The 144,179-nt window shown below is 40.3% G+C and overlaps 3 protein-coding genes across 5 annotated transcripts; all 3 read left to right on the forward strand.

The window, feature by feature from the left end:
- Positions 1–204: 204 nt before the first annotated feature.
- On the forward strand, positions 205–35,184 carry kcnk3a (potassium channel, subfamily K, member 3a; the record flags this gene model as incomplete). Its single annotated transcript, XM_083898374.1, has 2 exons — positions 205–487; positions 34,250–35,184. The coding sequence occupies 2 exons, from the start codon at positions 205–207 to the stop codon at positions 35,182–35,184; spliced, it is 1,218 nt and encodes a 405-aa protein (XP_083754500.1).
- Positions 35,185–52,416: 17,232 nt separating this feature from the next.
- On the forward strand, positions 52,417–58,279 carry slc35f6 (solute carrier family 35 member F6). 2 transcript variants are annotated; one of them, XR_014592973.1, is made up of 7 exons: positions 52,417–52,580; positions 54,773–54,845; positions 54,971–55,142; positions 55,481–55,696; positions 55,796–55,906; positions 56,327–57,207; positions 57,348–58,279. XR_014592973.1 is itself a non-coding variant. In XM_083898748.1 (6 exons), the coding sequence occupies exons 1-6, from the start codon at positions 52,504–52,506 to the stop codon at positions 56,812–56,814; spliced, it is 1,137 nt and encodes a 378-aa protein (XP_083754874.1). In that variant the 5' UTR covers positions 52,417–52,503; the 3' UTR covers positions 56,815–58,279. The 2 variants fall into 2 exon arrangements, 1 of the variants encoding a protein (XP_083754874.1); XM_083898748.1 differs by having other exon boundaries at positions 56,327–58,279.
- A 9,244-nt stretch (positions 58,280–67,523) lies between these two features.
- hlx1 (H2.0-like homeo box 1) lies at positions 67,524–71,190 on the forward strand. 2 transcript variants are annotated; one of them, XM_083898916.1, is made up of 4 exons: positions 67,524–68,146; positions 68,602–68,778; positions 68,928–69,112; positions 70,357–71,190. In XM_083898916.1, the coding sequence occupies exons 1-4, from the start codon at positions 67,672–67,674 to the stop codon at positions 70,696–70,698; spliced, it is 1,179 nt and encodes a 392-aa protein (XP_083755042.1). In that variant the 5' UTR covers positions 67,524–67,671; the 3' UTR covers positions 70,699–71,190. The 2 variants fall into 2 exon arrangements, with proteins under 2 accessions (XP_083755042.1, XP_083755043.1); XM_083898917.1 differs by lacking the exon at positions 68,602–68,778.
- Positions 71,191–144,179: the final 72,989 nt, after the last annotated feature.

The following is a 144,179-nucleotide window of genomic DNA, read 5'->3' on the forward strand; positions in this document are numbered from 1 at the left end:
GTTGGTGCTGAATGAACAGCTCCTCATAAAGTCCTCAGAGAGCTGCCGGAGCTCAGTCAGTCAGAGCGCCCTCACAGCCATGAGCCCGCCGAGCTCCCCGTCCTCCAGAGCCGCGCTGACTCCCGTGCCCCTGCGCCCCTGACGCGCGCACACACACACACGCACACAAACACACACACAAACGCGCGCGTGCGCCACACCACCATGAAGAGGCAAAACGTGCGGACCCTCGCGCTCATCATCTGCACCTTCACCTACCTGATGGTCGGCGCCGCGATCTTCGACGCGCTGGAGTCCGGGAAGGAGACGAGCCAGCGGCGGGAGCTGGACCTGCGGCGAGAGGAGCTGCTCCACACCTTCAACCTGTCCGCGGGGGAATTCGAAGAGCTGGAGAAGGTGGTGCTGCAGCTCAAGCCGCACAAAGCCGGCGTGCAGTGGAAATTCACCGGCTCCTTTTACTTCGCCATCACTGTGATCACCACCATAGGTAAGAGGTCAACTTTGTCTTTAACTTCAGCAACAAAAAAAAAAAAGTTGATATGGATCATTCATCATTATGTGAGCTTATGCTCCACGTGTCCACAGAAACCTCAGAGCTATAAAATATGATTTAGCTTTATTTTTCATAAGATTTTTTTAATAAGACCTTATTTATGGTGAGTGTACAATATGTCTTACTTTAAGGGCTTTAAATATCAGTGTGTAACTTATTAAATAACATTTTATACACAGTTAAACTCAATAATGTAACAGGAAACACAAAAATACTTGACTAATTCTAACTTTAAAACACCTTCAAATGTAGTTATTTACATTATGGGGACTTGATTTTTGTCCCCATAATGTGACTGTCTAAACAAGGTCCCCACAACATAAGGGAAACCAGACACACACACACACACTTTTTGTTTTGACATTTAGCAACGAAAAATGCCCAAAAGAAAACTTTAAAATGTACATTTTTTTATCGTCACAGCATCTCAGAGAGGCAACAGGCAACAACGTGACGTCATGAATCCATTGCTTATGTTAGAGCCTTGTGACAAACGGCAGTAAAACAAACAAAAAAAAAGCTGTACGAGATAGAGATGATGCATTAATTATATGGCATCTGTGACTAATATGCTGTATAGTCTGAGAATGTCTGTGTATTCATCACCTTTGGCTTCCTATGTGGCAGTTTATTATACACTGTATAAAACCGGATTTAAGATCCATATTGGATTAGTCAGACACTGACTATTAAGTATGTTGGTTTTTTTTTAAACACAGCAGAGGTATTTATAGAAGTCTGACACTCACGAAATGTGTGCTGCTTCACAATAGATGGCAAATCTGTCACTGCTGTACTGTTGTCTTTGGAGATTTGAACCTGTTTTTTTTGTTGTTGTCGTCGCTGTTGTTGTTGTTGTTGTTGTTGTTGTTGTTGGAGAAATTGTCCCACAATCAGTGTCACCAGAGTCATTTGTTGCCAGGGGTCATTTCAAAGTCACACTTTCAGCAGCAAGTGAAGACATCGACATCTCTCCAAATATATATATATATATATATTTATATATATGACCTAATCTTCTTTTGCTTTCAACTTAAGATTATCATATGCTTCGGGAAAGTGGCGTTATGAGGCAGTAATTCTGTCTCATAACGCCTCACAGCATCACATCATCAGCCCCTGGCGATTTACTCATATTATTATTACACAAGCAGCTCAGCTTCAGTCAGTCCACTGTGTTCTGACACTGATCAAGTTCAAGATGACACAAGTCTGACCTCTTAAATATGAGTTTTATTTGCCATATATTATCATTATTATTATTATTATTATTATTATAATAATGTCACGTATTCCAGCCGTACGCTATGATCCATGTGCTATTGCATTGTGAAATCATGCATGGTTTGTTTACATATGCAGATTTCCTCTTCCAGAAGCGTCACATAACATCTTATCACTCTTTATCTTTATCTCCGTCCACCTCCGTCTGATCCCTCCCTGCTGTATTTAGTGACCGGGGCGGCGGGTTGTCAGTAGTGACCTGTGACTTGTAACCCTATCGGAATCAGATGCAGCCGACTAATTGCACACTAAACCCAACCCCGGGTGTGTGTAACGGCGTTCTGTAATTGTGAGCCCCCGAGGCTGCTACAAACACTGTGATTGGAGTTTCAGCCTGACATCAAGTATTAATGACAACACCAGACCCTCGCTGTTCCGTTGGCCTTCTGGCACACGACAGCAGCACTGTAGATACTGTACTGTACACTTGATATCACGCCGCCATGTCTTACACTGTATCTGAAAATACAATTTAATACACTTTTTTTTAAACTAAGGCAGCGATTTATTTAACTTTTGTTGCTGTAAAACTCAGATTAAAATTTGTGCCACCAGCTTGAGCATAAAAATAGTCTTGAACCTCATATTTTTTTTCAAATTCTAATTAAATTCATTTCACAAAATGAGGATTCCTCAGGATCCCAACACAGGACGCCCGCAAGGACCAGAGAGTTTGTAACATGAATGAGAGCAAATAAGTATTTTTAATAGTGCGCGACAGTTCAATTGTACGAAAGCAAACAATGCTCCGGGAAAAGCAATGAATAAATATAAATTTTTTGATGGAGTGGAGAGCTGCAGACACACGCGACGAGATGTGGCGACGGTACACGCTCTACTAATAATTTAACATAAGTGAGGAGGGGAGGAGACAGCGGCGCAATCGGTAATCAGTCATCATTTTCCACAGGAAAGACAAAGGGGAGGTGGAGGGCAGGGTGTCTGTTTACTGTCTGAGCAATGTGACAAACATGGCACACTCTTAGAAATAAACGGTTCCAAAAGGGTTCTTCTGCAAGGGCTGAGGTTCTACCTGGAATGTAAGGGTTTTTCAAGGGTTTTTGGTAACACTATTGGTTCCAGTAAGAACCATTTTGATCCAGAGAACCCTTTAAAACCACTTTCCTGAATAAAGGGTTTTAAAAGGGGTTCTTGGTGGAACCCTCCAAAGGTTTTTTTTTAGAAAAAGGTTCTACCTGGAGCTGATGAAGGTCTAGTGTCTACAAATTATGCTTCATCCCATTTTACCCCTTTGTTTTAGTCCCATACGTCTCCGTTTTGTGCGTTCACATGTAGGTTGTTCTGATTCTTGTTGGAGTAGAAATGTAAGGTGACGTATAAACGTTAACTTGCCCTTCAAACTACACTCTTAGAAATAAAAGTGTTAAGTAGAACCATATAAGGTTCTTCGGCTTGTCCTCATAGGAGAACCCTTTTTGGCTCCAGGTAGAACCTTTTTATAAAGGTTCCACCAAGAACCCTTTTAAAACCCTTTATTCAGGAAAGTGGTTTTAAAGGGTTCTCTGGATCAAAATGGTTCTTACTGGAACCATTAGTGTTACCAAGAACCCTTTCTTGAAGGGTTTTTCAGAAGCAAATGGTTCCAGGTAGAACCTCAGCCCTTGAAGAAGAACCCTTTTTGGAACCCTTATTTCTAAGAGTATAGTGTGATCCAATCCAAACTGATTAATTTGTTTTGTGGACAAAATCTGACAGGTTAAGGTTTGGGAAACAAATACTGAATTAATTAAATAATTGATGGATTGATCTATTTTTAACATTTAATCTGTAGTTGCAGCAATAACAACAGGTGACAATGTTTTCGCAAATGACATTCTTGAAGGGTTGTTCCATTTTCTAAGGCAAGGATGTAAACACTAACCCTTGTAAAACAGCTTTAAAGGTCAAGGGGTCAATATGACTAGTGGGATTCAGCCTCAGTTACATCTAATGGAGGATTCCTTCGCTCACTTTGCTCCCACCTTTTCCCATGCAGATCAGGGAACTACGGTGGCCTATACATACCAGTGAGCTTTATTCTAAGGCTACAAAAGAAAACAAATAGTATTTTAAAAAGTGATTATACACTGATAGAAACATACTTTTTTTTTACATTTTTGCCATTAAACCACACAGTGGACTGTTAATGACACGACGTGAACACCACCGTCTTATCCGATGTGCTGTGAGACGGCTGATAAGAGCACAAGCATGTGATACTACGACATACATGCATGTTCGTCACAGGCAGATGGCAGATAGTTTTTTTTTTTTTTTTTTTTTTAAGCGCATGTTGACATATAGCACAGTGGTCTTTGTGTGTGTCAGGCCATATAACACAACAGTGTGATTACACAAGCCAAATTGAAGGATTACCTTCAACCTAATTACGCACGCACACCAAACCCGCCATTGTCTCTGACCTGTGTTGACACTGAGCCGCAGAGAGATCAGATCTGCTTTTTTAGAATTCATTTTGGGAGCATAGAGGTTCAAAAACAGGTCTTAGTTCCTGTTTGAAAACATCAGACCTTTAGAGTGAAAGTCCAGTAATCCTTTACTTAACCATATAAGGTTCTTCGGCTTGTCCTTATAGGAGAACCCTTTTGGAGGGTTCCACCAAGAACCCTTTTAAAACCATTTATTCAGGAAAGGGGTTTTAAAGGGTTCTCTGGATCAAAATGGTTCTTACTGGAACCATTAGTGTTACCAAGAACCATTGAACAACCCTTTCTTGAGGAAAGGGTTTTTCAGAAGCAAATGGTTCCAGGTAGAACCTTAGGACCTTGTAGAAGGACCCTTTTGGAACCCTTATTTCTAAGAGTGTGCCATGTTTGTCACATTGCTCAGATCTTTCCTCAGACAGTCGGCTTGTCCTCATAGGAGAACCCATTTTGGCTCCAGGTAGAACCTTTCTATAAAGGTTCTTCTACCAAGAACCCCTTTAAAACCCATTATTCAGGAAAGGGGTTTTAAAGGGTCATTACTGGAACCATTAGTGTTACCAAGAACCTTTGAAAAAGGGTTTTTCAGAAGCAAATGATTCCAGGTAGAACCTCAGGACCTTGTAGAAGAACCCTTTTGGAACCCTTATTTCTAAGAGTGAACAGGGAGAGTGAAGGCAGAATGAGACAGACAAAAAGAGAGAATATGATTTGTTTGCAATCTTTACGGAGTGACCTTTTTAGTCCATTAATCTCACTGAGATTTCTAATCTCTGAAGCCATTAACCTTCCACTCGGACTAATAAACAAAACTTTTATTTTGGACAGGACTCATAAAGGTCACCATATGGTTGTATTTATTCAAACATTCCATGGAAATCGCATGATTTCGCTTGGATTTTTTTTTTTTTTTTAAATATAATTGTGAATCACCTCCTGTAAAATAGTTTTGTTTTGTTCAAAGATCATTTGGCTGATTCAGATGTGGCAGCAGCAGACGTGAGCTCAGTGTTTCGACAGAGCAGTTCATCGTTTTGAATGTGTAAACAATGGCAGAAGAGAGAAACAATGAATACAAATGCGTCCATGTGTGTGTGTGTGTGTGTGTGTGGGGTCTATGTTCCCAAAAGAGAGAGAGAAATCCACAGAATGGTGAAGATGGAGGACGGTTTGCTAAGGCCTCGCCGCTCTTCCATCGCGTTAAAAGTAGCTTGGATCAGAGAAGTGAGGACATTCCAGCTCTGTCTCCATGAGGACGTTCGCTCGCTGATGCACTGGGCAGCTACAAAGTGAGGAGGAAGCACATTAGTGTTTTTAACATTCACCAGACCAGTCGCTCACATGCTCGGTAAATCCCTCTCTGGGCTGAGCGCGGAATCTGATGTGTGCATGTGTGCTCTGACAATGAATAAATTATCCCATCGTTCCTGCAGGTTTTTCGCCGCCGCCGCCGGCGTGGCCTCATGAGTCAGCGCTGACGTGACGGAGTTCGTTTGTGTATAATTAGAGGGTGTGTCCTGAATAATTAATGGTAATTACGTACAGTATAGTAATAGTCGTTATTATTTAGTCATCTTAAGAGGTGAGTGCAGTAAGTGGCTGAGTGCTCAACAGAACCTACGTCTTGACGGCTATTTCATATTCAACGATCATTAGACAGCTACAATATGTGTGTGTGTGTGTGTGTGTGTGGCAGTAAAAACACCTCTGGTTGAACGTTCACACCAGTGCGGATGCTATTAATGGAATCTTGTGTACGCCAGTGAAAATAACTGTCATGTGCTTTATTTACTGGATATTCTGGCATGTTGCTTTAAGGCTGTCATTTTAGAACTGAAATTCAGATAATTATTAATAGAATATACAGCCTAGAAGAGCACCAGAGCATCTGAAGAAACAACAGTGTTGTCAATTCAAGAAGAAAGAGACCAGGAGCAGATATGCAGATGACAACTGTGTCAACTTATAAGTTTATACAGGACAGTGATGTCAGAGGTTTAAACTACAGTCATTTATATAAGCAGCAGCAGAAATTGTTGAAAAATTAAATTAAATTATAGCATAATAATAATAATAATAATAATAAAGATATACGCCAAATCCTAGATGGCTGTCAAGAGGATTTTTTCTTCATTTCGGGCTGGACGATGTTCCCACTGAATTCTGCAAAATTTGGTGCAACTAAATTTTGACCCGCTCCATAGGTGTTTGAACTGTTGGGGGCGCTACTGAGCCATTTTGCATTAGTTATTCGCAAGTCCATAATTTTACCGAATTTTTCACCAGTTCTGATGTGTGTGTGGCAGTTTCCTAGGGGGTCAAATTCAAATTTCCCCGCTCGGTCCCTAGGGTCCTCGCACCCTGTGTGCTCGGTCCCTAATAATGGTGTTTCCTAGGGTTTCATCAGGGTTTCTCAAACCTGATCCACTGGAGTTGTTTCCCTGCTCCAACACACCTGATTCAAATGGTCAGCTCATCAGTAAGCTCTGCAGAAACCTCATAATGACGCCTTTATTTGTGTATAAGTGTCAGAGGAATGAAACTTGAGTGCACATTTGGCCTTGGATCCACTTTGAATCCATGTGAAAAATAACACTGTAACTCCATGTTGTTTTGTTGTGAAAATGGAGGCGACAAGTAAGCTAGAGCAGACAATTATGTCACCAGAGAGTCATGAAAAATGCTGTGTGGAAGTATGTCAGGTGCTGCAGTACTATAGTATATGGCAAGGATTTGAAGGAACAGCATGTCGCATAATGTTGGTTCAAACTTGATTTTTGTCCAAAGCGACAGCTCTGCTCTGCTTAAAGCCGCGGTCGGCAGCAGGATAGCTGAAAATCTACAGTAATTGATTTTCCGGTTATTAAAATGCTCCTCATCAGATGTGCGTGGACAGATGCACTCATCAAATATGTAGCAGATGACCAGAGGCAATCTCTCCATCTCTGACACGCTCTGTCAATATTGACACTTTTTTTTTTTTATTGCATTTACTGTATACTATACGCACTCTGTTTCACACTCTTTCCTTTTTGAGGTTTCTGTGCAAAGTTTTTGTTGTCAGAGCTACGGCGTCACCTGTGCTGTGATGTCATTGGTCAAAGTCTCCTGTGATTCTACATATTTAGTTCTGAGGCTGTAAAAAGAGCCCGTATGGATGAGGAGGTGGTTTATAATCTCATCTATGATAACAAGAGCATGTTTCAGTTTACAGTTTTGATTGAATTGGGGTTTGCGGTTTGATCCAAGGCCATCTGATGAGCTGCTGCTGCTGCTGCTGCTGATTTATAGATGATTCATAGGATGAGGTCACAGTTAACACTGTGGTGGTTGAATGAAGGAGCCCCAAACAGAACACACTTCCTGTCATCGCCTCGAGTGCTGAGCTGCAGAGCGAGTCCTATGGTGTGGAACAGAACCATTCCATTTGTTGTGTACCCTTCCCTTTGGGTACCAGAGTATTGGTACAGTACTAGCTAGTACTAGCGAGCTAGCTAGACTCATGACGGTAACAAGCGTCACCCTCCTTGTGACCGGTGTTTCTTCAATGCATTGCAGTCTATTCTCATACACATTTTGACATCAGCCAAAAAAGGTACTGTTCTCAGGCCAAAAACAAGTCTGACTGAGGGCTTTATCTTTCCAAACCGTACCATGCTGGACCGTGATGGAAACGCGGCTATAGAGAAGCACGGAGATGTAGTGTGACGTCAGAAAAAGTCAATCTACACACGAGTGGTCGTAGCTGGAGAAAGACCCAGAGCATAGTGACACCTACACATTTATACCTGAGGAACATCCCTTAAACATCTCTTTGTCTGGGAAGGGGTCTGCCCTTCCAGGTCGTGCGTTCACATCCCTTTGTCTATGACAAAGGTAGAGGTATCTTGCTGATGTTGTAGTTAGGTGCGAGTTGAGGCTAGACTTCCTAATTTGAATACACAAAAGGACCTGATATGTTGTGTTAGGAAGGGGGGGCAGCTCTAGCTCTGAGACAAAGACATTAAATTTGCCATTACAGGTCCAAAAAGTGCAAACAGTGTGTGGCATTTGCAGCGTATACATGTATATGTTCACATTAATAACATTTATTTTAAAAACTTGACCTAGACTCCGTGTCTCTGAGTCCATCCCCGTCACGCGGCTGTCAAAACTCTGAAGGGCTAAAGGGATTTCTCACGGCCAGTTTGTTTGATTCGTGCTCTTTTATGTTGCCAAGGTTAAAAGAAGATCAGAAACTTTGCAACACAGGGGAAACACAGGGAGCTTAAGTCCGCCGGCTTTCATCCCGCTGCATCTGATGGAGGCTTATGCAACACGTTAAGCTTGTGAGCTGAATGAAATAACAGGAACTGAGGCTGAGGCACCTGAAAAAAGCTTCTAATTTGACTAAATGTTCAAAAAAACCTGGCAATACAATAAATCTATGTAGGTAAAATCATGTTTTACATGCTCTTGAACAGGAATTTTGAGAGGTTCTTCGGAAATAACAATTACCTAAATAACTACCGTTTAAAAGTTTGAGGTCACCCAAAAGTCACACTTTTATTCATCAAAAGAGTTGCAACATGAATAGAAAATATAGTCAAGACATTGACAAGAATAGAAATAATGTTTTTTATTCAAAATAATCATTTTGCCCTTTCGTCAAAGAACCAGCAAAACTGTGCTCACATCAGAGCACAATGGTTTTCTAATCATCAATCGCCTTCTAAGGCGATTAGCAAACACGATATACCATTAGAACAGTGGAGAGACCTAACCCTAACCCTAACCCTAACCCCATTGCTGGAAATTGGCCTCTATACACCTATGTACATATTCCATTGAAAACCAGACGTTTTCAGCTAGAATAGTCGTTTACCACATGAACAATCTATAGAGTGTATTTATGATTCATTTAATGTTAGATTCATTGAAAAAAAGAGCTTTTACTTCAAAAATAAGGACATTTCTAAGGATCCTCCAACGCTCTAACACACCTTAGTCAAATCATGTGTCATTATCAGGCTTCTGCAGTGTTTGCTGAAGAGCCGATCATTTGAATCAGGTGTGTTGGAGCAGGGTTCCCAGGACGAGGAGTGACAAAACTCTGATTTAGCAGGCGTTAATGAGCAGCTAATCTTTAATGAACACAGCAGCGATGCACTACAGTGAATGTTAAATGGACTTTGTCTTGTGATCATAGTTGCCGTATTGAAGAGTACACAATAGAGACCCTAATCGCTGTGTTTAATTGATTTTCCGTGTCATTCCCAACATCCATTCGCTTTAATTAAAACCCACATTCAGCCATGCTAATGCATGCATTTTAGATTCTCCATCTATTACACCCGCACTACTGTATAATGTAGGTGCAAGAGGTTGTGAGCGAGTGCTATTGGAGCTATTTTTGGCCCGACATGAGTTTGTTGCTCCTCCTGAAATCTAAAGGAGCAATGTCTTGAGAAAGTTGATAGAAGCTACTTTCAGTGCTGCCGCTGCTCCGTTCACATGGCCGGGGCCAATGTTTACCTATTCTACTTTGTCTGCGTTATGCTTTCGCCCCATCTCAATGGAAAGTTGAGCGCTCGCCTGACTCACTAAACAAAACATGACTTTGTATTTGTTAGGGCTTCTTAAATCCAGCTGGCGTGGCCTTGGATCCAAACCAAATAAAATAGTACACAGTAGTAGTGAGATCTCGAAAGTCGAGGACATGTAAAGTATCAGCTGTACCGCGGCCGAGTCTAACTCCTCCAAGGTTTATTTGATCAGACGTGTGAACTCCTTCCCCTGTTTTTTCGTCTGAATGGAAAATGGAAAAATGTGCATCATCTCATATCCTGGTCCTGCTGTATATTGAATTATGTGCCTCTTTTACAACCCAGAGCTCTCAGCGAGGCCTGGATATAGCCGCTCCATGATTGTTGTAATCCTTCCAGTGGAAATTTGAGATTAACTGAAGAAGTGTCCCCGCGTTCCAGACAATAAATATATGTTACAGCTCCATTAGTGCTGCAAATGACGAGAGGGATATAGCGCCTCGGTTTATTGGTTTATTGTGTGACTCTTTTATTTTACTATATGATTTAGGGAGAATTCCAATTCCTTACGTATCTGCATTTAAGGGGGTGTCCCATTTCTAAGTGACAAAATAACCCTCAACACTTGGTTTTGAGGGCCAGTTTAAGGGTTTAGATTGAGGGTTAAGATAGGAATGGGACCGTACCTATGTTCCCCGGGTCCTATGTTCCCCGGGTCCTATGTTCCCCGCTTTGTATGTGACCGGGGAACATAGGACCCTTTCTCTAACCCTAACCCTAACCCTACCCTTTTTCAAAAAAGGGTCCTATGTTCCCCTGTCACATACAAAGTGGGGAACATAGGACCTTTTTTGGAAAAACGGGGAACATAGGACCCGGGGAACATAGGTACGACCCCGATAGGAATTGGCCCTAAACTTCTAATCTAAAACAACTGCTCTACATTTGTTAAAATGTCTCTCAAACTGCGTTAAATAATGTATTTGATGGGAACTATTTTTAGCAGTGGATTTATACACATGCAGAGCTATTTAAGTATTTATAGCTACAGGATGGTAAAATGTGGTATTGTTTTAAAATGCACTGTAGCGCTTGTGTTTATCATAATGGAAGAAGTTGTCACTTAGAGTAACGACATGGTTTGCTAGCTTTCAGACAACAACGGAGCTCGGTGCTGATGAATACAGAGAGTGCAGCTGTTATTTCACACTGGATGCATTCATCTAAATATTAAACAACACTGTATACTACAATGATGTTGAATATTTACCCCCACGACTAGATTTGTGTGTGTATCTGTGTGTTGCACTGACAAGTCCATCATTAGCGTCGAGTGAGTGAAAGTCAAAGGGAAAAAAAAATGAAGTGCGTTGTGTGACCGTGTGATCGTGTGCGCAGAGTAAACCGACGAGGCTGTCTTTGTAAATAAGGCTCTGCCACTGTGTTTATCCTCTTGTGACCTGAAAAGGAAAGGTATTGCAAACTTGTTTCAGGAGACTTCAGAGAGCTGGGATGTGTTTCCAGGAAACGAGGCCGAGATGGAAAGGTTGTGGCTACTGTGCTCTCTTTTGGAGTTTACCAAAGAAAGCAAGGCTTTGTAGGAGAAGTTCAACAAGTGGAGTCCAACCTTATCGTTGTATAGTTTACTGTTATGTGACTCTATAGCCATACAGTATTATAGTAACTACAGTTATGGTTAAATATATAAGATGCTACATTTCTGCAATCAATTATCAAAAAAACAATGGAATTAAGGGTTTATATTTGTTATATGTTTGAGTAGTGTACTTACGGGCACTTTCACACCAGGATAGTCCAGGGGAATGGCGAAAAATTATTTGGTTTGGTTCAATTTCTTACTGCAATATTATAAGCAGACCAAACCACTTGGACAACTTGGACAATTTGCATTTCCCACTGTAAGTGAACCACACCAGTTCAGATGAACTTTCACACCTACCGAAATGAAGCAGCCTACACTCTTAGAAATAAGGGTTCCAAAAGGGCTGAGGTTCTACCTGGAACCATTTGCTTCTGAAAAACCCTTTTCCCAAAGAAAGGGTTTTTCAAGGGTTCTTGGTGACACTAATGGTTCCAGTAAGAACCATTTTGATCCAGAGAACCCTTTAAAACCCCTTTCCTGAATAAAGGGTTTTAAAAGGGTTCTTGGTGGAAACCTCCAAAAGGGTTCCAGGTGGAACCTTTATAAAAAAAAAAAAAAGGTTCTCCTATGAGGACAAGCCGAATAACCTTATGTGGTTCTGCTTAGCACTTTTATTTCTAAGAGTGTATCGTGGGAAACAAACTCTGGACTGTTGTGGACCAAACAGCTCTGGTGTGAATGCGCCCTACGTTAGCCCAAATGTTTCCAATACTCCTTAATCCATTGAAATATTTATTTGTATTGAAGGTAACTCAGCGCTTCATTGATTTTGGTCTCTGCTTAAACATCATCCACTCTGTGCAGCTGCTGCTATGTTTTATGTAACGTTTGCATTACATGTACTTTCAAACGCTCTATCCTCAGTAAATTGCCAGGACTCTTCAGTGTGAAGCCGTGCATCCACTGGTCCTGGCAATTATGTCACAATGAAAGCCTTGTTGAAGAGAAATTAGTGTTTCACTCAGGTACAGAACGTGTCGTGTTCGTCACACGAGCGGCAGATGAAATCATTAACCTTCTGCTCAGCGGAGCTGAGACTCACCAGCTGTAGTGAGGCTGTCTAGTCATGCTCTTCAGTAATGAGTGGAGTGAGACTGATGGGAGGGGGTGGTCGGTCAGTGTCATAGCAAGCTTATTGCTGCGTGGCATATGCAACTTTAATATAACATGAATACAAAGTAAACTTTGGGCGGAAAAAAGACCAAGAGGATCAGTCACTTAATCAGGAAGTGAGCAGAAGCTCATGATCCCATGCTGAGAAGTTAGTGGTGAGCTGTGTCTCACAACTGTTGCTTTCATTGACCTCCAATTTTGGAGTTTTGAAGGTCAAACCGAAATGTGACTGGTCTATGGACAATGTCCCCATTGGATCACCAGCTTGTCCTGTCCTTATTTTTGTCAGTTAGCAATGGAGCTGCAGTCGGACATGGTAGAGATCATGCACTCTTAGAAATAAAAGTGCTAAGTAGAACCATATAAGGTTCTTCGGCTTGTCCTCATAGGAGAACCACCAAGAACCCTTTTAAAACCCTTTATTCAGGGAAGGGGTTTTAAAGGGTTCTCTGGATCAAAATGGTTCTTACTGGAACCATTAGTGTTACCAAAAACCCTTGAAAAACACTTTCCCCGGGAAAGGGTTTTTCAGAAGCAAATGGTTCCAGGTAGAACCTCAGCCCTTGAAGAAGGACCCTTTTGGAACCCTTATTTCTAAGAGTGTGCGCAGAATTTAGCTTGACCAAAATTAAATGGCCCTTGTTGAATCCTAGAACTTGTATTGATGTTTTTTTTGCCACCATTTCTTTTTGAAAACCAGTCCATCCCTTGTTTGTTTATTAGATCACTTGTTGCTCAGGGATGGAAGGTCACATTTGAAGGAGCATCCTCCAAAATTTTGGAACACACCTATGGTGTCGGGTCCAGGCTGGCAAGCTTTCATTCTTCACTGTTAGATACAACTTCATTCTTTATACCAAGCTTTTACCGAAGATGAATGAAGATTTGCATGCAAAATGCATGTTATTCAGCTCTGAAAAGGCACCGAGAGGTCACCATTCAAACCCCGCTAACGCCATTCAACATTATGCACTCTTAAAGATTATGACGCAGTTCTAGCCGCTGCAGGTTATAACGTGTGCGAGAATTAATCCTGATTTTTTTTCCGTCCATTCGAGCCCATTTCATATGCACTGCCTGGAACGACTTGCATTGTGTTGAGCAAATTATAGGGAAATGTCAGAGATGGCACAAAAGCATCAAGAGATTTTCCTCAATAATGCTTAAGAGATACAATATTATGGCTCGCACTCGCGTGGTTGCAAATTGTCTGCATTTATTTCTTACAAAGATGCCTGAAAGCTGAAAAGTAATGTGCGCTTAGAAGCTCATTATTTGAACATTACCATGAGTGTGGCGTGTGTCTGTGTGTTCTTGTGTTCATGATTTTTTTTTGCGATTTGAACTCTCTTTACCCCTCGTTCGATAAACATTGTGTAATATTTCATTTTTCAACACAGAAATGGCGGAATCGTATCGGATCGTCTAAAGAAAATAGAACAATAGCAAAAGCCAATTTGACAATTTCTTCTTCTTCTACTGCATACGCAACACAAATGTCCCTTTGTTGCTATAAAAAGCCAAAGCACACACAAACTCACACATACACAAATTCTCCCCGAGGAGCACACAATGTCATGTAATGCTTCTCTCGCACACACTTCTCTCAGATGAGGGGGGGGGGGGTGTTATACCAGCTGAGTGTTGATTATATGCCCAAAGCGCTGAGCTGTCTCCCCCAGTGCCTGGAGATGGTGGAGCTCCAGTCACTTGAGCTTTCCCTCTGCAGTATGTGCTGCACATGTAGTGCATAACAATGTATGAAGAAGAAGAAGAAGAAGAACATATCTTTCCACGTCAAGCATGGTGTGGAAAAGTGTCTAAACACTGAGGCCAGGGCCTCATCATAACAACTAAGTGATTTCCTCACAACTCACTGGCTCCTGACGACTTCAGACGAGAGAGTGGGACACTGTTGAGCGCTGTGGTTACTCGGGTGTTGTATTAGCTTAACACTACTCCGACTGGCTCAGAGCGCCGGAATGATTCGGTCCGACAGCGCGAAGAGACTGCGGCTCGCCTGGCTTATACACTGTCTCCCAGGGGGAATTTTGTTTTCCAATTTGTTTCCAGCATCTGCTTAATCTCTCAACAAGCCAACCTGGATGAAGTGGACTGTCACACACTGGGGCATAATGATAATAACAATAACAGTGAAAGGTGAGTTGTGTTTATCCCCAAGGGCTGCGATCTGAACGCGAGGCTTATGAGTACACATTTAATATCCACACACACAAAAAAAAAAAAACTCCTGTGACAACCTCTGGCTAAAATAACAAGCTCCTAACCTATTTTTTCCCGGAATCATCTCAGTATTGCCGCTGTCAGAGATGATGCGTCTGCTTGCAATCTGCATGCTGATGTGCGTCGGTGGGTGTTTTGTCGTTCACGGTAACTGACACAAACATGAACAAAGGTGTTTTGAATGCCCTTTAATTCACACAGACTCAATAACTAACCCGGATCAGATGATTCTGAACAAAAAAAGCTCTTCTTTGTTGAGGCCGTGTTGCTCCGGGCACCTGTGAGGTCATGAAACACAATACAGGAAGTAGAGACCGCGGGTCGCATCTGCAGGCTAAACGCAGAAATGCCATGACTGTGAAGCATTATTATAGCGCGGATGTTGCAAAGTCATCTGCTAGGTATGTGTGCCCACATGTGCTTAATTGGTCAGTTGTTGCCACGTAGCTGAGGTCATACTGTATGCACTGACATTTAAGACCAAATGAATGAATCTGGGCCCTGAAGGTGCCAGGATGTTCAGCTGACTTTCTACCCCATGGTGCCTACTAATTTCAGCTTGTCGTGATATGGTTTTGGAGCAGTCAACCCTGACCTAGCTTGCGTTAAATAGAGTTACATTTGTAGCGTCATTGTCCCAGTTCACAAACACTTCACAAAGTTGATAGAAGCTAGCTGCGTTAATATAGAGCTAAATGTGTAGCTTCATGTCCCAGTTTCCAAACACTTGAGAAAGTTGATAGAAGCTAGCTGCATTAATATAGAGCTAAATTTGTAGCTTCATTGTCCCAGTTTACAAACACTTGACAAAGTTGATAGAAGCTAGCTGCGTTAATATAGAGCTACAATTGTAGCTTCATTGTCCAAGTTTACAAACACTTGAGAAAGTTGATAGAAGCTAGCTGCGGTAATATAGAGCTACATTTGTAGCTTCATTGTTCCAGTTTACAAACACTTGACAAAGTTGATAAAAGCTAGCTGCGTTAAGAGCTACATTTGTAGATTCATTGTCCTAGTTTACAAACACTTGAAAAAGTTGAAAGAAGCTAGCTGCGTTAATATAGAGCTACATTTGTAGCTTCATTGTCCCAGTTTACAAACACTTGACAAAGTTGATAGAAGCTAGCTGCGTTAATATAGAGCTACATTTGTAGCTTCATTGTCCAAGTTTACAAACACTTGAGAAAGTTGATAGAAGCTAGCTTGCGTTAAATAGAGCTACATTTGTAGCTTCATTGTCCTAGTTTACAAACACTTGAAAAAGTTGAAAGAAGCTAGCTTGCGTTAAATAGAGCTACATTTGTAGCTTCATTGTCCTAGTTTACAAACACTTGACAAAGTTGATAGAAGCTAGCTGCGTTAATATAGAGCTACATTTGTAGCTTCATTGTCCCAGTTTATAAACACTCGAGAAAGTTGATAGAAGCTAAGAAGCTAGCTGCGTTAATATAGAGCTACATTTGTAGCTTCATTGTCTGCCGAGCACTGATTCACTTTGTCTTTGAAAATTGCACAATATGCACTGGACATCTTTGTCATAAATAAATCACTGCTATTCTACTGCGCGTAAAACTAGTAAAGTAGCACCGAGTGTCCGCTGTTTGTATGTTTTGACATACTCTTGTATTTTGTCCAATTAATATTGGACACCATCTTCCTCTGTCATGAATGAATCAGAGGACAGACTGAAACATAAACCTGAGCAAAGTGACATTTACTCGTCCTTATTAAAGTTGTTGTTTTTTGTTTGTTTCTTTCTGTGGGTCCGAGACCGTCTGGATTTTCCACTTAACAAATATCACTGAGTAACTAAGTTGGTAGATAAAGTATTGTAAAGTAAAACATGTATGGAATGTATTCCCAGTCCTGCACTGCCCTGCATGTTCAAGACGCCTGATTCAGATGAATGGTTAATTATCAGGTTCTTTCAGAGCTGGATAATGAGCTGACCATTTGAATCAGATGTGTTGGAGCAGGACAAACATCTTTAGATGCAGAACAGTGGGTCCCTGAGGACCAAGATTGGGGAAACACTGCAATACAATATCAAGGAGAATTGCCTAACAAACCCTTTAAGGCAGTGTTTCCCAATCCTGGTCATCAGGGACTCTCTGCTCTGCATGTTTTTAGCTGTTTTTCCCCTGCTCCAACACACCTGATTCAAATAGTCAGCTCATCAACAAGCTCTGCAGAAGCCTGATAACGACTCATTTATTTGAATCAGGTGTGTTGGAGCGAGGAAACTTGCAGGTCACCACGACCAGGATTTAAAAAAAACAAAACAAAAAAAAACTCCTTCAGGGGCTTGAAAATCAACATTCTCCAGTGAACGTGTCATAGAAAATAGTTAAATTACAGAGTATAAAGAAACACATACGTCATACAGTTCAGTCACACACACTCCAAAAGAAAAAAAAATAACGACGTACTAGACTGATGTATTTGCAGAAACTCGTGTTAGCCAGGTCTGGTGAGGTGAACCTGCAGACTGAGCGGAGGTGGAACTGATGCTCAGCTGCTCTCACCATATGTGCAGCCCGAGGCGAGCGGTTACCTCACCAAGGTGACAAGGAAAACTGGACGCTCGCTCCGTAATAGTTTGGACGAAGCGTGTGCACGGTGTGTGTGTGCTGGGAGTGTTTTCCAACGTCGCAACGAGGAGGTAGCGGCCAGAGCTTCAAGGTCACTTCAGACGGGGGAATTCTGTTGATTTCACCTGCACACAATTGAATTGACCATTTTTACATAACTTTTTAACAGAAAAGAACATAAAGTGAAGGTAATAGTGTGTATAATCACTGCTAAGTGAGTAGCTTAAAATATAAACTTGTTTTTTTGGGGGGATAGAGCGGTGGATGGCAGTCACCAGTTGTGTTGAGGTTTCATGTAACACCTCGATGAGACCCATTACTCGATTTAATTGCCTCTGGTCATTAAGTCAGGTGCCAGCATTAGTCTCATGCATCATGTAACAACGACATACGATAGTTCTTCAAGGACGACGTTCAGACGACTCAGCCAGGATGTTGATACTCGCCTGGTATACAGTAGATTGTGTTGATGTAGATTGGAGTGTCTTGATGTTTCTCATTTCTTCAAATGGGCTTCAAGTGGTCCTGTTGCACATATATGTGAGTTATGGAGGTCTACTTACATACATTAACTTGCTTTTATGGTCAAAAACCTCCTAGTTGCTGTAAACGAGCCGATAGAAATCTCTCCTTACTGACGCTGTCCTCAGCCGAGGTGTTTCAGACTGAAATCTCACACCCAGAAGACAGACTGTGTTGTGATTGGCCAGCCAGCGTAGAGCCTTCCCAGCTGTCTTGTGATTGGCCAGTACCCGGAAGTGACATAATTAGCACAGCTCCCCCCTCTGGAACGGTGGATGCACTGCTACTCATTATCAAAACATTGTTTTAACAATGTTTAAAAATAGCTTCTTCACGACTCCCCGCCGCAGTCCCTTTTATGACTTTGACGCGGAGTCAGACCCAGAGTCAGAAGACACTGTCGCTCATGAAAAACACCTCCACAACGGACGTTATTCTTCTTCTGCGGTTCAATGTACGCAACCGGATGTGCCCGGACTAGTGCCCGGACCAGGAGGATCTGCTGTTCAGGAGAACCGCTGTTTACGTAACCAGAAGGGAGATCTCGCTGAGCCCGAGATTACAATAAAACACAGCGTTCTCAGCAATAGTTGAACTGGTTGTTTTCGAAACTTCAGGGCTTTGTAAACGAGGTAATGACGCAGATACACACTAAAAAACAGCGTTAATTGGAAGTTCCGGTCTAGGTCCGCTTTACTTCATTTTAGCTAAAGCATATCCCAGTGTCCAGACATGCTCTCTAATGTGAGAACACAAATGTCCGCAAATGTCACTGTGCACATTTTATAGGACTTTGCCCGTTAGCCCCCCCCCCCCCCCCACACACACACACACACACCTCAGTCAAATTTTCGGAAACTGTCCTTGTGAGCACATGTTGTGGGAGTGCAGCATGCTCGCCCCCAGGCGCGATAATCCCTCGCCTGAATGTTTCAGATATATTCCCGCTCTCGTACAACAACTTACTCGCTGTGTTCTTTTTTTGTGAAGGAGAGAAAAAAAAAAAAAAGTCCAGACCCAGTTTTCTGGACATTTTCCCCGTAATTTTTCGTGTCTGCAGAAAAGCTTATGTGAGACCTTACCCATGCAGCCAGAAACATGATGACGGACTTTTCAGATGTTGTTTTATACAGCAGCCAAGACACTGATGTGCACTCATGTATAAAGCTGAACATAAAAACACATTTAATGAGGTTAAAAAAAATATATATATCATACAATCTAGTCATTTGTGGTTGCCTTTTCCGATTAAAACCCTTTGTAAACAGGCACGATAATCGTTGCGCTGATGTGTGACCTTCTGTCTTCTCATTTAATCCTGTTTTTTTTTGGTTCTTTGTTGTCTCCCTCTTTTTTTTGCTGCGTAAACTGATCCTCGTGTGTGTGTGTGTGTGTGTGTGTGTTTTATGCCAGACCGCGGTGCCTCCCATTGGCCCGGGCATGTCAGTTTAGGACAGCATCTGCTCCGCCAGAGAGCAGCTGAATGAGCCGAACTGCGGCCACAACATGTGCGAGTACATCAGTGGAATCAGGTGACAGAGGCAGGTGACTGTGCGTCTCTTTGAATTTGCAGAGGAAAAAGTCGGAGAGGAGAGGAGACAAAGTCAAACGAGTAAAAAAAAACAAAAAAAACATGATATGCTCTAGACGAGCTATTTTTTATGTGCAGCATTTAGTTGAATAAAACATCCAGGCTGCAGTCCAAATGACCAGAAATCAGCAGGCAGGCGTGAAATAACCACGTCAAGCTTGTCACATATGTTTTGTTTAATGATGCAGAGCCGGTGCTGCTTTCACGTGCAATTTTCCATATGCTGGAAACCAGACAGATTTCCTCCCGAGTGTCAGGATTAACAAGCATAAAATGTTGTTTATGATGCACGATATCTGGCCTCTTGCTCAACACCGCGTGTGACGAAAGACAGCAACGCTGGAAATGAGAGTGGATCAGAGCACGGTTAACAGTGTGTGTGTGTGTGTGTGTGTGTGTGGATTTTTAGCAATCGTTGGCTGCGTTCACACTTGGCCCACTTCCTAGTCTGGAAGCAAGTGTGTCTCTGCTTTTTATATATTACACAGAAAATGATGCTCGTCATCCTCACCATCATCACCGGCTGTGACATGTGTAGCTAAGTATGCACACTCACTGTAGCCCAAAGTCTGTCTGTCTGTGTTTCCCATGAATTTTAAGTCAGATTTTTCCTGTGAAAAGTCGGACCAAAATAAAAGTGGGTATTGGTCCAATATCAGTTAGTGGTTATTGATGATTTGATGTGTTTACAGGGAAAAACATCATGATTTATACCTGACGCATGTTTACATGCACAGTTTAATAGAGCTAAGGCCGTAGTCCGACTAAGACAGTCAATCGGACAACCAGTCAAGTCTGATTATACATTTCCTGTTGAACGTCACAGAAAAACAAATATGTTAGCCAGTCCAAAAGTGGGTCTTCTTCGTAGATTTCGCTCTCGTCGATGCTATCGTGTTGTTTGTTCTTCTCTGGCAACAGCACTGCAGTTTATATGTCGTCTTCATCTACTTCTTAGAACTCTTAGAACGCCAAGTCCGACTCCAGTCCGACTTAGCGCATACATGCAAGAGTAATCGGACTATGAATTATCCAGAATTATCCAGGTATGATAGTCCGACTAAGACTATCTCGATTTTAGTCGGACTAACGTGTTTACGTGACATTAAGGAAACCAAATAATTGTCTTAGTCTGACTAAAATTGGACTTTTAACATGCATGTAAACACACTGACTGACTCACAACTGGCTGATGTTGCTGGTGAATCAGTTGGACCTTGATGTTTCAGACTCTGGTTCAGTTGATGTCATGAGAACAACATGGCAGCAACCACGCTGTGATAATTGGCTTCATATTTGCACAAGCGTAGCCTTGAAAAGGTGTTTGTCCATCTTTGTTTACAGTAGTATTTTGCAGGGAACTCACGCGGTGAAGGTGTCAACTTAAGTGTATGTCATTCTCTGTGATTGACAAGCACTTTGCCAAGTGGTAGCACGAGCGAGCGAGCGAGCGAGCCGGTCACATCATGTTTTGTAAATATTCCCCGCACAGGCCAGAGGCAATCATTTCACGTTTATTTGTTTCAAATGAAAAAAATACTAAATATATTTATTGCATTTCAAACACTACACTGTCCGGAGCTCTCAGACAAGACAGTTAGCAGCACTTCCTATGACGTCACCACTGAATTAACCACTAGACTAGCTCTATGTTCCAAAAGCACTATGAGGTTTGCCCTCCTTGCACTGTTCCGACCAGCGCTTTGAGATTACAATGTAGTAACCTCCACATTTCAAATACTGGCCTGGCCTTTCAATGGAGGGCGATTTTGTTGGCGCTGACAAGCCTGCGGTACGTGTTTTCAGGCAGGAACGAACCATACTCTTTGGGGAAGCGTGGATTTATCCCCAGCGCAATGTTCTCGACGGAACCGGCATCAGTCTGTTAGGGTCAGGGTAAGGGTTAGCATTCTGTATTCTGTAGGGCTTTTGGAACATAGGGGTGTAACCGCTAGAGCAGGGGTCACCAACGTGGTGCCCGCGGGCACCTGGTAGCCCGCGGGCAGCCAATATGGTGCCCGCGGGCTCACTTCACTTCACCTCACTTGCATGTATCCGTATGATCTGTCAGTAAAATATCTTTGATATTGTTTATAAAAACTGGTAATCGTTAGGATTAAGCACTGGAAGGAATGTGTATGCAGTTGAATGCATAATATTAATCATTTAAATGGTAAACAAACAAAAAAATATTATATGGTAGCCCTCCATATTATTTTTTACCCTTAAGGTAGCTCTCTGTCTCAAAAAGGTTGGTGACCCCTGCGCTAGAGGTTCATCACTTCATCATTCTCTTCACTAAACCATTAGACTATTACAACATGTTCTCTCCTTCTCTTCTTCATTCTAACACAGGCACACTTTCTAAGCCGATAACCCAAATGCAGCACACTTGAAACAGATACATCTGTTATTTGAGTTGACCTCTTAAAAGCTTGGAAAGGAGAGCCTACATTAGCAATGACTACAAATTAAAGACTTCCTACCATATAAATTCAACTTCAAAGCGGTAACTTTTTTCCACTTGAACGTCATCTTACACGTATACGGGCGACTTATGTGAAATCTGAATTTACTCTCAGTCTCATTACTCGACATTATCTGGCTTCACTTCTCTTCTCCGCCTCCTCCTCCTCCTCCTCCTCTTCTTCAAACGCTCCTTTTGTGTACAGCATCTGTGTACGTTAAACCCCACACTCTTGTCCCGTAATCCAGCTGTGTTGTACGTTTTTTTAAAACTAAATCTGTGTCAACTGTGTATCAGGTACATAAATCACGTGATTTATTTAATTAGCCTAAACCCCCCGGGAGATCTCACACTCCTCATGGAATGCCTTCGCTGACTGACCTCATGGAAAACTGCGGCCTGCCAAGGTTCCCTCTCATATCCCCTAAAAAGGAACCTAAGGAGTAGGTTTGGAAATAGATCCTGATAAGGATTTTTTCTTTTTTCACAGTGGAAGGAAAACATTAGACCATATTGGCTGCACACACACACACACACACACACGCCGGCTCAGATCAGTGCCCTTTCAACAGATGTTAAAAAGTTAGCGTGGGTTTCTGCTACCAGACAGGTACATTTGCAGCTCTCTCTCCGTTCGTTTTTTTTTTGGTCTTCAAGGCTTGTGATACTTTAGTGTTCGGGCCTCAGCTGTGCGTTTGATGAGAACACATGCTCCCAGGCCCCACGGTTTTTGGAGTGCGCACAGGGGTAACCAAGTTAGAGTGAACCCAGACAGATGCTCTGCCAATGTGCTGTCTCCTCTGGCGTTACATCAGACTACACGTGATGAATACATCCCCCGTATCAGCCTCCCTCTTCCCCCCCCGTCTCCGTTACACGGGCCGGACAGCCTCCTTGTTCACTGTCGCTTCCGATAATGAAAGTTTGATTAGAGAGATTATTCTTCCTGCTTTACAGTTTGCCCGACAGCCGCGGTAGTAGTATAGTGTAGATGATTATACCTGGCGCGCTAACAAACATAACAAAGTGCCTCTCTTTGAAAACGATCTGAGATGACAGGCCATTACATTGAACGTAGTGGAAAAAATCGTTTAACAACCGGCGAAATTTGTTTTTCGAGGCATCTCCGTCTTTTTTTGGTACGCGATAAAAGGATTGTGTTCAAATATTATGCTTTTATCCAAAGCGTGTTTCAAGCCAATTTTCACCCACTCACAAACACAGATAAGTACCATGCACCGAGTAAATATCCATTTGATTTTTTTGGACGATGAGTGATGCTGTCGACCTCCTTACGGAAAAAGAAAACACCAGTTATTTGTTCGGTAACACTTTAGAACAAGGAACACATATTCACTATTAACTAGGTGCTTACTAACATGCATATAAGTGACATACTCGCCCCTTTATTAGTAAATATTAAGCACGTATTAACCCCTAACCCTAACCCTATGTAACCCTAACCCCAACCCCAACCCTAACCCAAAGAAAGGGTTTTTCCAAGGGTTCTTGGTAACACTAATGGTTCCAGTAAGAACCATTTTGATCCAGAAAACCGTTTAAAATCCCTTTCCTGGATAAAGGGTTTTAAAGGGGTTCTTGGTTCCACCATCACACTGAGTGACAGACACCCAATTTGTGGTCATAGTGGCTGTTGTCCAACCAAACCTTTGAGTTTTCGATCCACAGTTCCTGTGCTGTACGAACATGCTGGCATCTAAGTGTAGTCACCCTTCCCTTAACCCAGATTTGTCAGATTTGTACAGTACGGTGGCCTCTGCATTAGAGGAAGTATGGAATATGTCTTCCACGAGTTTCTGTCTTCTGTTTCCTTCCTGTCGTTAGCTTTTTTGCGGGTGCTCAGCATCATTAGCGTATCTGCTGAAAGTCTGTTTGTGTTGCTGTTAAAACTCCAAAAATCCAAGCCCTTCAATATAGTTCATAGCAAAGGTTTATCCTAAGACTTCAAAACAAACCAAATCATTTTTTATTACTTGTACAAACATACTTGATGCCAATAGCGCCAACTAAATGGGACATACCGGGCACGTAATCCCAGAATTGGGTGACTGGGGGCTCGTAAGTGCTGGTGTTTGCCCCGCGTCCAGGTAAATGAACAAGTTTGCATCAGACTGGACATGTAGTGCAAAAATAAATGAAATTGCCAAATCAACATTGTGGAAGAAATTCTGTTGCTGTGACCCCGCAAACAACGGGAGAAAAAGGCACTCAAACCTCTGCGTATATCTAACTGAATAATTCTGCACTTGGATGAAAAAACTCTCCATTTTGAACTCATTACATGGACATTACACAGCGTTTGTCAGCAAGGCCTTGTGGGTCACAAGCTGGACACAATAATGGAGGGAGGTGGGAGAGCCAGAGCTGTGTTTTAGTGTTTTAGTGCCTAAATAAACAACGGCGGGGTCGTCTGGAGTTTGAGGTGTCTGAGACTCACAATTGATGGGGGTCTGTGGGTTCGCGCTTCGTGGGAAATCCAGGATCATTATAAACTTCTCTCCCCGCTAACATCTCGGGGTGTCATTTTGTGAAAAAAACGTTCACATAGGGTTATACAGATTGCCGGGGTCGTGTAATGATATCTTAGGCCAGACGCAGCTGGAGATGAAAGCAAGCTGGAGGGGGGGTGGAGGGGGGGGGGATAGAAGGCATGCTGGGAAGTGGAGACAGCTTGTACCCAACAGACGACGTGGATCAGTGTTTGTTTGCACGTTGGAACGGAACATTCCCCCCCCCCCCTCCACCCCAATTTACGCAGCATTTCGGGCGATGGTGTAAACGGGGGCCACCTGTATGTCCAAGAGCCACGCTCTCCATTTAAGGCCTCGCGTTGTGATCGCGCGTGACGCCTCCGGTGCGCACCGCGAGCTCTCTGCAACAGGAATGTGTTTACCGACCACTACAGGGAGACACGCGCGTACAGTGACGTCCTCTGCGTCACGTACTGCTGCTGATGTAAGGAGTTTTTAAACATTTGAATAGTATGAACGCTGTAGTGTAGTGTAATATTTTAAATATAAACGAAGCGTCTCTTACGTTTAGGCCATTGTCAAAGGAGTTCACACAGTGTTGATTAAGCCTATCAGCTCCACATGACTCCCTGTGTGAGAGTCTCTCTCTTTATCTCTTGGTTTTGTGTCTGTTACCACACTGTGGCACGTTCAAGCGAGGCAAGAGGAAGCTGCATTAGTACCAAATAGAATCAGAAGAAGAAGAGTTGGTAATGGTCTGTATTTATAGAGAGATTTTCTAGTCTTGATGAGCTGACAAAAACAAAGTCCCTATAACATAAATAATGACATTTTAAGATGAAGACATGTTAGGATGAGGTTATGGTTCGTTTTAGGGTTCAGGTTAGTTTAAGGGTTAGGGGCTAAATTTGTTTACACAGTCACATTATGGGGACTTGTCTTCCTTATGGGGACAAAAACAAAGTCCCTATAATGTTAATTATGACATTTTAAGGTGAAGACAAGATAGGACGAGGTTAAGGTTAGGGTAAGGGTTAGGCCAGTCGTTGTTATGGTTGAGGTTAGAGTCTCCTGGAAATTAATGAATGAATGAATGAAAGTCAATGTCATGTCCTCTGAAGTCATGAAACCAGACTGTCTCTGTCTGACTGGAAGGGGACAGGAAAGAGACGACTGTCATCGAGACACGGGGGCGATTATTTCAATTAGTTTGTACGTGTCTAACATTTACTCATTCAGTTACATCATATATATTTTTATCATTCAAAGAAACATTTTGGCTTTTTCGAGAACAATTCAGAACAATTAGGTAAAAAAACCCTACTTCAATTATGATAAACAAATATGATTGAAAAAGAAGAATAATGATGTTGTGGCGTCACCACTGTTTGTCTCTCTGTGTCTCTGTGTGTTCTCAAAGCCTGAGCACAGACTTGTTTCCGATGATATCATGTGTGAATCATCACTTTGGCTCGCCGCCAGCACTTTTCCAAAATCTTTTTATCACCAGGACGTGAAGGACATGTCCCCTCTCTTTTTATACCCTTGTCCCATTCACTCACTTTTATGCTTTTAGTTTGATTTACTCACTCAAATCTCTACGTGTCCTTGAGTTGATTAATTGATTCGTGGCTGTTCACGTCTTACCTATGCTACGTGAGCACCAGATTATTATTTTCTTTTTCTGACAACCACACAATACAGGAAATCATTTATTCCAGTTATTTTTTTTTTTGGAGGGGGGGGGGGGGGGCAGATTGACGTATATATACAGAAATGCAGGAAATATCATGCTTGTTCCACAGTTATATGTCTCCAATTTGTTGTAGAGTTACTATTCCTGCTTTTTAACAGTGTTAGGATTCTGACAATATGACTCTATTATCTTCTCTGCTTTGAGAAAGTCACTATAAGAGAACCTCAGATTAACCCTTTAACCTCTTCTTCATGGTTGCCCCCGCTGTACAGCCAACACAGTGATCCACAGAACGCCGAGACATCTCTTTACTAAAACCTCTGTAATTTCACTCTGCTTCACTTCAGCAGCATCAGATTTTGCACAGATTATGTCCACATGTTGTTACATGACCTCCATGCGTTTTTAAGCTCCTATTGCTTATTTTAAAGGTGATATTTGCTTTAAAATGCAATATTTTTTTAGGCGAGAGAAAAAAATCCTTAATTTATGCTGTGTTCCATGTACATTTACTCTGCCACAGTGGCATCTGAAGTGAAACTTACACCTCTGGTGGAATCTAACAAGTGTTATCTTGTTAGACTCTACCAAGCTACCAAGATAATCCACATAGAGCTTGAAACTGCAGAGCTTTACTCTATTTAGTTTGGGCATGTCATTTTCGAGCAGGGACTCCAAAAAGAGGGTCAGGGAAGAAGAGGTTAACACCTTAGCCTCAAAATGTTCGTGTGGACTTTTCTTGCTTATTTTAATCAGAAAATGTGCTTTTTCCCATTTTTCCGGAATCATATTGTTGTGGTTAACTGTTAACGTAGTGTATTAACCATTTAAAATTAAGAACAACAAAGTTTTATTTAGAAAAAACACTGTAGTTGTACATGAACACCAGTTCTACAGCAGAAACAATTCACTAAAACACTTAATAAGTTGTTTCCTGAACATGGCGGGTTACTGTTTCCACCTTTGGCTCGTTGTCTTGAGTGGATTCTTGCTCTACACAGCGACGAGTGTATTATTCAGTGTGGCACTGGCCGATCTCCAGCAGTAGTAAAGATATATCCGAGGACATTATCGGTTTCTGTTACAGAGTCATGAAGTTGTCTTTTCTGGGGTTTTTTTGGCTCCTTAAATCCCACATTTTAATTTGTGTTACATAGTTTTGCATAATGCCATCATTTGTGCCGTCTCTTTGAGGATTCTCACCCATTAAGGTGAGCTGATGAATCACGCTGGTGCCTCGCTCGTGTGTCGCTGTGCCCGGGTAATCAATGAAAGTGTAATTGCGTGACAGGGGAACCGGAGGCCCTAACAGCCACATTATGCCATTCTTTGATGTATTTTCAAAGCCTGTTTTTTTAAGCCCCACCTAATTAATCAGACTAATGAGATATTTAGATGTAGTGGCCACATGCAGGCGCGGATCTGCTCTCGCTCAGCTGAAATTATTTTGCATTGTGCGGCACAATATCAGACGTCTGAGTGAGGGTTAATATGACACAGCAGTGAATAAATCTGCTCAAGTGAATGTGGGAGGATTAAAAATGAGTGAAATGAATTAGTGGGTAAAAAAATGTGTTTCAGGTCAGGATTAAAGACTCTGGAATCACAAAATGTTTGGCAGTGTTGAGGAGCGGAGGGGAAAGATATTGTAACGGAAAATTTGTTTTATTCTTATTGTTTTTTTTTTGGTATATAATGATTTGTTTTGAAGCGTTTAAATTGGGACCAGCTTGTTGCTGGAGGCATTAGCGTAAATGATTGGCTGTAAATTATGATCCAGTAATGAGAGGCAGCGACGAGGAGGGAGTGAGCGTCTGTGCACCTGTGCTCGGCTCACATTTATTAGCTTTTAAAAAAACCTCTCATCGCGTCTCAATGTTGTGAGATTTTCATATTTTCTTGTACACGATAATTATGGAAATGAGGCCGCGCTGCAAGACAATCTGCGCCGTTACTCGCAGTGGAGTTGCTGTTTTCCCAGGGAAATAAAATGTAATTTCCTGTTTCCTTTTTTCTCTGTTTATCCATAAAATAGTTGCAGCCACTTTGCCAAAAATGACACAGCTCCGCTCAATCTGAAGGCTTCAGCGGGAGACAGCTGGCACAAGCGTCTTCCTCAGATGTCAGTCAAGATCCTGCTGCGGCCCATTGTTTTTTTTTTTCTTTTTTTCACCTTTCAGAACGGTGAGGCTGCACTTTTCCCCTCTGACAGTAATTCGTGTAAACACAACGTCGTCTCTGATGATAACTTTGTCACTGCTGGATGCAGCGGGAGAAGTTTGGAGGAAGGGCTGACGTTATGCGAGTCTCTCTCTCTCCCGCTCGCTCACACACACACACACACACACACACACACACACACACACACACACACACACACACACACACACACACACACACACACACACACACACACACACACACACACACACACACACACACACACACGTGGCGGGCAGGAGTCGCTGTCCTGTCGCCTCCAGCGTTCATGTCCACTGTTGACGAGTGCCGCTGTCACTCCGGTCGTTTCCACCCCTCCACGTCTCAATAAGCTGCTCCCTGGTGCTGACAGCTCGTGACAGGCCTGCAGCCCCTGTTCACCTGAACACACGGTCCCACTCACTCCACAATCAATGGTTCATTAATAATAAGTGCATGCTCCTCTTTCTTTCTTTCTTTCTTTCTTTCTTTTGCTAGCTTTTACACTGTAAAAATCTCATCTCTACACTAGATAGCTAGCTAGCTAACTAGAGATAGATAGATAGATAGATAGATAGATAGATAGATAGATAGATAGATAGATAGATAGATAGATAGATAGATAGATAGATAGATAGATCTCTCGTCTCTACACTAGATAGCTAGCTAGTTAGCCAACTAGAGCTAGATAGATAGATAGATAGTGTAAAACAGTCTCTCATCTCTACTAGATAGCTAGCTAGCGAGCTAATTACAAGCAGACAGATAGATAGATAGATAGATAACTAGAGATAGATAGTGTAAAAGAGTGTTCTCATCTCTACACTAGATAGCTAGCTAGCTAGCTAATTAGAGACAGATAGATAGCTAACTATAGATAGATAGATAGATAGATAGATAGATGATAGATAGATAGATAGATAGATAGATAGATAGATAGATAGATAGATAGATAGATAGATAGATAGATAGATAGATAGATAGTGTAAAAGAGTGTTCTCTCATCTCTACACTTGATAGCTAGTTAGCTAGCGAGCTAATTAGAGACCAACAGAAAGATATAGCTAGCTAGAGATAGATAGATAGTGTAAAAGATTGTTCTCTCATCTCTACACTCGATAGCTAGCTAGCTAGCGAGCTAATTAGAGATAGATAGATAGATAGATAGATAGATAGATAGATAGATAGATAGATAGATAGATAGATAGATAGATAGATAGATAGATAGATAGATAGATAGATAGATAGTGTAAAAGAGTGTTCTCCCATCTCTACACTAGATAGCTAGCTATCTAATAAGATACAGACAGACAGATAGATAGCTAACTAGAGATAGATAGATAGATAGATAGATAGATAGATAGATAGATAGATAGATAGATAGATAGATAGATAGATAGATAGATAGATAGATAGATAGATAGATAGATAGATCAAATGACCTGTGGGCCAATGAGTGTGTTTTAGTCAGAAGGAGGTCGGTCAAGTGAAAAAAGTCCAAGTTTTGGAGAAAAAAGACATTGAAACAATAGGATTTATGATGATATTTCACTTAATTTCAAAATGAAAGTGTTTGTTTGGATATGAAATTATAAATATTTTCCAATATAAAGATATCCATGATGAAATATACATCTATTCATTTAAAAATCTAACAGAAATGAGTCATTGTAACTTGATACTGATAAGTATTGGGCCACAGGTTTCAGACTTCTGACCTCTACTGAATGAAAAGTCTTTTCAAAATCCAGAAAATGTTCTGCACTGGCTCTCAGTCCTGCTCCCACACACCTGATTCAAATAGACACCTCATCAAGTAAGCGCTGCAGAGGCCTCGTAACAAGATATTTATTTGAATCAGGTGCTGGAGCATTCTCAAGGACAAGGATTGAGAAACACTGACAAAAGAAAATGAGAAAAAAAAACATATATATTATATTAATATTAATTGTAATTTATGTTACATGTTGTGCTGGGAATACTTTGAGCCATATTATTAAAGTTCCCGTAATTTGTTTTTCACGTCTGTTGGGTTTAAGCAGGGGAATAGTCAGAAGTCAATAACTGTTCAAGGTGGAAGCAAACGTGAGTGACGTTTATTACATTTCTCTGATGTCGTACTTGAGGGGGAAAGTAATAAATGCTTCTAAAAGTGGCAAAGAACCGGAGTAAATTGCTCTCGTCTCAGATGTAAGGAATAATGTAAAATGCCCCGTCAGAAAGTTATTATTTCAATAATGTATTCACAGCGGCTGAATGGAGCACATTTATATTCTGTGGCTCAACACACTGACCATTTCTTATACATTTTTAATAAGCACACAATCCACTGGAGAAAAAACAAGACGCTACAGTCGCTCATAATAAAGGTCAAAAGGAAGGCGGGCTGGTGCCATAAGGATGTGACATATTGTCACTGATGCAATGATTTTCCCACAAAACAAAACAACAATGGTCCCTAGAGGTTTAAATCCACATCAGCAATTAAGTGAATGAAAAATAATTATATTATTATATATATAATTATAAAAATAATTACAACGGTTAAACGAGATAATAATAAATAAATAACAAGTACCAGCTTAAGTGTTAGCACAAACACTTAAGACTTAGTGAAAAGAATAGAAAAAGCTGAAAGAGAACATGGATAATTGACAGTAAGCTAATTATGAATGGTTAAAAATAGTTCCACACTGTAAAAAATAAAACTCAAAATTTCAAGGCAAGTTGCTGAAATTTTGAGTTTTCTCAACTTTTTTTTTTTTTACAGTGCAGCTGATAGCAGTAGCACACAAACAGAATCATAATTTCAAAGATGAAGTCTTTAATATATCGTAAAATAGCTAGCAGTGGTATAAACAGCTGAATAGTTGGCAGTATGAATAAAACATGTAATGATTTATGAGGTGCTGTTTGTAAAGAGGCACATTTAAATTTTTAATTTTAGCGTCAAACTTTATTTATAAAGTTTTTTTGTGTTGCAAATTTTTTAACATGACCTTTTTCCACATTTATACCAATATTTGTGAGCTTACATATGCATACATATAATAAATAGTTAAATCTAAACTAAAAATATTAAATGTTAAATTTAAATCTCAATGTTAAATCTAAGTATAACATTTAAATATAAATGTTTCATTTAAATATAAATATAAATGTTAAATCTAAATCTTCTGTGTAAAACTAAATATTGAGCTAATTCAAATTCCGGAAACCAGAAGTACCAAAATAAAAGCTTGAGATGGTCTAGACTTTTAAGCTAAATGTGGCAAAATGTTTAGCTGAAAAAATAGCAATTATTGAATAAAAAGGTTCATTAATTCATGTTAATTTAACAGATAATCGGTAAAAATGGACTGGAAATAAACAATTTTCGCTATCCAGACATGTGCATCCAACAATTAATGGACAAACCTCTGAAATGCCCACTTCACAACACATCAAAGCCAATCATATAAATGCAAGTTTGAATAAAAAGGAACACATTGAGTGTCATTACAAAGACATAATATTTGAAAGATGACTGATAAAGTGGTGCTTGAACTCATCTGTGGAGGCAGTGAGTGTTGAGAGGCGCTGAATACCAAGGTCATGTTTGATGTTTAGTCATATCTCGTTACTGACGTTATATAAATATACATAAATGGTCGACTTATTCCCTCCTCGTTTTGGCAGCACAACTGGGAAAAGCTCTAAACAGATTTGGCAGCGGGCAGACAGATGGCTCGACCGCACAGATCAGCGTGACAATAAAAAACCCAGAGCCCGAAAGAATTAAATCAACCCCTCGTATAATTACATTTTAACTATCGGTCAAGCTTTTTTTTTTTTCCCATTTGCTCATCCCTTTGTTATCAGAGAACCATCTCTCAGCTCCTGTGTGCAACAGGTCCACTCGTGGAGAACGTGTTTCACGCTGTAATGATGCCGCAGGTCCTGTGGGACGAACGCGGCGATAAAGAGGAAGCTGTGAGACAAAACAGGGGGTGAGATGGTGATGCTTAATTTGAAATGTGAGTCGTGGCCATAATCTGGAATTGGCTGGTGTCGAGCACTCGCTGGTGTGATCTGAGTGACCACTACAGTAAATACACGTGTCTCTGGCATTATGTCTATGCGCTTAAGTGGTTTATCACTCGCTCTGTTTCTGTGGAGAGTAGATGGAGGGAAAGGTCCTCCAGCGACCTTTGACCTTTGCACACCATGAAGTGGCTTATTTAAGCATTTTGTTTGAATACATTTTCCATTTCTGTTTGATTTGATTAGCATCGAAGCGGGAAACTCACTTGTTACCACACTCTGAGAAATAAAAGTGCCAAGTAGAACCGTATAAGGTTCTTCGGCTTGTCCTCATAGGAGAACCGTTAGGGTTACTTGGAACCCTCCAAAAGGGTTTATAAAAAGGTTCTACCTGGAACCCTTTTACAACCCTTTATTCAGGAAAGGGCTTTTAAAGGGTTCTCTGGATCAAAATGGTTCTTACTGGAACCATTAGTGTTACCAAGAACCCTTGAAAAACGATTTCTTCTGGAAAGGGTTTTTCAGAAGCAAATGGTTCCAGGTAGAACCTCAGCCCTTGTAGAAGAACCCTTTTGGAACCCTTATTTCTAAGACTGAAGTCTTGTATAAAGTACCTTCAAGGGATACTTGAGTAAAAGTACAAGTATGATACCAATGATACCAATACAAATGACTTTGGTAGAAGTTGAAGTCACTTTTTTTAATAATATTACTTCAGTAAAAGTTTATGACATTTACTGTACTTAAGTTGTAAAAGTAAGGATTGAGCCATGGTAGCTCAGTGCTTCGGGTTCGATTCCTGGTTCTGCTCGTATGTGTCCTTGAGCAAGAGACTTAACCCCATGTTGCAGCGTGTGAATGGGTATGAAAGATGTTTTAATGGGCGAAAACTGTAGTTTAAAGCTTACCAAGACTAAAAAAAGCTCTATATAAATACAGACCATTTTTCAAATTTTCCTTACATGTTTTGACTTTACATTATGAAAAGACCCACGTTTGTGACCTGGTTGTGACAAGGTTCCTCATCACATGGAGTTTGCATGTGTGCGTTGGTGTTCTCCGGGTTCTCCCATAGTCCAAATACATGCAGATTTGGGTGATTAGGAACATTGGACCCTCTGGTTGTTTGTCCCCATGTGTCCCTGTGATGGACTGGTGACCTGTCCATGGTGTACCCCACCTTTCACCCTATGTCAGCTGGGATTGGCACCAGCGACCCTCGTGTGGAGGATAAAGCGGTCGACGATGGATTGATGGACGGATTATCTATGTGTCTCTCCGTCTGTCCATTCGTCTGTCTATCTATCCATCAAGGTCAGGAGTGGAATAAGCATTAGAATATAAAACACAAGTTGAAAATAGGAATATAATAAGAAAAAGGTGGATAGATAATAAAGTAAAAAGGTAGAGTTCCTAAGGCTCAAAGGACTGCAGAACATCATCCACTGGTGCTCTGTTTATTTGATGTGGAAAATGTTGAGGATTAATTAGGTGCAAATGTACTCATTAGCTGAGGCCACCACGCAGAGACAAATCGTCAATGAATTATTCAAAGTCTCTCTCCGTCAGCATCGGTGCTTTGCCTTTCCTGTCACACTGCTCTGCGTTCTCCTTTTTCCAATTGCATTCTGCCCGCCGAAATGAAGAGACTTTGAATTTATCACGAGTGCGGCTCAGAGAATACAAATCGTTTTATATCCGTCTGCTGCTGCAGGTTTGACAGTCGTCCCCGGGCCTGCAGCCTTGTCCTCTCAAACTCGTGTCCTCTGCACTGTAGATGTCATTAGTTCTGCCCCAGTAAATGTGCCCCCTCCCCCCTTTTTTTCTCTTTGTGTACCCCAGGATACGGCCATGCGGCCCCCAGCACAGATGTAGGGAAGGCGTTCTGCATGCTCTACGCCCTCCTGGGCATCCCGCTCACGTTGGTCATGTTCCAGAGCGTCGGCGAGCGGATCAACACCTTCGTCCGGTACCTGCTCCACCGCCTGAAGGAGTGCCTTGGCATGAGACACACCGAGGTCTCCATGGTCAACATGGTGATCATCGGCTTGATCTTCTGCATGAGCACGCTGTGCGTCGGCGCGCTGGCCTTCTCCCACTTCGAGGGGTGGAACTTCTTCCACGCCTTCTACTACTGCTTCATCACGCTCACCACGATCGGCTTCGGGGACTACGTGGCGCTGCAGAAGGAGCACGCGCTGCAGAACAAGCTGGACTACGTGGCCTTCAGCTTCATCTACATCCTGACGGGCCTGGCCGTGATCGGAGCCTTCCTCAACCTGGTCGTGCTGCGCTTCATGACCATGAACGCCGAGGACGAGAAGCGGGACGCGGAGCAGAGGGCGCTGCTCGCGCACAACGGTCAGGCGGGGCACGTCAACTGCTCCGCGGACCCGGCCTCGTGTTCCTCCACGCCGTCCGGATGCGGCGGCGGCGTCGGTGGCGGCGGGGGGAACGCGGTGGGCGGCAGCGGGGGAGGCGCGGCCAGCCGGGGCCTCCGCAACGTCTACGCCGAGGTGCTCCACTTCCAGTCCATGTGCTCGTGCCTTTGGTACAAGAGCAGGGAAAAACTGCAGTACTCCATCCCCATGATCATCTCGCGTGACCTCTCCACCTCGGACACGTACATGGAGCAGGGGGAAGCGTTTTCCAACCCGCTCCACTCCAACGGCTGCATGTGCAGCCTGCAGTGTCACTCGGGCATTAGCTCGGTTTCCACCGGCCTGCACAGCATCAACACCTACAGAAGACTCAATAAGCGCAGGAGCTCCATCTAGACGGGAGGACTTCGTTCTCAAAGGTCAAATCCCACGTGAAGAGGGAGGAAACTCCTGCCGTGGTACTATATTAGCTGCGGACATCAGGGTTCCTACACACATGCAGCGTTCCAGATGTTTGCTTCTCTTCCGGCTTTGTGGAGCTGCGGCGTCCGGACCGTCAGCCGCGTGTTTAAACCATCCATTAGCTCAGCACAAACCATTTAGGACTCACGTTGTTCCTGGGGAAATAATGCTAATGGTTGTTTATAAAGCAAGCAAACACAGAAACTGTCTGTGAACACCTTTGAGTTCTAATAATAAGAGTCACGTCGTTTGATTCCGATAGTTCTTTGGTCGAGGACGTTTCAAAAGGGACAAAATACACTGTGAGACATGTTTTTAAAGAGGGACGGTGGGTGTATTAACTGTATATATATAAAACCCACTAAGACATATTTTATTGATGAATCTGAAATTAACTTTTTTCAGTAAGACTTTCAAAAAGCAATCTTAGGTTGTAAATATTAAAGCCACTTCAGAATGTGTGTATATATATATATATGTATATATACATATATATATTCAGGCACTTCATTTAGCAGTGGTCCATGAGGAAAAGCCTATTTTTTCAGTGAAAGTGTTCAGATTATTATATCAGCGTCTTCTCCCATGTGTGTGTGTGTGTGTGTGTGTGTCTCTAATTGAATTCCATGGTTCAAGCCAAAATTAATTGTCTCACCTGTTTCGTGTGTTTTCCTTTAGATAACAAATAAAAACACAGTAAGCGTTTTCCTAACTGCTGCTGCTCCTCGTGTGTTTTGTACAAACCACTACTTTTTTTGTTCCTTGTGTCACTTGTTGCTACTCGTAGCACAGCTGTAACCTGATCTGTTGAGCCCGTTTGCTCGCGTTGTGCGTTTCGTAAGGTCATGATCGTTATTCACTGCTGCACCTTGTACGCTTTAGGACACTGGAATTCAGTGCACTATTTGGTTTTATTACTATTATTTTTATTTTTTAAACCTAATGGAAATGACAAGCCCTTATTAATTAAAAATATTTGAATGATTTCTCCCGTGTTGTTGATGTCTCTGAATAATATCAGTACACCTCACACAGAAACATGGCCTCAGAATTTAATTTCCTCCAAAAAACACCATGTAAGTCATTTAACAGCCAACGCAGATTTCCATGTAGTATTTATTTGTGTTGGCCTCCTAAGGAGTAATCTAACATAACATGTTGTTGTTGTTGTTGTCATTTTTGCTTTTTTTGATGTCTTAATATGTTTAGTCATGTCACGTTTATTTCAATCACATTTTTTTCTTTTTCTTACTGGAACATTAACTTATGAACTGCAAGATGCTTGTTGATGTTCTTCAGCATTTTTCAACCCCCCAGTAGAGGGGACTGCAGTCTGTGTGACTATACCTTCATAGTATGTTCTTTTTTTGTTGTTTTTCTTTGACAATAAAAGTATGATTTAAAACAATATTTAGTCTTGGTGGTCTTCAGTGAATTTTAGTCTTAATTTTACGTAAATCCTAGGTAAATCCTCTATTGTTTATGCTACATGAGTAATTAGATGAATTAACCTGATTTGGGGGCAACTTTTGATGACCCCAGTCCACATTAATGCTCTTTTTCACACAATAACAATACAAAACACGATTAAATATACACTTAAGCTTAAGGATACCATTCCCAATAACCCTAAATTGCATCAGATTTTCGGAATAACTTGGATATTTCAAAATAATTACCTGAAGGAGTGGTCACATGACAATTCAGTGTTCAAGTTTGGATCCTGAGGGCCTTCCTGTGTGGAGTAAAAACACTTAAATTGGATATTAGGTTATTTAGACACTCTGAATTGACCAAAGGTGTGAGAGTGAAGGGTTTTCCAGGGTGTAAACCCTCCCTATGTCGAAATAAGGGTTCCAAAAGGGTTCTTCTACAAGGGCTGAGGTTCTACCTGGAACCATTTGCTTCTGAAAAACCCTTTCCCGAAGAAAGGGTTTTTGGTAGCACTAATGGTTCCAGTAACACTTTAAAAGCCCTTTCCTGAATAAAGGGTTTTAAAAGTGTTCTTGGTGGAACCTTCATAAAAAAACTTTCTACCTGGAGCCAAAAAGGGTTCTCCTATGAGGACAAGCCAAAGAACCTTATATGGTTCTACTGAGCACTTTTATTTCTAAGAGCGTATCGGAGAAAATGACATGAAAAAACAACAGTAAAACAAGATTTTCTGACTGATTTTCTTTCCATAAACACAACACAGAGAACAAATAATGAGTTTAATCTCTGATGCGTGAAGAACCCTTTAGTTCTCAGTGTTCCCTCTCAGCACTGACCAGCTCTTTTTGAATGTACCGTTGACAAACTACAGTAAAGCGCTGGTGTGTGTTGTTTTTTTAGGACACAAATGTCATGTGACAGGGCTGCGGTTCTTCACGCTTAAACGCTCAGGCCTTTGGAACACGTTGAGTTGAGTCAAATCTGATGGTGATGTTTATATTGAACCATTTTTTTTTTATTATTATTATTTTTGCTGTTGGAAACGTGAGATACCTTAAAAGACGGCATAGAGCGTGAATGCTCTTTTGTTATTTAAGGTTATATAAGGCTGAGATAACTCTTAAGCCGATTAGATGTGGCAGATAAATATGTGCAAATCCCTGTAGGCTGAAGGTTTCTAGTGGTTATAGTATGGACGAAGCAAGGAGCCAGCTGGAAACGGTGAATCTCCACCTTGCGTCGATTAAGTGGAAAATCCATACGACAGTTTGGAATCGGCTGTCGAATCCAGGCGTTGATTCTGAGAAGAAGAAGAAGCAACATAAGTGTTTGGAAGTTAACGAGAACTGATTGGAGAAGAAAAAAAACGCCGCCGTGAAACGAAATGTGTGAATTCTTTGTGTTTCCTGGTTTTTCTGCAGATGAGTTCTTTTCAGAAGGGAAAGCGGCGCATATTCACGGCGGAATGAAAAGGAGAGGATGATTACGCTTGTTGGGTGATAGGTTTCTAATCTCTCCACTGCCTTCATCTCTAAACGTCCAGTATTTACTTCCTCTCCCGTCTCAATTATATTGCAACTGAAAATATTCTTGTCAGCCGCCAGAAAACCTCTTTTCTCCCTCACTCTCTCTCTCTCTTGAGGCGAATGCTTCCACTAATAGCCTGCTCAACTCTCTGCTGTGGATCATGTGGAGAGGAAATGTCTTTTTATGTGTTGAAAACTGTCTTTCCTGGAAGGGAGACAGGAAAAAAAAAAGAAAAAAGAAAAAAGCAGCGAGATTAAGTGTGTTTTCCAAATGATATGTCAAAATTACAAATTGCACACTTGGCTCTGGTGTGTTTTTTTATTCTTGTCAGTCAGTATGTGTGTGTGTGTGTGTGTGTGTGTGTGTGTGTGGGGTTTGATCTTCCAAGCGCCAAACCACTTTATGTTTTTGCTCCACCGTGTGATTGACAGCAAACTAAAAGGAGTAATAGATGCCACACAGGATTTAAAAAAAATAAAACACGTACGGCCTCTTTATTCATCTTCAAAAACAGGGGGGGAGGATTTCTGCCATGAAGAGTCGCTGGATATGATCTCTGTAAGTCAATTCACAGCCGAGCTGCTCCTCCTCCTCCTCCTCCTCCTCCATGTCAATCACACAACTCCTTTCACCTGCTGTCCCTCACACACTCACCTTCTCACCTGCTGCCCATTCCCACATTAATCCCTCAACCTATATATTGGTGCATCTTCACTTGCTCTTTTCCGCCAACGCTCCATGCAGACTGTACACACTGAAAAATGCTGCGTTATTTCATCACCCTTACTGTTGAATTATGAAATGAAAATGTGGGGTTTTGGGCAGAGGTGGAAAAAGTACTAAAATATTGTGTTCAAGTACTTTGCGTGGGGTGTGAGGGTAGTAGAAATATGAAAAACTATTTTGGAGCTCACGTGCCCGGCGCGACGTTTGTGACGATATTTCGTGACTTTTGGTTCTGGTGTATATTTCCCCCTGTAGGTCTTCATTGTGCTGAATTTTTATTTTTTACTCAGTAACAGATAGGATTTATAAAGTAACTAAGTACAATACTTGAGTCAATACGTACTCAAGTAAAATACAATATCCTGATTTTAAATTGTTACTTAAAAAATATACAAAAAATACACACAAAAAAAGTATTCAATACAGTAACTTGAGTAAATGTTATTAGCTACTTTCCATCTCTGGTTTTGGGTTATTATTTGGGTTATTTTTGTGCAACCTATGCATTGGGTTATATACAGTATATGGTTAAAATCCATCAACCCAACACACATCAGTTGACCCAGCACTCAAATCAAGTTGGGTTCATTTTAACCCAGTATTTCTAAGGGTGTGGCTGTTAGAAGTTCTGTGTCTTTTTGTTTAGCATTGACCATGAAGGTTTTTCTTTATGCTTCTTGACTACGATTCTTTTTCCTTTTTCTCACACAAACATCGCAGATTGTGGAGGGAGCACGGCATGTTTCCTCCTATTAAAACGTATATTTTGCATAATTTCATGTACGCACAAGCAGTTGATAGATGGGCTTAACGTTATAATCTATCTTGAAAGTGAGATCGCACCTCTCTTGTGTACTGCGATCACGCCGAACATCGACGCAGGTGTGTGATTGAGTGATACGACGCGAAAAAGAGTCTGTAAGAGTCGATTATATAGAATTATTCTGCCATTCATTGAAATCGGGACGATATCATAGAGTGTGGGAAGGAACGAGGTGTTTTTAAGACAAAATGGGATAAAATAAGGATGTTTTCTCCTCTCATTTATTGGCAGATATTCTCTCCTCTGTGTTATCTGCAGATAACAGCAGTTCCACCTTGCGTATTTCTCCCTAATACTCTGATTCCCTGGTATTATGAGACATGAGAGTAAATCCACAGGAGTCCGTGTGCAGACACACACATGCATATACAGTAAAACACACAAAAGCACTGTATAAATCTGAATTTCAGAACACACGTGGCCCCCCTCGAGTTAAATGGACACACCGCTCCAGAGCAGCTGTGATGTGATTATTTTAAGTGATGCACAGAGAATAAAAACGGCAAGCGGAGACGCTGCCGAGGCTCTTGTCTTACGTGACGCTCGTGACATTAGTGGCCCCCGTTGCGTAACGGCGACCTCCAGCTCTGCTGCCATTGACTCTGGCGTCGTCCCTCCTCCTCCTCCTCCTCCCACCACCACCACCACCAGTCGCCCATATCCTCTGTAATCATTCTGCATGCATGGCTTGAGACACAAGCCCAGCTCCGTTTGCTAGAAAAAGCTGTTGGCACTGGCCGAGATGTTCCCTCCCATCCGCTGACGCCATCGACCGAGAAGAGAGCGAGCAGGAACCACCAGCCAGCTCACGAGAGCACGCATCACACCCCAGGGCTGTAAACACTGATGTGCTATAATGGAAATATACACTAGTCACAGAAAGTTAGGGGCTGTTTGGCTTTTGGATTCAATTTCAGAATGCATCTAAAATGCACTCTAACATTTACAGGTGAATTTAAAGCGGACCTAGACCGGAAGTTCCAATTAAGGCTGTTTTTTTAGTGTGTATCTGCTACGCTGTGTTTTATTGTAATCTCGGGCTCAGCGAGATCTCTGAAAAAACCCGGTCCGGTTACATAAACAGCATTTCTCCGGAACAACAGATAGTCCTACTCCGGGCACTAGTCCGGGCACATCCGGTTGCGTACATTGAACCGCAGAAGAAGAAGAACGTCCGTTGTGGAGGTGTTTCACGAGCGACAGTGTCTTCTGACTCTGGGTTTGACTCCAGGTCAAAGTCATAAAAGGGACTGCGGCGGGGAGTCGTGACGAAGCTATATTTAAACATTGTTAAAACAATGTTTTGATAATGAGTAGCAGTGCATCCACCGTTCCAGAGGGGGGAGCTGCGCTTCTGAGAGCGGGTGTGCTGAATATGTCACTTCCGGGTACTGGCCAATCACAAGACAGTTGGGAAAGCTCTACGCTGGCTGGCCAATCACAAAACAGTCTGTCTTCTCGGGGCGGGATTTATGTCTGAAACAGCGCGGCTGAAGAGAGCTTCAGTAAGGAGAGATTTCTATCGGCTCGTTTACAGCAACTAGGAGGTTTTTGGCCATAAAAACAAATTAATGTATGAAAGTAGACCTCCATAACTAACATATATGTGCAACAGGACCACTCTATGTGAGCTTTAATAAACTTAAAAAAACAATCAATCCTAAAACCAATAGGAAGCCAGTGGAGAGAGGACCAACACAGTGATGTGTGATGTGGTCGCTCTTCTCTTTTCTGGACCAAGGAGTTTTGAAGGAGTTGGAAATTTCAACATTTGCCAGTTTGAATTTCGACTTTTCCTTAAATATTCACTCTCTCTTGTAGAATTAAATTAGCAAAACGAAACCCTTCTCACATTTGTATTGTATTAACAAAGCACCATCACGAGCAACCAGATATCTCACTTTGGCACAAAGAGTGGAAACGAAAACTGGAAACTTGCCCGAGTTTGAAAACGATCCAGACAGAGATCGACCAAATGAACTGTAAAGCAGAGCGAGTCTGCTGCTCTCGTGTTTTCCTCTCCTTTCTCCCGGTTCAATAATATTTTATTCATACTGCGCCGTGTTATTCCTCTGTCTGCAAATGTGCTTCCACTGTCTTTGCCAAGACGAGACACGGCTTCTCTAAACAGAGCCAAACCTGGTCGAAGACGGCTTCTCTAAACAGAATAAGGGTTTTACGTACGTGTGACGACGACTCGTGTGTGTGATCTGGTGGGTGTGACGTATGTGGTGTTTTGCAGGACTCGGAGGGACTAATGCGGTTTATGCGCCAGGTTGATTTGATTGAGCGGCGCGCCGCGCGGGTTCAATCGGACGAGAGATTTTAAAGTCGTCAAAAAAAAACAGGAGGAGCTGCGCGGCAGGAGGAGGCCTCGCATCTATTCTCACCAATAACTATCACTATATAAGGAAATGATTCATTATGTCCTGTCAGGTTTACACCAGTAATTACATCACCTTCTTACCTCCTCCCCCTTTTCCTCTTTCATCACTGTCAAAAAAGCAACACCCTCCTCTTTATACAAGAGCAGACAGGCCTTCAGGGCTGAAGCTCTGTCACATGTCAACCTTGGAACCTCAACTCTGCTGTGACAGCGAAACATATCTGGTTTCATTTTAGATTGAAATGTTTTTAAAAATTGATTTGGGGTAAGAAACGGGGGATAATACGCACATCCTGGAGGTTTAATAATTAACGGCATGGATGAAAAGGACAAGGAAAAAGGCCCCCGTGCAGATGCTCTGTGCCGTTTTCTGAACTCCAGTCGTCCGGTTTTTCACTCATGGGGTCCTCCTGTAGGTGTTTGTAAATGATTGAAATAGGTGCTGTATCAAATCCCCAGTCTCCATGGGCGCAATTTCAATTGTGCCCTTTTATCCGGAGAGAACTGCTGAGACCCTCGGAAATGTTTCTGACTTCAGCACGGATTAACATCAAAACTGCAGCGCCGCTACCATGTCACTTGTGATTAGATGTCCTCCACAAGAGGATCCGGAGGAGGGAAAATTTGCCAGGCCCCCCTTCATGGCCCGCACACACACACACACACACACACATATTTAACACACACCCGCCATGTTCCAGAGCCCTTTCAATGGTTAGATAATCAGCCGTGATTGTTGATTGTTGTGAAATCCATACACAGATCAACGAGAATAAACGTGGCGAAGAATCTTGCAATTATCATTATTAGCAGACCATCCTATTATAGTCTTGACACGCAGAATATCTGTCACTGAAAATGCTGAATTAGAACATACAGTATGTGAGTCATATTTTTTTGTATGTAAATATATACATGTAATGCACTTCCCCATCTTACATTTCCATAAGCAGAGGATTCCAATGCCCACACACACACACACACACACACACACACACACACACACACACACACACACACACACACACACACACACACATAAGTTATATGTTGTATATCTGTCTTTTTATCTAACATTACTTGCATAAAAAAGACTGGGTCACAGAAAGCTTAATTGGAGCTGCATGGTGAAGGAAACAGCAGCAGTCGTGTTTGAATATACAGGCACGTACAGTCAAGCAGCTAATCAGGAAGCATTTGACTGATATTGGTGGAGCACAAATTCTCTCAATATAAGATGATGACGTTCATGACAAGACAAAATATTATCGTGAACTAGCTTTAGCAGTAGAATCTGCTTCTGGGTGTCACGTAAAGCCTGCTCCACACTATAGAGGATTATCAGTCTTTTAATTCAGAGAAAGCACAGACTAGAAGATCCAGTCGAGACGCAGGACCTCACATTGGCGTTTAATTAAATGAGTTCAGGAAATGAGATTCCAGGGATTTGGGATCTCACAGAAACACGCGTGATTTCACGTGACTTCAGAATATCAACAGACATGGAGGCGCCATCAGTTAATAGCTGTGTGTGCGATGTTTTGTGCTGAGAAACGTAAAAAACAAAGCTGTGGATGAAGTCACGACTCAGAAGCAGGAATCAACTTGGCTTAGTTACAAGTTATGGTTTCTCGTCAGAAATCCAAAAAGACGCGTCTGTTAATCCCTCACAGCTACTGGATAATCTGTGCCAAAATCTGGCCACTTATTATCCTCTGTGGCAGGCTTTACTCGCGCTGTGTGCTTCTTTTACCTGCTCGAAAAAATGACTATACTGAGAAACTGACCAGCTTAATCAGCCTAATCTGAATTTATTTATGACAGACGTGTGTTTTATTTTTTAAGGGAATCTCTCAGGAAGAGGAGACACTTCATATTTTCCATGAAGCATGAAGCATAATCACGACTACTGTCCCGGTGTGTTGTTGACACGGGAGATAATAGAGGACGAGTGGACGGTGAAGACAGCGGGTCACAGGTCGGCGGCATCTGCGTCAGAGGGTTTTGTTGTGTTTTCAAAAAGGCAATTAGTTTCTGTTTTTTTCAATGTAAACAGAAAAGGTTAACAGGTCACAGCCTGAAACCACACAGTAGATTCTGAAATGATATATTTATATATATATATATATATATATATATAGATATGAGATGATTCCTGTGTTGACTTTTATGGTTTAAAAATACTGTTCCCTAATTTGACACCCCTTAATCTTAAGGAGAATTTCCCCTCTTGCAAAGGAGACATGTCTCCATGATACTGTGTCCAAATATGGACCTGAGTTACTGGCCTCGCGTCTGCAGCGTACACCGCGGCTCTGTCATGGAACAATGGTGAATAATAATAATAATGATATCGTAACCTTTTGAGATTTCAAACCTCGGTAACGTGAAGGGCGTGAGTGATTAAACGCGGCTCTTGTTGTGACTTTTATTCCCCGCGTAAGATTTAATAAATGGAAAGAATAATATTTATACGCTTTGCCCTGGAAGTCTTTGTGTCTGCAGACTTTATAGGAGTGTATTGAAAGCACATGCGATACATGTCAGTTCCCAGTGAGTGGATTTGTAAACAGTGCCGGTAATTGTGAGCTGCTGTTTGAAGTCACACAAAAGGCAAAAGCTTTGTCATTAATATGGAGGAAAAAAAAGGTTATAGAATGTTGCTAAACAAGCGGCCGGGACGGTTAGAAGATAAACACGAGGATTGGTTCGCTGGACAGTTTTCCACTGAGTGAACGTGAATCATCCTCATGTGACGAATGTGATGTTTTCTCTTGGAAACGTCAGCGACAACATGAGCACGAGAGCAGCGACAGGTGCAACTGAACTGTCATCATACGCTCTGAGAAATAAGGGCTCCAAAAGTGTTCTGTAAGGCTGAGGTTCTACCTGGAACCATTTGTTTTTCAAGGGTTCTTGGCAGTGCTGTGCGTTAACACGCGACACGTTTCCATGACGACTGACCGAAAAAAGATGCAGATGACGCGTGCCGCGACACCGGAGTCCAGGCATCGTTTACCAGTTAGCTCCGTTAGCGTCGTTAGCTCCTTTTAGCGAGCCTACAGTCGAACTGGAGCGATCTGTTTATTAAACGAAAAGAGCAGCGCTACAAATAACCAGCGTACCTGTGTACTGCGTATGTGTGCCTCAGTTTTTACAGTTTATTGCGACTTTAGAGACTCATTTTAACAATCGGGGAGACGCGTAAACATGACGTCACATGCGTCTTTGTCCGGTCAGTCGTCATGGAAATGTGTCATGCGATAACGGTGACGCCGTTGACGCGTTAACGTTTGACAGCACTAGTTCTTGGTAACACTAATGGTTCCAGTAAGAACCATTTTGATCCAGAGAACCCTTTAAAACCCATTTCCTGAATAAAGGGTTTTAAAAGGGTTCTTGGGTAACACTAAGGGTTCCAGGTAGAACCTATGAGGACAAGCCAATGGCGGCCCGCAGAAACATTTCTGGCGGCCCGCAATGAATTACAGTTGATAGTTTTAATCCAGGAGGCACTAAGCTTGTTAAATGTTTATTGGACATTACTGGATACAGACCAACAAGTGTAAACAAAAATACTGGGTATTTACCTGGTTTCTATATGGTGAATTTTAGTGTATTATTGGGTTATAAGCTGGTAATAAGCAGGTAGCTACAGCCCCAGTAAATATATGGTAACAGAAATGTGTTACTTGGTATTAACCTGTAATTAGAAGGTAAGAACAATGGCCAAAATACTGGGTAATTACCCAGTAAATTATAAAGCGTTATTATATCAATGCTTAAATTACATTATATTAACGCTTATATTACTTAACGCTAAACTGTAGAACTGCAATCTGGTCATTAAAATGACTACAAATGGGATTTCTTTCTGGGGTTTTTTTCTTTTTTTTTCCTTTGGCGGCCCTGAGTCCAATGTTGGGTTCCTAAATTGGCCCTCAGGTATCAAAACTTTGAGAACCCCTGATTTATAATGTCCGTAAAACATTTTCCTGACGAATCAATGGCAGTTGTTGCCAGATCTTGTGAGAGAAACGAGCGAAAAAAACATCAAATAATGGTTTATATGATCGTTATCATCGCTGAGCAAACAGTAAAAACTTACAGTATCTACTGCTGTGTGTGCATGTAGGTGAGCAGAGCATAAACTTCAAAGTAAATATGACGCACAAAACCAATTACATTGATTTACGGAGGCCGGAGGAGTCATCAAACAGGTCTGATGAGATGTACAGTAGCTTAGCAACAGGGGTGATTAGGTTAAAGCCACTAACTTGCACCTGCTTCATCTCAACAGACACTCAATGTAATTCATCAACGCTGCACACGGGGATAGATGTGACTGTGACGCCTTATTTTCTTATTGTAAAGCTTCTGTTTATGTTTTCTCAATGAAGCAGAGCGCAGCAGGAAATAGTTCAGATCAGTGTTTCCTTCCATTTTTAAGCTTCTGAACTCACCTTTTAATCCACACTCTTAGAAATAAAAGTGCTAAGTAGAACCATATAAGGTTCCACCAAGAACCCTTTTAAAATCCTTTATTCAGGAAATTTTAAAGGGTTCTCTGGCTCAAAATGTTTCTTACTGGAACCATTAGTGTTACCAAGAACCCCTTTTCAGAAGCAAATGGTTCCAGGTAGAACCTCAGCCCTTGTAGAAGAACCCTTTTGGAACCCTTATTTCTTAAGAGTGTAATTAATGTTGCAGTTCATGCTCCTGAGAGGATGAACCATTGTCTTCTGGCCAAATTAACGATAAAAAATTGACTTACGGATACTTTTTTATTTTGTCCCCTTGAGGGTAATTTAGTTTGCAGCAACAATCATGAACAAAGATCATATGTAAAAACACCTCATTTACATCTTAAATGCACATTGCATTAACTTCCCAGCGTTGTGTAACGTGCTTCAGCTGAAGCCCACATTTTGCTTGTGTAAGTTTAACAACTTAATGGCCCGTGGTGTAAAATCACCCACGGTAGAGTCGACCTTGCCCTATATGTGTGTCTCTGTAGATGTAGATGTAGATGTAGATGCTCTCCGCGCTCGGTTTCCCCTGACATTGGCATTTCCAAACCGTCAGATGAAGAACAAAGGTTAAAACACTTAAACACAATAAAAGCAGTCACAGTCAAACATGTGGAGCACTTTAAAAATGTACATTAAAAGATAGCAGTGTCTTGTTGTTTGTGCCATTCATATTTCATTAAAGATATATGATATCTTTATTCAGTCATTAGTTTGGTGGGGTTTTTTTTCTTAATTTCCACACAAAATAACTCATAAACATAGGAAATAAATAAAAAAAGAAATAACTTACTTCCAAATAAGATAAAGAAATTGTTTTCAGAGAGAGAGAGAGAAGGGAATATCATTTAAGAGGGAGACTACATTTAAAAAGAACAGGTTTTAAAAGGTATGTGTGTTTCAATCTCAGGGATTAAGTTACATTATAAAGAGTTTCTTCTCTGTTGGGCCTTTGTGTGAAACACAGTCAGTCCATGCATCCCACTTCATTCTGTGGTCAAGAACAACACACTTAAAGATATTCAGTGAGATTAATGAAGGTGGTGCTCTAAAGAGATTATTCAGATTATTGTTTTTTTCTGTATGTCTTTACACTGGTTTTTACTGTATGCTGCATCATTATATTCAATCATTTGAAGACACAGTTAATGATCCAGTTGATCCTCCCTTTAGTCCACTTTTTTCACGTATACATTTGTATGCTGTAGCTTCCTATAGGTCTTTAGATGTAATATTATGATATAATTTCACGTAATCACATTGCATTCCTTGTTATAAAGATTTAAATGAATGTAAATATGTTATCTTCTTACGTTCCCGCTGCAGTAAAAGTATGAAACCTAATCCCCATATCTATTCTTTACTGATTGCCATTGCCCTAATTCTACATGACAAGGATTTATTTGAAATCTAGTCACCAGAGAGAGAGAGAGAGTCTGCTTTTATATAATTTATATATAAAATCAATTCCTATAAATAAATTCATTTATATTAATTTTTGACATAGATGTTCTAACAAACAAAATATGTGAGGATATCATAGGAAAAGGCTTTATAAGAACACATGAGATGAGATCAAATTTCTCTCCACATTATAATTACGGCCATGCTCGTATGTGAATATGTGACATTGCCATAAATATATTGATATATAAACAAAATGATATTAGAGTGTGTAATAACAATCTATTAAGACAAGTGGATTATGTTTCATTGTCTAATCTAAAGCAGCGAGACGTGATACATCATAACCTCGAGAGCTGTAAATCACTTTATGACTAAAATGATGACTAAATGAAGCTATGTAATGTATATGTGTTGTTATTATTGCATTGGATGTCTTCTAAATATATGACAATTCATTTTAGTAAGTGAATATTTCAAACCAACTCCAATCCACCTGTATTTATAAAGCACTCTGACGACAACACAGTTGGTCAAATTGCAGAGCTGAGGACTAATGCAAGACAGTAAAATAATAAAAAACTGTGTTTTAAGAAAGGACTTAGAAACAGGAAGTGAGTCGACCTGCCTGAGGCAACTCGATCCACGCTTTCAAGGGCAGCGACTGGAAATGCACGGTCACCTCTAAGCTGCGTCTTTGTCTCTGGGACGACTAACAGCGACTGATCTGACGACCTGAGAAAGAATCTACAGCTCTGACAGATGCTGCGGGGCAAGACCACGAAGACGTTTAAACACAAATAAAATCGTTTAAAAAAGCAATCCAAAAAAAAACAAAACCGGGAGCAACTGTAGTCGAGCATCTCCCTGAGATTTTAATCCATACTTTAATCACGACTCGCTTCGACGACTGTAATGAACTCCATGGTGGGTTGAGCCATCCAACAATGGATTTTATTAAGATATATCTTGACACATATTGACACAAATTAACATGAAATATGTTCTGTTGGCCACAATTTAGTATTTTGTGGCCATGAATTAGTGTTTCGTGGGCACGTTATAGCTAATATTGTTGCCACAATGTATTATTATTATTGACCATGTCATGTCTGGGGCTCCGTAGTTCTTGCCACGCTAAATAATATCAATAATATTTGTCATTTTCTTGTTTTTACGGGTCATACCAAATGTTCTACGTTTTGAAGCTCATTCCTTTTTACAGTTGTTGACATTCATACTCTGAAGCTTTCTAGGTCCCAGTACAAACCCAAAAAAGATTAAGTGAGACTAAGCCCGACACAGAGTGCTTTACAGTCGTGTAAGTGAGTCGTGATAAAAGCAGGGATTAAAATCTCAAAGTGACGCAGAGGTGAATAAATTGTTTGTCTGTGGCGAGTTGTCTCAGTTGGAACAAGCTGGACTTGACCACCGAGCTAATCTGTGCATCGAGTTAAAAGTCGCTGTCCAGTCTTACACCTAGTTTTGTTGCTGTAGGTATCAAGTATTGACTTAAAGAACCCAGATCAACAACACAACCTCAGTGGCATATAAATTTGATTGTCGTCGGCGTAAATATGCTGTGTGATGCAGTGTTTTCAGAGAATTGATCCAAGAAGAAGCAAATACGAGGAGAAGAGAAGCGGCCCGAGAATAGAACCTTGAGGCACTCCACAAGTAATAGGTGCTGCAGAGGACTCAGCGGCTCCAACACGGACGCAAAACCTTCTCTACCTCGCAGTGAATTCAGGTCAAAGGTCAGAGCAGCTGTGCATTTGCACAGCACACAGTAATGTACGCGTTTATATAACAGCTCTAAAACGCGAGGTCACCAGCGATATTAAGTATGCACAGGTGAGCATTACTGATTGGAGGTCATGAATTATTCTGCTCTCAGTGGACGGCTCTCGCGTGAAGCGTCGTGACGAGCTCTCAGGCCACCTCAGCATGTTCAGCCGACTTCTGCCACGTGTGACACTTCAGTGGCCTCACATGAGCTGTGCGTGTGTGTGTGAGTGTGTGTGAGTGTGTGTGAGTGAGTGTCCTCCCGCAGGTCCAACCTCACACCACTGGGTGTTCACTGTCAATCAGATGTTTCCACGGCCATTCAGCGTGAAATGGTGAAGCTCGTGGGTGGTGGTGTCTTCTTCATGGCTGCCACTGATGTTGGTTATATTTGGAATAAAAGTTCACTGAATGATGTTTTATAAATATTGCACAACGGGTTAAGTCGCTGAGTTAATCTTGACACATATTGACACAAATTAGCATGAAATGTGTTGCCATGCTGATTATTATGCATTGGTAATGTTGTAATTTTTAGAGGTTACAGCAGGAAATGAAGTAATGTTTTTTTTTTGACAATTTTTATTGGTCCAAAATTGGACAAAAACGTCACACTATAGTATGTCATCCAAAATTTGACAATTTTTTTGACAATTTTTTTTCTCCAAAATTGGACGAAAAGTCATACTATATAGTATGTCGTCCAAAATTTGACCTTTTTTTTGAAAAAAAAAATGTTGGTCCAAAATTGGACAAAAAAGTCATACTAAAGTATGTCATCCAAAATGTGCAAATTTTTAGAAAAAAAAAATCTCCAATATTGGACAAAAAAGTCATACTATATAGTATGTCGTCCAAAATTTGACAAAAAAAAAATTGAAAAAATGTTTTGGTCATCATATGTTTTTGTCCAAAATTGGACAAAAAAGTCTTATGTTTTTGACAGCAAAAAGTCCTTTTTTGACTTTTTTTTCTTCCCCATTGTAGGTTCTATTGTGTTTTGACGAAATGAAAACTCAATCTTGGATCTAATTACTTTTAACAATTCTTGACATTCATAATCTTTCTAGGTCTAAATTGTTCTTCTAGTACAGACTAAAGCAAAGATGAACAAATTTCTGTAAAAGTGGAGGATAAATCCTAACAACTCTGGTAAACCACTGACTTTTCACTTAAATACTTGCATGTCAATGTAAATGACGTTATTTAATATATGGCATTGAGTCACTTGTAATATAGATGATCATCTGTCCATCTGTAATTGTCCTGGACATTTAGTAACAAGATTAAATCCATTTTTCTTTCTTTCTCTCTTTTATTCTTTGTTTTTCTTAAGCAGGCATGACGGCATGCCATCAGACTAATGATACTGTAACAAAATGTGAAGAGACGTGAAGCCAAAAAGGTTTTTTTTTTTGTAACTGCTCATCTGCAGTGAAAGAAAAAAAAGAGAAATTTTTCAGAAAGAGTCATAGAGCCAAGGACTCGCTCTCTGTTCTCATCAGCTGTCTGTCTACGTCACCAAAATACTGTTTAGCCCTCAGTGACACCAGGGGAGGGAAGCAATGAGAATAGCTCTCTGCAGCAAAGATAGACTCTCTATTTCTATCTATCTATATATTTGTATGTGTGTATGTATGTGTGTGTGTGTGTGTGTGTGTGTGTGTGTGTGTGTGTGTGGTCTTAATCTCCTCAGATTTAGTGTGACAGGTACTGCAGATGATAAAAGTTAGTCACAGTGTTTGTTTCACATAAGCTTTTAGGTTATATGACAGACATTGATTAACCTGTGATCCTAACATAAATGATGATTTATTTCATGATTGCACCTGTCATGTGTATATATATTATTTTAATATGACCCTATTTTAAACTAAATAAGGGGCAGCATCCTCATCTAAAGTGGAGTGCATGTTCTATTTTTAAACACTGTGAGGCCACAGAGGGGGAAAAACCTCCTGTGGACCCACTTTCACACGATGCTGTTGCATTTCTGGTCTTTGGCTCCCCCTGTTGGTCGCGCATTAACTGTTGCATGAGGCCTGTCGTGTTGCGTTCATGTGTTCTCTGTAAATTGCACTTTTGTATTTCTGCTGGCAAAGTAGTGGCTTTTAAAATTGGTAGAGACTGAGAAATTTAGGGTGGATTCATTCATGTAGAAATGTTTATGTTTTGATTAAATCATTGTCAGTGCATTTGCTCAGTCTTTTGTTTACAACGTTGTGATGTAGTTTCACTGAATTGCTAATAATTAAACAAATACAAATAGTTGCAGAGAGAGGGTAACGTAGTCATTAAATTGAGGAATTGGTTAATAACATAAGTGTTTACTTGTGTCTACTTCCTCTCAAACATGTAACAAGAAAAACAGGTAAATGTGTTAAAAAAAAACAAATGTGAATGTGTGACATAAATTTCCGACAGTACGTGAAGGCATCGCGGTGTTTACAGCGGTCAGCTGACTCCGGTGTCACGTGACGTTTACAGACAGAGGAGAGAGAGAGAGAGACAGTGGGAGAGAGAGCTTGAACAACAACGGTGGTTCTTTGAAAACAAAAACAGCAGCCCGGTGTCGGTCCTCTGTCCCCGTCTGTCTCTGTCCTCACACGGTCCTCTTTCCTCCTCCTTCGTCCTCCATCATGGCTTGGACCAGATACCAGCTCTTCCTTGCGGGACTTATGCTCATAACTGGCTCTATAAACACACTATCTGCGAAGTGAGTACAATGAATTATGTTGTATTTCTAACGTGTCACGTGTTTGTAGTCAAAGTAAATCAATGGTTTGCAGTAGGGCGTTCATTAAGCTAAGCTAGCAAAGTGTGAATGGCTCCTTCTTCGCTCATTTACTCTCGTCGTCATTGTTAGCTTTGTTGTTCGAAACAGTTTTCTTTATGACGCCTTTGTTACCAAGTCGTACTCGAGTTTATTACTTAATTCTTTCATTCATTTGTGGTTCAGTGTCTCGTTTAGCAGTTAGCATTAGCTGACGTAAGCTAAAGCTGTGCTTATCACAGGGACTGAAATGCTAATGCTTTTCACTGATAACCTTATAGGAACAGGAAACGGCTGTTTAAGACCCTTAAGATATTTTATCTTAGCCCACAGTTCTCTTCAATTAACAGCCTCTGTTGTTATAATAATGCTATTATCATGAGTTGTGGAGTTAAATAATGCTATTATCATGAGTTGTGTAGTTATATAATGTTATTATCATGAGTTGTGTCGTTTAATAATGAACTTGTTACCCCAGGACTCAGGTTCAACCTTCTTCTAATGGGATACTTTCATTATCGTTTTATTTTTGTGTCACATTATTTTTATTTCCTCATACCACAAACAGGTTTCCAGCTGTTTAACTTGAGCAACAATACCCAAAAAACTAAATACATTCAGATTAGCTTAACAGCACGTATATCTGACAATGAAAAGTGCCAAGTGCAGGCTGTTGTCATAGTGACACTGATATTATTGTTAACAGAAAAGTACAAAATCCTCCTAAAATGATAAGATTTCTGCTATGTTGTGTTATTAACCTAAAGATAGTTTGCAAAGCAGAAAACTCAGATGCCCCTAAACAGAGTATTCTGTATCATTCTTCCAAGAATGACATTATAAAATGTCACAAATGATTTTATCCCCATTTTTTTAAATGTTGTATGTATTTTTTTGTATTCAACCAGTTGTTAATTAATTCACAAAATGTCAGGAAACGTTACAAAGCCCAAACATTTTTTACCTCACAATGACAACGTGAAATGGCGACACAACAGGAAAAGTAAGAATCAATAACTAGCAGTCGCACATTAGAAGCAAAAGTTATCTCACGGTTATCTCCCTCGTGATAAATGTGTTCTTTGTTTGTTGTAGTGATTTCTGCTTTTCTCCGAGCTAAAAATCCTAAAAAACCTTGACACATTCACTTAGGTCATACTTAGGTAACGACTGGAAGCAAAGATTCTAAAACTCTGATTTTAAAAATAGATGATGATGATGTAGAGCAGTTTTTTCTCTCTGTCTCCTGACCAATGTCTTTCAGTCTTGTGTCATAATTGTCACGAGGTCTATGACTTCTCTATTAATCTGTGATGTCAGCTCTCTACTGCTTGACACATTTGTGGGATTTTTTTGTGTCACCTTAGCAAAAGTCTGGTCTGAATCCACTATTAAACTTTCCAGGCCGTGTCATGTTGCTGCACAGAAGAGAACAGAAACAAACGGGCAAAGTTTCACTTGAAACCGGCCTCATCAAACATTGCTGCTTCACTGACTTTAAAAGTGTTCCAGCTCAGCACACTTGATGTATTTTGCACTTTCTTTCCCCTGAAACCCAGCACCATGTGAGGACAGTTAATACGAACATTAACTACAAATAACTTGAGGGATTGTTATCAGATTTTAGCCCTCGACAGACGCTCGCGCTTTCATTTCCTCTTTATTCCCAGAGATAATTGATGACGAGGTCAGACGTCGCTCGCTGTGCTGTGTCATCATCTTTTAGAAACATTCCTGTGGCTGTGCATTTGAAAGCAGCTAGAATGCTCACATGCTGGTCATGTTACCTTTGTGTCTATAAAAGTCAATGTGTGGTAGTTATGCATTAACGCGACAAGTGACAGTTGACCTCGTCACATTAGATTGCCTATCTTGGTTTCTATCGGTCAACTCATCAGTAATTAGTTTGTAAGTTCATAACGTGATGATCAAAAATATTTGCAGATGTACCTTGAAAGACCTCTTTTCCTTCCATGTGTATCGTGCCAAATCACAATACTCTATTATCTCAAGGCACTTCACATCGTCAGGAGGAGATAAGATAAACCCAACAGTTCACACGATTAGTCCTCGGTGTGTTTGACTTTGTAGAATCACGCGTTATTAACCTGTAATAATGTCGTCTCGTTCGACAGATGGGCCGACATGTTCTCAGCGAAGGGCTGCCACGATGGTCCTGAACACGGATTCTCTCATCCGTTTCTGCAGGTACAGTTCAGGGGAAATCAGACTGAATTCAGATTATTTTATCGCATTTCCTCACCAAAAGTCAATTATGAACTACACTCTATGACAAGAAACTTCTATAACTTCTCCGCTTCTCGTCTCTTCAGGCCGTGGGCATGTTTCTGGGGGAGTTCTGCTGTCTCGCCGTCTTCTACCTATTAATTTGCCACGACAGACGTAGACCAGAGCCCAAGATTAACCCAGGCCAGAGCTTCAACCCTCTCCTCTTCTTACCCCCCGCCATGTGCGATATGACGGCCACGTCCATCATGTATGTCGGTAAGTGAAAACGTTGGCCATTGGAGTTTCCAACATTTTGTCATATTCATTTTTGTCACAAGGCATCAAAAATAGCGATTTGAATGGGTTTCAATGAGATGACATTTTTGGCCATAGGTGTGTTAGTGTGAGTATTTTAGGAAGCTGGATATTTATTTATTTTATTCATTTAGTTTTATCTTATCTGCCCCTAAAAGGTCACATGTAGTGTAATCTTTTTGACTATTTGAAGAAGCCTTTCATCAGGAAGGAAAAATAAGTGGGTCCAAGATAAGACAGTCTGTGTGACTCAGAAAGGAAATGTGACTCTGTTTTCCATTTTTCTTGTCATTATTCAGCTCTCAACATGACGAGTGCCTCCAGCTTCCAGATGCTGCGCGGCGCAGTGATCATCTTCACCGGTCTGCTCTCTGTGGCGTTCCTGGGCCAACGCCTGGCTCCCAGCAAGTGGGTCGGAATCTTCATCACCATCCTGGGCCTGGTGATAGTCGGCCTCGCCGACTTCTTCAGCGGCCACCGGGATGACTCGCACAAGCTCAGCGAGGTCATCACAGGTGAGGCGGGAATTCTTCGAACCGAAGAGAAGAGGTTGCGGGCTGGAATGTGTCAGTCGTACTGAAAAAGTACACCTCCTCTGTCGTTTGTTCCTGCAGGAGACCTTCTGATCATCATGGCTCAGGTCATTGTCTCCGTACAGATGGTCCTAGAAGAAAAGTTTGTCGCCAGACACGACGTCCACCCTCTACGCGCGGTCGGTACAGAAGGTAACAACAGTTGTTCATCTAACATGAAGATTGAGGCTGATAAAACTGTGGTTTTTGAGGGTGGAAGTCAAAGTAGAGTCAAAGTCCTGAGTGTATGAGGAAACGACGAGGACACAAGGTCGTCAAGTAGCAGCAACAACAACAAAAACAACTACAGATCAGAGCAGGTTTATCAGTTTTCAAATAGATACCAGTCACATGCAAAGAAGAGGATTTGACCAAACTTGAGGGAGCAAAGTTACTGGTGAACATTGACCAAAAACAGTCATCTAGTCATCTATTTAACTGTTTTGTGACTGTGACTGTCATTTGTTCGATGTTATATTGCCTTTTATGGGTTGTATAAGACAAAAGATGAGTTGGCAAACTTTACAAACCGGAAAATGTACATTACATTGACACGTGGTTCTCTTTCTCCAGGTTTCTTTGGTTTCATCATCCTCTCACTGCTGCTCATCCCCATGTATTTCATCCCTGTGGGCGACTTCGCGAATAACCCTCGCCAGGTGCTGGAGGACGCGCTAGATGCGTTCTGTCAGATTGGACACCAGCCTCTCATCATATTGGCTCTGCTGGGCAACACAGTCAGTATCGCCTTCTTCAACTTCGCTGGAATCAGCGTCACCAAAGAGATCAGCGCCACCACCCGCATGGTGCTGGACAGCCTGCGTACGCTGGTCATCTGGGCGGTGAGCATGGCGCTGGGCTGGGAGGTGTTCCACGGCCTTCAGGTACTGGGCTTCTTGGTCCTGCTGCTGGGCGCTGGGCTCTACAATGGACTGCACCGCCCCCTGATGCTTAGGATACCTTTCTGTGCTAAATTTGTGAGCTCGGACGAGGAGAGCGGCCCAGGAGAAAGAGAGAGACTGCTGAATGACGGCAGAGTGCAGGGCAGTGACGAGAGCTAAAAGTCACTGGTGGTTCACGCGCTCGGCACAGACGTCATCCAAGTGGCTGCAGCTGTCTCTGGAAAGACACTGCACCTTTTTTGTCAGAACACTGTCAGTTTAAGCCCTCTGTAAGATATGTTCATCGTGTCTTACATTTTATTTTGACTTTGACTTGATACGTTAGCATTTGGGGTAAAAATTCACATAATCTCTTTCTTCTTGATGTCAAAATAACAGCTGTAAACAAGAGGCGGCTAGCTTACCTTAACTTATTCTAGCACACGGAGCAGAAACAGCTAGCATGGCTCTTTACAGGCACAGGAAGATGGAAGAGAGGCTGGCTATCTCCTTCTGAATCCAGTCTTTGTGCTAAGCTATACTAACCAGCAAGTGACTGTACCTTTACAAATAGTTGGTTAAAATTAAGGTGTAAACAAAAGTCGGTTAGTTCAGCTTAGTTTAGCAAAAAAAGTAGAAACAGCTAGTTTGGCTCTTTCCAAATACATGCTAAGCTAAGCTAAACAGCTAGTGACTGTATCTTCGAGTAACAGTTTTTTTTATTTTATTTTAACATGAAGCAGTAAACAAGGGTCAGTTAGCTTAGCGTATTTCAGCACAAAGAGTAGAAACAGCTAGTGTGGCTCTTTCCAGGTACATGCTAAGCTAAGCTAAACAGCCAGTGGCTGTTCCTTCATGAAACAGTTTTACATGAATATGAAGCAGTAAACAAGGGACAGTTAGCTTAGCTTATTTTAGCACAGTTTGAAGAAAGGCAGGTCGATCTGAACCCACTCTTAATTCTAAGCTAAGCTAACCAGCTAATTACTGCACTGCCATTATTTCTGCTAAGACAGAAGAGAGCTAGCCATCAGCAAGAAAGAAAATATGTGCATTTCCTTGAATGTCAACCTGCTAATAGAGGGGGCTTTTTTATATTGGAACACTTTTTTTAAGGATTCTTTTTAATTTAGACACGTGTTTGTCCAGAAACAAGAAATGATCATGTCAAGCCAGTATAAATATTTGCTCCCATTTTTTTTATTTTTAAAAAGAAAGTCAAACTGACAGATTTTAAGTGTGTTTAGGGCGTGATCACTAAAGCCCTGTTTTGTAAGAATTACTGACAAACAAAATACCTAAGTGATGAGTCATTTTATATAAAGTGTCCTGTATGGACATGTTCACATCATGTGATGTGTTGTAAGAATGGGTTTAATTAAAAAAAAAATGGTACGAGTGTGCCAAAAAGAAAAAGATAATTCTAGTGTGCACTGGATTGTACACTGGACGCCAATTTACTGCAGCGCCACTATAGATATATATATATAGATAGTACTTTTCTAATGTCAGTTTATCTGATACAGACAAATGTACGCAGGAAAATGTGTTTTGTATATTTGCTCTCTGACGTTCATACAGGAACGTCATTGTTATTGTAAGTCCTGCTTCTGTTTTTCAAGTTTCTGAGGCATTGACTGTAATGTACAGCTATAAAAAAGGGAAGTGTCATTAAATCAAACCTGTTGAATGGTACAATCTGTCATTTATACTCCGACACAACATGGAGTGTTCCACACTCTTATAATCCACTCTTTAAATGAACAATTTTTTGGCAGGTTTTGGTTTTGTTATCTCATAATGTCGTTATAAAAGATGGGGAAAGGAATGATAAGTTGAGCATCTGCTTTTCCCAGAAAATGCCATTGGGAGTTGGGAGTCGCCGTGTGTGCGTGTGCATACATGTCTTGCGTAGGCTGTGCGTCCCAATTGTCAAGCAAAACCTATCTTTGCGTGGACTTTTTGACCTTGTGAGGATATTTTGGCTTATCCACACAACTTTTAAAGGGATTTGTAAGGATTAAGACCTGTTAAGGAGCTAGGAATTGCACTATGAGGGTCCTCGCACCAAATGCTGCGCAAAGTGTGTGTTTTTGTCTGTGTATTTTAACTATTATAATACTGCTGACACCGTTTACAACAAACTACATGATACAACAAACACTGACGGAAAACAATGACTTTTTTAGTGCATTTAGTGACCTACAGTTGTGTATAAGTTGCAAATCCAACAGTTCCTAAAAGTCACTTATTTTTTGCTGGTGAAAATCTGCCACCCCCAAAAAATGTAGGTTTTAGTTGAAGGGTCCAGTGTCACCAACACCAGCAGCTGACACCTGCCTTCACTTCCTGAGTCAACCCAACATCCTCCCCGGAGGCCGTTCTCACACTTAAATGGGGTCAAAGGTTAAAGCCAGGAGACCCCCCGAGATCTGTACGAGATCACGACCTCGCGGAAAACGCACACTCGCTCACACATTTCAATTAACCACATGATGACATGTGTTAAGAGTATTATACATTTGACCTAATTATTTTGTGTGTAAAACAGTATGCATTTCACAAAGGTCAGTCAATGCAGTCCTATATATATATATATATATATATATATATATATATAATGTATATATAGTTAATGTATGACAATTTAGCACTGGAAATATTCAATATTGTATGCATAATATAATCTTTAATTAGAATGTTAGAATGTTAAAAATGTTAGAATACATAAAAATACATTGAACATGCTATTTATTCACAGTATTTTGTCTCGATTTCAATCATTAAATCGACTAATTCTTAGTGCGTAAAGCGGGCAGTTGCCGCTAGAGGGCAGTGTTTGTTACTGTAAAAAAGAACTAGGAAAGCGAGGAACAGCCAGCTCTTCATTGTGTGTGGCTGGTTTTGGTTATGGGCTGCTACTCTGTCAATGTACTGAGGGGAAGAAAAGAAAGAATAAGACCTCACATCATTGTGTTGCCCGTGGTAACAGCGCAGTCATAAAACACAATAACTGTATTATAAATCTGCGTGTGAATGATTTTAACAGTGCAGAACAATAAATAAGCTCTGAATTGACCGCATACTGAATAATTCAAAACAGCACGAGCGATGAAACATGTTGGGACCACCGACAATGTCTAATAATACAGGTAATATGTGATAACAAAAATTACATTTATGAGTTTGTCATTGATTAAATAAATAAATAAACCGCAGGACGCCCTTGGGACAGCGTGGAAAAACATTTCCAGTAGCAGTTTGGCTGTTTGCCGGATACATTTGTCCTCCCCTGAGACGAATTTAGTCTAAAAACACAACAAAAATAGATTGCTAGCTAGCTAGCTAGCTAGCTATTATTTATTATTTCATTTTTATTTGATAGGGACAATGCATATTAATGAACATCTTCAACAATTGAGGATGTAAATATGCCAGATTATAGCAACAATGCTAATTTACGTCTGTAGTCCCTAGATAGCTAGATAATGTTATTGTAATAAACACTGTTAGCTAGCTATCCTGCTTGGTAGCTAGCTAACTAGCTTGTGTAACAGACTGTTGTCTCATCTCTACACTAGATAGATAGATAGATAGATAGATAGATAGATAGATAGATAGATAGATAGATAGATAGATAGATAGATAGATAGATAGATAGATAGATCTTATGCAAAATACAGTCTTGGGAACATACTGGTATGTGACAGTAAATGTAATACTAGTTTATATTATAAGTTTAAATACTAGTAAACGTATACTGTGTGTATGTGTGCGTGTGTGTACAGTTTGCACTATAGAGCCACAGTGGGCCCTGAGCTGCCGCACAAAGAGACGACTTAAAACTGTTTTTAATGTAAACCGATGATTGGTTTTACTCCGATTCATGTTTTAAAAGTTTCCATTAAAGCAGCAGCAGCCCCTCAGCATGTTTACGGCAGAGGGCAGGCCGTGCTGAGTGTGATTAGTCTACCACTCCAGTGTCCACTCTAATGACCACTTCATATTCTAAACTCTCACAGCGCAGAGCAAAAAGAGCCACAAACTCAAAACATCGACTTCCCTTTTATTTCATATGATCTGAAAGTCTGCAGTGACATAATTCACTTAGACTTCATCCAAAATGAAAATGACCTTTAGTCACTGGAGGGAGCTGTTTGCACATTTAGCGTTCATTACATGGCACTCAATGGTGTTTAATAGTGTATATAATGTCTGCAGGAATTATTAATCTGACTTGAATTTACACATCAGCCTTTCCGTGATGATATTGCAGATATAGTGATTTGTGGGCCTGTGTACACTTACATTGGACTGTATTTCTAAACTTGTATGTATATCAAAATTTGCTTGCATATGTTAGAGCTATAAGAAACATCACAGGCCAGAAGACCAAAACAAGAATCAACCTCATAATGACATCATATCATAAAATATGTGACAAAATGAGGACAGGTGAATGACAATGACAGGTTAATGACGATGACAGGTTAATGACAATGACAGGTTAATAACAATGACAGGTGAATGACGATGACAGGTGAATGACAATGACAGGTGAATGACAATGACAGGTGAATGATGATGACAGGTGAATGACGAGGACAGGTGAATGACGATGACAGGTGAATGACAATGACAGGTGAATGACGAGGACAGGTGAATGACGATGACAGGTAAATGACAATGACAGGTGAATGAGGAGGACAGGTTAATAATAATAATGACAGGTGAATGATGATGACAGGTGAATGACGAGGACAGGTGAAATGGCCCTAATTAAGATCCCTGAGTGAGTGACATTTGTTACCTTTGACCCATGTTGACTGACACATTATGTGTTTACATATTTTATTTTGTCAGGACTTTAATTTTTAAAGGTTTGCCTTTAATTAAAAAGTCAAACTTTAATTTAGATGAGTACTTTTAGTGTATAATATTCCAGTACTCTTTACTCCTCTGTTGATACTGATATTTAAATATAAATAGTGTAGGAAATGTTGTCATGTTTCTGAGAACCAGACGTCCTCTTACTGTCAGACGTTGAACCTGCAATTAAGCTATCATGCGAGTTCATCTGAACCTCAGCGAGAGTTCAGTGTTGGAGATATATTAGATGTATTCAGGGTCACGTAAACGGGGCAGTCTTGTTTTGAATTGCCTTTAGACTCATCCCTCAGTTCTCCGTTTTTTTCCCCTCTCCTCTCTGTGGAAATGATGGCAGCGTGCCATACAGAAGGCTGTGTACAATGGCCCAGGTCCCATTAAATCTGCGAAAGTTCCTTCCTGAGGCAAACATTGCCAGAAATAGTAATTCTGGCCCGAGGCGGAGTCTTAACAGAGGGGAGCAATCATTCTCCGTGTAATAATGGTAATCATTTGATTCTGTCCAGCAGCTTCAGATCCAGCGGGGCTGCAGTCGGAGGCTCTCATTCAGTTTTTCCTGCGCCTGATAAGGCTTCCTGAAAAACACGCAGCGAGCAATCAGGCGACAACAATAGGCCCCGTCAGCTGCTGCAGACCTCAGGTAGTCAACAGAGCACGGTAGCACTGATTTGTTTGTTTTCAATTTTTCAACATCTCTGACAAGTAATGGACTCTTGAATACATGTAACAGCCCTCTCATTATCCACAGAAGTATGTAAGAAGATGTAAAAGTGGGAATAATGATTAAAAACAAGAAAATACATGAGTCAATCTGTAAATAAATCTATTAATAATAGATTATAAAATATTTACATGTGAGTGCCTGGGGGTCTTATCCATCCATTTAGTCCAAACAGGAGTAAAATGTATTATTTTCTTCTCTATACTTTCTCTACACTCTTAGAAATAAAAGTGCCAAGTAGAACCTTATAAGGTTCTTCAGGTTGTCCTCATAGGAGAACCCTTTTTGGAGGGTTCCACCAAGAACCCTTTTAAAACACTTTATTCAGGGAAAGGGTTTTTCAGAAGCAAATGGTTCCAGGTAGAACCCTTTTGGAACCCTTATTTCTAAGAGTACATGTACTTGCATCATGTCCCTAATCCAGTGTGGGACGGGAGTCGAGCAAGATTAATCTGATAGATTATTGAGTGCAGTAGGTCACACAAATTGCCTGAGTAGTGTTAATATTTACAGTACATAAGCTGTAATGAGCCCAAAAATTGCATTCAGGGATGAGGGCGCTAGAGAGCAGTGCAAGACAGAATAGAATAGAATAGAATAGAATAGAATAGAATAGAATAGAATAGAAATGTATATGAAAGAAAGAAGTATATATAGATAAGGGTTTAATCCCTTTAGAATAAAAAATAGATACATTCCAAAGTCCTAGAATAAGTGTTTTTATGTAATGTCTAAAAGTTTCATGATGTTCCAAACATAGGGCTTACGTTCCTCGAAAGTGCCACCAGTTTAATCTGAGGGGCCATGAGATGAAAGGGAAAAAGAGGGTAAAACTTCACATTACACTTCATTAAATTGTATGATAATTATATTTTAGTAGAATTTCATGTGGCCCACCACTTGCTTTGCTATGCTATGCTAATTATAATGAGTTACTTCCATATGTTGTTTTTTTTAATGAATATATTCTTTTTGCATCAGAAATATGTTTATATTGTGATGACATGACAAATGCTTTGGATAATTGGGTCAAATTTGTTTATTATTTAAATTTTTTAATGTGTTCTATCACAGTATTTACGCACAAAAGCTTTATTTTGGAGATAATTTGTGACTGACTTACATAGACACATGTGTGATAATGTGCTTTTCTTCCTGATTTGGTCCAGTTTTACCTGGGAAATACTTCAGAAATAAGATGGTGGTACCATAACATTGTCTGCTTATTATGACATAATTACTATATTTTTAATAAAGGATTTTTCCTTAGAGTTTGGACTACCACTTACACTTAATGGACTCTTTAAGATGAAAAAGGACTTTCTTTACAATGAAGTGTTACTGGAAGAAAAACTTCAGCTATACAATATTTAATAAATTTCAGTGATTCATCTCTTCTTTTTCATTAAATATTTAATGATTTTACCCCCTTTTTCCATTAACTTTTTCTTTCTTTCTTAATCCCTTAGTCCTAAAAACACTCATTCCAATGAAAACGTATTCGTTTGGCAAATCTGCTCCAGACTCCTGGGGCCTCAGATAGAGACGGATTCCTTTTTAAGAAGCCAGAAGGATTACAGCGAGGGACGCCGTGCAGCTCAATCTTGCAGTGCGTCATCTTAATTGAGAAGCCATATGTTTGTATGTACTGAACTTTGTCAAATAAATGAAGAATATTCTTGAAATAAATGTCCTTAATTACTGTCATCACTATGTTGTGGACTTATTTTGGAAAAAACACATGAAAACAACCTGAAAATCTCCCGTATTCAGGCTTAAAAGAGCATCTGAGTTTTTTGAGGGACCATATCGTCTGCTGCTGAAGACAAAATTCACGTCTCCTGAGCTTTTAGTCTCTTTACCAGAGGCAGGAGTCGCTGGCACTGGCTCTAATCCCACATACCATAATTTAAACAGCTCCACAGAGAGCTGACGTGGAAACGGGGGGAAATAAATGTGAATAATCGTATCCAGCAGAGCTGAGAGCAAACTGCAAAAGTCATACCACACCGTACTGCAGCAGGTGATTAGTGCATAAGAATGGACTTTTACAATATTCACTTTTTTTTTTACACCCGAGCCTTTAAAACGTCTTCAGTAACATGAGAGACCCGAAGAAAAGGTTCAGCGTTTATTTCTTATATGTGTTAAAGTAACAGCTGACTTTATGTTCTGATGACTGAAGCACATTTGAAAGAATATGACACATCCAGTAATATGCTGGATTACTGGATTATCTTCATGGAAAACTTTCTTTTTCTTATCAGTGTAAATCTTCTGTAAGAGATTCAGCCACTATAAATAAATATTTCATATGATATTATATATAAAATTTTTGTCAGTGGCTTGTTGAGGAATTTTGTGTTGTATTATTTAAATACAGTATTGTGTAAATGTTCATATATATATACAAAAATCACTTTAACATGGTCAAAAAACCTACAACCCTAATGATGTAAAAACTGTTTTATTATTCCATCTTTGTTGCCAGATTATTAGAGAAAATTCTGATCTTTATTTGTTGTTTTCTGATAATCCAGCCACCTATCATTTTACAATGACCTGTTTTCATTTAAATCTTGCAACACTTTCTAATCTGTAATCTCCTCAGTTTGTGTTGGGCAACATTTATTTATGTGTAATATTCTCTGTTCATTGTGCAATATTTGAATTGTTAAATTCCGGAATCATGCTTTCTGGCCTTTATTTAATGTTCAGTTTTATTAGAATAAACAAACATAACAATAAAACAAATTAAATCACTACTTCTACTACTGCTTTTTTGGTTTAATGTGCTGTTATGGTTAAGTACTTTAATTTTACTGTTCTTTTTTAAAATAATAACAACATATATTCATGTTAAATCCTGTTTATACTGGAAATACCAAGCTCACTGTATATATATGTATATATATGTGTGTGTGTGTATATGTGTGTGTATATATGTGTATATATATATATATGTATATATATGTATATATGTGCGTGTATATAATATATAAAGATAGTACACACACACATATATATATGTATATATATATGTGTGTGTATATGTGTGTGTATATATATACATATATATATATGTATATATGTGTGTGTATATAATATATAAAGATAGTACAGACACATATATAGATAGATAGATAGATAGATAGTTATTATATTACCTTCTTATAGTCTGCAAGTTCATATTTGTTATCTTTATTGTTTCTGTCTTTGCTTTTGATTATTTTATTTTAATTCTGATGTTTTATTCACTTTTTCCAGCACTATATTATTGCCCTGATAATACACACAATACACAGTCTGTATTAATTACTGATGAGGGAGTAAATATATACACCACATATATACACTGGACACTTCCAATGAAACGCTGAAACGAGGTCATTGTGACCGTCACGTCCGTGTTTGACTGTAACTGTGAATCTGAAAAGCTCATCAGCACCTGAAATAACCACAGGCTGCTGCATCCTCTTCCCTGGATTGTTGTGACTGCGTGATGGAGGGCGAACCTTAACACACACACACACACACACAGAGGGAGAGAGAGAGAGAGAAAATATACCGTTTCTAATTTTAACCTGCAGGAAAAGTGTCACTCGAAACAGCGTGATATGTTCAGGGTCATCGGCGCTTCCGTGCGCATGAATCACAGCGAAATGAACGCGGACTTCAGAAAAACCATTGTTCTAAACACACATGCGAAAACTCAGTGTGTGTGTGTGTGTGTGTGTGAGGGGGATGGAGGGCGAGGAGGGTCATTTTTATTGGCAGTTAAAACAAATAAAGTGACTTACGTAAATTATATTTTGTCATTGTACTATATCCATGTATGGAGTTCAGAGTCTTTTTGGTTTTATATATATGTCTTTAAAAAAAAAATTAAAACTAAATTCTATTGAAAACTCCTTTAAAAACACTGTTTTTCAGTTAAATCCAGGGTTATAATAATGTATACTTAAGTAACAAAGTACACATTCTTTGTTACTATACCTAAGTAACAAAGTAAACAAATACTTTGTTACTGTATATGTACTTTACTACCAAATAAAACCAGAAGAAGAAGAAGAGTTGGTATTATGGTCTGTATTTATATAAACGTTTTCTAGTCTTGATCTGCTTTACATTATATTTTTGCCATTCACCCATCAGTGCCTTGCTCCGGGACACATATGGAGCCAGGAATTGAACCCACAACCTTCCAGTTTTACTAAATCCCATGGTTTAATTCTTACTCCTCACTTTTTTCATACTTTTAATTCTAAAACTTGAGTGCATTTTATATCAAAAAATGTGCTTTAATACAGTAAATGTCACATACTTTAAGATTTTTTTACTAAAGTTTCCCTTTTATAAAACAGGTTAAATCCACAGTAAAGTCGCTGCACGGTGACCTCACTATAATAAACTCCCACAGTCTCGGAGCCACGGTGTGAATCCTGCGGGGCCTCGCGGTTCAAGTATCGCCTCTGAAGTTAATTGTGTTTTGCTTTTAAAGAGGGAATAGATTTCCTTTGTTTATTATAAGCATGGGGACGGATTTGCGTCACGGTGCAACTTGCGGCTCGAGATAAAGTTGCACAAATATTGAAAAGGGGAAGCTCTTACAGTCATTATAATAAAGCCCCCCAACACGCACACACACTCACACACACACACACACACATCCACCCCCCCGGAAGAAATAAGGATTTCTGCTGCATCCTAAAAATACTGAGACAGGATCTATTTTGGGGGGCGAATCTAACAGAGACGCATCCGCTCATTTAACACGAATCACGGCTGCATCAAAAACAGGATGAGACGCAGCTCATAGACGCGCACGCGCGGTTTGATTGCACTATTTCTATTTAACCGCAAAACACTGACCTCATGTTTTTTTCATTTTTACACGTGCAAGATGTTATATTTACCTTTAAAAACACTATCAACAAAATGTTTTTTTTTTTATTAAATGTGGTATAAAGGTTTGTTTATTATATATAAAGATTTTAATTAAACATTATAGAGATTTAGGCTGTTCAGTGAAACGCAATAAAGAAAAAACAGAGTGGTTCTCTTTAAGTGATCAATCCATCAACTCAGGATCAAAATTACTTACGTGTGTGTGTGTGTGTGTGTGTGTGTCATCCTGATTTGCAAGTGTGTGTGATGTGAGCGAGTGCACGGCAGCCATTGGTCCAGACAGCGACCAATCAGCGTCAGCGGAGGAACTTCGGAGTGGAAGAGCAGGGTCAGGATCTCAGAGTCGGGAGAGTGATTTTGGCACTTGCGCAAAGCGGACAGAGATCTGTTTTAAAGCGCTGTCACTGCATCTTCTTCTCCTTTTATTCGTCTTCTTCATCTCTTCCAACCCCTCACACACACACACACACATGCCTGCGCTTTTAAACTCTCTCCTGACAAACAACTAAAAGACTGCGGGGATGTACACGGCCGGGCTCAACCCGTTTTACGCGTCAAACTTCAGCCTCTGGTCCGCGTACTGCGCGGGCGGCTTCGCTGTGGATACGATCAAGAAACCGTCCTTTTGCATCGCAGACATCCTGCAGGCTGGAGAGGCGGAGAACATCCCCGGCTCGTCGGCGCTCGTGGTGCACATGGGACACCACCACGGACACCACCACGGACACCACCAGCAGCAGCAGCGTGCGCAACAGGCGCACTCCGGCGGCTCTCCGCTGCGTCCTTCCCCCGTGGCGCCGGAGCCGTCCGCGTACGGCGCCAGGCTGAGTCCGGCGTCGCCGTACCACAGACACGGACTACACTTGACCTCTGTGTCCAGACAGTTTAGCTCCCAGCAGGCGCCTCCGCCTTCGAGCAAGGACCTCAAATTCGGAATCGATCGGATATTGTCGACGGACTTTGACCCAAAAGGAAAAGAAAAGTCGACGCTAAGAGGTGAGCGCACAGGGTTTTTTTTATTCAAGTAGAGTGTGTGGAGATGTTTCCACCTGGTGACATCTTCAAATATAAATATACTGTGATATCATGGTGTCATTAATTGCATCATTATTTATTAAAAAAAGAATAGGGCTGAGTTTAGAAAGTGGACGCAGCAGTGAGTTTGTGCGTAAACAGAGAACGAGATAACACATAAATCCAACTTAGTGCGTCTTTTTTGGGGGCCGTTTGCAAACTCACATGTAGATGTAAGTCTTTTCTAAAGAAATAAGAGGGTGAATCCTGTCGTTTCCTCTCCTGCCTCCTGCAGCTCAGCCTCACTGCGTCCATACTCGAGTCCATTTACCCCTAGATCAGAGGTCAGAGCAGAGTCAGTGTTCCGTCTGCCTGTGTCTTCCTGCGATAACTTCTCTGCTGACTGAAGCCCATATCATGTCTCGCTCTTGTAACAGATCTCACGTCCATCGTTAGCTCGAACCGTCAGTCAGGGATCCACATCCCCGTTCAGCCTCCGGCCAGCCAGTACTTCTCCTCCATAGACCCCGGGATGAGCGACGCGTCCGCCCTGCTGAGCTCAGGCAGCAGCAGCAGACAATCAGGCCAGCATCAGTTTCAGGACACCTTCCCAGGTAGTGGACTCATGTAGGACTGAGACAGGACATGTCCTCTCTCTCTGTGTGTGTGTGTGTGTGTGTGTGCTGCAGTGAGTCCAGGTGTTTCTTACCTTCCCGTGTGTTTCTCATCATGTGTCTTTTTTGTTTGTTTTTGTTTGTTTTAGGTCCATACGCTGTCCTCACCAAAGACACGATGCCACAGACGTACAAGAGGAAAAGGTCGTGGTCCAGAGCCGTGTTTTCAAACCTGCAGAGGAAAGGCCTGGAGAAGAGGTTCGAGATCCAGAAGTATGTCACCAAGCCGGACAGGAAGCAGCTGGCGGCCATGCTGGGGCTCACGGATGCTCAGGTGAGACAAAGGCACGCGCATGGTCGAAATGGAGAGGCCTAGAATTCACGTGCACATGGGAGTCAATGTAACATCAGAGCAAACACACTCTGAATCAGTGTTAAATTTCACTGTTTAACACTATTCCAGAATGTGTTTGGTCCATTCTTTAAGCTGCAAAATTGACTTGAAGCCTTTATACATATAAAACCTATACAAAAATGGCGTTGACAAGCACAATTTTGAAAATAAACAAGATAAACCATAGCAAATTTGCCATGTTTTTAATCTGGGCCTAAAAATAATGAAATGCTGCAGTGTTTTGTAAAAATAATGACATCTTAAGACCTCATTTTATCACATTATTTTCCATTTATAGTGATATTTAATGACATTGTGTTCATAATTAGTGACTTTTGAAAGTTTATTTAACCCCCCAAAAAATGCAAAATGGTATTGACTCATTGACTATTGGGTGGTCATGACCTCAGTGTGTGTGTGTGTGTGTGTGTGTGTGTGTGTGTGTGTGTGTGTGTGTGTGTGTGTGTGTGTGTGTGTGTGGGAAGGATCTACTGTATTTTCTCCAACATCATCATCTCAGAGTTGTCTTCATAAAGATCAATTTGATTCTAATTTAATTTTAAAACCTTAAAATTATAAATCTATTATTATTATTATTATTACTCATCCAGGATTTTGACATCGTGACACAGCTTAAACGTATATAACTGTATGGTGTACGCCTTATTGTTTTTCAATGTATATTTTACCTAAAGAAACATGTTATTATATTCAGTTTTTTAAATATAATTAATATTTTTATTATTATTATTATTATAATTATTATTATCTAAGGATGATGATACATATTTATACTGTTAGACAACATCTTATCTTGTGTCTTTTGGCAAAAACAGCTCCATGTCATTAAATCACATGAGATAAGAAAGACATAATAAATATGAAATAATCCAAATAAAACTACTAGACACATTAATGATGTTGTATTAGTATATTTAAATAATTACAATCCCTTTATTATTATTATGATTATCATTATTATGTATTATTCCTTCTGTATTTCAATATAGTTTGCATTGTATTTTGACTTTTTATGTGTTAAATAATATTATCCATGCTGTGTAATATGTTAGAAGTTTGGGAAACAATATATATAATATTTTTGTTATTATAAAGAAAAATACTCAAAAGCTGCATGTGTGTGTCCTTGTATTGACATATATGGTGTATGGTGGTGTCTGCAGGTGAAGGTGTGGTTCCAGAACAGGCGCATGAAGTGGAGACACTCCAAAGAGGCGCAGGCTCAGAAGGACAAGGAGAAGGACGAGAAGGCCGACAAGAGCGCGTCAGAGTCCGGCTGCAGGGACGCGGCCAAAGAGCCCACGGAGTCCGAGTGTGAGAGCGAGGGCAGGAGCGAGTGCGAGTCGGACGAGGCCGCGGAGGAGGAACACTCGGACGCGCACGACGTGGACATTTCTGATCACGTGAATGTGAAACCCAGCGTCATCATGAGCGGGAGCGCGCCCGCGAGCAGCGCGGCCGCGGCCTCGGTCACGGACACAGCGGCCTCACAAGTGTTAATATGAAGGAGGAGGTCACGGACAATATTATAATAATTATAAATGATGATATTATTATTATTATTTTTCCACAGAAGAACCGCAGTGATTTTTTTTGAGAAGCAACTAAAAGAGGAACTTTATTTTTTAATCCCACAAACCAGGAACATAATCCAGATTAACATGTATTTGATCTTCTCTGCCACATCTTTATTTTATTTTATTTTCCAGATTTAAACCACTGCCTGTATTTCAGTCGATCAGTCAGACTTCCGGTCACTTCTGTGTGCATCATGTTTTTTTTTTCCTCCTCATGTGAAGAAGGCAAATAATGCGGTTGTGAATTTTATTATTAGGTTATGAACCACTCTCTCTTTTTCTGTCCACGCTGTAAATGAAATCTCAGAGCATCACGCAGTGTTCATGTACCCTATTGATGTTTATGTTGTTGTTGTTGTTGTTGGTTTATTCTCTGAGTAAAACTGTAAAAAAGAATAATTTGCACTGAAAGTATTGTAAATAAAATGTTTCTTACTTTAAAAAAAATCCCCCTCCTTTTCCTTTTATTATTATGATTATTATTATAAGGCCTATTATTAGTATTTAGTCTAAAATTGCAACCCGGTCGTTGATGATGATTCTGAAACCGGAATCCCATTGGAAATATGTGGGATTTATGCATTTTGCGCATGTTAACGTGCGTAATGTGCAACCTATACACAAACAATTGTTATTATTCACTTTGGTAGATTAAATCACGTAATTCGGCGTGAAATTGACTCGCCAGTTTTCAGTTAAATATCATTTTACGATCTCTTTCTTTCGATTTACGGTTAGGGGCCTTGCATATTTTAATAGACGCCGAAGCCTATTATAAATGAAACAAAAAAAGAGATTTTAAAAATATATTGACGAGTTAACCTCACGCCGAATTAAGTGATTCCATCTCCGAAAGTGACTAATACTAATTGTTTGCGTAAAGGTTGCACATTACGCACGTCAGCATGCCTTAAATACTTAAATCCCACACATTTCCAATGGGATTCCGGGGGACCTCCTTGAGATGACTTCTACTTTAAAAAAAATAAACGGTTAACAGACAAGCTGAGTCGCCCTGAGACCCACCCCCATTATAAATGTATACATCTTCAGGCCTTCGTCGTCCTATATGAGCATGAACATCCATTTCTCCTGGCACAGAGAAGCGAGAGAAGGAGGAGGAGGAGGAGGAGAAGAGGCTGGTTTATAGTTTGTATACATTTGCTGGCTCCAGATAGCAGCGACGACCCGGATGAAGTGTAATTTATGTATCCAGACACAGATACAATCAACATCTCCGTTTATAGTGCTGCTCATAACTTCTCCTCCTCCTCCTCCTCCTCCTCAGCCATGTTCTAAACCTCTAATATTCCAACCATCACTTGTCTCGTGTTTGTTTAATATCATGACTAACAAGAAAACCATGCCTCTGTGATGTAACCTAGAAGAGGATGCTGCAGTGTCGAAATGTCATTTCTCAATCCGCCTTATCAAGGGTCTGCTCAGTGGTGACTTGAAGAAGAGATAGAGATAGAAGAACTCCACACACACACAGTACTGCACAATAAAAGCAGCTTTTAATGACATGATGTCATGACATTCATTCTCCCTCCTTTTACACGTCCATTACGTCTCTCTCTCTGTCTCTGTGAGAGTAATTATATTTTACAAGATCTCCATAAATCTGAAGAAAACTATCGCTGGCTTCTCTTCAAGGCCAAATTGTCATACTTAGCTCTTTAAATTATGCCTTAAAACTAATTCAAGATGAAATAATTGTACTGTTTTTGACAATGAATTGTTGTTTTGTAATTTTGCAATATTACATACTGCACCTTTAAGTGTTTTGCATGCAAAAAAACAACAAAAACAAAACTAGAAGTTCACCACAACACACTCCTAAGTGTTTTGTGTCGCATTCATTTCAAACCATTGCATTGTCAGTGTCTCAGCGCCGTAAGAAAAACGTATAAATGATGAATCATTTGGCCGTTTGTCTGTCGTTATTACTACGTCTGTCTCGGCCGTTAAGAGGTTTGTTGATGGAAAAATAAGCCTGAGTGGAAAAAGAATCCACCGTCCCATGCTCTCACTTCACTAACTCGCTGTGCCACACTGAGATACATAATGGATACACAAAAAAAGTTACTGGGAATAAAAAAAATACTTAAATCTTAAAGGTTCTATTTTTCGTGCTGAGCTGTTCCTGTCAGCACATGCAACAAATCCCTTTACCTTCTCTCCCTCTAAAGACACTATAAGTAATGTTGACAAATCCAATCCAACTATATTTATAAAGCACTTTAAATACAACAACAGCTGAAACAAAGTGCTGTACATCAGAGACAAATAAACACAACAAATAAAACATACAAACGTGTGACTTAATGGACCTAAGAACAAACAATACAACAACAAAAATACTGTAGAAAATATAAAAAAAACAACACAACAACAAGCCAAAGACTACAAATATTAATAATAATGGGTCCATTATTATTGTATTTCAATACAATTCTTTAAAATTGTGTAATTTAGGTCATTTGAATGACAAATTCTTCACTGAAATCCATTTAACCAAAGTTAATTCCACTTGCTCCACAACTAAGTTTACTTATCTTATCTTAGAAGATTAAAAAAAAAGTGATATCACATATCAAAGTATCGGTAAAGTACTATTTTGGTCCTTTTTCGTGTACTTTTATATAGACACCTTAACATTTGAGACAATTTTTGCAATTTTTCTTAGCTCTGCTGATCCAGGAAAGTGGAAGTACAAGAATATTCGACCACAGATCAGCCCCAAATTCTAATTAATTGTACTATAAAGAATAAAATAATGGTTAATATCCACTATATAGTTAAATGTGGTGTTCAAGTCCTTGTGTTATAGCGTCTTGGACAGCAAACTCAAATCCTTAATGGTTTATTTGTTGTAATTTATGTAATTTAAATGAAAATCCATCTAATTCCACTATTTCCAGGACTAAGTTTACTTATATTATATTATTATTATATATTACTTTAGAAGATAAGATAAAAGTTATATCACACATCCTAGTATCTGTTAAGTACTATTTTGATCCTCTTTTGTTACTGTTTCATGTATATAGACACATTAATACACTGTAAAAAAGAAAACTCAAAATTTCAAGGCAACTTGCTGCAATCAATTTTTGAGTTTACAGGTTTTTTTTACATTATCTGAACAAGATTAGCCAAATTGTTTGAATTTTGAGCTTGCACAAGTAAAATAATATTAGTTGATGGAACTTTTTTTAAAAAACTTGCAATCTTTTGTTGGGCCGTAAAGGCAAAATTTGATTGCATCAAGTTTTTTTGTGTATTTGAAATAATTTTTGTGCATTTTTTTGAGATCTGCTGATCCAGGGAAGTGGATTACAGGTATAAACTGAATATTTGACCACAGATCAGCCTCAAATTCTACTTAATTGTACTATAAAACAACCAGTTTTAAAGTCGTTGGGTTAAAGCGTCTCGGACAGCAAACTCAAATCCTTTATGGTTTATTTGTTGTGATGTTAAGCAGCAACATCATAGTGAGTGACCCAAAAACCTGGACCACCACAGACTCTCCTTCTCCTTCACTACATGGTCCACTTTCCTTTACTCCGGAAAGAGGACTGACCCCCAGAGAGCTGCAGTTTTTCCGTTTTAGCGTAGCATCTTGAATTTCACTTTTCTCTCTCTGTTTCTCTGTGCTCTGCATGTGCTCAGTCGTACACTTCTACTGTACACTGTTAGAAATTTTCCTGTAAAAAACAGTAAAGAACTGGCAGCTAGGTTGCCATTATGTTTCTGTACAATTAACATATTTTTACTGTCACTGAAATGTACAGTTTTGTCCTGTAAATGAAAAATACAGTGTAAACTTCAGGGCAAATGGATAATTTCCTGAATTTCAAAAATTCATTAAAATTATTCCTTAAGAGGTTTGCAAATATTTTCAACGGATCCTTGTTCAAGGCGATGCCGACTATTATGATGGTAAATTTGAAGTCATTCTGAGATACTTTTTGTTTTTGAGAAGAAAGTCAGCTCACTGTCAAAGTGCATCAGGGCAAATGGTTCATTTCCTGAATTTCAAAAATTCATTAAAATTATTCCTTAAGAGGTTTGCAAATATTTTCAACAGATTCTTGTTCAGGGCGATGCCGACTATTATGATGGTGAATTTGAAGTCATTCCGAGATACTATTTTTTTTTTTAGAAGAAAGTCAGCTCACTGTCAAAGTGCATCAGGGCAAATGGATAATTTCCTGAATTTCAAAAATTCATTAAAAATATTCCTAAAGAGGTTTGCAAATATTCTCAACGCATCCTTGTTCAGGGTGATGCCGACTATTATGATGGTAAATTCCAAGTCATTCCGAGATACTTTATTTTTTAGACTAAAGTCAGCTCACTGTCAAAGTGCATCAGGGTAATCTAATACACTTTAACGGTAAAGTGCTGTAATTTCACTGATGTTCGGTAATATTAACAGTACAGCATTGATTATTTAAAAAAAAACCTTAATACTGTTGAAATTCTGCAGTAAATTTACAGAAATGATTTACAGTGTACCTGCTTCTCCACACAGGAGATATTTCACCCATAAACCGTGACGTTATGAAGTAGATGGCACTCTCTCTGGCTTAATCTCTCGCTCCTAATTCAACACTGGGGTTGTCAGAGTTATGATAGCCAGTTTCCATGGAAGGCAGTAAAAACACAACCGAAAAAAAAAAAAAAAACCCTGCAGGCACTTTATCAACTTAATATTAACTGTTAAACGCTCACATATTGAATATCTGGGCCGGTTAAGTCTCGAAATTGTGCTCGGAAAGCTATAAATTAGGCGAGTATTTGCAAAACGTACAATAACAATAACAATCCAAACGCTTAACATAATACTGAGAGGCCTTGATTTGTGAACTGTCCTCAGAACTTTTATGAGCAGGACAGGAGAAAGTCCATCTGGACGCTATTTAATGTCAGCCTTTTCCACCCCCTGAGCTGTCCTCGCTGTCCCTGCTGGCAAAACCCCGGGCGGGACAGGGTTACCCCATAAAACAAGCCGGGCCTCACAGATTTCACTCAATATTTAACACTTTGAAAAAGTAGCTGTGTTAAAAACAAACGGCCTCTGTGAGAGAGGAGAGGAGGGGAGGGGCCTCGCCGTCTGCAGCGCCTGAGGGATTAACGTGACCCCAAAGCGGTGACGTCTCCCGCGCTTTGAGGTATTATCTGTGAGGATGTTTGATAGGCTGATGGAGAATCATCAGAGGAGGCGTTAGAGCGTGGAAGAGTGGGTTCAAATATGGGAAGAAAAAGATGGACCGTAACTCAACAAGTGCTGGAGAAACTGCACATGATGGAGGTTCAGTCATTTGGCTTCATCCTCATGGATTAGGATGATGAAGGCAATAATATTAGCATGAATTAATGATGAATATGAAGGTGTTTGTTCAGATATAGAATAATAAATAAGAAACTATGAGAAACTAAAACAACAATATTGATCTCAGGGTTTGCTTATCTTATCTTATCACTATATTATATTATATTATATTATAAATACAACTTTAATTGCTGATATTTTTCCCCCATGTTTGTAAGATTCATTAAATAAAATAGATAAAATTAAGTTGCGATTCATGTATCTGACATATAATTATTGAAAATGTCATGTAAATTCAATATTAAAATTAACATTTTAAAAATAAAATGGCCGAAAATGTTTTAAAACGTTTTAGAAAGTCATGCATTAAAGGATTATTGTGCAGAAATGTGTAAAAAAAAAAATCTAAATAAATGTTTATTCAAACTAAAACTAAACAAGTTGTCTTCATATGTTTATATGTTAAATAACTTCATTAGCTTAAGTGTTACCAGTTAAAGTCATTGTTCTAAGGTCAGTGTATGTGTAAAAGTTAAACTATATTACACTAATGGATAATGTTTATATAAAAATGAAATACAATTTTCAAGATAACAATTGAAAGTCTTTTTTATTACAATGGCAAATACAGTATTAGAATAAAAGCTGGTGGACAGAATGGCTGCTGTAAATCAATCATATCACAATTGAGGTATTTTATGACTTTTAAACGCACACACTCATCTAAAAACTGTCAAAAGAAAAATGCTGTTAACCCTTTGAGGTACACACCAAAGAAAAAAATCTAATGCATTTTTTTATTTTATTATATTTACTTATGATAACAATAATGTGAAATAAGACCCTACAGTATTTCAGATACAGGCCTCTACCAAACAGTTGAGACGTCTGTTCATAATAAACCTGGTTTGCATAATTCATAAAGTACAACATTCAGAACAAGTCACATTAAAGGTGCATTATGTAATAAATCTAAAGAAATTGGCCATAAAATGTTTTGAAATCATATTTTTGTCATGTGGCGCCACCTACCGCCATCTACCGATCATTGCAGTCAGTAGAGTCTCAGCTGCCGAGCAACCACGGGTTGCCAGTTACGTCAGAAAACGAAACCTAAAAGACCTCGGTATTTTGAATTTGAATGTAGTAACCGTTTTTGGCCACACTCTTACATATGGCGCCTTTAAGTGTTAGTGAGTTCAGCTTGATGCATTTTTCAATGAGATATCGTGACTTAAAGTGTGGTCGACCAAACGGTTGAGTCGTACCTTAAAGTGTATTAATCCTCAAATATCACAAGCAGTAATGAATAGAACAATGTGGAGTCTGGGCGACTGGAGAGAGAGAGAGAGAGGTTTAATGCGCCGTTTATGAAGCTGAAACTTATTACATGTGTCAAACACAACTAAATTTGAAGTGAAACGTAAACAAAGTGCCGTGAATACGCTGCTTTCTTCTTCTCCTTCTTCTTCTTCTTCTGTTTCACGCCTCTCTCAACGACGCGCTCTCTGGCCAACGTTGACCGACAACATTTGAATCCCTCGGATATAAATTCATGTTTTCCAGCGGTTTCCACTGCGAGGTGTTAGCTAAAGCGCTCCACGCCCTCAAAGAAAATGTGTTCATCATCATCAGCAGCAGCAGCAGCAGCAGCAGCAGCATTCTATTCAGTCATTGTATAGCAACAGGAGCGCTTGTTGACGCTATGTTTTCCCCCTTTTTCGAGGTATGTTTGTTCCATCAAATCCTGATTTATGAGATTGGCTGGACGCTCTTTTTCTCAAATGAGCTCTGAATCACAGGCATGAGAGACGACTTCCTCCTGAGACTAGCAAAATATTATTACATGGCACGAAGCTTTAATTTGATAGGAGGCCAAAAACCTTTTCCAGCCACCCCATCATTTTAATCCAATTCGCTGAAATAACCCGTATCAGGTCTTTTATTTATGGGGTTTTTATTCGAAATGCAGTCGTTTTCTCCTTGAGAAAATTAGAAAAGTGGAGGTCTGGAGTTACAGTGGAGGAACAGTGAAATGAAGATTGGCCAAAGTGCTTGGGGAGTTTATTTTTAATGTGCTGTGTGTGAAATTGAAATATCCCCCATAGGAATCAATGGAATATTTATAAGTGAATGACTTATTCTAACACAATTCCTCGCTGCACTTCTGTGGAATTAGATTCACCTTCAGTAAATACACATTTGGTGAGTGTGTTTTTTTTATATAGAGCGAACAGCTCCGCACAGGAGCTGTCGCCGCGTTTCCAAAAAAAAAAGCCACATTATTGAGTGCTTTTTTAACATGGTCGCAGTTTCCAAGCGTCTTGGCCTTGCTTTCAAAACCAGGCCTTTGCCAGCAGTTGGGAGTGGAAGAAGAAGAAGTAAAGAAGGAGGGGGGGGGGGGGGTGGGGGGGAGAAAGAGAAGAAAAAAGACATCTCAAGTTAAATTTAAAGATGTGTTTCTCTTGGAAGCGAGTCTGCGCTGCCATAAACCAAGGGAGACATTTTCATGCTCCACATTTTTCATGGTTTCTCTCCGAGTTTCCTCCCTTCCTTTCTCACTCCACCTCGGCTCCAGAGTTACCTACTGCTGCACTGGCTGCAGACCACAGCCTGCGGGGGCACTGTGGGGGTGGCCAGTTCCTCCCAAAACCCCTTCTCTCCACCCTCCCCGGAGTGCTTGTCCTCGGTTGGCTCTCGCCGTCGAGGATCTACCACCTGGACGGCGCTACTTAAAACTTGCTTTCGCCACCCTCGTCGAATAATGCACGGCGTGCACACTCGGAGCTGATTTGCCAACAGTGATCGGTTCTAAGCTGAAAGTCCTCTGACCTACCGCTCAGTTTTTTTAATGTGGCCATGAAGGAACCGTTTTATTGCAGACTGCAGACGCTCGTCTTGCGCCAGCACTGTGCGGTGTACGCTGTAATTTGTGAAGGGTGCAGAGGTTTGGTATTAATTAGGGTTGTGAAAATGGCAGCGGTTCCCGACCGCCTGCCCGTTTCCATAGAGGCCGAAATTCACTGACTGATGTCCACACTGGGAGACGGATTATGGCCCGGCGCTCTGGCTGCCTGCTGAGACGCAAACACAAAAGAGAGGATGTAAAGAGGCACTTTGGTTTCACAGGACCTGTCATCAGCAGCAAATTTTCACTCTGCTCTCTGAAATCAGGGGTGAACGGGCCTGCGGCTTTCAGACGAAGCGTACGTTGGGTCCAGGCATGAGACAGAGTTGATGTTCTGTGTGTGCAAATGAGAGAGCTGCTCGCACGTTCAACCTCAGAGCTGGCCCTCAGCAGCATCCAGATTGTTATTTCTCTCCGTAATGAGAATATCATATTATGAGGTTAAATGGTTATGGGTTATGTATGAGTTTCAAAGCCGGGTCACTTCACATGGGCTTTTTTACAACCTTTGCTGTGCAACAGTGGCCTCTACGGCCAAGAGGTGTAATTAATGCCAAAGCGCTCCGAGTCCGTGTGGTTTTAGCGGGTTCTCGTGTTCAGAAAATAAAGATTATCATTCGCTTGACCAGAGCTCCGACTGCAAGCTGAAACCTCATGATCCCCAGCTTCCTGAACAAGAAGTGCTGTCGCTGAAACAAACATGCCAGAAATTCTTGATATTTTTAAATGTCCGTTGCTGAAAACCAGAGATGAATACTGTTTCTTTTTTTTAATGAATACTTTTAAAAAGTTTTTTTTAATGACATACAGTTAATGATATACTCTTAAGCATGCTGGTCTTGACTCAGGTCCATCACTTAGTATTCACCTGCTCACTTATAAGGTACACTGTAAAATATTTACACTCGCAGTAAATGACTATTTAAAGTGCAATAATGGGTCAAATATACTGTATTTGACCAATATACTACTGAAATAATTAATTAATACAGGTATGCTGTGTATGACTGTAATTTTGCAGTATTTTACAGTATACTAGAAGTACTGTATACTAGTATACTTAAGTTATGACATATTTACTGTCACAGTATGTTCCCAAGACTGAATTTACCGTATTTTGCTGAATATACTGCAAAATTTAGCAGTTTAATCATATATATACCTAATTGTATGTTATTCTATCTATCTATCTATCTATCTATCTATCTATCTATCTATCTATCTATCTATCTATCTATCTATCTATCTATCTATCTATCTATCTATCTATCTATCTATCTATCTATCTATCTATCTATCTATCTATCTATCTACCAACATAAATATCTATCTGGCCATCTGCCTCGCTAGCTAGCTACCTGTCTGTCTAGCTAGCTATCGGTCTAGCTAGCTAACTATCTCTCTTCATAAATACTGCACTTTATTCTTAATAAAATATTTTTTGTAGTTTATAATATAATACAAATATAATGATGTAGTATAATGTGTTTTTTGGTCTCCATCGACTCCTGGGGGAAATATCTGGCTGTTTAGCCGCTAATTGCTCCACTGTGTTCACCACCTACTCACTTAAATGTGACCTGTCTTCTGTTGCAGAGGAGTTTTCGAGCTGTTTCACTGAGCACAGCTGCAGCGAGAATTGACACCGGGCGAAGAGAAGCGTAAACTAAAAGAGTTGTGTGTGTGTGAAAGAGTAGCTAAATCATGAACTGAAACTCACCCTGAAGCCAAGAAAAGGGGGCTGCGAACGCGGCTAATACTCTGCGGGCTCATCACAGTCAGACACCCCTCAAATAGTTTTTAGATTTCCATTTTTATCTGTTATTACTATAGATGGATACAGATAATATAACACACACTATTACTGATTTCGGCGTACGGCAGAACCTGACACGCGCTTACAGCTGGGGTCACCTGCGCGGCCTCTCGGAAGATAAATGTTAAGTCTGCTGAGTATAGCCTGAGGTTTCCTCATTTCCCCTTTATGGTGCTTATCGTGGCTCGCAGATGCTGTTTTATAGAGAACAGCCAAAACGAAAACACAACTCAGTGAGTCGAGTGTGTGCGTGTGTGTAGTAACGCTGATGTCAAATGACTGACAAGGGCTTTTATGCCTCTTCCTGCGGGCGAATGCCACGTCATCCGAACATGCACCGTCTTTATCGAATCTGATTTTATCATCTCACCCGTAACATTTTGGTGAACTTTGTGACATGCAGTGTGAAATACTGTATTTCCTTCTCCAACATGTTACTATATTAAAAGTAGAAGCCACTTTATTGATATTTTACTGCTTCCAGTCAAGAAAAGAGTTTCAGCAGGTCAAAGTTCACATTAAGCGCTATAAAAATACCTTTACCATCATTGAGCACACATTGCCCTGAAGCTGCTGGTCCATCCAAAAGACAAAATAGCGACAGAAAGAAATACTCAGAGGCGATTCTAGAGTCTGTAGGGGCCCTAAGCAAAAAATCGAAGGGGGCCCTTCCAACCAGTGTTCATCACCATTATGTTATAAATAATCTGACACCAACGAAAAATGTTCTAAATATTTTTTTTTTCCGTAATGAATGAAATAACATGGAAAAACCTTGTAATTAAAAAGTATGTGAAAATATGAAAGTAAAGAACAATAAAGTACCATAAATAGCTTTTTAAAAAACTTAGTAAAAAAATTACACTGTAGTGAACCCACATTATAAAACAATATAAATAAATAGAACAATAAAATATTGCAAATAACTGAGAAAAAAAACATATAAACTGAGTAAAAAAAGGTATGCATTACACTGTAAATAATCCTCTTCATTTTGCTACTTGAATAAGGATAAATTCACACAGGTTAACGTGAGGTGGGGCCCCTTTAGGGAGGTTTCCTACTGAGATGTCATTGCAAATCGCCCATTACTGTTTAAGGGGGACTGGGAGGCGGCTGGTCACTGCACATTTCAGTAAAAACTGTGTTGGGGGGCCCCCTATCAGCTGGGGGCCCCAAGCAGTTACCTGCCTTGCCTGTTCACAAGCTGCGCCTCTGGAAATACTCTGCCAATGATGCAATAAAACACAAGAAAGGAATGTGAAAAAGAAACAACAGGTACACAAACACGATCAATAACAGAAAAAGCAGAAGAAGAAAACTCTAAATCAGTCATATCCGACCACTGCAAAAAGGGAAAATCACATTATGGACTGGGGGAAAGTGTTGCAGGTGTGTTACATTCATCACATCACACACCTGGGATGCTGTTCTGTTGTCAGCCAGCAGGGGGATAACTACGCCCCCTGCTGTCTGACAAACCTGTATAAAACAGGAAGCACTTGTCACATGTGAGGAAGATCGCAGGAAGTGGTGGAAACATGTCAAGGTAATCACAAAACCCTATTTTTCTCTCTGACTGAACGTTTTTATAAAGTTCAACCTGGAACCCTTTCGGTTGGGTTCCACCAAGAACCCTTTTAAAACCCTTTATTCAGGAAAGGGGTTTTGAAGGGTTCTCTGGATCAAAATGGTTCTTACTGGAACCATTAGTGTTACCAAGAACCCTTGAAAAACCCTTTCTTCGGGAAAAGGGTTTTTCAGAAGCAAATGGTTCCAGGTAGAACCCTTGTAGAAGGACACTTTTGGAACCCTTATTTCTAAGAGTGCATCGTAATGTGCCACTTTGAGGCTTGAACTGAGTGCTGGGTTAGATATGATGATGTGCCATGTCTGCCATTTGTCCAACAAAAGACATCAGTAATGGCTAGAACAACTTTGTCCAAAACATGGTATCTCCATCAGACAAAGTGCCGTAAAATGTCATATTCAGTCAAAAAACAAAACCCACGTTTGATGCTTTAAGCTAACAATAATGTGGACGTTGTTATGAAGATAAATGCGTTTGAAATACTTACTCATGGTGTTAATATTTATTGTACATCATTTTAAAATGAGGAATTACTGCTTCTTGTTTGAGCCTAACATATGCAAGTAGTATTTTATGGACATTTACTCCCCAAACCTGTCTGTCTCCATGACAACAGCAGTGTTTTTATTCAACACTTAATTTAGGTGAACAGTCAATTCTATTTTTTTTCTCAATAAAAGCTCTGAACTCGATCTGGAATTTTAATCTTTTTTTGTGAAGATAAGCAAATCATTTCAGGTCACATTTGTTAAATCATCTGCAGGGTCTGATACTGATGCTGGCAAACCCAGTTTTGGCTTACATTTACGATGGTTTCCCCTCTGACTCTGCTGTGTCTCTGCTGTGTTCGGACCACCTCGGGTACAAACCCTAATCAAGCTTGTCACTCGACTCATTGCTCAAACCCTTTTATCTGATAGCGCCCCCTATTATCTGACTGTGTTGTTGCATTTCGACCTGGTGACACTTCATTACGTCTGTGTGTGAGTGTGTGTGTGTGTGTGGCTGATGTCAACACTCCAGAGAACACACACACACACACACACACACACACACCGAGTCTGGGCTGATGCTGATGGATTATGGAGGAATTCTTCTTCACGACTCTGCTTGTTAAGGGGAGGAGAGGGCGAGGGCAGGAAAATAAATAAGACGTCACTTGGGTTTGTCTTGTTCTTGTTCCAAAATAAGCAAAACCATGTTGAGAAGAGAAAACTGCAGGGGCTTTTGGGGGCTGCTGAGTACAAGGATACTTAAAAAATTGGTCCCACCTAGAAGATTGTTCTTTCATAATTTATCAACGTGGTCTTCTGTAACCCTTCAGCACCAAGTGTATCAGGCCACATTACACTTCTACGACTGCGTAGAATGCGTTATCCAACTGTGTAACCACGGAGACCCCTCGAGCCTTCATAGCTCTCCGTTGTGATGCCGGATACGCACTGCTGTTTCCCGCCCGATCAGTAGGGGTCGCTACGCGAGGTTGTTGTGCTTCTGGCTACACTTAGCAATGGCGTCCGAGAGAGAAAGACTGTTGTTGTTGTTGTAGCAGAATAACATTGAAACAGTGGCCGTTTCTCACCTGAAATACATATTTTTCTGTGTCACGGAACACAGTTTTAAGATCATTTGAGGCGAGAAGATAGCCATTTAGAGTCTAAAACATGTGGTTTGTGTATTAAGATATGACGTATTTATAGTTTGGTAGCGACGTTGTCGGCGGTGATCAGCCCTTGCCGTCTCAGTTGTCCCTTGACGGAGTGACGGACAATTAAAGGTGCATTATGTAATAAATCTGGGCGTAAAATCCTCCTAATGTGTCACAGAGACTCAGGAATAATGTTCATATAACAAACTGAACTCACCAACAACAACAGTACAGACAAAATATTTGCATTAAAAGAATATTTTGCAGACTGCAAATCATGTTTATGTTTTCAAATCATGTTTTGGCATGTGGCGCCACCTACCGCCGTCTACCAATCATTGCAGTCAATAGAGTCTCAGCCACGGGTTGCCAGTTTACGTCTGAGCTACAATGGCGGAGAAAACGAAACCTAAACGACCTCGGTATTTTGAATTTGAGTGTAGTAACCGTTTTTGGCCACATTCTTACATATGGCGCCTTTAAAAATATATTTTGTGCAGTCAGAGACAAAGAAGCAAGCACTTTACACCGGAGTATACATTGAGCTTTATGCTATTGGTACAAGAAATGCGCAAATTTGTGTTGTACTGTTCAAATTTGAAAGTCAAAATGCTACATTTCTTCTTCATGTACAACTGCAATATTTGATCTAAATTAATCTGTAAAATCAAATTCAGTTTTATGGTTTTCTTGACTTTAAACTATTAATACACTCTTTAAACATGCACTAAGTCGTACATAACTGCCAGAAAATGGGCAAAAGCACTTACTCACAGGACATTTTCTGGCCCTGTTATTGGTACAATAAGCAAAAAAAGGCCAGGCAGGCGTTTTGAGATGTTAAAGGGTTAACTCAATAAACGTGGACCACTGATGTTCAAGTTTCGTTATCTCTCAACAAAGGTCAATCCTTTCTTTTTAAGTTCTTGCATATTCACACGCTCGTCACCACAGCGACAAGAGACGAGACACACGCAACTGAGAGTCAACAGGTGATTTATAGAAAGTGCTGCTCAGTTTCACATCCCTTGTTCCTACTTCCTTTTAACTGATACAGCAGACACATTCAGATGCGGGTGACAGATCATAATTAATGTCCCCTATTTGCATCTGTGTGGTTACAGAAAAGCCATTTCCACGACTCCAACTGTCGATTCACTTTAACACAGAATATGATTTATTCGCTGCTGCCTCAACGGGGGGAATCACACAGTCGTAGCCTTCCTGCGAGTTTCTTCTTCTGCTGTGTGTTTGCATCTGCGTGTGCACAATGTTTGCACATATTTAAGTGCACGAACAAGTGCGAGCCGTGTAACCCATATGTGCAGGGCGGGGTCAGAGTTCACTTCCTGCAGGGTTTGTTTAGGAATATATGACACTGCACAGCTGGCCCAATCATCTGCGCATATCTGCGCTATAAAACTTAACTGAGCGTCGCCAGAGCTCGCGGCCTTTATCAGTGAGAGGTGGAGTTGTTCCCACTCTGGACCAACAGAGGCCTCAACCCCCCCCCAGATCTGCAGCTTCCCTCCCAGTGGCCCTCATAAGGAGCAGCGTGAGGATTGTTTAGATAGCAGTTTGTGCTAATATGTGCACAGATGTGATCTGGCTCACTTAAACAACACTCAACTGGACCAGGGATACTATGCATGATGGGATATTATTGCAGTTTTCTTGAGGGAAATTACACACGACCGTTCAAAAGTTTGGGGTCACTTAGAAATGTCCTTATTTTTGAAGGAAAGGCACTTTTTCTTCAATGAATATAACATTAAATTAATCAGAAATACACTCTATACATTGTTAATGTGGCAAACGACTATTCTAGCTGCAAACGTCTGGTTTTTAATGGAATATGTAAATAGGTGTATAGAGGCCCATTTCCAGTGTTCTAATGGTACATTGTGTTTGCTAATGACATTAGAAGGCTATTGGATGATTAGAAAACCCTTGTGCAATGATGTTAGCACAGCTGAAAACCTATTATTTTTGAATAAAAATCATTATTTCTAATCTTGTCAATGTCTTGACTATATTTTCTATTTATTTTGCAACTCTTTGGATGAATAAAAGTGTGACTTTTAATGGAAAACACACAAAAAAAATTATAGGCGACCCCAAACTTTTGAAGATATGACTTGTAGTGCGTAACTTTTAAATATAAACAATTGTCTATTTCGTTCAGATCACTGTCAAACGAGTCCACAAAGTTGTGACTATCAGCTACGGGCGACTCTATCTGTGTTGTTTAGATGTCGTGTCGCCCGGCGACAAGACGGATGGCGGCGCGACATCGGCATTGCGCTCGTAAAGCGCGAGACGGCTGCTGTGTGTACACACAAACGCTCCCTCGGTCAGGGTCTGATAGTGTTGCTTGACAGAGCATCTGTTCTCAGGTGAAGGACACAAATAATAGCAGAGGGAGAATCGGTCTTGTATAACGTACTTTAAAGGGATACTTGAGTAAAAGTACAAGTGTCTCACCAGAAAATGAATATACAAGTGTTTGTGTGTGAGTATGGTTGATGTAGGCATAGCGCTCCTTCGTTTGCCTCCTGGTTCCGTGACGATCGCACACATCTGCCTTCCATCACGCTCATCATCCTGCGCTGTATCGAATAAGGCTCCTCAATCACTCTTCACCAGATCATTGTTTCAGGTTTTTTTAATGGTTCAGGCCTCTCTAGTGTTCTCACTGAACTGTTTCCCCTGCTAATAATCCGTCCACCCTCCCCCTCTTCCTCTTCGCTGGCCTGCTCGTTCACCTGCTCCGTCCATTCATTCATCCACCTTACAACCCTGGTCCTCCTTCCCTCTGTCACTGCATAGGTCCACCGCTATCTTTTTTTTCAAATACGCCCTCTTCTGTTCATCCTGCTCCAAAAAATCTGTTTGCGTTTAAGAATCCAAACTGCAACAAAATTAGTCTTCAACAATAAACATGTGAGACTCGTGTTGTGGAAACAGCTTAGAAGAGCTAAATGCTAATGTCAACAATTCGCCTTGTTGATGTTTGGCAAGTGTAATGATGCTATTTAAGGACAAAATGCATGTATATTTGTACTTTGTTCATTTTATTTCTAGCAACTTTCACTCCACTACATTTCCCCTTATTGCAATATAGCAACATGGGGTTAAGTGTCTTGCTCAGGGATGCACATAGACTAGCAGTGCCAGGAATTGAACCCACACCCTTCCAAGAACATTAAATGTCGTATACTTCAAGACTTTTACTTGAGCAATACTATTAAAAAAAAGTGACTTCAACTTCTACCAAATGTGCCACTGAGGCTTGAACTGAGTGCTGAAGGTAGATATTAGAGATATGACGATGTGCCATGTCTGCCATTGTAGGGTGAACTTTGTCTGACAAAAGACTTTAAGCTAACAATAATGTGGCCGTTGTCTTTAATCACCAACTTGTTACTACTACTTTCCTGAAGAAAGGGTTATTCAGAAGCAAATGGTTCCAGGTAGAACCTCAGCCCTTGTAGAAGAACACTTTTGGAACCCTTATGGTACTTTATACAAGACTGCTCTATAGACATAGTGCATTCCCTATAGCCACTTTACCGTAACCTTAACCCTCACACCTAATTCCCTGAAATAGCCCTTGAATGTTGCGAGGACCGGCCAAAAAAACACATAAACCATGGGAATTTTGGCTCACGAAAGATATATATATATACACAAGTATATACACACAAGAGACAGCACAGGAGACATGTATCAGTGACACAATATCATGCAATAAAAGCAAAAGGGGGGTTTATATATAATGTTGGTTTGATGTCAAGGATTTGGTTCCACAATCGTTCTTTCATCTCAGTCCTTTTTTTGGAATTATTTTCAGAACTGGGGACACAAAGCTCACAACTGTTGAACTGAAATCACCAGCTTGAAATGACACTATTTTAAATTTGGTTTATGCTTATGACACCAGTCTGTCAAGCACTAGTGTCTTCCTCAGTAAATACAGGAATTATTATACTGTATTTACTCATTCTAATTTATTAATACATATATATAGTACAGTGTTAAAATACATCTTGAACATGTACATCTGCCCCTCCCTCTCTCTGCTGACACACAGTTGACCTCAGGCTCACAACATCCATCAGGTGATCATTACAAGTTGGGGGTCACGACCCACACACTCCAGTCACCACACCTCTCCCTCTTCCTGCTGTAACGTCTACTTCCCCTCGCCAAAAAAAAAAAAAAAAAAAAAAAAAAAACATCTTCATAATGTTTCCCTCGATACAAGTTTGTGGATTGAGATATACAGCGATCACGTCGGACTGCAGGAAACAGTCACAGGAAGTGGAGATGCTCCACACATACTTCAAGTGCCCCCTTCAGGTTATTTATTTGGATGGATTTTTCTGTCTTTTTCTTTTTTTTCCCCTTCTTTTTATTCCATGGGAATCCCCTTCCCTCCATCACTCTTGGAGTCCCAGAGTTGATGTCTGAACAAGCCTGTAGTGTCATGTAGCTTGTTGAGGCTACAGGGAGGGATCACTTCCCTTCCCTTGCACCCCACTACATCACCCCCCACCTCCTCCTCCTCCAAACAAAAGCTCATGTGGGGAATCCAATTAGTTAATCTCACTCTTGACTCACTTCCAGCAGACACATGCACCATTCCTTCAAAGATCCTCTCATAACAAGCTGTCGGAGCGAGGCAGGGAAAGTCAGAGCTGCTCCGTGAGTGAAGCTATTGATTATGAGCCTTAAACAGACAAGGAGACATCTGGCTTCCATTAACGCGGCCTGTGATGGGATGCAGGGCTCCTGCACAGGCCACACGACTTACTCACACACACACACACACACACACACACACACACACACACACACACACACACACACACACACACACACACACACACACACACACATGCTACACAGCCTGTAATTACTGCATGTGCAGGGCAGGGGGGATAGCGCTGATGCTAAGTCATTGAAAACATGTTTTTCATTGGTTTTCCATCATTCAACCTAGCAGAGGGAATAATCTTGACAGACAGACAGACAGGTAGCTTGCTAGACCGATAGCTAGGTAGACATACAGGTAGATAGATAGACTGATGGCTAGATAGACAGACAAGTAGCTAGGTAGACATACAGGTAGGGAGCTAGACCGATAGCTAGATAGACATACAGGTCGGTAGCTAGATAGACAGACAGGTAACTAGCTAGACTGATGGCTAGATAGACATACAGGTAGCTAGGTAGCTAGCTAGACCGATAGCTAGATAGACATACAGGTAGCTAGGTAGCTAGCTAGACTGATAGCTAGATAGACATACAGGTAGTTAGCTTGACTGATAGCTAGATAGACAGACAGGTAGTTAGGTAGCTAGTTAGACTGATGGCTAGATAGACATACAGGTAGCTAGACTGATAGCTAGATAGACAGACAGATAGCTGTAGCAAGGTAGCTAGCTAGACTGATAGCTAGATAGACATACAGGTAGCTAGACTGATAGCTAGATAGACAGACAGATAGCTGTAGCAAGGTAGCAAGGTAGCTAGCTAGACTGATAGCTAGATAGACATACAGGTAGCTAGCTAGGCAGATGGCGAGATAGATAGGTATGTATATAGATAGATAGATAGATAGATAGATAGATAGATAGATAGATAGATAGATAGATAGATTTCCTGGCTGTCCAATAAAAACAAAAACATAAGCTGAATGCTATCTAAAGCAAGTCAAATGCATGCATTTGCATATAGATCCTCAATCTTTGAGGATAAGTTGTACTGCGTGCATCATTATCTCCTTCATCACATTGCTCTTGTGGCCGAGTGAGGAGCAACTTCCCTTTACTGTGTTATTGACCTCTATAGGTACTCGACCAAAAGTGTCTGCATTGTCTTGAACCATCAAGTTTCCCATGACCTTGTTCCCCTCTTGTCTTGTTTCACATAGACAGTCTTCTAAGAATACGTCTCTAATACAGCACCTTCTTTAAATACATTCTTTATGAAGAAGTAATTAACCTGTTTCTTCCCCTGAGGCCTGTTCCTCCTATCTCATGATCTGACTGATGTTTCTGCTCTACGCAGCCAGAGAGAAGCAACAAGTCTCCCTGTAATATCACTTATCACCGAGACAAGATTGAGGTTATTGACTTAACTGGTGTAAACATCAACAATGAGTGATTTAAGACCACTCAGTGTGGCCACAAGTTTGTGTATTTTACTTAACCAGGGGTAGAAGAGTTGTTTTTCTCTTTCTTTTTCTTTTTTAGAGTAACTTTATTTATTCTTGCAGACTGAGATGCACAATCACATCCACGTCATCGTGACAAAACAAAGATGGAAAGCTGTTGTGACTTTAATGTGCTTGTTTGGGGTTGAGGTGGGAGCGGGTCGTGTCGCGGTGTTGAGTAAAACTAACAGCACTAAATCACTTTTGAAGTTCAGCTAATCAGACAAAGCACAAAGAGAGAGTGTGTGAGTGCAGAAGATATGTTTGTCTCAGTTTTTCTCATTGGACAAAATTAGGTTTTGTCCAATGAGAAAGGCACAAATTTGATGATGTAGTTTAAAGTTAAAGATATAAACGCATCAATACATACAATACAATGCATCAACCAATATTGTAATATAACAGTACAAATACTTCATTACTGTACTTATGTACAAAAGTCATGTATATGTACTTTAGTTTGTTATTTATATTTCTTGCAACTTTTACTTTTATTCCACTAAATTTGCCAAAACTATCTTTGTTACTCGTTACTACCAAATAAAACTTTCTAGTTGAAAGACAACTCTTAGAAATAAAAGTGCTAAGTAGAACCATATAAGGTTCTTCGGCTTGTCCTCATAGAAGAACTCTTTTTGGCCATTTGGAGGGTTCCACCAAGAACCCCTTTAAAACCCTTTATTCAGGAAAGGGGTTTTAAAGGGTTCTCTGGATCAAAATGGTTCTTACTGGAACCATTAGTGTTACCAAGAACCCTTGAAAAACCCTTTCTTCAGGAAAGGGTTTTTCAGAAGCAAATGGTTCCAGGTAGAACCTCAGCCCTTTTGGAACCCTTATTTCTAAGAGTGTAGTAAAAAGTCAATACACAGATTACTGTATCTATCAAAATAGGCTACACGGTTACTACATTCAAATTCAAAATACCGAGGTCTTTTAGGTTTCGTTTTCTGACGTAACTGGCAACCCGTGGTTGCTCGGCAGCTGAGACTCTACTGACTGCAATGATTGGTAGACGGCAGTAGGTGGCGCCACATGCAAAAACATGATTTCAAAACATAAACATGATTTGCAGTCTGCAAAATATTTGTTTTTAATGCAAATATTTTGTCTGTACTGTTGTTGTTGGTGAGTTCAGTTTGTTATATGAACATTATTCCTGAGTCTCTGTGACATATTAGGAGGATTTTATGGCCAGTTGCTTTAGATGTATTACATAATGCACCTTTAAGTAATATTATAAAAATTGTGACTTCTAGTAATTTTCTGATAAGATACTTTTACTTTTTACTCAAGTATCCCTTTAAGGTACTTTATGCAATGAGTCTTGTCTTCAACTTTAATCTTTATCATCATATAATCATATTACCTTACTTCTCATATACACTATATAATACACTATATAATGAATGTCTATCACATCATATTGCATCAAAACAAATGGAATCATTCCCTGATATAAAACAAGTATCTTTCATGGACCGTATCGTAGCACGTGCTTCCACATTCGTATCAAATCGTCCTCTCGGCGGGAGAAGCACACCCTGAGGATAAGTCATTTATTCAGGAACTGAGCATACAACGCATCACAAAAAAAAAAAATCACTATTTATTGCATCAGATTTGGTTCTGGATTGCATATTATTCTTCAGGTGTTGCGTTTATGCGCTCTTGATTTACAGCTCTGCAGGGTTTTGACTGATCTCCTGCATGTATCAGACTGCTGTTTTTTTTTTTTTTTTTAACTGCGACGTCTCATCTCTATCAGTGCGGCCATAAATAAATACTTAACTATGTAGGTGCATGTGCGTATATATACATGTGACAGACACTAAAGCTGGAGCGCCGGGCAATAAATTACTAATGCACTCCTCGTGGCCCGCGCTCCCCGAAACCTGTCTGCAGCTCCTGATGGATGCTGACGGCTGCAGAGATGGACTGCTGCTGATAGGGAGTGACCAGAGAGGAGCCTGATTAAAAGTAGTGGAGCACGGCTGACGGTGATAACCCTGATCCGGCGGTGATGAATCCGCTCTGGACAGGCTGCTGTCTCATTAGGATCTAACCTCAGCCAGGCACCGCGTGTCCAAATAAACGTTGAAACAATCCTGCTTTTATCAGCCGGATTATGCTTGTTTTCCTTTGCGGGGCTTTTCGTTGTGTGGGCTCGTGGAGAGCATTCCTCCCCCTCTGTCGCTCTCTATAAACTGAAGGTGTGATTCACCAGCCCTGACTTCGCTCTGTTTACACAATTCCCCGGCTCTATCTTCTTGAATTAATGAGCCCGGCAGCACCATTATACAACTATTTCGCCTGACTAATCTGGGGGCCCTGTATGAAATAGTGAGGAAAAGTTGAAATGATCTGCCCTTTATTTGTGATAACATAAACAGTGGAGTTGTTTTAAAGGATGATAACATTAAATATTGAGCCTGGGGAGGGAGGCAGAAAGAGGTAGTTTACATTCTCACTGGAGTAGTCTTGATAACAGGCCAGAGGGAATATGAACCCTTTTAAATGTGTGCATTAGTGTAATTTATTGGGCTTCCCTCTCAACCCTGCTGTTCCTCCAGCTCCTTTTTCCCAAACAAAAGACAGGCCAAGGCTCCAGAATGGATGGGAGTGAAAAATCATTCACAGTGGATAATCACATAAAGCAACGGCCATATTTGCTGCCTAATAAGCACAAAATGTTCCATCTGCCGCCTCCACGTCCAATCAGGATTAAGCGACTCCTCCGAACCAGACCTGTGTGATTTACATCTGGCGATTTGGAAATCGCTTCTTGGAGTGGGTAGTGAGGAGAGGAGAGGAGGAGGAGGGGAGGAGGAGGAGGAGGCCTGAGATTTCATAACTCTTCTTGTATGTCTGGAAGTCGTCCACGCGATCTGATTTTTGAACCAATTTACGTCCGAACACAATGACCCTGGGAATTAATGAGGCTCTGGCCGCGAGTTCCACCGCTTGCGAGGTCAAGTAAATCACGCTTTAGGGCTCCAGTCGCCCCCTCCCTCACTCTCCTCAGCTCCACATCCTGTGATAACGGGGAAAAGACAAGAGAGGCCTGAGAAACACCACCTCATTGACACTTATGTCCGTCCAGTGGAACATATTTTAGAGTGCAAGCCTTTGCCTTTTTAGCCCAGACGAGAAGCTGATGGATGGGGAGCAGGAGCAGGAGCAGCGGGACTGGAGGTCACTTTCTTCGTTTCACGGGGCAGATTGTTGATGTTACGCCCATTTTCTCTCTCCAGAGGTGTTTTATTAGAGCATTATGACGAGTTTATGCGCGCACCGTTTCCCCCCTTTGAATGAATATTATGTGGGGGGGGGGAAGCTGACATCATTAGGACATAATACCCGCAGAAACCTAACGGAGTAACACCCAAGTAAACGAGCGCTGCAAATCAATCAACTCCCTTTATGCGGCGAAATAATTTGTCCGTGCGTTTTTTTTTTTTTTTTAATAGCCGCTAAAAGTGATATAATTGTTGCGCATGTGTTTAGTGTTTCATATTTGAGAGGGGAAAAAGTGTGACAACATTGTCAAACAAGCATGAAACTGGAGCACAGTTCACTGCTCATGGAACATTGTGGGGGGAAAGCTCTGCCAAGTCCGGCTTGGCTGTGTTTTCCGTCCAATAGGGCAACATTTATCACTCCCATTAATTCCCCGTCTTTACTTTTTTTCGGGGTTTCATATCTGCCATGTGACACTTAGCAGCACAGAGGCCGGTTGATGACAAGCCGATTAAATCACACGTCTCACCGATGTATTCAAACAAACCCCCTGCGTATGTATACGCGCGAGGAAATGAATGTTTTCGCAGCGCTCGTCGGGGTTTGTTGATAGATGCAACTAATGGGGATAATCTGATCCTCATGAATCAGCCGTGACGCAAAAATAACCATAAATTTGCTCCACGCTACTGTATATCAGTATGGAAGGAACTGGACCGCGGCCAGTTCAAAGCTCTGGACTGGATCACAGGAACTCTGCCGGGAGGGGGAGGGGTGGTGGGGGGGTATGATGACTGCTGCGTTGTTCTGCCTGCAGCACTGACACCGCCGTGCCCTTGAGCAAAGTACTTAACCCCCCCAGTACAGTGCAGTCGAGTTTAAAGAAACGGAACCGTATACGTTCCCATAAGACTGTTTCAATTTGTTTGGGTGATTTATTTGAAATTCATCGATGCAGTCATAGCTGTGTGTACACTCTGAGAAATAAGGGTTCCAAAAGGGTTCTTCTACAAGGTCCTGAGGTTCTACCTGGAACCATTTGTTTCTGAAAAAATATTTCCAGAAGAAAGGGTTTTTCAAGGGTTCTTGGTAACACTAATGGTTCCAGTAAGAACCATTTTGATCCAGAGAACCCTTTAAAAGCCCTTTCCTGAATAAAGGGTTTTAAAAGGGTTCTTGGTGGAACCCTCCAAAAGGGTTCCATGTGGAACCTTTATAAAAAAAAAAAAAGGTTCTACCTGGAGCCAAAATGGGTTCTCCTATGAGGACAAGCCGAAGAACCTTCTATGGTTCTACTTAGCACTTTTATTTCTAAGAGTGTAGGAAACTTTTCTTCTTCTTTTTTTGCAACAAATATGTTAAATAAGGAAATAGGTTCATTCTATTTTTCAAAAAAGTTCACAATAATTAATTTTTACAATTTCACTGTAAAAATTATTATGCATTTCCCATCATGCAACTTGCTTTAAACCCCAGCTTAAAACTCTTCGACTTAGACTTTCAAGTCTTTATTGGATTTGTATTTTATATTTGTGACATAATTCAGTCATTTCACAGTTTTTGGTTTGCATAGAGAGTGTAGCAAAGTAGGATTTCCTAAATTAACAACAGCATAAGCTTGATTTTTTTTTTATTCTCATGATTTCTTCTTTTTGCCCTCAGTTCCTCCTTATTTTTTTATCACATTTATTTGCTCAATTATCATTAAATGACCATTTTAATCACCACAATTTACACTAAGGTGTTTTATGTGAATTCCCTTCCCTTGCTGAGCTGACTTCTAAAAACGCCCCTCCAGTAAAATTGAAATCTCAATAACGCTGATGTAGTTGAACATGTCATAATGAAACCACGAATGAATAAAAGTTCACTAAATGAATGTCATTTTACAGTAATCACCATGTGACTGCAGACACGAACGACTTCCTTCTTCAGTTCATCCACGCACACATTCCTTCCTTCGGCGGCTAATGCGTCACCTTGTTTCTAAGATTATCTGCCCCTGCAACAGTTAACTTAAAGGTGCATTATGTAATAAATCTAAAGCAACTGGCCATAAAATCCTCCTAATATGTCACAGAGACTCAGGAATAATGTTCATATAACAAACTGAACTCACCAACAACAACAGTACAGACAAAATATTTGCATTAAAACAAATATTTTGCAGACTGCAAATCATGTTTATGTCTTGAAATCATGTTTTTGGCATGTGGCGCCACCTACTGCCGTCTACCAATCATTGCAGTCAGTAGAGTCTCAGCTGCCACGCAACCACGGGTTGCCAGTTACGTCAGAAAAGGAAACCTAAAAGACCTCTGTATTTTCAATTTGAATGTAGTAACCGTTTTTGGCCACATTCTTACATATGGCGCCTTTAATGGATGAATTATAAATCTGGCTCGTTTGGGGCCCGTGGAGACAAACTGAGCAGTGAAGTGAGGAGTCAAAGCTCCAGCAGCAGCAGCAGCTGAGGAGAAGCAGTCTCCACACTGTTGGCTGATGGCTCCAGACAAGCACCTTGATGGCTGTAATTACTGTCATGTTCCGAAAGAGATGAGAGAGACCAGAGGCCCAAATAAAACCTAAAACGTTTTTGATATGATGGATTTCCCCAAAGTTTTTTTGTTTAAGAATTCCTTCAGCCGTCTGTCTGCCGTCTCGAGGAGATGATGACTTCGAAACACTAGAGTCCGAGCGTTCGGCCTCTCAGAGAAAAAAGACTCTACGGTGTTTAAAGCAATGAGGACGAGTCACATTTTAAAGATTGCATGTGGCAGCGGTCGCCGCCTGTTTGCTCCACGGGTAAGTGTGCGCGCACTGGTTTCAGTAAATGTCTGCCGGCGTGTTTACATTCTACCTAATGCACTCAGATGACACTGAATCTAAACACACACACACACACACACAGAGAGAGAGAGAGTCTCTGCACTGCACAGCTTTACTTGGCACATTCCAGGGTCCATCTTTATGAGTCCAGCTGTCTCGGGGCTGAGGTTTCTCACTGCTTAGCGTTCAAACCTAAGCATTCGCTCGCTAAGTCAACAAAGATTTGAATTATGTTGACTTTTAAAAGGAGGAATTTTTATTGTTTGAGCTGCAGAGCGGCGGCCGAGGACGTGTTTATGTTATTTTTGCTGTAAAGTAAAAAGCTGCGTGACCAAAAATCTGTTTTGGAGCAACATTTTGGAGCAGAACTGTGCGAAATAAAAGGAATCATTATCTAGAGCACTTAGCGTTTAAGGGTGATGGGGAACGTTTCATCCAATTCCAGCTCGTATCACGTAAGATGCAAAGTACAAATAAGCATTTATGCTCACATTCACACATACAGTGTCAGTGAGTGCGTTTACATGCACACTAAAAAACTGAATACTGGCAATAATCGGGTAACTGGAATAAACCGTTTAAGGTGTATACAACACACTCACTGTAGAGCAGAGGTCTCAAACTCACGGCCCACCAATTAATATCAACTTATAACAAGTTATTTCTGTATATTTTTGTTCATTTATACATACATTTTGCATCATAAATAACATATACAAAAAAACAAAAAAATGTATACTGAAATTATGCAAAATAGCATCATGAATATTGTTATTTCTCAGTTTTTTCTCCGAAAAGTTTTTTTTTTCCACTTGACTGGCCCCTAACTGACCAAACTATAGACAATCACTGACCCTCATGGTCATTTGAGTTTGAGACCCCTGGTAACCGTAATGACAACAATCTTGGTGTCTTTTAATTGTAGGAGCAAGTTAGAGAAACCAGTTGATCAAAATCCATCTTGCTGTGAGGGCCCATCGCTATTCGCTGCGCCACCATTAAAATTGTATACAAAGAATTCACATGTTTGTGTTTATACACTCACTGGCCACTTTATTAGGTACAGAGGACACCTAATAAAGCGGCAGGATTGGCACCCAGTGTGGTCTTCTGCTGCTGTAGACCATATATTATTATGTTCTACAGCATGCCTTGCTTGAAATAAGTGGTTATTTGAGTAACTGTTGTAAATTAGTGTTGACTTTAAACCAATTTTCCTCTGACTATTTGCATCAAAAAGACATTTTCACCTTGACGCTCAGTGGATGTTTTCTGTGAAAACCTAACCATTAAATTACAAATCGAGTGGTAAATCGGTTAATTCCCTCATAGACTTCCATTCAAGCGAGTTATTTTTGGCTAATTGCTTCCTTCCTATACTTCACATGTCAAACTTTATTTTTTTATACACAGTAAAGGCACGTGCGTTGAGTTGCCACCATGTGAGGTATATAAGTGTGCCTAATAAAGTGGAGGGCGAGCGTACGTACATGGTAGTCGGGTAACAATTATACCTCACATTTGTACTGGCGTAAATTCACCTCGCACCTCTGTCACTCTGTGTTTTGAGTGAGGCAGCTTTAACGGCTCCGCACTTAAACCCTTTACCGTTGTGTCCTGACAGACTCCAGCCCCCGAGTAAACGCATCACAGTGGGAGCTTCCACGCCCTCGCAGCGAGCCGCCGTGCCAAAAACCTTAAAAATGACTGACTGCGGCGATCACTTGAGGTTTCACAGGCAGTTTCCTCCCTCCCTCTGTGTGGCAGGACTCAACACACGGGGGAGATACAAAATCGAAATTTTCCTAAATGGGATTACGGCGCATACAATAACAAAGAGAGACGAGTGAATGGGCTCAGTGTGTTGAACAAAAGATGGGCCTGATAGTCCCTGTGAGGGTTCTCCTGTAACGTTGCATATTAATTTAGCTCAGACGGAGGATTAGTCATTTGTGGAGCAAACCTGTGTTTAGGATTGTCAGAGTGTACTCGTCTCTATTTTTGAGTGCAGGAGTGCCCGCAGTGGGTAAAGTGTTTGGAAAGGCACCACAGTCATTACTGGCATGAAACACAGAGCGGTGAGACTGTATATCGATAGCTGACCACTCCACTTTAATTTTTTCCCCATCACATATCTATCTCAATCAGCGTTATTTTTACACTGACAGGCTCGTCTATCGTGCGGCCTGGACGGCAGTCGCACGCTGGAGGAGGGCAAAAAATATCACGGCCTTGAGATTCCTTCATGATTCATCAATCAGACAAAACCAATGGAACACACACACACATACACACATGTGTTTGGACCAGAGTACCAACCAGGAAGTAGAATTAAAAAAAGATAAATAAAGTTTGCCTACTAAATCTGGTAAAAAGCATCTTTCCTCTGACTGAAATCAATGTGTTTTGCACATGTTCCCCTGACACAAATTAAATGAATAAACAAACTAAATTAAACGAGAAAAACTTCATTTGTATATCACTTTTTTATACACATAAAATGTATGAAAACAAACCCCCTTCTTGCATCTACACTGTAAAAAATAAAAAGTTGAGATAACTCAGTTTACACCCCAATAAAAGATCTTGAGTTTTTCAAAAGTTCCATGAACTGATATTATTTTGTTAGACAAAATTGTAAGTTAGAGTTGTTCCAACTCAAAATTCAAAATTCTATTCAATTTTTAAATTATCTGAACAAGATTTGTTAGCCAAACTGTTTGAAAACAGAATTTTGAGTTGCCACAACTCTAACTTACAACTTACAAGTTTGTCTTACAATGTTTTGTTTGTTGGGGCTGTAAACTCAAAAATTGATTGCAGTAAGTTGCCTTGAAATTGAGTTTTCTCAACTTTTTTTTTTTTTTACAGTGTAGTCTGCAACCTTAACTATGAAAAGAGCCATTTATGTCCTCTCTGCACCCAAATAAATGTAATCTGGAGCCGCAAAAACCCATTGGACCCATAGAATTAAGATAATATCACATATATACGTTTTTTTATTCATATGTACTTATACAAAATAATGATAGTTTGTTGCATTGAGAACGACAAAAAGAAAACTGTTGATATTTCATTGCTGTTTATAGCCAAAGAGAAATAAAACACAGAATTGTGCAGACCTATAGTCCTCCCATTATTAGTGGAAATGAATGCAATTAAAAGTGAAATAAATAAAGCAATATTTGGATTTCATGTAGTTCATGCTTGAGGAAAAATTGCCCCGACATAAACAGTAAATATGAGGATCCAAAGACGGACGGGACAAGTCTTGTCGAGTTTGGGTTTGTGCCACTGCAGAAGGCCTGAAGAGCCACATGTGATCTAGACACCACTTAATGCCAGAATAGATCATGGAGACTGAAAAACACTAATTGAAGTAAAAAAAAATGAAAATATTTGCTGCATTAATGTCAGGGGGCTCATCCTCTGAGCGTGTGCGTAATGGCCTCCCTGACCTCCAAAATAAACCGTGAGTGTCTGTGTTGCATTGAGCCGAGAGCGTAATACTCTGCGTGTCTCTCGAGATGAAGGCCAGAGAGGGTGAAACAAGTTGCCAGGTCTTGCCACAGTTTCCTCTCTCGTGTTGCTGCGATGCTGCTATAACAAGCAAACATGCCAAAAAAAGAAAGGATATGCAGTAAAAGGTACTTTTTAAATATGGACCCAAATGCATGAATTTCAGTGGTATTTCAGGATCGTATCGTGTGCATGTAGAGTGACGAGCGTAATCACTCGTGACGGCTAAAGAGACGGGCGGAGAGCGACAGACGATCACCAGAACCCGTCATGTGAGAGAGAGAAGAGTAAGAGGAGACCCATCAGGCCGTTTTTAAACCACAGGTATGATCTATAAAGCAGGGTCGGTGGCCTGCCTACAATTAATAATAGGAAATGCGAGGGTATTCCAGCAACTTGTCCAAGATATACTTTCCCTGGCTCTGCACAACCCGGGGAAAAACCTGGGTGGCCTGCAACCAGGCCGGCTTCCTCTGGTTTCTGATGTTAATGTCGTTGCTTGCGCTGGTATGACAGGAGCTCCACCACAAAACGTGGTTTGGGTCAGACAACAGGGACGAGCAGCGATAGCAGGATACAGCTCAATGCAGCGTTTATGTCGGGGGTATATTTGTCCCACGGTGGAGTTTGTTGCCACAGAGAAGGAAGGAATGAGGAGGAGGATAGAGAAGCTTTTCAAATGCGATTGTGTTTAAGTACTTCACTTTTCCAGAAATCAGAAACCACATGGTTTATTATGGTCAGTGGATGTTTTGAATTACTTCAGCTACTTAATGTTTCCTCCTTACCCAGCCCACAGAATTGTTTCACAGTGGTTTTATATTGTTGAGTTGCATATTGAGTAATCTGCCATCTTGACCCACACCCTTCTCACTGACCTTCGTCGGTTGTTCGCATCATGTAAGGACTGAAGTGTTGTAAAATATGTGATTTAACAGAGGAATATACGGTGGCCTTGAGGTGCAAAACATAAACACAATTCACAAAACGCAAATCAAAAACACAAACGCAAAACCAAAAACACAAACACAATTCGCAAACGCAAATCAAAGAAATACAAACGCAAAACTAAAACACAAACGCAAATCCAAAAACACAAATGCAATTCACAAAACACAAATCACAAAACACAAATCACAAAACACAAATCACAAATGCAAATCACAAACGCAAATACACAAACGCAATTCACAAATCACAAATCCAAATCACAAACACAAATCACAAAACGCAAATACACAAACGCAAATCCAAAAACACAAACGCAATTCACAAATCACAAATGCAAATCGCAAATCCAAAAACACAAACAAAAATCCAAAAACACAAACGCAAAAGCAACACTTAAAACACAAACGCAAATCCAAAAACACAAATGCAAATCCAAAAACACAAACGCAATTCACAAACGCAAATCAAAAACGCAATTCACGAATCACGAATGCAAATCACTAAACACAAACGCAAAAACACAAACGCAAAAACACAAACGCAAAAACACAAACGCAAAACACAAACGCAAATCCAAAAACACAAACGCAAATCACAAAATACAAATCACAAAACACAAAACAATATGTTTGTGTTTTCTGCTTTTGCTTTTTTGGGTTTTCTGCTTTTGTGTTTTTTGATTTGCGTTTTTGCGTTTGTGTTTTGTGATTTGCATTTGCGTTTTGAACCTCAGGGCCACCGTACGAATCCACTTAATCTGCAGTGACATATAATATGTGCTGACAAATAGCATCACCTTAAGTGCAGAAGACACCGTTCCATCAAATAAAAAAATAAAACCCATTTCCAAAATATTAACGGCTTCGTAAATATCCTCCGTTTCCATGTTGAAACCCAGAGGTCACAGAAGTTTCTCACCCAAAAAATCTTTCATTGAAATGAACACGTGAAACACTAGAGTGTACTTTTATTTTAAAGGGGTCATAAATAATTTTAAATTAAACTCGGGGCTGTTTTTGGTCCGGTTACAGAAAGTGCAGTGAGTACTTAAAACCCTGGCTGTCAAAGTAAGTGAGAACAGCCCCGTTTGCCATTGCTCTCCGTGTTAACTCCGCTCAAGTTGGCACCGTTTAGAGAATCCTCTGTTTTCTGAAATAACAGAGGATCTAAGGCCCATTACTCTATATACAGCGTATTGTAAAGAGGTAAGTGGAGGCGGGTGGAACATTTTGTAAATCTTGTGTCACCAAAACCACCGCAGGCAGGATGAATGCGTTCCCTTGGCCAACAGGATATCCCCTCAGACGCGCTCGCTGCATCGGTAATGAGGATAACAGAGGGGGCATTATTTTTGCTCAACAGCTCGGGAAGGTGATAAAGGGCTCCCAAATCCTCTCAAAGGGGCGCAGCAGAACGCGCGCACATCCATTTACATTGACGCAACATTACATCTTCCCCACTGTAAGAGCGAGGGTTCGCTGGCTTTAACCTTTTTTTTTTTTAAACTTGACTGAGGTCAGGAGGAAAACATTTCTAAACACACTCTCACTCACACACACACACACACACACATGCAGACAGCTGCCCAGAGCATGTCCTTATAAAAATGTCTTCATAATAACATCACTGTGCAGAAGACAGAAGTGCTCGTGGTGAGGTTTAACAAGTACTGGATATTAAATGTGTCTGTGTTTTCCATTTACACACATACGCTTACAATGGCCAAACGGCCAAAAATGTTCCTGTTTATAGAGAAAGAGGAGTGATTTTGAATCACTGTGAGTAAAAATCTGATACTGTCCGTGCAGCTTTAATGGCTGTATTGTGTTTAAGTAATGTACATGGACCGACGTGTGGTCATTTCATTTATACACCGTCAATAGTTTTGATTCTTTTTACAAAAATGTTAATCAAAACTATGACCAGACTGCAAAAATACTCAGGTTACAAACTATTAATACACAAAACAAAATGTCAGCAAAGTAAAAAAAAAAAAAAGTAACTTAACGCCTGTTTTGTTGCTACATATAAGGAGAACAGTTTTTTATTTTTTTTGAATGCAGGTTTATTATCATTCATTTTTTTGTTTATATACAACAGAACAAGTAGGTTATCAGACATTGTGCCATTTAAAAGTTTCATTCCCAGAAACTTCTTTATATTCACTGAAATTGACTGGTTTGAATACTTAAATAATAAATAATATCTCATGTTCCAGAAATTGTTGTACAAATATTACAGTTTTGCTCTTTCGTGGTTTATGCTGTGAATAAGGAAGTTTAGGAAGCTAAAGTATTTATTTATTTATTTTAGTCAGGCACCACGTTGGTCAGCTTTACTGAGTTGACCAACTGTGCCTGACTAAAAAAATAAAGCCAATCGCCGGCTCATTAAACCGGTGATTGGCTGCGGGGACCGCGCAGGTAACACAGGTGTGTGTGAGACTGGATATTATAAACAATGGTGGATAACAGAATCCGAGTTAGCATCGGAGCTAATGCTAAACAACAGAAAAATAGTCGTGTTACGTAACAGAGTATCCAAGCAAAGTTAGCATCGGAGCTAAATGCTAAACCACCTAGCCCCTTCAGTGTTCTTCTTCTCCTCCTCAAGTTGTTTCCCAGCTGCAGGACTGAGTGAAAGTGAAGAGTTAAAGGGTGAGTAACTGTGTCTTTCTTTCTTTCTTTTTACATTTTATTGATATAGATAATGGAGTGTTGACTTGGGCAACAATGGCAAAAGTATTCACTTCCCTTACTCGAGTAAAAAAAAAAAAGGGCCCATTTCCACTGTAGTCAGCAAAATGCACAGAAAATGTAAAAAACGTTAATGCAATAAAATGCTCCATGTGAGACATATGGACAGTCAGATTGTTCACATCTGTGCATCATTTCACTGTTGTAGCAGCCTGACATGCAGCTACCAATGTAGGTCATGGCCTTCAAAGTGAAATAATGTGTTCATTTGACTGTAAAATGGGTCCAAACTTTACTGTTAGCTTCATTCATTTGAGGTTTGTGTTCAGTCTTTGTCTTTTAATAATTAATGAACCACATTTTTATTTAGTTTTGAAATATGTATTTTCACAATATTTAATAATAGCCTCTGTGGGGAGGTTTTAGTGTTTGCAGCGAATAGTTGCGAAAACGAAAGCCATCAGCGGTTTAGATGTTGTTGTTGTTTGTTTGTATTGGGTTGATTACCAACGACACTGAAGATGCTGTTGATTAGGTGAGTAACAACAGGAAGTGCGCCTCATTCTGTCGTCAGTACGGGCTGTGAAAGTCTGAGCATTTTCAGAATGTCTCAGCACCACTGGCAACAAGACAAACTCTATTGTCTCTTGTGATTAAAATGAATGATTCCTGTTATGACTGGAAACCCAGTTTTACTTCCCTACGGTCTACCAACAAGTGCAAATACTTTCATGGTGTGCAGCCACTGTTGGACCCAAACTTCCCCATGTTTTTTTTTTTATTATTTTCGTATTTTGCCTTTGTGATTATGAAATCACAATATGCTAGTCTTGTGGAAATAAGTTTTATTTTTTTTCTCTCTTCTATTTGGTAGCGTGCAAGTGGAATATGCTGGTGTGAAGTATTAAATGTTATGTGTGACGCACAGATGTCGCAGGCTTTCAGTATCAATGCAGCTATTGTCAAGACGCAGGCTGGAAACTAGCAGTGAAAAAATGTAAAGTCATTTAAAAAAATATTTGAACAGCATTTGTTTTTATTCAGTCGTCAAAAAGACAATTTGTTAAGCAGTAATTTTTATTATGATACAGTATAATCACAACAGATTTGCTGCTCTATTATGGCAATCCATGTGCGCATTATATATAGTCTTGTATACTTCAGTAAAAGTACAAGTATGTTACCAGAAAACTACTTTTATAGAAGTTGAAGTCAATTTTTTCATAATATTGCTTCAGTAAAAGTATTAAAGTATATGTCATTTACTGTACTTATGTATCAAACGTTATTTTCTGATGTACTGTTTTAGAAGTAAAAGTGAGGATTGAGTCAAGGTGGCTCAGTGGTAGGCAAGCTGTCTTTCAACTGGAAGCTTGTGGGTTCAATTCCTGGCTCTGCTGTGTGTCCTTGAGCAAGACTCTTAACCCCATCTTCTTCTGATTTTACTTGGAAGTAACAAGTGAGAGGAAATGTAGTGGAGTAAAAGTTGCGAAACCTACAAATAAGTTTAGTACAGATATGTGAATTTTGTACTTGAGAACAGTAATTAACAAAGTATTTCTACTTTGTTACATCACAACACTGATTATATAGAAAGCCGTGTCTCGTGCATCCACAGTTTATGTTGCGTTTTTCCCAGTTATTCACAGCCGTTTAATGTCCTTGGCGCGGCAGATCATATTCTCTAAACATCACTTATCTCCACATCGTTGGGGGAACTTAGTGATATAATACTTTCTCGCCTAAAAATACTTCCACATGTGAACTGTTCATCACACATTTGCTCGAGTTTGATCTTTTGTTTTGCAATGTCAGATAAAAAATAATCCGCAATCAGCATTAATAAAAGGAACTGACAAAATTAGAGGCGCGAAAATGTTCAGATCATCTGGTTCTTGACTCCCGCTCTTCTTACCTGCACTATTCCACATATTATTATTCCACATATTAGTCCTCGTGCCAGCGCTCAGCGTCCACTGTAAATTAATATTTTTGCTTTCCAAGTGCTAACAACTGTGTAACTGTACAAGCAGAGTGTTAAATGTCTTCACGCTGAATGTCTTTAGTGAACACCCAGCCGAGCTGCACTTTCTACATTTTTAAATGACTCAACTGTTGAAACTTCAGCCCTGATTTACTAAAAGCTCAATAATGAGGCCTCTTCATCATTGCCATAAGTCACAGGACTTGTTGAAGGGGAGCTGCTCTTAATTATAGAGAAGGAGGTAGAACATAACGCTTCCTTTATAGCTCTGAAATCATTTCACGGGCTCTGGTAGCGCTGGCATAATTTTAAAAAGCTTGGGTCTGAGGTAGCCCATTAAATATACTCATAAACATTAATTTTGCCAGTGGGATGTGAGATTGTGTTACGCTCTTGGCAGAAATGTGTATGAAATATGTGGTTTTTGCGTCGGCTAAAATAGTCCCCCCCCCCCAACCCCCCCGGCTCTCGCTTCCTTTGAAAAGTGTGTGTAACGTAGACTGTGACTGTTTGTCAACTTGGTCTGAAGAAGTTGGACATAACCCAGTCACTATGACTTGTCATGGTGGTGATGGCGGTTGTGTCAACATGAAGCCAAGCCAATTGGAGTGAGGTTACCCACTAAGGGGAAAATGTAATGACTGATTAGTGCGGCAGTTTTCACATACTAAACCCAGAAAATAAAGGCAGTATGGCAGGAATATACTGATACTCCAGGTCGGCCATTGTTATTAGAGACCAAGCACACAGTGTGTGTAAGACCCTATTGAAATTGTCGTAATATTTATTATTATTTTTCTCCCTGGGGAATCTCAAATTTGACCCCCTAAACATGCATGAAAACAGAAGAAAATTGCCACGCACACCAGCATAAATGTGCTAAAATTGCGAAAAACCAATGTAAAATGGCTCAGTAGTGCCCCCACAGGTCAAATGCCTATGCAGCGGCCAAAATTTAGTTGCAACAAATTTCACAAAATTTGGTGGGAAAACTGTTAGGCCCAAGATGAACAAAAAATCCTCTTGGAACCAGGAAGTTGGCCATCTTGGATTTGGTGTCCATCTTGGCGTTTTGCAAGTTTCGTAACTGAGCGAACTTGTCAGAGGCTGTTTAACGTAGCAACGCTAAAAACACGTTAAATTGTGCTAGACCCATCCAAGATCAATGAAATTGATGAAAATGTATCTGCACACAGGAAGTAGATTGTCCGGAAGTGCCCTTTAATTATCATATACAGATACTCTAAGAATTTACTCGTGAAAATGTCTTTTGCATATCAAATAAAAAACAATTTTCCTTAATCACAATAAATATTTTGACTTTATTCATCTAGACTGGAAATTAAAAAGCCGGTTATAATGAAATTAAACACAGAATAAGAACTTTGAGTCGATTTGTCAGAGCTTTATAGGCAAATATATTAATGCTTACTAACCAATACTGTGGCTTTATAGTTCTCATAGATGGCAGTTGAATATGGAATTGTCCAACACAGTCAATAACACACTCTTCTGTTTTGCTTTTTTCTTATCCTGAGATCAGACTACACACTATTTCAGATTATCAATCACACGATACCCACTACTACTAAGGATGACCCCCAACCACTCCTCGTTCTTGACACTGCATGAGTTCATAGGTCGTCGGGGAGGTGGGGCTAGGAGTTGTCAATTATGACTCACTGGGTGGCTGACATGTCGCCACTATTTCTCAACAACACTTTTGGGTTGTGTTTTTTTTGACATTGTAGTGGTTCCTCTGTGTCACTATTATACAGCAGCAGCAGCATCATCCCTCTTTGCCTTATTTATATGTATGTTACTCTGCATCAGTGTACAGTGTATAGGAAAATACATGCTGGACTCTACTCTCGCAGGGGTGTCGTGGCGCAATCCAGATGCCAAAATCTCTGTTTCTGTTCATCTTTCCCCTCGTTCGTAATTAGTTCCGGCACTGGAAATGTGTCAGTCACGACCAAAATTGCTTGAAAATCAGCCTGAATTCATGTCGTCTGATCCCGGCATTACTTGATGTTTTACTTGATGTGTCCTTGATGTGTTGGGGTTACTTTTACTAATATCAGAGTCAATCATTTCAGAATTTGTCAGAATTTGATTGATATAATCCTGGCTCATCCCTACACTTAAGTGCAAATATCCCCTAAATTAATCAATGTTTACAAGAGTGGGAGAATGAGCTGCAGAGCTTCAGCCTCTCCAACTGATAAGAAGTTTGTCAGACTCTGATAGAAACTTCGAGACATACTGTTTGTTTCCCTACATGCTTGTGAAATACACTTTTTATAGTGAAGTTATTTCTCTATAGTTCTGTTTTTGGTTTGTTTATGCCTTTTAATGTTTATATTCAGTCCGATTAAATGTTGCATTTAAAAACAGATGAAGTTGCATTCATTTTGGATGATTAGCATGATTAAAAGGTGGCACCATATGAGTTTTACATAAATATCCTACATTTATATACTCGCAGATTAAAGGATTTAAGTAGAGAATAACAGTGTCAGCATCTTGTTTTTGCCTCTGCAGACAAATTAGTTGGGGTGAGGACAGTCAAGTTGTGACATGTTCAGTTTTACAACCATCAGCATCAACAGACGTGTAAAAACATTCATCCCATTTTTTTTTTTAAATCCACTTTATAATGTCAATTTCAGGTGTGGTGGCCATGCGGTGACTGAGTCAGGGTGATGTGAGGAGCTCAGATATATGAGCAGCTCTGTGGTAACAGGGGCTTGGCTTCCTGGCACACACACACACTCTCTCTCCGTACACCCCACTGATGCTCAGCCAGCAGCCCCATGTACGTACGCACGCTGGGTTCAAATTTATGGCTCGATATTTAGCTGGTCGCTACCACTCTGTAGGGCAGAAAGAATAACATCGGGCTCCTTTCGCTGGTCGCTGGCTGTTTACCCTGAGAGGAACCAGCCTGGCTGCACATCACAGGCCTGCTGAGCGTAAACTGAAAATGTCAAAAACAGCCTCTTCAAAGTTAGCATGTGGTCTATAGCCTTTTTTATTTTATTTTATTAGGCATTTAGACCTGAGTTTTGAACTTGGTTGCCATGGTTACAATGTGGTTATTCTGCTGACGGACCATCAAGATGGTTTTTGTGTAGGTCTGTGGAATCAACACGACCTTCAGTGTCTTGATCGATCTTTGGTGGTTTTTTCGCAACTTGTAGCACTGGTGATAATAAAACGGGAAACAGTCACAATGTGTCATTGTTCGAAAGAGGAAGTAAAGATGCTGCGGTATCAATATAGTTTTCTGGAGAATTTATGACTTACTGGTCACCACTGAAGTGACCTGAAAGTGACTCTTTTATCATAGAGGGAGGAGGCTGAAGAGCTGCAGAGCGAGAGGTCCGTCATAACTGACCACTCACCGCGTTATAGATCGAGCTTCCGCCGTCCGCTCCTGCAGCAGACGCCACCACCTTGTTTTCATTAAAATATGAAAATTGCACATGGCATAAAAATGGGGAAGTACCCTTTTTTATTTTCCTGTTGCATTAACCCTGGAACATGCAGCTTTCCAGCTGCTCCTGCAGCTCAAACCCAAAAGCGGTTTCACTTCTCGCTTCTCGATTTTTTTCGTTTAAGTTGCAAAATACCCAGCAAACATTGGCATAATCACTCTCTCTCCCAAACCGCATGTTACTCTGGCTACAGCACATCAATTGGCACGAGGGAGCGGTGTAGGGCCTTGTAAAGCATCGCAGCGTGACTGAACTTATGTTTTGACGTTCACCACATAAGCACAATTACCTGTGAAGCACTTTAGAAATGAAATGTGTAAACCATCAATTACCTGGAATGCACAACATGAAAGACATTTACTGTGAAGCACTTGATGCTATTTCTGCTGTGTTTCCACTTCCTAGATTGAAGTTCCCTCCAGAGATTTGTCTGAAGTTTGGCTTTCTTGAGTTGCTGGATGTTGCTGTTCAAGAGTAGTTAGTTCTCCATGTCATTTAAACCTTTTATTTAAATTTTCAAACTACTTTTTTAATGTTTTATTTAACCTTTATTTTACTAAGAAGTTGCATTGAGATCCAAATCTTAGAAAAGTAAAGTTGGATACTCACATTTCTCTCTGATTGATTGAATTGATTATCTTTTTTTGAAGTTGGAGAACTTCAAGCTAATTTTTTTAGCACCAGACTCGATTTACAATTTGATTTTTATGCATTATGAACATGTCAAAGAAGTAATTCCAACAACTTTGCATTTATTTGAGCCAATAACCTTTTCGATCCAATTTTAATAAAAGTGCAGCCAGACCTGTCCTGTCAACCCTGTCTGCTTCCTTTTAGGTGCAATCGTATTTAAACAAAGTTTGAACATTTAGATGCTGCAAAACCTAACTGTTGAGGAACAAGCTTGTCTCTGTTATTGCTTCCATCTTATTTGTCTCTCTGAGGAAATGTGAGCTATGGAAGCCCAAGTGAAGAGTTGCAAAATGCCCAGCCCTACATTCATTCCATTTAATCTAATTCTTGTATGGATAACAAGGGCCAATTCCAATTCCTATCTTAACCCTCAAGCTCAACCCTTAATCTTAACTGGCCCTCAAAACCGAGTGTTGAGGTTTATTTTGTCACTTAGAAATGGGTGCAGATACGTCTTCAGACTGTGAGGGGCAGAATAATTCGAAATCTGTCAACCAGTCAACTCCGCACTGGCAGGCTATTGACAAAAGATCGTAAACGAAAAAATAAATGTTACGCAACAATGACGTAAGTAATCCATAAAATGGGCCTAAACTAAGATAATACAATGGTTTTTATAATTTTTATATCTTTTATTAAAAAAGAAAATACTTTTGTAGCGTACTTGTTTTTGCTGCTTTCCACGCCATCTTTGTTATGTCAAAACACGCAATGCATTCTGGGTAGCCTTTGCTCCCAAGGGTGGTCTCGGAAAATCTCACTTTTGAGGGCGATACAGCCCTTAAACTTGTCCCTCAACTTTATTTTTCTGAGAATCGGGACAGCACTTGCACTAGAGGGAGCGCTCATTTTTGAGATTGAGGGTTAAGCAAGGAATTGGAATTCACTCCAAGTCTAGTCATAATGGGGGATTAATGTACTTGCATTACCTCCCTATAGTAATGTAGACAGTTGCGCACTAGCATCTAATTACTCTGAAAACTCATAGTTCAATTACTCCTGTCCAAACGTTCTATTCTGGGCCTCTTACTGTATCTCAAGGTCCTTCTTATATATCATTAACACTGGTTACGATGGAGTCAAATATGAATTTACGATTTCACAAATACGGTTAAATTTAAGGTTCTTAACGTGCTCTTAAATCAGTCATCGTGTGAATTTAAAGTTTGATTCATGCTCCGTCACTTGACACCTGACGGCTGTCTCTCAACAATTGATCCCGTCTTGCGCAACACCCCTTTGGTATATACTTTGGCAACGGCGAGCAGAGTGAAAGACAGACTATTAAAACAGAGTGATCGCACACAAGAGCCTCTATTACCCGGCCTCTTCTGCCAAGAGCACGGCTTCGACATGTGTGCGTCGTCCGCGCTTTGAAGGCGGGCAAAAAGGAAAACTGCCGGAGCGTCTACTCTACAGTGTCCGAAGAAACACATTTGTCAATGTCACGGAGAGAACGTTCTAATTTGTAGTACAGCTGTTTCCCTATATGATGTGTTGAAACCCTCAATCAGGAAAAAAAAAAATTGGGCTGGACCAGCTCAAGTCTCCAGCTCATATTAATGCCCCATTCACCACGTAACCAGCCTGAACCGGGCCTCCCCGTGGCAGCAGCAGCAGCAGCAGCGGCGGCGGCCTTTTATGAAGTAGCCGTAAACCTCAGCTGCTCTAATGTGTAAACTAGGCGAATCTTAATGTGTGTGTGGTAGTGGATACGTTGGCAGCAGTGGAGCTGGTGGGCAAGGGAAAGGCGTAACCAGGCAAGGAACGACATATGTTCCTGATTGACGATGATTGAATCAAGTGCAGTAGCAGAGAGAGAGGGGGAGGGAGGGAGGGAGAGTTTTCCAGCCAGTGGGAAATGTGTGCTCTGAAGCATTTGACAGAGGGACAGAGAGATCTCACTGGAGTTTAAACAAGCAGGACAAATCGATTAGTGACGAGCCATTACTCCAAAGAGTGTGTGTGGAAAGGCGCCTACGCTTTCAACTGCTCTATAGACACACCGATGCATAAATCTCACTGTGCATGACTTTTGTCTCAACCTCTCCTTTTTTTTAATCCTGAAAGAAGACATCATGTGTCATTAAATAAAAATTAAAAAAAAGAGCTTCTGGGATTCTTTTGAGCAAGCATGAAAAATCTGATCCTGTCCCCCGACGTCAAAGGCCACAGACGGATGTGAACCTTGAAGTTTCCTTAAATGTTGCCCTGTGACATGATGGCCTCTAGTGGTGCACTGCCGATTGACATGGACAGCTCAATCATTTCCTTATAGGCGTGTGCTGCCAGGTCCAGCTGGCTTTGACATTAACACCAGGCTCTGACTGACAGAGGCCCCGGCCTTGGGCTGGGCTCGCGGGGCCTCCACAGTACATTCAGCTCTCTTTTTAGCCTGTTGATTTACTGTCCCCGGTGGCCGCTCGTTGATCCATTTCCCCTCTCAGTTTGCTCACAGGGCACCCCAAAAACTGTCCTGCAGCAATATATTTGCTTTATGATTTCCTGAGGAGCCAATGAAGGAAAAACAAGCCCCCGCTCGCTGCACCTGTTCCAGTTAATGTGCAGCGGGCCCATCGACCTCCTCTGGTCTGCAGTGTCACAAAGTCCATGTGGATCTTCCACCCCCCCCCCCCTCCCCCAGCCGGTCCACTCAGGACCAAACTGTGTGGGGACCGTGAGTGTGGAGGTGGGGTTTAGATGGCTTATAATGTGTGTGTCTGTTTAACACACGCAGGTCAAAAGGGGGGGCCCACGTAAGCATCTTGCTGCGTGTGCATTATTAACATGTGTGTGGGTGTTTATGTAGCTCAGAACCCCAACATGGAGCTGACATTAATAAGGGAAAGTGACGGGGGGAAACTTGCGTACGTCACTTTTGGGACGACGTGCAGCTGTGACGATGAGGTGGCCACTTCGGTATTTATGTTTTTCTGAATGGAAACAACAGCAACAAATAAATGAAAAGTACTTCGATTTACGTTTAACATGGGAAACGTATTTTCTTAATGCATAAAACATGCATTTTTCCCTCAGGTTTTATTGTCGTAGGTCAATGTTATATCGACAAAAACGTTCAAATCAGAGCCAGATATTTGTAATTATGAAAAAAAAAAAAGATACATTTATGCTACCGTTTATTTGAGGAAACATTAATTGTAGTTTCAAATAGGCATGCAGCAGCTGATTGATAGATTATTAAAGGAATTGCCAATTATTTTAATAAGAGAGATAACATTTTCATTTACATTCTTAATGGTTGCTTTGCTATAACAATGAATTAAATATATGTTTTGTTTGCAGTTAAACATTTCAGAACATCATTTATCAAATTGTTTTTTAGCTTTATTAAAATAGATTTTAAAAAATCAAGAAAATATGCTTATTTGTGGCGCTGCTCTTTTCGTTTAATAAACAAACTGCTCCAGTTCGACTGTAGGCGTGGTAACGACGCTAAAAGGAGCTAATGCAGCTAACAGAGCTAACTGGTAAATGGTGTCGCGGCACGTAAACATGACGCCATGCGCATCTTTTTTTGGTCAGTCGTCATGGAAACGTGTCATGCGTTAACGTGCATTACATTGAATTATATTAATTTATTTATTTATTTTTGAAAAAGGGGGAGAAAATGTAAAAAAAAAATGATATAAATTTATATTACATTTTGTATTATTGCTGTTGAAAGTAAAATAAAATTGCAGTATGTACTGATTTACACAGCTCTATTATGTCCACTCGCTGCCTCTTATAAAGCTTATATGTACTGTATAGAAAACTAAATTAAGGAAGTATCTTCGTCCAGGTCATTTCTTTGAGGCCACTGTCTGCATAATTGCGTCTTTGCAGAGCGGGAACAGACCCTCACTTCCTCGCAGTAAACCCCCTGAACACGCTCGATATCCCCATTATTCCCGTCTAAAAGCTCGCTCCGGCCCACTTCTTTCCTGTTTCCTTCAAAGTGGCCCGGTCTGCAGAGCGGTCCAGTGGCTTTAAGGTCAAGACGAGAGGTGAGCAGAATTATGAGAGGAAGCGTTCATGTGGCAGCGTCTGCTTTCCTCAGTCGTGTGTGTGTGTGTTGAAGTAGTAACCTGACAGAGTAAATGTATTCCACGGTGCTTCCCTTTCTCCCTCTTTTTTTTTTCTTTCCATCTCAAGTCGTCCTCCTGATGGCAGAAGCATCGGAGCTCACCCTTGCGTGTAGTTGGTGAGTGTGTGTGAGTCCTCGTGCTTTTCCTTATGTTGTTTTTTTTAAACAGTGTGTTAACCACCAGATCCCATTGCTATCAATCTTAATGGCGGTGGGTCGGCGTAAACGCACACATGTGTAGGTTCTTTCTCAAAACCACAGTTTAAGAATAACCCACCCCCTCCTTTTTTCAAAAAAGAAAAAAAGAGAGCAAGAGAGAGAGAGAGAGGGAAAATATTCTGGCCCCATTAACAAAATAGGTCCTCAGAAAACACCCCAGCAGGCCCGAGAGTGATCGCTACTTCCTCAGCTTTTCCACTTCATTGGTGGTTATGTGAGTTAAAACAACGCGCTTAATGGAGGCTCCGGGCCCTCGGGGGACTAATCATAGCCACGTGACTTCCTCCGGGGCTTCCATGAAAATAACTCCATTACAATGGCCTGTGATATTAATATCAGCTTTGGGAAAGTCAGGCCCAGGATCCGCAGGGAGGACTCGGTATGAGCAAACAAAGAGGAATGCACGGCATTCCACATCAGCCAGGGAGAGGATCGGAGAAAAGTGCAAAAACGGAGCAAAAAGAGGAGGAAAATAGTGAGCCACTTGTGATGAGTGATGGCGTACTGCACAGTCATGATGTTTTTCACTTTTTTAGAGTAGGTTTTCTGAGCTGAAACGGACGATAGAATCTTGTGGTTCCTGTCGAACAGATAATCACTTCCTCACAACTGCTTTTTTTACTTTACACTAAGCCCTCTTTTCCACCACCAACATTTCCAGGACCTTTTATTATCAGGAACTTGGATTAGCGGGAATTCTTTTCCCAGGTAAATATGTGTGGTTTGTGTTTCCACAACACACAGTCGTTTCGTTTCGCCACTTTTCATACGTCCTTTTTTTTTGCTGTGTATTTTTAAATGACCGATTAGCGAAATTCTTCTTTTAAAGGTCTCCTTTAAACGTGGGTTGCAGCCACATTTGCTTAAACGACTGCAAACAGTCTTCCGCCACTCAGCGTTCTAGAGTTTGGATTTAATAGAATTGGTACTTATTTCAGTGGAAGTTTGGGGTTGAGGGAAAGTCATTTTGGTGGAAATGCGCCGAGGTTTTTCGAAATTCAATGTTCCTGCAGTGGAAAAGTAGCTCTATTTTCCACCCTCTAGTGGTCAAATGTGTAATTTTATAGAGATTACCTGTAGAATAATCTCACCTATATGAAACATTGGTTAAAAAGATGACCTATATTTAAAGCCTGTGATTGGTTGGGGCTGAACAATGCATCTTTATCAAATGAAAACTGCAATTTTGGATTATAATAATTGGCAAATCGCAAAGGCTGCATAAATTATAGCTTTTGCAATTTAGTGCAGTGGGAAAACTACATTAAAATGGGCATAAATCTACACAAATTAAACACACAAAAAAACTGTAAAATCTTAAAGTAAGTGCCATGTTCTCTACAAATACGTTGATATGATTTCCACGGTTAATCTCACATAATACAGTCGTGGTTATGTGACTGTCAGTTTGTGTGTGTGTTTTAACAGAGAAGCAGGAAGTGTTTCACAGTCCTGTCACTCACTCTCTGCAGATGATCTTTTGTCCAGGCCTTCACGTTTTTTACCATCCTCGCTGTAAACCTGCCACGCTGTCATTGGGCTGCCTGTACAGGCCGTAACTCACCGCCAGCTGCATTAAACAACTATTAAATCTCAGTGATCGCGGCGAGGAAGACGTCGCCCACCTCGGAGTTCAATACCCCGCTGAAGACTCCCAGGTCTCCCTCACTTCCTCCCATTCAAACCAACAGTGCGTGTGTTGGCTCTCCCAACATGTGGTTCAACATACATTCTTCTTTAAGTCCTTTATTGTACAAGAAATTCACTGGATCGTAATCTGTAGACACTTTTTCAGCTATTTCCTTCTGTAGCGTGGGGGAGATTTATTGAATGAAATAACACTGGCTTTACTTTTATCACTGCGTTTATGAAGATGTACCCTTTTAACTCCTATAGGTCGACAGCTTGGCTGACAAAGGATTTTAAACGTAATGTGAAAATTAGAGATAGTGGGTAGTATTTTAAGAGTGTGTTTCATGCGTTTTAAAGGGTTCTGATATTAAGTTATACTACTGTAAATTTAATCATCTATATTTACCCCTATTGAGCAGGGGGGGAAAAAAATTCTGGGTTCCTCTAGAATCCAAATGGGAAGGGGAAATATATTGATTAGCCACCAGGGGGGCATCTTTACTGGTTGCAAACTTCTTGATTTCTAACGTCAGTAAAGTTACTGTTATTGTTCTGTGTCAAATTTCAGCTCTTCTTTGAAGAAAATTGTGCTTATTTTGTCAAGAATTTTCCAGTTTGCGGAAAATAGACAGGAAATTGGGATTACACAGTTGGTGTGGTGGTTAGCACTGTTACCTTTGCAGCAAGAAAACCCGGGTTTGTGACCCAGTCGGATCAATGGCCTTTCTGCATGTTCTCCAATTAGTCCAATTAGGCAAATTGACGCAAATTGGTGAACCAAATATAGCATCTCTTTTCAGGTCTGGACAACAATACATGACCATATAAAAGGTTAATCCCATTGCTCGTCTGGATTACTGTATCTAAATGCCTATATGTCAGTTTAACTTCCAGTCTGGTGTCACAAACTTAAAGAAACACTTGCGATTAAACCTTCCAATATCAATAAAAAAAAAGTTTTAAATTGTATTAAAAAAAAAAAAATATTTGAATTTGATAATTCATGATTTATAGTGACTTTGCATCTTTGACTGACAGTTTACCAGAAATAGGTTGCCTGGTTTATTGAGAACCAGGAAGTGACTGTGCATAATATAGTCATTTAAAGTTGAAAGTAACATTTTAAAATGTTACCTCCTGTGACTCTTTTATCTGGTGTAAAATCAACTTATTACTGTATGTCTAATATCCAATTCCACCCAACAAACAGTTTGCACACTAAAGAGCTTTTAAAGTTGATGATCATTCTAAAAAAACAAAAAAAAACAAATAGAAGTGAACGTGGAATACATTTCCAAGCTGATTTAGGAATTTCTAGCAGAGCACCTCCACCGCAAGTTGCGATATGGCTTTCACATCTTTCACATGAAATATTAGATGGCGGCAGCCAAGCCAAAGAAAATGTCCTCCTCCAGGGCCCAAATAATTATAAGAGTGCCATAACAGATCAAACATTATTTCCTTGACCTTGTCTCCAGCTTGAGGAACAGCGCAGAGCTTTTTTGGCTGAAAAGCGCAGGCAGCAAAAAAGATCCCCGTGCTGGAGCTCAGGCTACTCAGTCCTGACGTTTACACAGGATTAGAGATTCATTCACCATTAAGTCAATGACCCTCTGCTGGCCAGGAGCAACACTTCTCTGGATTGTTTGGATTCTGTGGTACAGCTTTTCAAACAGGGATTATTTAAGAGCATCAATCGGCTGTTTTGGCTAAGTCGGAAATTACTTTTTTCCCAAAGAAGAATCTCCACCACCATTAGATTTTCCCTCTGACTTTTCATGCTCAATTTGGACGTAGAGTATTCCATATTTCAGTAAACAATGTGTGTTTCAGCTGCACACAGATGGACTCCAGCCAGAAAACCACATCTGAAAAAACATTGTCCTGAATGAAGTTATTGGAAGTCGATGAAAGCCAACATCGCTTTATATTTTCAGCCACAATGTCACTTTAAAGTTCTCAAAAAATCAAACAAAGAATCAAAGTGGAGCGGAGCCGAAGGTCTTGAGTGTTTTCGTTGAGTCACACGGTCTTTCCTGTCAGGTGTGAGCTCATCAGCTCCTCCAGGATGTAATGACTTAATTTCAGGAAATTCACTCCGTAAAATCAATTGAGCATTTCCCTCGCAGAAAATACGTGCCGTGTTTAGTCGAAAATGAGCCCGTTATCCCATAATTTACACTGGACCCCGACAACCCGGACTGAATGTGCTGCAGCTGGACCTTTAAAGGCCTCGCAGACCCCTGGAAAAGAGCTAAACTTGATCAACTGCTTTTACAGCTGGATTGAACATCCAGATTATAGGAATATTTGAGCACTTTTTTTTTTGAATTTATATAAATGTCAGACCACTTGAGGATTTAGCACCAAACTTGTGTCAACAAGTGGCGGTCTTATACAACCGAGCAGCTGGTGGTAATTTTGAAAGCAGTTAGACGGGACACGAAATACATTTAGTTTTCCATGTCAATTATACCATGATGTTTTTAGGCCAGATTAGATTAGTTTGTTTGCGGTCAAAGTTGTGTTTTGTCCATACATAGAAAATAGAAAGTTGCAATGCTTTTTGGCTTTTTAACAAATAAACTTCAAAGATGATGCTTAATTGTATTTAGTACAATTAATTAATACAGTAAATGTTCTGGCAAAAGTTTGCTATAGGAAGTAGTGGGAAGACGGAAGTCGGTTGCTCTTATTTTGAAAGTCGGGTTGAAAGGAAGTGGTGCTATATAACTTTGGCTAATAGAAATTCCAGTCAGCTGATAGCTTGTTTGTGTTTATTTTGTTTATAACAGAACACTAGTATCGGAGTTGATTTTAGCGTCTTTGAAAACGTTTGTTCACTTTCGAATTGATTTTTTTTGTGTTTTTGCATTTTCTAAATTTGTTTACAAAAATGTAAATTGGTTTCAACTATTGTTCATTTGTTTTGGGGATTTGTAAAATTGTGTTTCACGATTTGCTATAATGGTTTTCAACCACAAGCTAGGCCTAAATGATGAATATTTGTCAAATTTGGTTTTGAATTTGAAGTAAACTGTAAAAATGGTTGGTTTATAATCCTTTAAAACAATGGAGAAAAAAGTCTACAACAAATAATGTCAAGCAGCTATTGAGTATGTATTAATTTCCTGTCAATTGTAAAAAAACAGGAACAATATGCTTTTAAGGGAAATAATTGTAATGTACACCTAAATGTGTTTAAATCAACTCCACACACACGTGATTCGTGGCTGAATACCGTGGCGTTATCTCTTCAGGATCATTGCCCGACATCTATCCACTAAATGTCAAAGCCCCCTTTTCTATAAAGCTGTTCAGTGTACGATGTCACGACGTTGTGTATGTTTTGCATGTGGCTTCCATGACTCCATCATCACTTCAGCCACCTGTCAGCTGAGCAGCAACTGAACCAACTCCACTCGCAAAATAGCCCCCCCTTTATCCCCCCCCCCACTCTCGCTCGTTCGCTGGGGGATATGACAGATGCGTACTTTAATGTTGATGCTGATACATAGTTGTCATGCGGAGTTACGCCTATTCGCTGTTCAATACTGACAGGGAAAACTCTGTAGTGGCCTGCGGTGTTTCACGACGAGTGATTTACGAAAGGAGCAGTCTATTTCTTCCTCTCTCGCTCTCTCTATTTTAAATGAGAGCTCTTTTTTTTTGTGTGCCACCCCTTTAGAGTCGTGGTTTATTGTCAGGAAGGGGGTAGATTTATTTCCTCCATAAATTACACAGGTTTTCTGTTGCGGGACCCAGAGCATAATGTCATCCACACATGTGCGCACATGTGCATTGTGAGGGTGTGGATGATGTTTGCTGCTCCGTTTTCTCCTCGCTCTTTGTTTTAAAGGCACAATATGTAACATTTTCAGAGCTGCTGCTAACGATTATTTCCTTCATTGATTAATCGTGGTCCAATAAATGTCAGTGTCAAACCTGGAAATGATGAAGTTGGAGCAAAGAAACAAAGAAAATATTCACATTCAAGAAGCTAAAACAATCAGAAATCTTGTTTTAATAATGACAAAAACTTAAACTCAAAATGGTTGACGATTAATTTAGTAATCAATTAATTGTTTCAGCTCTACATTAGAGCGTCTAAAACCGATGAGAATGATGTATTTAAATTAGTGCTGGGCGTGTGTAACGTGCGCTACCGGCGTCAGCGGTAACGTGCGCTACCGGCGTCAGCGGTAACGTGCGCTACCGGCGTCAGCGGTAACGTGCGCTACCGGCGTCAGCGGTAACGTGCGCTACCGGTGTCAGCGGTAACGTGCGCTACCGGCGTCAGCGCTAATTTGCGGTAGCGGCGTCAGCGATAACGCGCGTCGCATTTCCATATGACGACTGACCAGAAAAAGATGCGCGACGTCCTGTTTACTTGACTCCCGATTGTTAAAATGAGTCTCTAAGCTAACGCTAAAGTTTAAAACGGAGGCACACATACGCAGCACACAGGTACGCTAGTTATTTGTAGCGCTGCTCTTTTCGTTCAATAAATAGACCGCTGCAGTTCGACAGTAGGTGCGCTAACCAGCGCAAAATGGAGCTAATGCAGCTAACGGAGCTAACTGGTAAACGGTGCCTGGACTCCAGTGTCGCGGCACGTAAACATGACGTCATGCGCGTCTTTTTCCGGTCAGTCGTCATGGAAACGCATCGTGCGTTAACTACTTTAAAACGTCACAGTGAGGAACGGAATATTCAGTACTACTACTTTTCTCGTGTGTTTTTAAATTTCATTGCGTGTATTTGTCACTAATGGATCACGACTACTCCTCATGTTCGACCACCAAAGCTCTCGTCGTAAAACACAAATTCACCGGGGGGAACAAAACAAGAAAACAAGACAGTTCCCATGATTCCACACTGCAGACATCATCGTGCTTCTTCTTTTGTTACTTGTTTTTGTTGTTTTTGATTGAAAGGCCCCTCGTGGCAATAATAACATGCAGAAAAAAAGTCCCTTTATCCAGGGAAACAATTGTTTTCCAACTCTATGTTGATGAATGTCATGTTTTATACATCTCTTTTTTTTTTTTGATTTAGCAATAATTCAAAAAAGTGACTCACTCTGTACAAAGCGTTTATCCCTCCGTTTTCAGCGCTTGTTTCAGAATCTGCACAAAATTTATAACGTTTCCCAGTAATTACTGTAAAGAGAGCAACAGGCGTGATTGATGCTCCATATGAAACTGAATTGCGGAAGTTTTGCCAAGGTTTTTGGAATATCCTCTCCTCTTTTTTTTTTTTTTCTCTCTCCTGCAAATTAGTTTTCCTCCCTGACCTTAGCGAGTCGCCACTCGGCATCGTGAGGCAGCTTCTGCAGGGAGGCATAACTGCCGCCAAAGGCCTCTAAATCCTCCATTTGATGGCTTGAGGATTCAGCAGGAGGATTTGAAAAGGAGATGACGAGAAGAAAATTGCACATCCCTAAGAAAACAAAAGCATTTCCTTTCCTGCGTCGGGATGAAAAAAGGGGGAAGAAGGGGAAAAAAATAGAAACGCATACTAATTCATCATTGGGTTTTACTGCTCCTTGATGGTCCATAACTCACTCTGACCATGATTCCCTTTCCCCCTTCTTACTGTCAGATTCACAATCCACTACGCCACGTTTTAATGACCTTATTATAGGCAATTCTACACTGTCTAATAAAAGGTTTACACTTTGAACTGTGATCCATGGTATGACTAACATACTTTATAATATCTCGTGAATTATACCGTAATGGAATAATGGAGGAAAGACCCCAGAAGTAATTGAAATGGAGCGAATGAGTAAATCATACGGAGCCTGAAAAGACTCCACTTTGTTCTGAAATCCCCAAATTGTTGACTCTTGTCTTTTCATTTTGGTCTGTTCCTCGTCTTATATAAACCCAGTGGATGGAGGTTTTTTTTTATTTATCAAAGTTTCAAAAGCAAATGAGTGCAGCTGACAGACGTGACATATGAGTTCATGCTGTAACCTGTCTCGAGGCAACATTTAAGCTCCACTGCCATATGGCAACTCCATTTTGGATGCGCCGCTTCAGTGGATTCCTGAGAGTTGTCTGGTTCTGTCATTGCTCATCGTACGGACAGGAGAGTGAATCTTCCCCAGCTTCTATCTTTAAGTCGTGGACAGTATGGAACTGACTGGATAGACGGCCAGAACGGATAGATAGATAAATAAGTGATGGATATATAAATGCGGGTGTACATTATGTTCCCACTCTGTGTACAGGCTGCAGTATTTATATTTCTAAACCTTCGGCAAAAAAGTTGACTCGTAAATCAAATTCTGAAACAATGGTAGCATTTACAACTACTTTTCGTAGAGATGAACTTCACTGGCAGTATCCTTTGGAAACTAGAGCCATAAATTTTATTACTATTAAATGTTTCTAAAGGGAGTTGACAAATAGTTGAATGGAGTTGACTTTCTCCTCCTGCTCTTGGCAAAGCTGCAAGGAGGAAAATTCCCTCTCTGAGAAGAAGAAAAAAAAAAAGTGCACTCGCATTAGAGCTGCCAATCCATTCATCTTGATGCTGTTTGAGTGTAATTTAAGCCTTTTTAAACCGCCTGCTGAAAATACAATGTGCTTTAAGGGCAGTTGCGAGCATTTTATGAGCACAATAAAATTGTCACTGCATATGGATTAGATGGATTTTGATATACGGGCGTGACGGTTCGCGTGTTCATGGGTGTTTACAGCCGAGTGTTAATGTCTGCTGCTTATGAGGAGTAAGTGGAGACTGAATTTAATCAGATTGAGCATTAATCATAATATCAGATTAAACCATGGCACTATCCCTGAATATTGACCTGGGATAGACGTTACGGCGTAAAATCCAGATGTGGTACTGTAAAGCTTTAAATTTTGATGTACAGATTGGCCATTTATTGAACCCTTACCCCCAAATAAGGAGGCTGCAGTCATAGGGTATGCCCAGATTACCAGGCTGAATCTTGGGAGGTTTTGTCAGGGCTGTAAGGACACAAAGTGTGGTCACACAAATATGTTTTCTGTTGTTGATGAAGAAAAACGTATCCAGTCACATTTACATTGAGGTCAAATGTGATTTGTAAGAACAAATGTGAACAGTATAATCTGATCTGCAATTAAGAGTAGGATAGATTTGCATCTTTAACAAGGTAAAACACGTTGAACCAGTGCAGTAAGCGTGATACTCGGTGATGGTGTTTTGAGGTTGGTGTCTTTTGCAAATCAAAAGAAAACCCAAGTTGCTGAAACGTATGGAATGGATTATAAGGTGTGTTCTGCAAACTTGTCCTTCCAACCGACCTATAGACTGCAATAGCTGCGTTATATTACTTCCTAAGCTAAAGTATAGGTCCATAGCCACTTATATGGAGGTACAGGCAACAGCCACAAACCGAGCAGACGAGCTGCTGGATGTCCTCCTTTGTTGTCCGTAGATTGATTGTTGTCGTTGTGCCGGTACATCATCACACTACGTATCTCGCGGACGTAGCCATCGGGCACAGCCCACACCACATCTACCGTGTAAAAATACTGTTCTCAGTTGAAACGCAAGCCTGACCATGGACTTCACCAAATTACCAATTCCAAACCGTAGTGTACTGTACCAAAACGAACTGTACTTTCTAAGTAAAATGTGTCACAATAGATAGCTGACGGGTCTCTGTCAAAAGGTGCTTCATAGTTTGAAGAAAATAGAAAATCAAGGACACAAATTCTGCTTTAAACAGTGTTTTTCTTTCATTATAAAACACTTTTCACGTTTGCACACACCCATTTTTGATTGTAAGTGTGAAACTGGTTTATTGCCAGCTTCGTAAAAGTGTCATCACCCATACCTCGTTGTACCAACGGTACTTGACAGTTATTTAACACATCGTACCATTCAGTCAGTTCAATCTTTTCTTTGATGGAAAGTAATTGAGATACAGCTGTTTTTGACCCACAATCCTATACCAGACTCTTCAGGAAAAAAAACAAAAAAAAACGATTTAACCTCCCATAAGTCTTAAAGACATCCATGTGTGTAAATGATAGGGATGTTGCTCTGTATTAGCTTCAACTGTCAGGAAACAGTTTTTATGCTCACTTTTGTGTAAACACATCGGTTTGCTTGTTTGACAAAAATGCATATTTACTTGCGAGGTCACCGAAAGGACACATTCTCATAATTCATAGCGAGCAAAGCATCGAGAATCTGGGAATAGCCTCCATGTTGTCCTGCCGTCAGCCCTGTACTCATCTAACCACAGGAAGATTTTGTGCAGACAGACTTTTCCTACCATGGCTTTGGGTCAGTGTGATTTATGCACATGTTTACTGATGTCTTTCAGATGGTTATTGTCTTCCACTATTAGTTCCCAGATGAATCACCAGTGGACAAATTGGGGGATGTCTCTGTGGATCTGTGATATTTATTGAGGTTACGCACCACTGTGGACCTCTCCATTGGCTTCCCGATGTAGCAAGGGAAAAACAGATGGCCGGCGGTCATGGCATGTTTGGACATTGAAACACTCGGGTTTCATGGTGCTTTTTATGCTTTTCTGAACATTTGGTCCGCATCTTGTTCAGCGATTATGGCAGGTCTCCTTTTTGGATGTTAAATACATATTGTCATAATGTTATTGTGAACTTTTGCAAGATTTTGGGATCCCCTCCTGTTCTGTGGGACTCTTGAATCATTCGATCTGTTGACCCGCCCTGCAAAATCAGTCACACATAACCAACAAGTGGAGATATACAACTTATGCACTGAAATTGCTTACTGTTTGGATAGAAATTCCTCATACCAAAGCAATTCACTATTTCTCGGTTTATACTGGAAGTTCTATTAGCCAGCTGGTAATACTCCAACATGTTTAATTTAACAGGGTAAAAATAAATGAACCGCAATGATTAAAGCAGATATGTAAATATTGTGTCATGCAATTCATGCAGCAGGGAGCCTCACTGATTAACGTTAAGTAGAGAATAATGAACTCGGCTCAAAGTTAAGATGACAATGGAACTATTCTATTAATGCATCTGTGCACACGTCTGCTGTGCAGTTGTCGCTACGTTTTATTTTTTCACAAAGTTGAACAGGGGCAAAACAAAGCTGGTATGATGTGGAAATATTCAATTTGAGATGAACATTTTCTAGGGTTTACAGTTCAGGAGTCAAACGCGTGTTAGCGACTCGTTGGAAATTGCCTGTTAAATAAATAATACTTGACCGAGGCTGTTTACTCCCTGTCGTTTATCTATTTATTACGTTGTCAGTTGGATTCTTGGTGGATGACTCCATAAAGCACTCAATGATTTAGATACCATCGACCATCTACGACGACACCAGTATTCATCTTCACTATGACAAGCACTTGAAGTGCAGCATATGGTGGATGTGTTATCCCCTTAACAGGCACGCCCTGATAGTGATTACTAACCTATACAGCAAGACAAAAAATGCATGGGGTTGGAAAGAAACTCTAATCTACTGTACCTTTTTTTGGATACAAGTGTTCAACTGCTTGTTTGAGCAGTTAATAATAAGCAAATCACAATACAGCAACTCAATTGTGGACATGATGTACAGGAACTTCTTGTACAACCATCTCTAGGCTTAAGAGAGAAAGGTCAAGAAGAGAAATTATCGAGTGAGCAGCAGTTGATGCTTATGGTCAGAAAAAATGGCTGAACTAGTTCAAAATTAAAGGGCGGGGTCTGTCTAAGATTCACATGAAGTCATTTTTTTTTGGTAATTGTGATATCTGCATAACTTTACCAATGTGCTTGCTAAATTGTTTTTCTTGTTTTCCGAAAACGTTCAAATATGACTTGGGCAACTATGCTATTAGGCTAACGATATGTAAATGACCATGGCCAGTGCATCATGATTCATGTGAATCTTATCATGAGTGTGTAGGAAATGCCAAATCCTTGTAAAATGGCAGAAGACCACACCATGTAGCATTTATACTACTTTAACATTGGGTAGGTGGGACAAGGAGTTGATGAAGTGCCATTGCTATTTCTCGCCAACATTTCAGTTTTTTAACTATGTCGTTGTAGTCCATGGACGCTTGCCTCTTTGACATCACATTCTTCAAATGTTAGACTACACGTCCGTTAATTTTTTCCTGAAGTTCAAAATCAGCTCCGACTAAATCGCTTGAAAATCGGCCTGAATTCATGTAGCCTGATCCCGACATTACCCTCCAACCTGTACCTAATAAAGTGGCCAGCGAGTGTATATGCGTACATTTATTTAATGGTTTTCCTAAGTACGTGATTTATGTGACAGTGAGTACCACAGAGTAGTTTAAAGTGAAAACAAATGTGCAAGGAAAGCACACTAACTTAAATGGCTTGAAATGCTGATACTGGCTCTCGGTTCCAATCTTGAAAACATATGGAAACTCCTTTTGAAGCGCGTTGGGAGCAACTGAGGTGGATGCAGAGATTCTCATTGTTTTCTTTTCGACCCCCAAGACCCCCGTGTCCTCCAAATGAAAAAAGGTAAAACCTGAAACATCGCTGCAGCCGCACATCGGCTCACTTCATCATGCCCCGGCTAAGTGAAGACTTCCTAATTCACCTACCACCTCTCAAACCCCCACAGAGCATCTCCTGTGTGGTTTCAAATGTTCCCAGTGACTTTCTCCCAATTAACTGCTGCAACAGAGCCTGGAAACCCGGATAGCTGACCCAGGTTATCTAAAAAACAGCCAGTGGTCTGTAACATGTAAGGCAAGTTTTTAATCAAAATGACTTATGTTTTTGAAAGTGAGCAAGTGTTATTTCATTGTTATAGCTTCCTCTCTGGCTAAATTTAAACCAAGCGCCTGTGCCATTATATTGCGTAGCTGCAAGATGACCCTCTGGAGAGAAGCACTACAGGCAAGAGGCCTGGATGTATTTATCTTTCAGTTTTTCACCTGTCTTCAGTTGCCGTTTCCTTTTTAAGTCGAGCAGCAGGGATTTACTGGGCTGCTTCCTTCCGGGACCCAATGGAATACAACATTAAACTGCAGGGAGGAGAGAAAACCTGTAGTGCACTAAAATAAAGTTATGTAAAAACCATTCTGCTCTTCCTGTAGTCTTCCCTCAACCTTGCAAGTATCCTCCAAGGGCCCGAGAACATTACAAGCCATTCAGTTTATATGAATGGGCACTAACAGACCTTTTCACCATTTTGATACGTCTAAATTCTGCAGGCATATCCTGTGGTCCAACAGGCACAGCCCTAGTTTCAATTTGCTGTCTCCCAGTGGGCCCCCTGTCTTCCTATTTCATGTGGAAATTGTGTAGAGTTTTTATCCCTCTGCACTTTCAGCTGCTTCAAAGCTGGGGATCATTGTTTTCCACCAGGGAGATGTACAAGCGAGCATTTTAATGTTTGGAGGAGATCCGCAAATCATTCACGGACAGCAAAGAAGGGTCTTGGAGTGAATGTCCCAACACTGCCTGTCCAATGCTGACATCTCCCCAGCCAGATCAGTCAAAGAATAAACAAATGACATATCACCGCTTAGCTGTAATTGAACAGAAGTCTGCAAAAGTCTTTGAAAGAGGAAGTAAAGCACCTGTATTTTTATTGGAGCAGGCTTGCCTTATACCACTCTATAAAGTTTGGAAGCTGCCGGGGGAATCGTTTCTGATGATCTCTAGAACAGCAGTGTGCCTTACTTCACGCAAATTAGGCCCGAAAGGATTGTATCTGGAAGAAATGTTTAAGAGTGATGTCAGTGAAAAGAGTTCATTTGATATGGCAATTAGGTCTAGTTATTTTATTTCATAGAAATTCTCCGCAGTGGCCCCTTTGATGAAAAATAAGCCTCCTTTTACTTTGATATTCGTTAACCATAACAAATGTGCCGAAAGTGAACAGTCGGAGAATTCTCTGAGCAGAAGTGGAACCATCTAGCAATATTATGCCGTGTTTCCACCAAGTGGAGAAGTTTGGTACGGTATGGTTTGTATTGTTTTGCATTTACATTAGGAATAGTAGTGAAATGACACCCCGACCATTCCATTTTTCTTGGGGTACCAGAGTAATGGTACAGTCAGCTGATTGGGCGACCCCTTTGCGACCTGTGTTTATTCAACACCCACAGTCTATTCTCCTACAAAGCTTGACGTGAAATTGAGGCAAACTGCCACGAACCGAGCTGCTGGATGTCCTCCTTTGTTGTCTGTTGTGTCGCGTTTGTTGTCGTCGTTCGTGCAACGTCACGTTACCGAATACCAAGTAAAGATACTATTCTCAGTCAAGATGCAAGCCCGACCGAGGGCTTTACTGTACCAAACGGAACTGTACCATGATGGAAACGCGGCTTTTGACTCCCACATCATATTGACCTAGGTTACAAACTGTTTTGTATCGGGTCTAGGAACGTTTACACCCAAAAAAAAACGCCAACAAAGCCTGAACGTGAAATGCAAACTTTAATAAACAGCAGTAAGTTGGCCACTAATATCTCTAGCATTGTTACTACCACTTAAGATTGTTGGCTACTATTTGCACCACCATGGGCAAACAACATTCCATTTATTACTCCGAGTACAAACATCCTCCCAAAGTTGTTTCTTGATCCATTACCAATATCTCCAGAAAATTCGTCCTTTTACTTTTTGGCGTATGTGATTCATACAGACAGATGGACAAATGTGGCCAAAAACAAACTCCTTGGTGAGGAGTGTGGAGCCAATGTGATCCACTGCTTTCAACAAACTATTCATAATGCACATGGACATTTTATCACGTTGGCTTTTACTGTAAAACAGCAGTGGAGAATCACAAAATCGTGTTTTAGCCAGTAATTTAGTCGCTGTTTGGCCGTCCAAGCTCCCAAAGTCCAGGTCACTAATGTGTGAAGGAATCGATTACTGCAGCAGCTACGGTTCACATCCTTCCCTCCTAACGTCACACACAGTACATGCCAATCCGTGAATGAGTCTCTTCGTTCTACATCAACTATCTTCCTGTTTTTGCACATGTAGTAGCTTGTAGCGCTTTAAAAGATTCACAAACAATAAAAACCAACTGTGGGATGTAGTAAAAAAAACTGGCACTGACGACCTGTGCTTATTTTATTACAGTACAGCTGTCTTTATTGCATCTTTTATTAAGCAATCAAAGTTGTTTAATAGACAACATCATTTTGTTTTTTTCACACTTTGTTTTCTGATATCTGTTTTCTTGTATCTGATTGGCCTCGATGTGCAGTGGCATAGCTCAGGATCCAGGACTTTAGGCCAGCGTCCAATGTTGTGCCCAGTTGTAGTAATCATATCTGCCACAGCTGCCACTAAATCACAGATCATGAGGACAAATACATTCCTGGACGTGGACAGGCCACTGTGACAGCTTTTGCTGAGTGACAGAGCTGTTGCCAGTGCTGTAAAGGACATCTATTCGTAGACCGTTTTCATTTAGATCGTTCCCATATGTACTTTTTTTCATCCGAAAGTGGCTATTGGATCAAAATCAATTGGATTTTATGGTGATTTTACGAAACCTTTAACGTTACTAACTTGTAATAAAGTTTACCGACAAGCCGCCAAAGACATACTGAAGAAGTTCAACAACTTTTAGGGATGACCTCACGTCGTCTTATTACATACCATCCCTGTTTCCCTGCACATCCATGTCAGATCCTTTACAGCAATTAGCCTTGAACTAGGGAAGACGATCGGCTCTGGTTTCCCATCGCTGCATCCCTCGTCATCGTGGGGCACTTTGAATCTTTCCCCCTGCGTCCTAATTAAGACCTTAATGCTACCTCCCGCGGGGACGTGGATGCCCCGCTCCCACCCACCGCATTCCCTCCCCTGTAGCCATCAAAACTGTTATGATAATAGGCAGCTTTGCACAGGTGCAAATTGCTTACATTGAGTCTACATTTGCTCTCAATCACGGGCGATCATCAAAGCTTAACTCTTCCTGACTTGAGCTTTTGCTCACAAGTGGTTGGTTTTTGAAGTCACACTTGTTACAGGAAATTGCAGTCACTCCCCCCTGCTTCAGATCTTTGTTCGCGGTGCAATCAAGGCCGTCTGTAGTCCAAACCAATGTTTTCTTTCAAAATTAAACCAACCGCGACGCTTTTCCGTGACAGTAATTTAGCCAGCGCAGGTATAAGTGCAAATCCTGATGCTTGTTCCATTAAACCTCTCCTTGACCTTCACATATTGACTTGGAGTAATGCCACATAATGTGTATAAGCTACCCAGGGCAATTACAGAGAACTGGGATTGAAAGAGCACTGTCATTAGGATGTGCTTTCACATACCAGCCTGCAGAGCTTGGCCACAGGCCAGGCTGGCAAATGGGATCGGCTCAGCGAGGAGAGCCGGGGGCCAAGCTCTGGGCCGTGGGGGATAATTAGACAGTTTTATCCCAGCTTGTTGATATAAATGTGGCCGGCTTAGCCCCCTACACCCTTGCTCTGTGGTAATGATCATGTCTAACAGGTGGCAGGCAAACAGACGGGGGGCATGAAATGGATACCCCGCTTCCTGGCCGCGTCTCCTTTTTTTGTTTTGTTTTGTTTTCCAGTCCAATCGGAGCTGCTCCATTGTGGTTGCGTTTGGGGGTTGTTGATGCGGGGGGGGAGAGTCGGATATTTGTCACCATCTCATCACATTCTAGCTAATCTCATCCTCCCGCGGGAAGCTCGTAGTGAGAGCCAGCCTCGCGGAGGGTGAAAGAAAACAAATCGATGTGTTTAATTCAAGTGGTTTTTTAGAGTCTGATACGGAAAGAAAGTTGACACCCCTCCTTAAAAAAGAAACACTGTTTGTGCAAATGTTTACATATTTTCTCGCTCATGTAGTCTTTGGAACAGCCTGCTCTTATTCTCTGCTGTGTGACAGACATGTTCATGAGGATACTTCCATCTAATAAAGAAAACATGTTTATGGAGGCATGGAAACGCTCGTTCTTTACTCCCCTTTTTTTGCTTCCAAGCTGTATTTTGGAGTTGCAAACCTCTGGATTGAGTCATCTCTGACATCAGGGGCTGAGCACAGCTCTGCACATCCAAATCTCCTGTATCCTGTGCAAGGGGGGGGCTGCACTGTTGAGGTATGCATGTGAAGAGGCATTGGAGACCACTCAACTCTAGGCTCCTGATTCACTGTCATATAATGGACCATTTGGCGCAAAAAAAATGAAGCATGTATTGAAATTTACTACCTTCCCAGAAATGTGCAGAACAGATCCCCCAACCAACACACAACGTTCATTTCATCTCCAACAAATGCCTTTTTAATTTGGACAACCTGACGAGCAGAGATGTGAGATTATCTGTGTTTCTGTGCGGACGCATGATTTGTTGCCGGTCTGCCCTGTGACCAGGAGCGACATCCCATAAAACATCCCAGAAGGCTGGCTTGGTTTGCGGTCGCTTGTTTCCAGCTGATTGTGGAGGCAAGGCTCCAAATTTAGGAGCTTGATCCTCTCTGGCTAAGCTGCAAACGCTGGATTTCACCTATAGCGAGTTGTTTTTAAAGCTAACCCTGATCTTTCATCAGAGGCTTTAAAGTCAAACCCTTCGCTTTAAATAGAGTTGAAACAACACGTTTTTATGATTGCAAATTTTTTAAAGATTTAGCTTCTTTTTTTTCCTTCCCCCCTCCTATGTGGTTTGGCTGTTCCAAATGAAAACCGATGTAGGGTGTTTTGTGGGGGGGGAGTTGGGTTCTGACGTTCAGGGTTGCATCTCCGCCTCTGTTGGTGGTGAGGCTTTTTCTTGTGTGTTTTTTTAAGAATTACCATGCCTATGTGCTCAAATATGAGGAGTGAGTGATGGCGTACGGATGAAGTAATGTGGTGAGCCGGAGGATGAGGACGTCACAGCCAATGTTGGCTGCCCACTGGTGGAGACATCACCTCACGCTGGTGATACTCGGCGTCTTTGTTTGATTGCACGCCACAGCTGACACCAAGTCATCCACACAGTTTGTGACGCAGGCTCTCGTTTATAGTCCACGACTCAGTGCTGTATTTTTTTATTTTTAGCGTCAAGCTGCAAAAAAAAACAAAAAAACTGGAGCATCAGAATCTCTCCCTCTCGCCGGTGCGTTCTGCCTCCTGAAAAGATCTTGGCTGGTTTTGTCGGTGGCGGAGCCGGTTCAGCGGCTTCAGGTCACGTCGGCCCCGCTGAGAAGCTCCATTGCACTGCACATGGAGCATCCTGTCTAACATTTATGTTTTGAGGCATTGAAGTTAAGTGATGCAAACAAACGCCATAGAGGATATTTGTGTGAAGATTGTATTTCAAAGCCTTATGTAAATAAGGTTTATATTACGGTTTTTGTGTTCCCTGAAACCCAAGGTTGTTATTTAAAATCTAGGAAAGCTCTGGTTTTTGGCTTTTTATGTATGTTATTAGAGAATATGGATGAATGATTTTTGGTATAAAGTCCAGCCTCAGTTTAATATTTACGATTACCAAGATGGAGGGTTACCACACAAGATACTGTCACCTTGGTTACGCTATATATCATTCTGTACTTTTGCAAATTAAGTTTACGATAATATCTTATGAAATATAACAATTATATACATTGTAAATAATATAGAACACATTAAATATCCAATGTCTTGAGAACATTACGGTGACTGGGTTTGTGAAGCGTCTTTAATTATGTGCAACCCACGTAAATTGCCATTAAACAATCAAAAGTAGACCCTTAAATTAGCTGTGCTTCAATTTCAAAACAATAACCTGCTAGCTTTGTCTTGTGTGTCCATGTACAGAGATTAACAGTCTATTTTTAATAGTCTTTTTTTGACAATGCCTCTCCATATATATCATTTTTTGAACTTTCCCTTTCGTAATTTGAAGTGTATAGACTTTGTGTCATGACATAACTCAGTGGTAAAGTGATAAAGACACAGAAACAACATGTTTGAGGGTTAACTGTTAATAAAGGACAGTGTCCAGTTATCTACTCCGGCAGTGTGGAGAGTGAGGGAGTTAATTAAAGGCTATTTTAACTCCACGCCAAAGCTTTAATCAGATAAGAGAATAACATCAACAGTTTAAATTTTTCCGACCCGTTTCGTAATGTACTTGTTTGCTTGCGTTGTTTTTTTCCAGGGCCTGAAGTCCCTCTGACTCAAAGGTGACAAACATGGTTCCCATTAGGGCGACAAAGCAGAGGTCTAAATCTGTCTCTTTGTCTTTTCCCCTCTCTGAATCCTCTCCAGAAGCTCTGACGTCTTCGTCTCGAGCTGCTCTGGCAAGACGTTTTATTTTTAGCGCCGTGGCACAAACTCTTCAAACGCACTCTCCGTGTACACACACACGCACACACATGCATCCTTTTACCTGTTTGTACATCCAAACATAATCATGATACAGGATACGGCAGAAGGATTTCAATGAGATATTACTTTTTAAGTTAAATATTTAGACTTGGAAGTAAGGTTTATAAGTAAGACGTGAATTATTTGCTCAAATCTGTGTATTACTTACTATTTATTTGGCATATTTGCTAATTGCATTCTCAAAGTGTGATTTAGATTTAAAAATGGTTAATTTTCAGTATTCAGCACAATGCATCACCTCTTGCCTTTAAAAAACAGAATTATATGATGGTTTTATGGCGTTTTTGGCGTTTTTAGAGTCGTATTAAGACATAACTAAAGACATGAGCGATGACATGACACATGTTTTTTAAATTGATTAATGATGTGGAGTTTTTCTGCACATAGGTGAAATGCACAGTATCCAAAAAGACATTATTCGCCCATAATCGCATGTTTTTCTTATGGTTTGTGTTTCCTGGTTTTATTTAGGTTTAACAGTAAAGATGCACAATATTGGCTTGTAAATGTATTATCAAATAATATTATATTAGCTGAAATGAGTACAACGCTAGGGTAAATAAGTCGCTATTACCGTCTTGGCCTCTATACTGGCGCTTTCTACTATTGTTTTTCTTTATTTTGCTCACTGAAGACAATTTATATCTACATGAGTATGAAAAATATCTTAATTTCTCTACAGAAAATACTGAATGTCCTCATTGTATCGGCTCAATCACTCACGATATATCGGCATATCGGATACCCGCAAAAAAATCTCACTAAATTCTCACAAAATTTTGATAAAACTGAACTATTCCAACTTGTTCTTGTGTTTTGTTTTGAGTATTTAAAGCTGATAATGTCTCGAGGCCCCTTTGATGCAGCTGTTGTCGTCCTCCTCCTCGATGCCTCGCCTCGTGTGTTCATTTAAAAACCGTCCTGTCCTGTTGACTCACATGTGCCTAAAATACAGCACGCTGTCCTGTCCGCTTTGGAAAAAAGTCTCTATTATTATTATTATTATTATTATTACGGGCCATTATTATACTTCATCAAAATGTAAAAGGCCGAGCTGGGGATGTTGTTTCATCCACTCAGGGAGCGAGAAGAATCACCGTTGCCTTTGGCCAAAAGGAGGTTAACAAAGACAGGAAGATAAAATAATACATCCATCACATTCTGAGACGCCGGGGGCCAAGTTCATGTCAAATCCATAACAAGCAAAGTATCCTCGACCCAGCTCATTTCCCCCCACACACGTCACACTCTGCTGGAACTCTGCGTAGAGGATGTATTGATCTTACTGGTGCTTCCTTTCTCACAAGCTCACAAACGGAGCCGCTGTATCACAGGCAGCGGCCGCAAAACAACCTCCCCCACCCCCGCCCGCCTTCGCAAGCCCCATAAAACAAAATAATCAACTCACCGCTTGCCAAAATAATCCCAGCACCTTTTGTGTGTGTGTGTGTGTGTGTCCAGCAGCCTGGATAATGCACTGTTATTTGCTTCCTTTCACTTCAGGAGATGAAAATAGCCTGTGTGTGTATGTGCAGTACGTGTGTGAGAGGTGAGGTGCATCTGTACTTTTGTTTTACATGCTCATGGACAGTGTTTTCATCTGTTTTGCACGTGTCCTAATCACAGGTGGAAAGTAATGAATTACTTTTACTCACTTTAGTCTAGTTGAGTAGGTTTTTTTGTACTTTTTTAGAGTCATTTTTAGGGTTATTCTTTTTCCTTGAAATGAATCGTGTTTTTGTGGCCTTTCTCATACCTAAAAATGTGTAATTTTACTTAACTTTTGTATTGATGTTTGGAAGTACTGTATTTTGCTACATGTTAAATTTAATCCAAAAAACACTGGCCTGAATTTAAAAAATAAGATAAAAATAAATTAATCACTCACTGGAAACTTTGGAAGGGATGATGAGGTGAGAAAATTAAGACTTTTGTGACCTTTGACCCATTTTGACCGACACATTATGTGTTTTCATATTTTATTTTGTCAGCACTTTAATTTGTAAAGGTTTGCCTTTAGAAATTAAAAACATTTAATGTGAGATTTTCTGTCCCCTCTCCATTTTGCACAACACAAAAGAAGCCCAACCTTGTTAAGAAAGTAACACTAAACACTAAAAGTACTAGTACTTCAGTAAAAGTATCACTATTTTGATCACATTTGTACTTGAGTGTAATATTTCAGTACTCTCTCCACCTCTGGTCCTAATAAACAAATTAAAGATTGCATCAGCAGCAATTACTGAGGAACTGGAGAAGCTGTAACTAATGCTATTTATTAACTAATCTGTCATCTTCCATTACTCATCACTAACTATATTGTCATCAGTGGATTATAGAATATAAAATCCAGAGTAAATTATGTGTTTTATTTTGCGGTGTAAATTGTAAATAAACTAGTGTTGTCGTAACCTTTTCTGTAGTCCTTCACCGCTATCACGTATTTTGTTCTCCTGGAATCCGTCGAACTTCCTCCTGGTGATTATGATTGTCCTGAGGAAGACGGCATGTTGTTTACTGCTCCTGATTATTACCTTGTTTGTCCAGCCTCCAGCTGCAAGAAGCCCAGCCTCGATGCCAAGAAGATCCCAATCTCAGAGTTATTAACGTACTGCGCTGATCATCAACAGGGAGACGTGGGAAGTCGCAGCAGAGTGCATAAGGTCACGATAAAGTCAACTCTGGATTCCTCAAAAAAAACACTCGATGAGTATTTAAACCTTCATTAATTAAAGGAAGGAAACATTTACTGTAAGAGTGAGACAATGTAATGTCTTATTCTATTACTTTTAATGTCATTATTATCCTATTAAAAACATAAAATAGTCAGATGAAGCCATGAAAAGTTTCCAGGACATGACAAAAATAAACCTTTTTATTTATTTCTCCCCACTGAAATGTGTAATACAGAAATGTATGAGAAAAGGCGACTCCTAGTGGCCGTAAAGAGTCACTGCATGCCACAGATGTAGAGTGTTTGGCACACAATATCTAATTTATATATTTAAAAATATTAATATTGAAAATTAATTAATGACATTTACTGAAAACTATTTAAGAGTAGTTCTGAGGTGCTTTGTTTGACTTTATGCCACTTTTTATACTTTTACTCCACTTCTGCTTTTCACTATATTTAATTTATTGTAAGGCTGTAGTGGTTTTTATACCGCGTGTCCAAAGCAAATATTCATCATATATCACATCGCAGTACATTTTTCTGCCGTAAGCTAAGGCCGATTGAGAAATACTGCACATAGAGCAGTAAAACATGACCAGCGATAGAACAATAAAACTCTCTATAAAGTATGAAAATAATTTATATCACTTTTTTTATATTTGGGAGTGTTGTAAAAGCATTTATAAAGTATATAGATATTTTTTTTCTTTTTTTTTATGTACCAAACATCGGAGTTTGGCTCGTATTTCTCTCATGAACGAAAATACCGCGTCACGTTTAAGCGTCTGAAACGTGAAAACACTCTTGATCACACAGAGCTGCTGAAACACGACTCCCACAGTGGTGAGGAGAGGGGAAAAGGGAGATTTAAAGGGTGAGTAAAAGTGTTTGCTGACTGAGAGACTTTTCCCTCCTCCTCCTCCTCCTTTCTTTCTCTGCACAGCTGTCACTGTGACACCTGACTGCAGCGAGGAAAAGATCTGTTTTTTTATTCCCCCGTTACCCATGTGCAATACAAAAAAACCCACTTTCCGGCATTTTTAAAACAAATACAAAGTGCTTTTGTTTGCGTTTAACAGCAGTCAGGTCCAGTTCTGACTCAACCTTTCCACCTCTCTGCTCCTCCGAGCACGTCACATTTTAATGTTGGCTAAAGTGAAGCCCCCACGCTGCTCTGCAGAAGGTGGAGGCAGCTGTGTGTGGCCCTCTGTCCTTGCTGGCTTTAATTATCCTGCCACATGGGGCAGAGTCAGGCAGGCAGTGGATGGCTGTGGAGAAAGAGAGAGAGAGACGATCAGGGAGGGAATTTGTTGTAATCGTATAGCTCGTATTCAAAATACGGACGCGGTCGTACGAGGTTCTTTAACCAGGAAATAGGGATATATTGACATGTCTACGGGAAAATTAGCCTCTACTTAATATTATATCTGAGGAGTTAATGCTTCAGGTCTTTCTTAGTACACTCTTAGAAATAAGGGTTCCAAAAGGGTCCAAGAGGGTTCTCCTATGAGGACAAGCTGAAGAACCTTATATGGTTCTACTTGGCACTAGAGTGTACAAGTGATGCCAGTTTTGTCTGTTTTGACTTGACTTGAGTCTGACAGTCTCACAAATGATGTCTTACATTGGTAAAATGACTCAAAATGGCTTGACTTAGGAGGAATATTTACTATTTATTTATAGTACATACATTACATGAAGTAATACTGTGTTTCTCTTACTGATGCAACTCTTTTTAGCATATTTAAATGTGCAATATCTGGGAAATCATCTTTTTTATTCATACAACTTGACTTGAAGGTTAAGACTGAGAGAGAGTGGACACCTATGTGATTGACAGCTAGTTCTTTGGAGACGTCTAAACTTCAGTTGTAAAACTGGGCTCTGGCCAAAGTGAAAATCTGGAGGCTTAAAAATGTTCTTACTTGTCTGTACTGAAGCTATATGTCTGAGTCCTAATCGGAGCTAAAATAAATAAGAATATAAAACATTTACTTGGATGTAAAATAAGACAAATCTAAATTTTTCATCCTTAATCCTTTCCTAAACCAGCCTTTATCAAGCTTAACACCACCTGATTTCACTTGTGAAAATCCTCCGCGTCTCACCAAAACCTAACCAAACCACAACTCTAATCAACATATGTTTTTCCTTTGCCCACCTGAGAACACACAGCTCCATCATGTCCAGCCTAGCATATAATTAAGTGTACCATTAAATATGATCCCCCCCCCCCACCACCACCACTTATTTTGGATGTGTTCCAGTGTGAATGTGGGAAGGTCAACACCTGTTATATCAAGTCCTTTAACAGTTAATAAAAATTAAGATTAAAAAAGAGTAGCACATTCTAACTCTTCTTAAAATTGCCCTGGTTAGTTATTTGATTCCTCATTATAAAATTGTAAGTTAAAACCTTCTTTTTTAATGGCTTCGCCTAAAGCTGCAGTGTCTTCATGGCCCACCAGGGGGCTGCAAACTACATGCATATAAATTCTACTTTTAGTTACTTGTCCGCTTTTACTGTGAAATATTTTCACAATAAAAGTCGTCCGCTCATGATCCTACGCTAAGAGTGCTAAGCAGTTACATACTGTGCATTTAAAGGTGAAGTAAGTAGTTTATAGTGCCATCCAGAGGAGAGGCTGAAATTTACAACAAAGAACTGCTCCTCTGCTCACCCCCTCCCTTCCCTGAGCGCTACGGTATCCTCAGCCGGTCAAATGTCGTCCTCGTCGTCTTTCTCCGTGTCAGCAGATGAGGTTCGTGAGGCGAGGGAGAGGACGAGCTACCACGGCCGTAGCAGACGAAGCGGAGAGAGAGGAGGCGGGACTTCAGCTACAACTAAAGCGACGCTTGATTTGTTCTCTCGCGTTTGTCCTTACAGGCTCCGGTAGAAACATGGCGTCTCGCTGCTAACAGTGGCTATGCAACCGCGGCCCGCGACCATGTTATTTTACATGACTTTTTGAAACACTACGAAAATGAAACAAAAAGTATTACACAGCGACTAGACAATGCAGGATCACATAATATATATAAAAAATTGGATTTTGGGTCATATAAACCCATAAATACTACACAGTGTCCCTTTTAAACATCATTGTTGAAAAGCAGAGTAATTTAAGCCCCGGTTTTGTGAGTCATGGATATTCTAAACTCTCTGGAAGCTGCAGCCTTTGAGTGACTTGATGCTTAAATGAAAAGAGAGTAGCAAGTAATTTGGCTTCCTAATGAGCTCTAATAATTCTTTTTTTAAAAAGCAGGACCAGTACAGTGGGTGTCCAGAACTAAGACCACTTAAATTCTCTCCGTCTCACACACACACACACACACACACACACACACACACACACAGTGTACTTGACTGCATCTGCTGCAGCAGAATCCCCTCGGCTATCCGGTTACAGCGCGCCTGGCCCCGCGGCCTGCGTCAGTGCCAGAGCAGAACTGTGAACAGGGAATATCACATGCTGTAATATGGAAATTCCTATGTGAGGCAGCGGCTGCGGGATTGTACCATTTACTTAATTCAGTCAGTTGAGTAAATGTTACCGTTCTTCCAAAGAAGTTAGACCGACTGTCACGGCATGTCGTGTGTTAAGGTTAGATGGACGCACAAATGCGGGGGCCTCGGTAACAACAGGTTGAGGGTTTTTTTTTTTTTTTTTTGAGGCTCCAGTTTCATGCACCCAGGGAAACAAACCATTAAGGAGGAACGCCGAGCCCCACACTCAACCCCCCCCGCCCCTCCCAACAGCCACATGACCGATCGCAGACGCTGATTTGTGGCCCCTGACACTTTAATTCATCGGAAAACATAAGTCAGGACCTCGGGAGTTAAGTAAGTCCATTAACACGGTGCAGAGGTAACACTTTCCAGTGTGGTGCCAGTGTCGCCACCCAGTGTGTTCACGACACCGAGGAATTTGACTTCATAATAGAAAACTACAATATTTTAATTTTAATGTGACAATTTAAGTTAGGGATGGACGATGCAACTTTTCTGTGTCCAAAACCAAGAGATCAAAAACTCAGATATAGTCATTTTAGCCCATTTATGAACATATGAAATTTCAAAGACATAATTCTCCAACTGTGAAACAAATATTGTTCTCCCAAAATAAGAAGAAATAAACAGCCCAAACATGACTCAGCTAAAATGCTTTTGCTGATTTTTATTTACATTTTTACAGTCTGTGCATAGTGCAGCATGTTGGTATCCATTCCCATCCCTAATTGTAGTATTATGGCTCTATTTTAGTTAGAATACTTTTATTTAGCTAATGTTATGAATTAAAATAGATTTTAAATGTTCACAAAAACTACAGTACAACTACAGTACAATAAACATCACTTTAAAATAACAAATCATACATAAAATTGCAATTAAAATTAACACTTATTGAACAACAGTTATGCTCTCTGTCCAATCCTCAGTTCCCTTAGATATTAATGTAAAATATAAGTTTTGAATACAGGAAACGGATGGTTTTTGAGACTATTTTGTTTCTGAGGAACAAAATGTATAAATAAGTAATACTTGGCCAATGAATTAACTAAAAATGAGCAGATTTTGGATATTATCTGCGTTCTGCCTATTAAATTCCCTGACACAATTGCAATTGTAGTTTAGTAAAAGTGTGGAAAACCCATAATTCCCACTCTTCTAACACAAAATAATACAAACGGATCAATACATGTATTGAAATAAAGTGAGAAACAAAGAATGATAACATAATATACAATAAATTAATTTAAAAAATTGATAAAAAAAACTGATTTTGGTACATTTGATGTGGTGCAAATTACACTGTTGGATATTTTTGCTCGCGTATATAGTACATTTAACATTTATGATGTGTTATAATTCCCCCAGATGTTAAATAATACTATATTTATCGGTTTTAGGAGTAAAGAAACCGTTCACTTTTTAACATTTCAGACGGAAAAAGCATCAGTTTGAGATATATAGCTAACAAGAGAATAATTAGATTTTTTAACGAAACTTCCTCAGTTGTTCTAACCTTTATATTTCACTGCCTGATATAGACGTTTTTTAAGGAAACTCTTGTGTTGACAGTTTGCAGGAAATCCACCGTTTTTCCTTTCACTGTAAAAGTGAGTGATGAAGATGTGATGATGATCTTCTGGGTGCAGAAGTCAAATTTCATCAGCTGCTGCTGCTGCTGCTGCTGCTGCGTTCACTGGATCCATCGTTCAGTGAACCCCCTCTCTCCCTCCCTCGCTCCCTCCCTCCATCCCTGAAGGCGTCTCTTCCAAAATGATTTCATTGTTCTCTAATCCATTAAATAGAGCTGCGATGTCAGCTGAGCTGTAAATGACTCAAAACACAGCTGCTGGGGAGGGAGGGAGTGGAAAAGCAACGCCAAATTCAACTCCAGCTTCCAAAATATGGAAAAAAGGTGGAGTCAAAAAAAAAAAAAAAAAGGCAGTTAAAACTCTCTGACAGATTGGATATAATGCAGAATTATTAATTTGTGAAGTGGGCCCCGTTAAATCTATCATTCCATTATTCTAACAGGAATCCAGAGCACATTCACAGCCTGCAGATCAGCAGCCAGTGAGTCCGAGCTGTTGTTTTAACAGTTTAAAGTCACTTCATCTTCCATTTTAAGACATGTTATTGTACTCTTTAAACTTTACAGCGCCACCTCATGGACGCTCTGTGGATTCTCTGCACGATTGTGGCGTTTTTTTTCACGGCAACTCCTCTTAATCAAAACGACATCCATCACATTTTATGAGAGAGACACGAGTTCAAGACATTTACGACTGTATTTGTGTTTATATATATGAATATTTATTCAATTAATCATCAGATTTTATTCCTATAGTCGCACAGTAAAATGCCCCAATAAAATGAGCAATTAAACAGATCAAATATGAATAAAACATAGTCTGTAATTCCTTAACTGCCACAATTTAAGATTTAAAATAAAATATTAAACACAACACGGCATAAACGATAAAGACAATACTGTGTATGTACACATTTATATATATATGTATGTGTATATATATGTATATACATGTATGTATGTGTGTGTGTGTGTATATATATATATGTGTGTATATATTTATATGTATGTATATGTATATATGTGTATATGTATATATGTGTATGTATATATATGTGTATGTATATATGTATGTGTACATATATATATATATATATAAATATGTGTATATATGTATATATGTATACATATATATGTATACATATATGTATAAACATAGAAGTAAAACAGTAAAATAAAGGTAAATTTGTGTTGACTGTAGTGCAACTTAACATAAGAAGCGTCTTCATCATCTATTTAGTTTTTTTGCACCTGGTTGTTCTCGCTGCTGTTATAAAAAATAATGTTTATATATGTGTGTAAACATTATAAATAATAGTGCGTATGATTTTAACCGTTTACAGTAGTGGAGGCTGGGGAGTCTCAGTGCTAACTGTATATAAAATACACATCAACATCATAAATTAATAAAAATAGCTACTGATAAATGCAGTGGGGTTGTTTTTATGCATCAGTTAATGTTTATTTTTAACCAAATACCATCTGTAGACAAATTATTTCTATTTATCTGCCTCGACTTTTGTCAGGGCTTCAAATTTGTGTCACATTTTCTTTTTTACAGAATATCCAGCGGCCTTTTAAAATGTCATAACGTTGTCATAAATGTTACGAGTGTGCAGTTTAATCAGCAGACTGTAATTCTAGAATCATAACGTCCATAAAATGTCAAAAAAAACAATAACGAATGCGATAAAATTACATCATTTTCAGGTCGACGTGACATTAAAAAGCTCTGATTTACTCGAAATATGACAAAGAAAACACTGATGTTTTCACAGCTGAAAGCCAAAAAAACAAAGTCTATTCACTCCAGTCTGTTCCTCCGCGGTCGTATTCTGTTGCTGAAGATAATGAACTTATTGTGAGAGAAATAGATTTCATTATACTGGATATTTGCCTGCCTGCAGCATTGAATAAAAACGCTGGGAAATTGAAATAGTGTGTGGACTGAAGACGTTATAAATCGAGTTACGGTTTCCCTGTGAAACTGGATTTCAGAAAGCGTCAGAAAGTAGACTAAAGTCCTTCAGGCAGAATGTTCCTGATGACTGACTGCTCACCTCAGAGGTTGTGGGGTCTCGTGACAGCGGGGGGGAACTGGCGCGAGGGCACAGGAACCACGGAGGTCCTGCTTTCACACACACAGACGTCGGCTCCTACGTTGCTACGACTGGAGTTTGTCACTCACAGATTTATGTCGGCCTCTATTAAAGCGTCTTTACAAGCCCGCTGAGAATCCTGCAGACCAGAGTTAGAGCAGAGCGAGGGGGGGGGGGGGAACCCAAGGAGAGGACGTGTGATGAAGTGAGGGACACCAGGAACTAAAGCACACTTTATTATTAATGTCTGCAGTCGGAGTGAAAATGTGCGTCAGTTCAACGTAGTTTCAGATTCTCGTAGTAACTCAGGATGGAACTAAATCTAAGTAACGTTCAAAGACCTTTTGAAAATCCAGTGTGTAAGGCCACAATGAGCCTTTTTATATTTGAGTAGCTGGGGTCAGCTCTACAGAGGCGTCCATTTTGGACCACCATGTGTTTACAGTAGCCCACAATGGACAAACTAAGTGGAGATTTGATGCTCACTGAGAGCTACGTAGTTTCTGTAACACACTTGGAAGGCAAGAGTGAGGTGAGAGAATATTTAGCTGCGACTTTTTAATGCACTATACCTTTCAATTAAACTATATTAGTCTGTGAAGTGTAGTTTCTGTACTGTGTATTGGTATTGGTATTCATTAACAAAAAAACATGTCAAACTTGGAGCTAACTATTTTTTATTGTGGTTTGGGGAACTTCTATTTAAATTAAATGGAAAACTGCATCTTGAGTTAAAGTTGAGGGATTAAAACTCAAAAGAAAAGCTTAAGGCAAAAAATATATGCATGTATGTATGTATATATATGTGTGTATGTATGTATGTGTATATATATGTGTGTATGTATGTATGTGTATATATATGTGTGTATGTATGTATGTGTATATATATGTGTATGTTTGTATGTATATGTGTGTATGTGTGTATATATATATGTATGTATATATATATATATGTATATATATATGTGTGTATGTGTGTGTATACATGTGTATGTGTGTATATATATACGTGTGTGTGTATATATATGTGTATGTATAATATACATACACATATATATATATATATATATATATATACACACACACACGTGTATATGTATGTGTGTGTATATATATGTGTATGTGTGTGTGTATATGTGTGTGTATGTATGTGTGTGTATATATGTGTGTATGTATGTATGTATATATGTATGTCCAATTCTTTACATGAGGATCTAAAACAGAAATATTACATTTTACACTTTTTAATTTTACTTGGAGGAAAAAAATGACATTGGTGCAGTTCTTCCTCTGTGCACAAGAGGGCGGCGTGTCCCTTCCCTATCCCACTGTCAGTGT

This window comes from Microchirus variegatus (assembly GCF_963457635.1).
Source record: "Microchirus variegatus genome assembly, chromosome: 12".
Classification (NCBI taxonomy): domain Eukaryota; kingdom Metazoa; phylum Chordata; class Actinopteri; order Pleuronectiformes; family Soleidae; genus Microchirus; species Microchirus variegatus.

Bases quoted from the DNA above. Each gene is read 5' to 3' on its own strand.
- slc35f6 (XM_083898748.1), top strand. From the start codon at position 52,504: ATGGCTTGGACCAGATACCAGCTCTTCCTTGCGGGACTTATGCTCATA. The intron at 52,581-54,772 runs GTGAGTACAATG...CTCGTTCGACAG, and splicing joins ATAAACACACTATCTGCGAA to ATGGGCCGACATGTTCTCAG. The intron at 55,697-55,795 runs GTGAGGCGGGAA...TTGTTCCTGCAG, and splicing joins GCTCAGCGAGGTCATCACAG to GAGACCTTCTGATCATCATG.
- hlx1 (XM_083898916.1), top strand. From the start codon at position 67,672: ATGTACACGGCCGGGCTCAACCCGTTTTACGCGTCAAACTTCAGCCTC. The intron at 68,147-68,601 runs GTGAGCGCACAG...CTCTTGTAACAG, and splicing joins AGAAAAGTCGACGCTAAGAG to ATCTCACGTCCATCGTTAGC. The intron at 69,113-70,356 runs GTGAGACAAAGG...TGGTGTCTGCAG, and splicing joins TGGGGCTCACGGATGCTCAG to GTGAAGGTGTGGTTCCAGAA.